The 141,599-nt window shown below is 42.0% G+C and overlaps 10 protein-coding genes and 1 long non-coding RNA gene across 21 annotated transcripts; 9 read left to right on the plus strand and 2 right to left on the minus strand.

Moving 5' to 3' along the window:
* The first annotated feature begins 8,534 nt into the window (after positions 1 to 8,534).
* On the plus strand, positions 8,535 to 23,032 carry tbc1d22b (TBC1 domain family, member 22B). 3 transcript variants are annotated; one of them, XM_068733361.1, is made up of 14 exons: positions 8,535 to 8,805; positions 12,181 to 12,237; positions 12,609 to 12,798; positions 12,903 to 13,068; positions 15,432 to 15,599; positions 15,736 to 15,806; positions 16,048 to 16,176; positions 17,960 to 18,025; positions 19,083 to 19,197; positions 19,443 to 19,549; positions 19,632 to 19,707; positions 19,946 to 20,073; positions 20,229 to 20,324; positions 20,706 to 23,032. In XM_068733361.1, exons 1-14 carry the CDS (start codon positions 8,750 to 8,752, stop codon positions 20,832 to 20,834), a joined length of 1,554 nt encoding a protein of 517 aa, XP_068589462.1. In that variant the 5' UTR covers positions 8,535 to 8,749; the 3' UTR covers positions 20,835 to 23,032. The 3 variants fall into 3 exon arrangements, with proteins under 3 accessions (XP_068589462.1, XP_068589463.1, XP_068589464.1); XM_068733362.1 differs by having other exon boundaries at positions 19,446 to 19,549; XM_068733363.1 differs by lacking the exon at positions 12,181 to 12,237.
* A 351-nt stretch (positions 23,033 to 23,383) lies between these two features.
* si:ch211-148l7.4 (uncharacterized protein LOC563603 homolog) lies at positions 23,384 to 26,910 on the plus strand. 2 transcript variants are annotated; one of them, XM_068733308.1, is made up of 2 exons: positions 23,384 to 23,522; positions 23,974 to 26,910. In XM_068733308.1, exon 2 carries the CDS (start codon positions 23,999 to 24,001, stop codon positions 25,571 to 25,573), a length of 1,575 nt encoding a protein of 524 aa, XP_068589409.1. In that variant the 5' UTR covers positions 23,384 to 23,522; positions 23,974 to 23,998; the 3' UTR covers positions 25,574 to 26,910. The 2 variants fall into 2 exon arrangements, with proteins under 2 accessions (XP_068589409.1, XP_068589408.1); XM_068733307.1 differs by having other exon boundaries at positions 23,977 to 26,910.
* A 2,377-nt stretch (positions 26,911 to 29,287) lies between these two features.
* On the plus strand, positions 29,288 to 31,970 carry snrpg (small nuclear ribonucleoprotein polypeptide G). The gene is made up of 4 exons (XM_068733309.1): positions 29,288 to 29,401; positions 29,590 to 29,612; positions 30,364 to 30,488; positions 31,741 to 31,970. The coding sequence occupies exons 1-4, from the start codon at positions 29,370 to 29,372 to the stop codon at positions 31,789 to 31,791; spliced, it is 231 nt and encodes a 76-aa protein (XP_068589410.1). The 5' UTR covers positions 29,288 to 29,369; the 3' UTR covers positions 31,792 to 31,970.
* Positions 31,971 to 35,044: 3,074 nt separating this feature from the next.
* Positions 35,045 to 39,465, plus strand: plpbp (pyridoxal phosphate binding protein). Its single transcript, XM_068733558.1, has 8 exons — positions 35,045 to 35,176; positions 35,841 to 35,948; positions 36,078 to 36,113; positions 36,207 to 36,282; positions 36,362 to 36,502; positions 36,587 to 36,729; positions 37,391 to 37,489; positions 38,355 to 39,465. Exons 1-8 carry the CDS (start codon positions 35,087 to 35,089, stop codon positions 38,532 to 38,534), a joined length of 873 nt encoding a protein of 290 aa, XP_068589659.1. The 5' UTR covers positions 35,045 to 35,086; the 3' UTR covers positions 38,535 to 39,465.
* Positions 39,466 to 39,580: 115 nt separating this feature from the next.
* tmed4 (transmembrane p24 trafficking protein 4) lies at positions 39,581 to 46,428 on the minus strand. Its single transcript, XM_068733559.1, has 5 exons — positions 46,236 to 46,428; positions 45,298 to 45,398; positions 45,087 to 45,212; positions 42,166 to 42,312; positions 39,581 to 41,872 (listed from the first exon to the last, which is right to left on the minus strand). Exons 1-5 carry the CDS (start codon positions 46,366 to 46,368, stop codon positions 41,723 to 41,725), a joined length of 657 nt encoding a protein of 218 aa, XP_068589660.1. The 5' UTR covers positions 46,369 to 46,428; the 3' UTR covers positions 39,581 to 41,722.
* Positions 46,429 to 46,869: 441 nt separating this feature from the next.
* On the plus strand, positions 46,870 to 57,761 carry ikbkg (inhibitor of nuclear factor kappa B kinase regulatory subunit gamma). Of its 6 annotated transcripts, none has more exons than XM_068733551.1 (16): positions 46,870 to 47,196; positions 47,991 to 48,131; positions 49,070 to 49,341; positions 49,788 to 49,862; positions 49,941 to 50,042; positions 50,669 to 50,848; positions 52,089 to 52,150; positions 52,422 to 52,469; positions 53,573 to 53,675; positions 53,818 to 53,933; positions 54,035 to 54,187; positions 54,422 to 54,494; positions 54,589 to 54,723; positions 55,722 to 55,858; positions 56,268 to 56,344; positions 56,694 to 57,761. In XM_068733551.1, exons 2-16 carry the CDS (start codon positions 47,993 to 47,995, stop codon positions 56,864 to 56,866), a joined length of 1,845 nt encoding a protein of 614 aa, XP_068589652.1. In that variant the 5' UTR covers positions 46,870 to 47,196; positions 47,991 to 47,992; the 3' UTR covers positions 56,867 to 57,761. The 6 variants fall into 6 exon arrangements, with proteins under 6 accessions (XP_068589652.1, XP_068589655.1, XP_068589656.1 ...); XM_068733554.1 differs by having other exon boundaries at positions 49,941 to 50,024; XM_068733553.1 differs by lacking the exon at positions 46,870 to 47,196 and adding an exon at positions 47,542 to 47,702.
* Positions 57,762 to 58,508: 747 nt separating this feature from the next.
* Positions 58,509 to 63,954, plus strand: sephs3 (selenophosphate synthetase 3). The gene is made up of 8 exons (XM_068733279.1): positions 58,509 to 58,901; positions 59,595 to 59,698; positions 60,121 to 60,228; positions 60,430 to 60,584; positions 61,481 to 61,571; positions 61,699 to 61,798; positions 62,577 to 62,789; positions 62,897 to 63,954. Exons 1-8 carry the CDS (start codon positions 58,625 to 58,627, stop codon positions 63,145 to 63,147), a joined length of 1,299 nt encoding a protein of 432 aa, XP_068589380.1. The 5' UTR covers positions 58,509 to 58,624; the 3' UTR covers positions 63,148 to 63,954.
* Positions 63,955 to 65,820: 1,866 nt separating this feature from the next.
* Positions 65,821 to 84,841, plus strand: ap4b1 (adaptor related protein complex 4 subunit beta 1). Of its 2 annotated transcripts, XM_068733336.1 has the most exons (13): positions 65,821 to 66,093; positions 66,596 to 66,820; positions 66,907 to 67,037; positions 67,216 to 67,363; positions 68,381 to 68,666; positions 74,845 to 74,943; positions 78,613 to 78,724; positions 78,963 to 79,046; positions 79,185 to 79,288; positions 80,312 to 80,519; positions 81,342 to 81,656; positions 83,231 to 83,383; positions 83,646 to 84,841. In XM_068733336.1, the coding sequence occupies exons 1-13, from the start codon at positions 65,981 to 65,983 to the stop codon at positions 84,119 to 84,121; spliced, it is 2,454 nt and encodes an 817-aa protein (XP_068589437.1). In that variant the 5' UTR covers positions 65,821 to 65,980; the 3' UTR covers positions 84,122 to 84,841. The 2 variants fall into 2 exon arrangements, with proteins under 2 accessions (XP_068589437.1, XP_068589438.1); XM_068733337.1 differs by lacking the exons at positions 78,613 to 78,724; positions 78,963 to 79,046; positions 79,185 to 79,288.
* Positions 84,842 to 85,013: 172 nt separating this feature from the next.
* On the plus strand, positions 85,014 to 94,443 carry LOC137889255 (alpha-1,3-mannosyl-glycoprotein 4-beta-N-acetylglucosaminyltransferase C-like). The gene is made up of 5 exons (XM_068733028.1): positions 85,014 to 85,222; positions 87,554 to 87,638; positions 88,228 to 88,378; positions 90,291 to 90,545; positions 92,572 to 94,443. The coding sequence occupies exons 2-5, from the start codon at positions 87,558 to 87,560 to the stop codon at positions 93,474 to 93,476; spliced, it is 1,392 nt and encodes a 463-aa protein (XP_068589129.1). The 5' UTR covers positions 85,014 to 85,222; positions 87,554 to 87,557; the 3' UTR covers positions 93,477 to 94,443.
* Positions 94,444 to 106,597: 12,154 nt separating this feature from the next.
* cfap126 (cilia and flagella associated protein 126) lies at positions 106,598 to 108,278 on the minus strand. Of its 2 annotated transcripts, XM_068732882.1 has the most exons (5): positions 108,221 to 108,278; positions 108,059 to 108,121; positions 107,860 to 107,934; positions 107,512 to 107,700; positions 106,603 to 106,756 (listed from the first exon to the last, which is right to left on the minus strand). In XM_068732882.1, exons 1-5 carry the CDS (start codon positions 108,242 to 108,244, stop codon positions 106,688 to 106,690), a joined length of 420 nt encoding a protein of 139 aa, XP_068588983.1. In that variant the 5' UTR covers positions 108,245 to 108,278; the 3' UTR covers positions 106,603 to 106,687. The 2 variants fall into 2 exon arrangements, with proteins under 2 accessions (XP_068588984.1, XP_068588983.1); XM_068732883.1 differs by lacking the exon at positions 107,860 to 107,934 and having other exon boundaries at positions 106,598 to 106,756.
* An 8,083-nt stretch (positions 108,279 to 116,361) lies between these two features.
* Positions 116,362 to 118,628, plus strand: LOC137889693 (uncharacterized). Its single transcript, XR_011105234.1, has 3 exons — positions 116,362 to 116,514; positions 117,927 to 118,016; positions 118,241 to 118,628. It is a non-coding gene; the product is annotated as an uncharacterized lncRNA (long non-coding RNA).
* The last annotated feature ends 22,971 nt before the right edge of the window (positions 118,629 to 141,599 follow it).

A 141,599-nucleotide genomic window follows, 5' to 3' on the forward strand; every position in this document is an offset into this window, starting at 1 on the left:
CTCTCCTTAAGATTTCTTCCTTTTTTCTCCCTGTTAAAGGTTTTTTTGGGGGATTTTTTCCTGTACCAATGTCAGGGTCCCGGGACAGAGCAAAGCAATGTACTGCTGTGGACTTATTTTAGACACCAAAAAACAGTCCCACCTAAAAAAAATTATCAATCAAGAATACTTTCATATTTTCAATATTTTACCTTGCTGTTTGTAAAGGTGTGAAAATATTCTAAATATAGCGTACACTTGATACTGCGCAAAGAATGAAGTCACTCTCCCTCTTTGTGGGTTGTCATTGGAGCTGCTCCTGGCTTTGTTGACATAGCCAGGCCTCCCACGCCTGCTTTTGGTGCATGTTAGTGCCTGTGAGCGTGCCCCTCTGTAGCTCACAGCCGCCGCTCTGCACTGCTCTCATATAGCGGTTACAGCTGATAACACCTTTCTGACCAATTGTTAGCTACAAGCACCGTTAGCTGCAAGCCACCGGCTCAGGAGTCGCCCTGTTCAGATCCATTGAGAGGCAATAGAAATGCTGCTAATCTTGAAACATGTATCTTTAAAGCCATCAGAAATCTGGCTAGCTTGATCCCATCAAACGGAGAACAAGCTCCATCACCAAAGATAGAACACATACAACACAACCAGAAAACTCATGCGTTATGAATGCATGTAAACTTCAGAATCAGAACCAGAACTTTATTGGCCAGGAGTGCTTGCATATACTTTACTTTATTTTTTTTGCATCTCAATATTGTATTGATCCCTGTAGTCCCAGTAGCTCAGCAGGGTGTATGCATGGAAAAATTGGTTCTTTGGTTCAGGAGGAATCGCCTTGCTGCCCCAACCAGAGCCTCCCTCCTACATCTGCACAATGTGTAAATGAAAAGCATAACTCCACCTATACTGGATCCACAAAAATGGGATCAAAGCCACACTACCAATTCCACATTATAGATCAGTGGTACCTCTGAGGAATGGAGTGCATTGATTGGTTATGTGATCTAATGTCTGACTGCTGCCTGCATCTGAACAGCTGTAATTTCTCTCTGACCAAACCTCAGATTGCAATTACCTTCTGTATCGACAACACATGTTAATGAGAGTGTTTGTGCCAGAATCCCAATCTACCAAACTGCACTGTGAGCATATATGCTTTCATAAGGATGTTTAGGTGAGGGGTATGGAATATTTGCTGTGTGTTTGTGTGTGTGTGTGTGTGTGTGTGTGTGTGTGTGTGTGTGTGTGCGTGTGTGTGTGTGTGTGTGTGTCGGTGTGTGTGTGTCTCCAGAAGGCCTGAGTTGATCAGAGTGAGGAGCGACAGCTGTGCCACAAATCAGAGCCCATTTACTGGTGACAGAGTCATTAAAGCCTGCTCATCTCATAAAACACAATGCACATGGTCAAATACCATTCACTCCATTCACGCTCATAACTCAGTCTACTGGGCACGTACACACACACACACACACACACACACACCAACTCACACACACTCACATACAAACACGCAATCTCTCCCAAAAGCTAAACCGAGTGTGTCAATTGGAATGACTATAGGGGGGCGGTTTCCTTCGTGTGTGTGTGTGTGTGTGTGTGTGTGTGTGTGTGTGTCGTTTGTGAATCCATAATAAGTAGGGTGATAACGACACTGAGGTAAAGATGGGTACTTGCTAAAAGCACAGCAGCAGTAACACTGCCTCACTTTGTCCAAGGGTTGTTTTACGATAAGTGCACACCACAAACCACGCACTATATCGCCTCCTCCTCTTCTTCTTCTTCTGCTCTCAGTAAAGCACAAATGGACAAAATATATGTAGAGTTATGCAGATCTTCTGCATGGATAAAATAATTACACATCTACTCTTGGTTTTCCCGTCACACACACCCCTCTGCTGCATTTCCTCACAGCCATACTATGATGTCTCCTGTCATCTCTAACCTCTCTCTTCTAGACTTCATCTATGAAAACATCATTGTTATGAAAGACCTTATATATGTATAATATAATTTGATGAAGTAAAATCCATATTGACTCATTTCCACCCAGAGCAAAGCAATGCAAAACATATCTATACCATTGTTGGATATATGAGTGAATTACTTGATATGAGATAGCTTCTACAAATGTCTTCACTTCATCATTTTATTTTACATTTGAGGGAAATTGTCATAATTACCATATCAATTCTTAAGTAATGGCCAAAAAGGTGTTTTGTGAGGTGACAGTGACCTTTGACCTCCACAATCTAATCAGTTCATCTTTGAGTTCATGTGGACGTTTGTGGCACATTTGAAGAGGAGTTCCTTCACCAGAGTGAGACCAACTGGCGGACATCGGAACAGACAGTATGTAATATACTTTAGTTTATTCACAAACATGTCTTCCTATCCAGCTTTAAAATACAAATAAAGATCCGCACACTGTGGCTCCCTTAATTTATCTGTTGTTCTCCCTAAGGTCTCTTCCTCTTTTCTCCCCGTTAAAGGGTTTTTGGGGGTAGTTCTTCCTGTGAGGGTCCTGGGACACAGGATATCGTATGTGTACTGATTGTAAAGCCCTCTGAGGCAAATTTGTGATTTGTGATTTTAGGCTATACAAAATAAATTGAATTGAATTGAATTGAATCAGCACATCTACAAGTGACGTTCCCAGCTAATGCTCTTCTTCAGAGTTAGTAATAGCAACAGAGATGCCATCTTTAAATACATACACTATGGTCACATGATAATCGACTGACTATGATCACATGGTGATACTGGTGTACCATACAACACACACACACACGACACCCGGCTATGTTACATATACATGTATATTGAGAAAAGCACACAGATATAATATACAAAAATATACAAACATTAGGAAGGTTAGAACCTCACAGCTCATCAGAATAACATGACGTCAGTAGCTGTCACTCCTTCTTTATGGCTAGAATTAAATAGAGCCGCCTCTATATATGAAATAGGATGCCCCTCAAACTTAAAGGAACAGGATCCGAGAACAATTTCGAGCCCATAGATAATAACAGAGGAAGGGAACAACATCTACATCTGGAGTCAACCGAGTACACAAATAATTACATGTTTAGAGAAACCACAACATCACTTACAGTGAGTAGCCCGGCGAACCACAGGCAAAGTATTCATATCAACCCACATCACAATACTGATCACATGATGATAAATAAGGTACAGAATCATCCTAATGAGCTCACCAAGTCCATGGAATGTCTCATATTAACCCTTTACATATTACCATTAGAGAAAGAGTCTGATACTGAAATCTTCTTTCAGACCTCTTGGTGTGTGTGTGTGTGTGTGTGTGTGTGTGTGTGTGTGTGTGTGAGTACCCAGTGAATATCACCAAAATAGTTCTCTCCTCAGGAGCAGAGAGTCATCGTCTCTATGAGGAATGCATAGACTGTATATAAGAAGTGGACATACATTTTGTACATTTTGCTGTAAAATCAACTCTGGAATTGCCTTAATTATTAGATTCGCTTACAGGAACAACACGATGCTTTTACATCAAGTTCAACTGAAATTTGACATGAGAATGCGTGTTGAGCAATAGTAAGAGCTGGAGAGTCCAAACTGGAGGAAGCTATTGGAACTTATCAGATGCAGTTGCACCATCTATTTTTATTTAGCCCTCCTCTGTGAGTTATAACTGCAGCATAAAAGCAGCACAGTTCTAAGACAGTTTTGAGTTGATGCTATATGTGTGAACTCACTGTTCAGTCAGCGATAGAGAGACTCTATTTTTCCCCTTTCAGTAACTCTTCATTGAATTAAATGATGTAGAATCCTGAGAACAATCCTGTGAGGTGGGAGCACACAGCCCGGTGCAGAGGAAACAGAGAGAAGCTCGGGGAGCTTATGTAACTGACTAGTGTGTTAGCAGTTAGCTCGCCAGCTACAGCAGCTCACCCTCAGATCCTCTGGTGCATCTCTTTTAGCTGTTCCACAGGGCAGAACTAAAGCATTTGGTGACGCTGCTTTTAGCCATTAATGGTCCAAGACGTTGGAACAGCCTTCCAGAGGATCTGAGAGTAGCTGAAAATATTGATATTTTTAAACAGAAACTAAAAACCTATTCAGTCTGGCTTTTATGTAGTGTTTAATAATTTTGTTTTTATTATTATTGCTTATTACTGTGTCTGATTTTATACAGTGTCTTACGTGTTTTCATGCTGTGCTTTTTTCATATTTAATTTCGCTTTAATTTTAATATTTTTACTGTTTTACCGTGATCAATTTATTCAGAGTTGTATTTTATTTATTTCCTTTACCTAATAGTTAACACATTAGTCTCTTTGTAAAGCACTTTGAAATGCATTTGATTTGTTTGAAATGTGATGTATAAATAAAACTTGATTGATTGTTTGAAAAAGACCCGCAAGTAGTCACCAATACAGAGGACCAGAACTTTAGTGAAGACTTTCAGATGAACGTCACTCTGCCACCGTAAAGGTGTGACCAGGCCTTGAATCTGTTTGGGGTTTTTTTTGGATCATGAAACATAGTATTTGACTACACAAACCTCTCTCCATAAAGTCGCCACTTATCATTTTACAGGATGAGGCTGTACCACCATGAGTTTACTAGTCCAGTATACATAGAGACTACTGTATGTGAGCTCACATACAGACAACAGTGTCATTGAGGTATAACAGTGAATAAACGCTGCACTCTCCAGTCATTTTCTGGTGGGTAAGTAGATGTACAGGCAGTTTTCTGTTCCAGAAAGCTCATTACACTTTGTAACTAGTTGGGAAATCTACAAGTGCTTGATCTAAATCCCCGATGTAGACTAAACTGTACATTGTGGTTCTACTACAGTAATATGGTGTTGTATGAAGGTCAAAGGGAGGAGTAAACACACACACAGTGAGATGTGTGTCTTACCTTTCTCAGAGAATTCACCATCCTTCATGGCCTGTTCAGAGTGAGGCAGCACAGCTGTTGATGACCCATTGACCTCGAGATGAAGAATTTGACTGTACATCACCATGTGCCTGAAAAATCAGGTTTTGTTTTATAGTCCACAGTGGAGCCATCTTATTGACATCGTAAATGACATTTAATAGTTGTGTCACTATAAAAAGTCTTCAGGTTGGTAAAAAATATGTTGTCATTTAGTGATACCATTAAAACAATGTTCTCATATGACTAATGTAGCTGACCATAGATTTAAGCAAAAAGTGTCAAACTGTACATTGCTGAGAAAGAAGAATTATCGGCAACAAAAACTTACTTTAAGTCCACCTACTTAGCATTTATAAGCAGCATACACAAACGTTAACTAAAGGTTTATAACACACTATAATGTATTGACAGATTTAAGTGTTCATTAATGCATCTGTCAACAAATCTCACTCCCCATGAGTGTAGGTTGCTGTATAAACAGATACTGAAGGACAATAAAGTCAAACACAGTTGTAATGTGAAACATGTCTTCATAGGAGAGGTTATAATTCTTGACAAATGTTTTACATTAATGCACACTTAAAAATGCCCTTGTATCTGCTTATAATTTCATTATAATGTTATAAACCTTTATATTAAATATCGATATAGCGCTTCAAAATCTCAAAGGGAAAAAACGTACCTCTTTTGAAGAAAGCTTTGAATAAACTCCTGCTTATAAGTTAGAATCTGACAATTGAAACAATGGTCTGTGCAACTTTTCTTCACATACTTTTAGCTATAACTCCCCAAAAGTTCTCTAAATTTGAAAATAACTGCAGAGCTGAGCAGGACAACAGAGATAAAAAAAAGTTCCTCTTGTCTTAAAAAATGCTGTCACAGTGGATTTGTTGACACTTAAGCATTTAGGAAAAGAAAAAAAATCACAACGCTATCCTTTCAGGGATGAGAGGGAGAGCAAGACAAGGAGGCCACACAAACCAAACTATAGCTGGGGGCTTTTAAACTCCACTGAGCATGTGGTATGAGAAAGCACATTGTACATTTATTTTGAAAAATAAAAGAGTTATCCTCTGTGTATTCTGACATAGACATAGCATTAAAGGGGTCTTGTTAGGGTTTAAAGTTTTTTTTTTAAATCACATTTGCATTTACAGCAGATACTTAGTTTATAGCTAAAGAAGAAATTTCACCCATCCAAAAGAAATTTTAATAAGTAGCAATAGAGGTCTGGCAGGAAAAAGTTCAACGTAAACTAAGCAAACTGTTGTGCCTCGGGCAGCTCCAGTAGTCCCACACACAGTTCCCCATTGTCTTGTCTTGTGACTCTGTTGGTGTCTCCTCTCAGCTTACTACTTTCACACCACTGACTTCCTCAGGGCGCTGGTCAAACCAAAAATATAACCCACTGGCAAAAAGTCACAAGACCTGCTTGAGGCAAAGGTTAAAAATCTCTCTCTCAAAAAAAAGTCATTACAAATTGATAATCCCAGAAAATGTGTGAATGAGCTGTTCTCCACTCATAATGGCATGATATCCACAACATACATTTGTTCCCAGCCTGTAAAAATACTACAGTTGTACAGCAAGTAACCCAAATACAAACTCTCACCTGGATGTTGTCGGTTGAAGTTTGTTGGACGCTGGAGGAGGTGAGGGCAGGTGAGGAACTACAGTGATTTCCCTAAACAAACAGACACAGGAGAGCACCTGCAATTCAAATACACGCTGGTATGTAAAGGAAACTCGGTCAGGTCTCCAAATCCTCCATTTGCCTGCATTTGAATAACACAAAGGGACTTCAAAATGTTCTGTGTAGGTTTGTTGGATCCCTGAATCTCATGAACAATGATGGACATAAAAAGACTTTGTTCATCAACAAATGATGATTCAGTTAATTTCGTTTCACTGGCTACACATCATTCAGGAAAAACATGGTTGTGATGCTGTCGGTTGTCTGTTGCTGAGCTCACTTCTCAAACATTTACAGTAAACAGGAGGTGGTTCAACTGGTTTAATTTTCACCAAAGCTCTGTCATTGTAGAAGAAAATGTCTGCCCTCGTGTGGACAGAGGATCTACATGCAGCATCTAATCAGATTCAGGAGTTAGAAAGGAGAGGAAGTATTTTGGTTTGTATACCTTGTTATATCTGTAGAACTACTTAGAGCTTAAAGAACACGGTCAGCTAGTACTGTGCTGGTTCTCACACTTCTTGATTCATCTATTTTTCTATAATTTATTTTTCTCTCTATGGGAAACATTTTTTCCACTTGCACCCTCCAGTAAGGTCAGAGGTCAGCAGAAGAAGAGGACAGGTTAGGTGTTACAATGAAAATCTCTGACCTGTTAGATTCTATGAGGATGATCAAGTCATCAAATAGATCAGGGGTGTCAAACTAATTTTCACTCTGGGCCACATCAGCATCATGGTTGCCCTCAGTGGGCCGGTTGTAACTGTAAGACTGTATAAATGTAACTACTCCTAACATATTGTTGACTAACTGTCTCTGCATTTGATTATTGTTTATTCAAGTGTAACAATATTATACATGCAGTTATATAAATGTAAAAATATATTTAACCACATTTCTGTTATTATAACATAAATCCTTTTAATTTAGGGTTAAGAAACCCACATTACTCTATCAAAGATCAAACTTTTAAAGAAAGTGACAAAGACAAATATCATCAAACACAAGTTATTACATTAACTTTGTTCAAAGCTATTTTTGTCACCTCTCTGCATCACTGATGTCCGTCCCCGCCGTCTTCCATAATTTCAACTTTCTATCTCATAATTATGACTTTTATCTCAGAATTATGACTTTCTATCTCATAATTATGACTTTTATCTCATAATTATGACTTTCTATCTCATAATTATGACTTTCTATCTCATATTTTTGACTTTCTATCTCATAATTTGACTTTCTATCTCATAATTTTGACTTTCTATCTCATAATTATGACTTTCTATCTCATAATTTTGACTTTCCATCTCAGAATTTTGACTTTCTATCTCATAATTATGACTTTCTATCTCATATTTTCGACTTTCTATTTCATAATTATGACTTTCTATCTCATAATTATGACTTTCTATCTCATATTTTCGACTTTCTATCTCAGAATTTTGACCATGGGGATATTTTTATTATCAAATGTAACTTTACATTTTTTTTTTTTTTTTTGCTGGCGGATTCGTAAAATGACGGCATTTTTTTTCGATTAATCATTTGTAGGAAAACTAAAAAGGTCCAAAACTTTCCAGAGTCCATGCATTAATAAACCGTGTCTCCCGGAGATTGCTAGCACAGGAGTTTGAACCCATGTTGGCTTGTTGTGGGAATTTCACCACCTGACAGGGCGAGAGACATTTCAACATGCAGGTGTCAACATGTCCATACAACGGCTCTACCTCTGAACAGAAGGCTTCTTCAGAAAGACAACAAACCTATCCCTACCAGCTAAAGGTTTCTACCGTGTACCTCGTGTCTCCGTCTTTAACACCAAGCATCCCTGACCGTCACTTTACCTCCTCATTCTATTGGCCGCTCTCACTGCACCTGTTCGACTCACCCGCCAATCACGCGCTTCAGTCGGTGTGCTCCAAGATGGCGGCTTCCAGTGCTCCGTATCAGACATCACCGCATATGAAAGCTAAATATCACTATCTGCCGGTCGTTTAAACTTCTGAAAAGACACACCAGAAGAAGCCGAGCGGGGCTGAGTTGTCGCCAGTGATACGCGGGAACGGTTTCCCTATGGTTTGTTCGTGCGAGGAGCCGGTCTCCGTGTCGGTCTGAAGGGGGTTGTGTTATCCGAGTATGGCCACCGAGAACAGGATCAATTTTTGGAGGAGAAACGCAAAGGTTCCCGGAAGGTGGGTTTATTTTACTTCGAACGTTACTCTCCTTTAACTGTATCAAATGAAGCAGGACTAACGTTTCATTCCTTTTAGACGTTTCAGACGGATTCTGTTAAATGTTGAAAATACCATTAACGGTCAGTACAGCATTATATAACATAGCTAATATCCTATTGTAGCTTGAATCAATATAATTAAGTAGGCTATATATTGGAATACAACCGCTAGCTTAAAACGGAGCTGTTTAGCTGACTTATAAACTGTCACTGTAAGTGTCTCAAGAATAGTCATTAGGTGACCGTATTGTAGTAATGGGTTTCACTTCATTAACTTAAGGACTTTCCGGCCTGCCCACTGTCTGGTTTGACTGTATCTTTATGAAAGCCTCCATTGAGAGAAACACATCTCCATCTTCTCTGCTTGTTTCTCACGCTCAGAAGTGGAGGTGTCACGCCCGCCATATGCTTACTCAGTCTGTACTAGGAGGGGGTGACACTTAATACGGGCTAGCTATGAGGAGAGGTAACAGAGAAGGATGTATGTCTGGATGAGGTTCACTGCTGTCACCTCAAATCTCTTATTTTGTTATCTCTTTGTGAGTTTTGTTTGATGAGTCATAGAGGGAAGCAGTTAAATGAAATACATCCTCTTTTTGTGGCAGCTTGATGAAATTACCAAAAGCTCACCAACAAGAACCGATTGACCAGGCCCAAGCTTGTCTTTGTCTTATAGGGGACGCTTATTACAATGTACAGACAATTATGTGTTATGGGAAAAATAACATTACCTTCCTGAAGTGGGCGGAATCATGTGGACCATTGCTTTTAATTTAGGTCAGATCAGGCTAGTCCCAGCTTGTAGAGCTTGCCCAGTAGGCATCATGGTAATGGGTTGTTATGGGCACTGAGGACATGCAGGTATCTTCCTCAGCCTGCACACTCGTGGAAAAGGAAATCTTTTCAGACTTCATAGATAAGATATCAGGAGATATTAATACGTATGTGATTATGTATCTGTAAACTACAGACTCTGACTGGTTGTCATGAGCCAGGGCAGGACAACCACTGGCAGACAGGGGGGAGGCAGAGGGTGTGTGTGTGGGGGATATTGTGCAGTGTGTTTGGGTAATCATAGAGGAGAGGCTCTCTAAGGAGAGGGCGTTACTGTCCGTGTCACACACACACTGATCTCTCTCTAACTGTGGTGGGTGGAAAACACACATGTTTGGACAGGAAAGCAAGCCGCTAGTCTCGCTGCCTGCCCTTGAGCCTCTCCTGATAAAATAAGTCTGACACTGATAAACAAGACACTCTGGCACTACCAGATAATCAGCAGGCCCGGTTCTCAGCCACCAGGCTTACTGTCAGTTTGTTAATGCAAATTACGTTAAATAGGTTGGCATGGGTTAGCCCCAGGCGTGGGCAGCCACCATTAGACAGTCCACAATATTATTATTTGTTGCTTTGTGATATTCACACAAAAGTATCTACTTTGAATGTAGTGCTTATCATTAGTAAAAAGTCCTATTAGACTGGTGAAAGAAAAAAAAGTTTTCAACAACATTCCTTTGTCCCCCAATCTGTGATCAGAATCCTTATTAAAGAGAGCACTCCTCAACGGAAGACCTCCGTTACTTTGACCAAAAGCTTCCCTCTTTTGACAGTCTGAAAAATAATTAGTTGTTTACAACACTGTAACTAATATCTGATTTGTGCTGATAACGCAGACACAGATATGACCACTTGCCTTAATTCCAACGCTATGTAATAACAATTATAGCTGAAGTTTGACTGTTGATCATGCATCCATTCAAAATACTTTTTTTTTTTTTTAAAAGCCTAAACGTTTGAATAGGGAGGAGGAGGCTGCTGCCTTTGACTTTCTATAAAGAAAAAGAGAAGCGTGTAGTGGGTCTGGCCCAGATCCCATCCTGTGACTCTTGACTGTGTCTGCTTTGGGTCCCCAGAGAGTTGGAAAGAAGCTGAGCTGAGAAAGAAGATTCTCACATCCATTGAACATAATGGCCACCACAGGGTAGAGAGGAACACGGGGTGTGCAAGTTGTCCCCTAGTTTTGTTCAATACACACTGCAAACAGTACAATCCGAAGAAGACAGGGTTAGAGTTATTTAATTAAAGGGAAGAACTGAGCGAAGGCAGAATGCAAAGCGGAATTTGCTGGTTCTGTGTCTTCACAAAATACTCCCCACTGGGTTTCAAGCTTCGCTAAATTATCCCAAAACACTGGCACGTTACTGAGACACATCTCAAATGAAAACACATTTTCAGCGATCTTTAAGTCTGATATGTCAACCTCTGGTCCATTCTCAAATATCACCCCACTCCCAGCAGGAAACTACGGTGTGCCTTCACCCATAAGTCTTTTAGCCATCCACACACAGGCTGCAGTAGACCTAAGCATGGTGTGTAGCAACTCACAATGTAATAGCTGTGCATAATGTAATAATTTGTATGTAATAAAAACTAGAGCATAATGTAATAACAGTTTGTGCATAATCTAATAAGTTATTACATTATGAGAAAATTGTTACATTTGAAACTAATCAAACACTTTTTAAATAATATTATATATTCAGAGCATAGTGTAATATCAAAAAGAAAAAGCACTATCTTCTTAAAACATAGGAACCCTTCAATTAATATATAAAAAATGTTTCATGCTACTGAGAAAGTCTAAGGGTCTCCTAGGGGTGGGGATTTGAAAAAACTCACATATACACAAATTTTTTATATATATAATACATGTACTGTGTGTGTGTGTGTGTGTGTGTGTGTGTGTGTGTGTGTGTGTGTGTGTGTGTGTGTGTGTGTGTATATATATACAATATATATTTATTAATGAGAAAATGTACTTAAAACTTCATATAAAACAATAAATATAAAATTCCATTCTTTTAATGTGTGTCCTCATGTCAAACCTAGGGTACTTACTGATTTGTTTCTTCTCACATTACCTCTGTATTGCACAGATTCTCCTTTAAAAAATATGTCATATAAAAAATGCCCCATAAATGTGTATCACATACAATATATGGAGTTGTCACTTATTGTCTGTATTTATAGATTTGTGTTTACATGGATGTTTGCCTGACAAAGACCTTGTAGGTTGAAACATTGCATCAATACACTTTTATTTTTTTCTATATACATATACTGTATATATATACACAATATACAATAACAAACAAGGCAAAATATGTTCACAAAGAGCAACACATACAAGGACAGGATGTGCATGTGTTAACTTTCCTCTGAATAATAATGGATGAGTAGATTAGCTGACTATTAGCATTAGCAGGGCTAAAGACTGGGAGGCTACATGTGTTTTTCTGCACAGAGGTGACAGCGGTTCACATGTCCTCTTCTACAGTGTACAACCAGTTTATGGAGCGCAGCATCCCCCTCTCGACCCACGGTTGCGACGCACGTAAGTGCTAAACCCAACCGGACTGCATGACGTCATGTTACCCACACAGATGCATTTTATTTGTGTGTGTTATTTGTGTCTCCCATTTTCAACCTTGTTTTGCAGCTCATTGTTCCCTGCTTCAAGTACTTGAACATGTGTGTATTGCATGCACCAGTACTGTACCAGTGTGACTCAGTGCTGACATTTACATTGTTCAACCTATTTGATTTTTGTTGGTTTTGCTGTTTAGTTTTTTTGTGTTCCTTTGGGTGATATCATCTAAAAAATGTCTGCTTTTTTGATGCACCAGCACTGCCATGAATGAGAACATTTTCTGTCTGCCTGTCTCTTTTTCTTTCTGTTTGATCTCTCAATCTGTCCCTCTGCAGGTATCCCAAAGACACAAAGCCCAAGTTCAACAATCCCAAGTCTAAAAAGGCCTCTAGCTTCCACGAGTTCGCCCGCAGTACCAATGACGCTTGGGACATCGACGAAGAGGAGGACGAGGATTTCCTCGGGACCCAAGCCCAAACTTCATCCCTCCCATCAGGCCTCCACTCTTCGTCAACACAGAACCAGGTAGCTACAAGACCTCCTGTTTGTCCCTTAGCAGTTCATGGGCATTGAAATGAAGTGTGGAAAGTGTGAAATGAAAGGAGATGTTCTGATGTGTTTCCATTCAGCAGCAGCAGCAGAATCAGGTCGGGGATGCAGGAACCAGGGAGTCACACAGTCCCGGGACAGAGGATCAAGACCTCCTGGATGTGGGGGAGGAGGACGCGGAGTGCGAGCACGTCAACGGCAAGGTTGTGAAGTCTAGCAGTGACGTCCACCTCAACACGTCCTCTGGTATGTAGGCAATACACTGCAGAGCTTCATTTGGCATTAAGAGCTCCTGAGGAGCTTATCAGGGGATTCATTTGTGCATACATTTATGTTACAATTCTAATGCCACTGTGATGTTCATATCAAATAAAATAAACATAACATAGTGAAGCTAATTACAGACGTTGGCAGTGCAGATGGGGCTAGTGGGATTATTTCAGCTCATTAACATGTGCCTGGCTCAACATTTTACAGTCCTGAAAATGTTTCTCCAAATGCTCTGATGTGTACTAATGTGTTTCCAGTGACAGACAGTGAGATAACTAACATGAACACCACAGTGCTGTTCACTAATAGTTAGGGGTGTAATGATACACGTATTCGTATTGAACCGTTCGGTACGGGGCTCACGGTTCGGTACGCATTACGAACCGAAACAATACGTTTGAATTATATTAAATTGCTTTTGAAAAATACAATATAGCTGAAATTGGTGGAGCCACTGCGCTCAAACATGGCAACCCACCCGACGTAACGTGATGTCGTTCCCTGATTCGCCACGGTCCTATCACATGACCAAATGTTCACAAACAACAACAGTCTTGATTACCGATCGACTACCAGGTTAATTCATGTATTTTGTTCTGTACAACTATGTACAACAAGTTAACACACATAAACTATAGAGGAACAAAAGCAGTAATTGCTCTCTAGTAGACAGAGACTTCAGACACCAGCAGAGCTACGAGTGAGAACAGAAACAACACCGAGGGAACGAGTGAGAGACTTGTGTCGACCACATTTATGGACCCATAATCTAGTAAACCTTTGTGTGTAAGTGTTAATATTAATGTAAATATGAGGTGAGAGAGAAAGAGAGAGCAAGACCCGCAGCGCTCTAACTAAGTCTGAAAAATAAAACTTTCCAGGAAATGTGTCTGTTTGAGTTTATAGAGGAAGATTTTAGAGATCTTAAGTATCAAACTCGACCTTTCATTATTAAAGACTACTTTGTTACTCTGTCATATTTTTTCAAACTAAGCAACCAATCTACTTCCTGTTTACACCGGCACCATCACGGCCAGTGTACGTGAATAGTCACGTGGTATTCGTTACAAACTCTTCCGTAGCGTTTCGGTATCTGTTCCCTCCTGATTCAAACAGGGCTAAAGGTATATCCCTACTCTGTAGTGATAAACCAGGCTGTACCAACATGCTTAATGCTATTGAGCCCCGTAACACTACTCCTTCACCAGCCCATTTCTCCAGACCATAATTCATGCTTTGCAAAGAAAACAAAAGCCCAAACAGAGAATCAAATCTGACACGCCCCCTTGAGAGTCTCACCAGTGAGGATTTGGCATTTCTGCTTTTTTGCTGTATTGAAAACGTACCGAATCGTGGCACCACTGTATCGTATTGAACCAAACCGAGAATTTTGTGAACCGTTACACCCCTACTAATAGTGTATCTTATCACAATTATGCTTGATAAGCAGGGTTTCCACACATCCTGGAAAACAGTTGACCAATTTTCCAGTGAGTAAAAACACCTAGTAAATGAGAGAAGAAGTCAAATGTCTTGGAAAATCTTTTATTATCCCTAGAAATTATGTCCCAGACATTCTCCTCTTTTCCAAAAAACTACTAGTTTATCTATCAGAACTCCCCAAAACAGATAGCATTACCATCTGAAAGGTATTTTCAGGATCATATTAACGTTGAAATGGTAGTTTATAGACCAGAGTATTTTGAATATGCTGCTCTCTGTTATGTTGTGGAAACATCACATGCTAGCACATGCAGGTTAGATGGCATTTTAGCTTAAGTTGCTGAAACTCTGAATAATGTAAGTTACATTAATACATTAAATAGAAGTCAGTGCTGGATGCTAACTGTGGTAGTTTTTTTATTCTATAGCCTTTTGTCATCATTTCTTAGCACAAAAGAGATGATCAAACATCAACAATTTTTCTCCAGAATCGCTGACTCCACCTTCAATGCTGACCCCTCAGCTGATTTATACCCGTCACATAACTATGATAATGAAGACGAGATTTGTTGGTTTTGTTGTCTGATGGAACAGTAGATAGTTATAATCCTCGTCTGTGATATAAGTAGCCCCTTGTTCCAAATCTAATCTGGTACCTGTACATTTAAATGCAAAGTCCAAGCATCCCTACAGTAAGTAACAAAACAGGAAATTAAATGTAAGATTGAGTGGATGAATGTAAAAGTTAATATAATACACACATTTTTGCCCTAACTTTGGGTGTTAAGTTGAACATTGTGTCTCATTTGCAGTGGTTGCATTTAGCTGTTGTGGACTGTCTACTGTTTGTAAAGTCTACAAAAAGGTTCTCATTTTTCTTGTGTGGCACTCTACAGTTCGCTCCACACTGCAGAAGCAGCAGTCTCTCCCAGTTCGTCCCATCATCCCACTGGTGGCCCGCATGTCAGACCAGAACGCGTCGGGAGCACCGCCCATGACAGTGAGGGAGAAGAGCCGGCTGGACAAATTCAAGCAGCTGCTGGCTAGTCCCAACACTGACCTAGGTAGGAGAGCAACGCTCTCATAGTGCTAGATAAGAGGAAATACTGGCTCCAGGTCAACACTACACACTCTGTCTGTCTCTGTGTGTGGATCCCTGCTGGCAATGAACTGTTTATATCTTGCTCTATGCTCTTACAGAGGAACTCCGGAAGCACAGCTGGTCGGGCATACCAAGAGAAGTCCGGCCAATCACATGGAGGCTTCTCTCTGTAAGTCTCGTGACCTTCCTGTATCTTGGCTTGTTGCACAGCATTTGGTCTCAAAGCCTGTTAGAGAGTCCAAGTTACATTCTTTTTAGTTTCTGTGTGAGCCTGTTGTATTCTTTTTCAGAAAATGTTCACATAATATCAAAAGCCTTATCCTTATAGGCAACCTTATCTCCTCTCTTATCTCAAATGACGGGCCAGTTCACTTCTTCTGAAAGTGTTCATGTAACTCTCTCTCTGACAGGGCTACCTGCCGGCCAACAAGGAGCGCAGAGAGCTGGTGCTAAAAAGGAAGCGGGAAGAATACTTTGGCTTCATAGAGCAGTATTACCATTCCAGAACAGACGAGCACTATAAAGACACATACAGACAGGTAATACTACAGTTCAAGTTAAAGCCACCTTCTGTGTGGATGGTGAATGTAGTGGATTGAAGCAATAAATTCCTCAGTGTGGTATATTGACCTCGAAAGAGTTCTGCTGAGAAAGCGTTTGTACTTCCTGAATCCAGCGCCGTCATTTGTCGTGCCAGTAACGTAGTTGGAGGTAGGAAGAGTTACAGGCTGTTTCAGCTGTCCACGTCTGGGTAGCTAGGGGGGAAGCTATAGATCAGGGGTCACTAATAGGCAGACCGCGGTCCGGTTCCAGACCCAAACGCTGTTGTATGCGGACCCGTACCTAAAACTGATAATTGATAATTAATAAATTCTAACAGAGTGCTTTTATTTTCAAAATAAGCTGGACTCGTTCAGTGGTCCAGGAATCACACAGCCCAATTACATTCGTTGTAAATCATATACTCTATGTGTATTCCTACAAGCGTCTCAACTCCAGTTGGAGAAGTACGTGAGTTAGAGAAGTTATTTCACATGGTGTTCTCTAAGAAGAGAATTGTGGATAGCGAGACCAGATAGACCAGTCTTTAACCATAAATGGACTTCATTCTTCCTACAGGCAGATCAAAACCAGTATGTCTCATATGTTCAGAGACCATGGAGTGAGTTTAAAAGCGGTAATGTGAAGCGCCACTACGAGACAAAGCACACATCTTTTGAGCAAACGTACCCACTCACGTCTGAAATGAAGGTACAAAAACGATCTAAGAGCCCAAAATGATCAGACTCCTAACATATGAATTCACTGTCCAACAATGATGTTAACAGAGAGGAATAGAGCTGAAACAAGTGCTTTCAATAACCACAGATAAAGTCCATGCACACAAATTTCTCTTTTTAGAAGATGAAAATAATATGGATATCGTGGCTTTTTTGATTGACCACTTCACACCTCCCAATTTAAATTCATTTTTCTAAAATTAAGTACTTTATTTTAAGTCACATTTTTCAAAAGCTTACTGATATATATTTCATGTTTTAATTCAGCCTACATTTTACTTGAATTTACTTTGATTTATTTATTATTAGAGTATATATTATTTATAATTAATCCAGTTCAATTTGAAATCTGACAATAAATATTGTTTAGATATTATTCAATTGAACTTTCTTTATTTGATTTGACAGTCAGATGTTGAATACATACAGACGTTAATACAACTGTTGGCTACTTCAATATACATGGGACTAAATCATAACGCAAGTTAAGACATTATTTGGTGTTCCGGACCTTTGGATGAGGAAATTCTCTCCAACTGGACCTCGCTGAACGTTAATTGAATACCCCTGCTATAGATGCTGCTCTAAAACAGAACTTCCTGAACATGTTGTAAGTTCTATTTTGTAATTAAAGTTAAAAACAGAACTTTGTTGTTCTCTTTGCTTATAATGCAAACTATGAAAATGGTGTGCCACGATATGAGTGACGAGGACGTTCCGGACTAGGGCCCAATTTACAGTGTTTTGGCCTACTCACATATTCAGCCATATTAATTGGAGCCAGAGTATACGGAGAGAGAATATTGTCGACGAGGACCTTACAGAAGTCAGAAGCACATGCGCAATGTATCCTGGTACATGTAGGCACTGCCAGCACATTTGAGCGAGCAAGAGAACTCAGCTTTCTGGCTCAATATAGCACGTGCTGAGGAATTTACTGCATTTACCATCAACAATGATTGGACGTCCACTTAAAAGGTGGCGAATTTTGATCTGCTTTGATTATCTTAAGTAACATCTCAATCATGTTTCTTCCTGTCAGATCCACATCGACATTCCAAGAACCAACCCTCTGATTCCCTTGTTCCAGCAGCCCGTAGTGCAGGAGGTAAGATGTGAACGGCTGATCAGTTTTGTGTTTATTTTTTATAATCATGAGTTTCTTGAACACTCTTATTCTGTCTTTGTCGACTTTGTGAGTGTAAAATCTGCTTAGACTCAATGAGATGATGAGTGGAAATACAAGGTAGAATCACTATCGCCTTTTATTAGAGAATAAAAATCCACACATTTTTATAAGCTCAATAGGTTCATAGGTCAGACTTCCCTTTCTGTCCTTGAGACCATTTTTGTTTGTGTAGTTTTCGAGCCTTGATTTTAGGGTCATGCAATTGGCTTATAGTCTCATAGCTGGATTAGAAATTAAGAACCAGCTTTCTGATAGGGATTATCTAGGATGACAGGTGTTAGCCTCAGTGAAGCCTGGTAACCTCAACAGAGAGCCAGACTAAGTTGAACTAGCACCTTGATACAGGCCTCATTGTAAAAAAAACAACAACAACTTTGCTTTAACTCATGTCAAGCAGAGACATATGAGATTGGACACTCTCTTTAGATACAAATTGATGTTATCTACTGTAGATAAGTCATGACCCTGTGAGTGATACTATACTATGACTGTGACAGTCACTGAGGAAGCGCCAGCATCAGATTACTACACTTGCTATAAAAAGGAACTTGGCTTGTTCCTCAAATGTGGTGATATTATATGGGTTTTCAAAACACCAAAGATTTGTGTCCACATTTACCAGAAACCTGTGACTGTGTTTAATCACAGCCTCATTAGAGCAGGCCATATAATTCTTTATTAATGTTCAATGTTCATTAATGCATCAAAAGAGCAACATACTGTGTGTCTGATATGCAGGACCTGAGAGTTGAGAATCTCTTCAACACTGCATGTCATCATTCACCCATTCATACACTGATGACAGGGGCTACGGGAGCAATTTGGGGTTAAGTGTCTTGCCCAAGGACACATGGACTAGTGGAGCCGGGGATCCAACCGCCGATCCTCTGATTGAAGGAGGACCCTGCTCTACCACTGAGCCAGAGTCGCCCGCACACATTAATCAACCGTTTTGTTGTTGTCTTTCTGTTCTCAGGTGTTTGAGCGTATCCTCTTTATCTGGGCCATCCGTCACCCAGCCAGCGGTTACGTCCAGGGAATCAATGATCTGGTCACGCCCTTCTTTGTCGTCTTCCTCTCTGAGTTTGTCAGTAAGTCACTGGTGGAAAGCCCCGTTATATTGACACTGGACCAAGTGACTCATGTCAGCCCTTGTTTCTGGTTCAACACTTTTTTTGTCTGTTTTGTGTACCTACTGTATATTTTACAATGTTGTTACTAGGGCTGATACCGCATCACATCCAAGGTCATAAACATTTCTTCAATCAATCTGAATAAGAGTCATCTGTATGAGTCCGGCCATTTCGGTGTCATTCAGTGTTATTTGTTGTCCCAGCAGAGGATGTAGAGAACTTTGAGGTGGCAGCGCTGCCTCTGGACACCCAGAGAAACATCGAAGCTGACAGCTTCTGGTGCATGAGCAAGCTGCTGGATGGAATACAGGTCTGGTCACACGCACACACGTCAATAAACACTTGTTTAAAGCTGCAAATGTGTCCGTTTACTGAACATGCTATCCTTTCAGGACAACTACACCTTTGCTCAGCCTGGAATACAGAACAAAGTGAAAGCTTTAGAGGAGCTGGTCAGCAGGATAGATGGTAAGTGGACTCCTGTCAGTGAGTAAGGAGTTTAGTGTGTCACATGTACTCTGCACTGACATGCACTCTGCTCATGCCTCTCTTTGGGCTTGTTTACAATTCAAATCATGCATGCAGAAAGTGATAGAAAGCTAACACAGCTGATTCCAGATACGAGCTATTATCCCACATCTTTAATGTGTGTGTGTGTGTGTGTGTGTGTGTGTGTGTGTGTGTGTGTGTGTGTGTGTGTGTCCAGAGGACATTCACAATCATTTCAAGAGGTATGAGGTGGAGTATCTGCAGTTTGCTTTCCGGTGGATGAACAATCTGCTGATGAGAGAGCTGCCGCTCCGTTGCACTATTCGTCTCTGGGACACCTACCAGGTAGAGCAGAGTGTACACCACCTACAAACCTTCACAGTAGAAAGTAACCCAGTACAACAGCAGCACAAACTGCTGCCTGAAAAAAACTACTGTAGAATTCACTTATACACTCACTCAATTATACAGTATTTGTTACTCTGCTTGGTTTTCTGCAGGCTGAAGCGGAGGGTTTCTCCCACTTCCACCTGTACGTCTGTTCTGCTTTCCTCATTGAGTGGCGCAAAGAAATCCTCTCCATGGTTGACTTTCAGGTACCAATCTGTCCTCTTTGTAGTCATCCACACTTAACTGAGAACGTAACTGCTAAATATTGATTGAAGTACCAACAGATGATAACAAGACTTACTGTAAAGACAGATTTATGGAAGCAAAGAAAAATGATGTGATCATTTTGATATTAAAACAGTATTAAAGAAAACTTGAAACTAGAGATTGAGACCATAAACTCATGTTTACAATGTTTACTGAGGTAATAAATCAAGAGAGAAGTAGAGTCATTTTCTCATAGACTTCTATACAACCAGAGGAGTCGTCTGATGGACATTAGAGAGAATACAGGGTTAAAGAACTGTTATTAACCTCTACCTTCCAAAATAGTGTCACTGTAAATGTAGATTTCTGTTGCTCTTCAGGGCCTTCTTATGCTACTGCAGAACCTTCCCACAATTCACTGGGGCAACGAGGAAGTGGGTCTCCTCCTGGCTGAAGCTTATAGACTGAAGTACATGTTCGCAGACGCACCCAGCCACTACAAGAGGTAGGCCCGAGCCCGAGCCCGCCTCCCAGCAAGCACAGTCCCCCCTGAGATCAGATCAGACCAGACTGAGGAGGGACCCCCAGTATTCAAGATACTCCAGACGTCCATGTGTTGTCTTTGAGGTGACCTGGAAGACACTGAAGCCACAAAACTTCTCCTGTGAAAATGAAGTCCAGTGAATGTCCCAGTGGATTTGGGTTAATGGTGCTCCCACAGAGCTCAGATATGAGGCTACTTGCAGTGGATGGACTGCTATATCAATGGACTGTTACAGTATGAACACAGCTATGCCACCACTTATACTGGTTTGGTCATGCAACATTAATTGTCTCTCATGTGAAACGTACACTCAGAAGAACATGCTGTGGTATAAAGGGAATGATGATTTTAGTGAAAGATTGCATCCACAGATTATATTTTCTTGTTTTGAAGATATGTTTTGGTATTTGTTTTAAAACTCCTATACATAAACCAGACAAATACTTTATTTTCTCTTTTAAAACCTATTTAGTCTCACACTGTCAAGCTGATCGACCGCCCCTTATGTTTTGGTTTAGGGTTACCAAATTTGCACTGTACAATCAACTTCTTGCATTTGAGACTTCAGTGAGTCAGTTTAATTGGTTGCCAGTACAGATATTTTCAATTATATTAGGTATTAGACCTAAGAGTAGCAAATATTAGGTACTGTGTTTTATTTCAAGTTGGGTTTTGTTTTACAAGTGGAGAAACTGATTTGGTATCAGTTGGCCTTGGTTATCATAAATCAGCATCGTCAATCACAATGAGGCTCTCGGGTGTAGTATATATCCCTAGTGGTTAAATTAGAGTTTTACTGCCTCTGAATAGACAAGGAATGATGGAGACCTTTTGGTTAATGTAGCTTTGAAATTCCTTGCTCAATTATTTTATGTTGAAACTAACTGAGATAATTCTAAATTTTATTATATTTTTTGACAGAATACAAATTTAGTTGGAGATTGTTGCATATAGTATCACTTACACAAATAGAGATCAGTAACGGCTGGTCTGTTTTGTCCTGAGCCTTTTCAGACTTCTTTCTTAATGCATAATGATGTAAATGATGGTATGATCCTCTATGAAGTATCTAATTAGATACCTGTGGTTACTGTAAACCTGCATATGCATAGAGGTAGTCAACAATGTTTGAGATCCTCAGTTGAGGATAATTTTAGCAATTGTTTGTGGGGTTGGAGATATTTTTTTATGGAGGAGATGCCTTGTCGATGCTTGTTCAGTACTGAAGGACATTTAGCCCCACCATCCTACTTGAGACAGTCCTGTGGACACAGTGCAGCTCACAATATATGACGATGCCTTTGTTTTGAGCATTTGTAATGTTCTCCTGTCTTTTAGAGTGTACAGTAACACGGATAAATTCTTTGGTATCATTAATGCTCATGTTTTATATTTGTCTAAGGTTGACGTTAGGTTGCACTTGTATCTGTGATCATTCTGGGTGTGTGTGGGGGGAGGGTGAATATGTGTGTTACTATCTAGCTTCATTACCAGTGATAATTATAACACAACGTATGTTTGAGAGATATGACAATCATTAGCCTATGATACTTTGATTTCTCTACCATACCTTTCTTTTCTTTGGTCATTTTGAAGCAAATGCTTTGTTAAGCTGTTAAATTTAAAATCTGGATTTCCTGTGCACTAGATTTCTGGAGATTGTAGAATACAACAAATTGAATGGAGAAACATCTTTCATGATTAGCATGAGTCATGCTCATAATTCATATTCAGGAATTATTAAGTCCTTATGAAATATGGGGATTCAACCATAGTTTGAGGTCTATCTTACTTCATGGCATTATATGAAGTGCTCCTGAAGTCGCCATGGTACTTAATGAGTCTATGAAAGGGATAATTTTATTGCTGGAAAAACACTGCTCTATACTTATTTATGGTTTATTCATTGCCTGTTTTTTGCTTTAAGCCAGCTATAATCTTGTGTTCATCAACCTTGTTTTACCCATCTAAAACATTTTGAATGTTTTGTGAGTGTTGTTGTTGAATGTATGCCTTTAGCCTTAAAGTAGTTTCTTTTTTTTATTCAGGTGCGCCAACTGATTGTTCACTCCATGCTGTTTTTATCTAAAGGTCATTATGTCCACACAATGTGATGTTGATAACTAAAGGCTGACAAAATAAAACCTTTGTTTCAGAGCTGTTTATGCTGTTTCAACAATAATATGCCAAATCTTTATTGGGCTTCAGTAATCAGGGCTGGTTTGAATGAAGAAATATAAAAAAATTACAGTACACCTGCTGTCTTAACTTTTTGTTCATATTAAGTAATTGTTATTCTTCATTTTGGCATTAGTAGGTGCGGTGGGGTATTGTCTTGGTCCGATATGTCTTCTGTTTTGTTTTCATGTATTAAAGATGATATAATGTAAAAACAAAGCTATGGTTTGATAGCAACACATTGGTAGCTGACTCAATGTAACGTTACTGTCGAAGCTCAAACGGTGTTTTGAATTGGGGCAAGTGACGTGCCGGAAGTGATGCTAACAACTCAGAAGTAACGTGAGCGTAACATAAACTTCGGTTTCACTTTTGCAGCCATGTCAGTGTTGTTTTCGGCTACGAAACCTGATGCTAACGCGACATACCGTGTGAATTTAACCAGTTGGCAAGAGACCCATTGAACCGCATCAGTGTGAGTGTCAGGCTCAGATGTTTTAGCTAACGAAATGTTAGTGCAGCTCGCCACAAGCTAACGTTAGCAAACACGAAGCTAACCTGTGGTCACGCAGTACAGTGAGTAACCTTGCTGCCACCATGGCAGCATTGACTTTTCACTTAATGTACCTCTAGTTGCCATGCTATTTGTTAACTGAGTTTCTGTATTGCTTGTTTATTAACTGTAAGCTAGCTAACGATACCAATTATCGATAACGTTAGCAAGATAGAGAAAGAAGCTAACAAGAAGGCACGCGCCCCCTCTCCCTACCAATAGTTGACCAACGTTAGCTGTTTGCGCGTCACTGTCAAACACCTTTTAAAAAAAAGAAAGACACACTGCTGAATCCCTTAGCCTTTTATTTTGGCTCCTGTTTATGTGTGTGTTACAAGCTAATGAATCAAAACTTCTACTGTCTCCTTCAAAGCAGCAAAGAAGCTTGGTGTGGAAGGATGGATGGCGTCAGCTGGAGCGCCACAAGGGCCCAGGAGTCGTTCAGCCGCTCCAAGACGGGAACAGACACACTGTCGAGGCTCGCCAGTTTCATTGCAAGGGCTGACCCAAAACAACACACACCAAACCAGAGACAGCAACCGTCGCACCTGGCCACATATGTTTGTCAAGAATGTGGTACGGGCTTCCCTTGTGTGACAGATCGGTTGCATCACCAGGAACTAAAACACACATTACCCAAGCCTCACCGGTGTCCGTCCTGTGGGCAGGAGTTTTCCCTGAAGTCGTCCTTACAACTACATAAGTGCAATCATGACTCTTCCCCATGTGAGCTTTGTCCTGGAGAGTCCCAGCTGGGTTCTCCGTGCCCCTCGTGCACAACTTCAGATCCCTGCAGGCTGCAGGACGAGTCTCCTCACCTCCTGGACGGTAGCCCTTATGCGTGTGCCCCATGTGGGAGAGGCTTCAGCCAGAAGCAGGCTCTGCTGCACCACCAGCAAGCTGGTTGTAGTGAACCACCATCCCCGTCAGATATAGTTAATGCAAGTAGCCTTTCAGGTGATTCTCCACCAGTTTCTGAGGGAGACTCGACCCGCTCAGATTCGTCAGACACCCCAGGGCCCAGCAGCAGAGCTGTCAGTGTGTGCCATGTCTGTTCGACAACGTTCCGCACAGAGGCCGGGCTGCAACGCCACAAACGGACTAACCATGCAGAACAGGGGCTAAAGACCAAAAGAGAAAGTACTGGTGGAGAAGCGAGGAAAGAGTGGAATATCAAGGTAAACAGAGATCTAATTAAAATACCGAAATCCAAAACGAAGCTTCTGGACTGTCGCTCTTGCGACATGGTTTTCAGAAGCACCTCTAAGCTGTACATGCACAGAAAAGAGAAGCACAGCAGAGAGAAAAACATTATGACAGAACCATGGCCGGTCATAATCAAGCGCAGGAGAGTAGTCACGTATTCATGTCAGATCTGCAGCAAAGTCTTCTTGCATCATTTGTCACTTAGGGCACATTACAGACAGCACACAGCCTCAAGCGTCACCACAACCAAAAAGAAAAGTCAGCCTGTAGGATGTACCACCAAAGACTCAGAGTTATCAGAAAATGGATCAAATCAAGTAAAACCCAGAACAGCAGAAGACAAGCCTGTGAAGGCTGGTCCAGGGAGGCCCAGGAAAGTGGCCAAAGTAGAGAACAAGGTTGCTGATCCAGGGAGATGCAGAGAAGTGCCTGAAGTGGACGAGGATGATGATGATGATGAAGAACTAGAGAGAGAGTTCCCATGCCCCTCCTGTGCAGAGGTTTTCTCTCTACAGTCACGGCTCCGGGAGCACGTGGAGCTCCACCAGTCCGCCGTAAAGAGGCGACAGTGCAGCGTGTGCACAAGTGAGATGGACACCTGTAAATGGCCGGGCTCAAAGAGGCAGAGGCTGTACCACTGCGTGCCTTGCCAGCAGGGTTTCTCAGCACTGGACTCTTTCCTAGAACACTGTCAGGAGCACCTGCGAGTCAGGGTGGAGGAGGACGGCATCACAGAGGGCTACGCACATCAGGCCAGCAAAGCCTGAGATCCAGTCTGAATGTCCACAGCGATTGCCTTTTTGCCTTGAAGGGTTAGAGAGCGGAGAGTGATGAAATCTCTATGATATAATTGTTGACTTACTAGTTCACTGATTGAGCATTCAGGACATTTTGTTTTTATACCTGCGCTGTCGGTTTAATGTTCCCCATACCAACATATCGAGGGTTGAATAGAATGACTTGTTAAAGGACCATACCAGGCTTTTTGCATGATTTTATTTAGGCATTTCACTATAACACTCATACTTCACTGCCAAACATATTTTAAAACCATAGTTCTTTTTAGATATTCAAATGTTTTCTACATTCTAGGCAGCCACCTGGTTCTTGTGCAGTACAGTATGTAAATCAGCTTCTGTGAGATCCATTACAGTGACCATTTAGATACCAGCATATGCCAACACTGTGATGGATGAATTATTATGGTGTGTCTGCAAATGGAATACATTGAAACCTTCAGCAGCCTTACAAGTGAAAAAACAAAAACATGCAAAAATACTAGTATAGTTCTTAAACAGAAATGGAACATCCACTTTACGCCACTGTTTTGTACACATCAGGACCTAGTTTCTCAAACATCTTAAAGCTAGGATGGTCTTAGCCTTAAGGTGCTTTTTGGGAAACGAGGCCGTCTGCACAGTCATGGTACGTTGCAGCCAGAGATATCGTCTGTCAGAGTCTATTTTTACACCAGATATCTGGAGTGCTTTTGCTAAGTAAGGAAACGTGTCTTCTGCTCTATTTGTTATTTTTCTTACACATTTGGCAATAATTAGTCACGGATCGGTGGGAATTGTGGTGTGTCACTTGCTGGATTGTCATTGCAGCGTGTTGTCAGGGTACTGGATGAAAATGTAGTGCTTTGGTCAAGACTGCAAAGTGCTGCCCCAAGATATGAATGAAATCACAAAGTATGACATGTTAACGTGTTCTGAGCATTTCTATGTGCTGTTTCGAGGCTCCAACATGTGGTAGTTATTGTCATAGAAATATCAAACTTTGAATGGATGTCATGGGTAGTTGTATCCAGTACAATGCCTTTCATTGAGGCCTGTCTCTTTAGCTGGCATGTACTGGGGTGAGGTTACCCAGCTATGCAAGCAGATGGCAGCCCTTCAGTATGTCTGATGTTTGAAAAGTGGGCTTTGGTGAATGAACTATGAGTTGGTTGTTGTTTTTCTTAAGGATTTTCAGTTTTCAAAGTTCTAATGTGAAAATGTAAACGATGATTTAATAGGTTTGATGCTTCCACTTTTCTTTTTTCGAGGTCTTTCGTAAATTAGTTTATGGTTCTTTATAGATGAATATAATAAAAACAATTTTCATTAAAAAAAATGGTCTGGATTCTTTAACTGGTTTTGTGAATACATTCATTTTTTCATATACCACACCACATTCAAAATATTTTATATCAAAGGTATTTGAGTCCATACTTCAAAATGTTACACTGTTTTGGGCAGAGAGAAGCACACATGAAATGTAATGAAATATAAAATGTAGGCTCAACTTGATGTTGCAAACATATTTTTTGTATTAAATTGTTGAATTTTTTTGCCTAGAATATCTACAGTAATCCATCTTCAGTTTTCTAGAAAATGTTTTGTCGGTTAATAATGACACTCCGCTGTGAAGATGATACCGTAATTTGTTATTTATTCAAGTTGATCTCCTTGCGGTCCTCTTTAATACTCAGAAAACACTTGGAAGTACAGGTGCTGGTCATAAAATTAGAATATCATCAAAAAGTTGCTCATTTTGTCTTTAATTACTTAAAACCGACACAGTTGCTGAGATGTTTGCCGCTTCGCAAAGCCACGGAAGGAAAACATGCAGTGAAGGACCGGAAGTTCACCGGTAAGCCTCCATTGTGGACATTATGTTGCTGCTGTTTCAGCACATCGCCACCACGAGTCCGGGAGGAGGCAATGTCGGTTAGGTTCTGATCTTGTTCGGCGGACATACAGGTGCTGGTCATAAAATTAGAATATCATCAAAAAGTTGTTTTATTTCACTCATTCCATTCAAAAAGTGAAACTTGTCTATTATATTCATTCATTCATTACACACAGACTGATATATTTCAAATGTTATATCTTTTAATTTTGATGATTATAACTGACAACTAAGGAAAATCCCAAATGCAGTATCTCAGAAAATTTGAATATTACTTAAGACCAATACAAAGAAAGGATTTTTAGAAATCTTGGCCAACTGAAAAGTATGAACATGAAAAGTATGAGCATGTACAGCACTCAATACTTAGTTGGGGCTCCTTTTGCCTGAATTACTGCAGCAATGCGGCGTGGCATGGAGTCGATCAGTCTGTGGCACTGCTCAGGTGTTATGAGAGCCCAGGTTGCTCTGATAGTGGCCTTCAGCTCTTCTGCATTGTTGGGTCTGGCATTTCACATCATCCTCTTCACAATACCCCATAGATTTTCTATGGGGTTAAGGTCAGGCGAGTTTGCTGGCCAATTAAGAACAGGGATACCATGGTCCTTAAACCAGGTACTGGTTGCTTTGGCACTGTGTGCAGGTGCCAAGTCCTGTTGGAAAATGAAATCTGCATCTCCATAAAGTTGGTCAGCAGCAGGAAGCATGAGGTGCTCTAAAACTTCCTGGTATACGGCTGCGTTGACCTTGGACCTCAGAAAACACAGTGGACCAACACCAGCAGATGACATGGCACCCCAAACCATCACTGACTGTGGAAACTTTACACTGGACCTCAAGCAACGTGGATTGTGTGTCTCTCCTCTCTTCCTCCAGACTCTGGGACCCTGATTTCCAAAGGAAATGCAAAATTTACTTTCATCAGAGAACATAACTTTGGACCACTCAGCAGCAGTCCAGTCCTTTTTGTCTTTAGCCCAGGCGAGACGCTTCTGACGCTGTCTGTTGTTCAAGAGTGGCTTGACACAAGGAATGCGACAGCTGAAACCCATGTCTTGCATACGTCTGTGCATAGTGGTTCTTGAAGCACTGACTCCAGCTGCAGTCCACTCTTTCTGAATCTCACCCACATTTCTGAATCGGTTTTGTTTCACAATCCTCTCCAGGGTGCGGTTATCCCTATTGCTTGTACACTTTTTTCTACCACATCTTTTCCTTCCCTTCGCCTCTCTATTAATGTGCTTGGACACAGAGCTCTGTGAACAGCCAGCCTCTTTTGCAATGACCTTTTGTGTCTTGCCCTCCTTGTGCAAGGTGTCAATGGTCGTCTTCTGGACAACTGTCAAGTCAGCAGTCCTCCCCATGATTGTGTAGCCTACAGAACTAGACTGAGAGACCATTTAAAGGCCTTTGCAGGTGTTTTGAGTTAATTAGCTGATTAGAGTGTGGCACCAGATGTCTACAATATTGAACCTTTTCACAATATTCTAATTTTCTGAGATACTGAATTTGGGATTTTCCTTAGTTGTCAGTTATAATCATCAAAATTAAAAGAAATAAACATTTGAAATATATCAGTCTGTGTGTAATGAATGAATATAATAGACAAGTTTCACTTTTTGAATGGAATGAGTGAAATAAAACAACTTTTTGATGATATTCTAATTTTATGACCAGCACCTGTATGTCCGCCGAACAAGATCAGAACCTAACCGACATTGCCTCCTCCCGGACTCGTGGTGGCGATGTGCTGAAACAGCAGCAACATAATGTCCACAATGGAGGCTTACCGGTGAACTTCCGGTCCTTCACTGCACGTTTTCCTTCCGTGGCTTTGCGAAGCGGCAAACATCTCAGCAACTGTGTCGGTTTTAAGTAATTAAAGACAAAATGAGCAAAGCACATCCCCCGGAGTTGAAGAAGTAGGTTGTCGAGCGTGTTTAAATGAACCTGTACTGTATATTTGTATTCTGGAAAACATACCCGCACAGCAACACTGATACATTGTTAGCATCGGAAACTAGCTAGCATTAGTTAGCCTCTAACTGGTAGCTATGTAGCTATCATCTGTAAGCCTCTCTAATGCAAGTCAATGCTGTTTTTTCTTCAGGTTCATGGACAAGAAGCTGTCACGTGAGTATAACTAAAAGCTGAAGTACAATCTTATCTCGACAGTTTGTTTGACAGCCCATAATACTTTAAACACACAGTACAGTTGAAATGGAAAGGGCAGAAAGAGAAAGATACTCTGAGCAACAGTTGAGTCAGAATAGAAGAGACCACCAGTCAAATAAACTGGAAGCTTAGCGTTTAAATGTGCAGATTTAAATACGGGTTTCTGTTTCAGCGTCAGGTTCACAATAAAGCAGCCCATAACGAGCTGGAACATAAACGTGTTGTTTTAGCAAACTCTTCAAACTTCACAATAGAAATAGGTTAGCTCGGGTTAAGGACTGCACCATGCAGTCATTAAATGTTACTGAAATCTCAGTATGGCTTACTGCAATTTTCATATTGCTTGTTAAAGTCGAACTGTGTTAAATTATATATTGTGATGCTACAAAATGTCTTTGTCTACACACCGTATTCTACGGACTTAAGGAGACATATTCCCGCTAAAATCACATCATAAACATGTAATGTATTTTCAATGAAAATGCCATTATCATTCCTTTTTACATGGCAAACTATATTATAATTGTAATATCAGTCTAAAATTATCGCCATGAAGATATTTTTTCACAATGGTTCAGCTCTACTAGTGTTAGCTCTGTTTGAACTGGATCAGGGAATATCAGCCGAACATTCTTTTGAAGGCGAACAGAAAGAACAGCGATGAACCCTAACTCGCAGGATAAATCAGTTTCTTCTTTCGTCCTTTCAGTGAAGCTGAATGGAGGCAGACACGTGCAGGGCATCCTGCGCGGGTTCGACCCCTTCATGAACCTGGTGGTGGATGACTCTCTGGAGATGGGCCCAGGAGGACAACAGAACACCATTGGCATGGTGGTCAGTACCTCGACTGGTGTCTTTTTTTTTTTTTTTTAATAATTGTCTACAACTCCCATGTTGAACACGACTGTGTCTAAAATCCCTCCTCCTACTATATAGTGCACAACCCTCTGCAATTTGATTTGGTGGTCCAAATTCTAAGCTGACCACCACAATGACTGTTATGTGTCACAAACCTCAGCTGACACTCACTATAGAGTAAACCATTTGATGTCTGTTGGTTACGGTCTGTTTGGTTTCTACGACAAGGTTTATTTTCAGCTGCAGATTTGGTGCAAACTAACTGAAAACGCTTGTGATGAGGCATACATCTCTGTATGGATCTTACTGTCCACACAAATGTTCACTTCACCACCTCCGGTAAAGTGCAGGCTAGATCCCCCTGATCATAAACGTTCAAACCAGCAGTGTTATTTGTGCTGACGAGCCATCGCATTCCTCACCCCTGGAGAACAGAACCGAGAAAGGAGAGAGCTGGACTCTGACACAGCTGTGGAGCATCATATCATCATCAGATATTTGAGACATAAAATAGCTTTAAATAATTGCAGAACAGAGTGTTAATAGTTTTCAATGATATCTTTTAATACTGTGCATGTACCATATTACGTTTACAGCCTATAGTTTTGTGTGTAAATGGCTGCAGTGAACACCAGAGAACACACACACACACACACACACACACACTGCCGTCTCTGTCACCTCACCCGGCACATCCTCACCACCACAGATAGCCTTGGTATAGATATCTGTCAGTCTCAAGCAGTTTCAGCTCATGCAGATACAGAGACAGTGGGCTTTTTAAATCAAGAAATAATAATGAGAGCTGTATGTGGGCGACCTCATAGCTGGTTACGGCCACGAGGGGATAAATGATGGTTCCTTGTTCCTGACTCAGTGTAAGATTCACACCCGGTCTTAGTGAGAAGAAGGATTAAGCCTAGATGGTGCAACAGGCCTAACTATTAGGTCGAGCCTAGAGCACCAGTGTATGACCGACTTGGCTCAAGACCACGTGTAAGCTGTTACTGCAATCAGAGGGTATCAGTTCCTTCGGGTGAGACAGGCGACTGAAAAGACAAGGCTGAAACGCCTCCACTTGAACGTTAACGATGAGCCAGCATGCACAGTCGGTGATATCGGGAGCTCTATTCTCTGTGATTTTTGAGGTGATCTAAATGTTACAGTGAAATCTTGCAGGAAGTCTTGAATGCAGTGCGTTAACTCAATGTGGTCTCCGTTCTCATAGGTGATCCGGGGAAACAGCATCATCATGTTGGAGGCCTTGGAGAGAGTATGAGAGCAGAGCAGACGGAGAATGATCCACACCTTTTTACTTTCTGTTATCCTTTCACTTCTTTGTTTTGAAAGAGGCAAAGCCTTTAATGTCTCTAAATTGTGGCGTCAATCTGATCAAATGTTTTGTTTGGACATATTTAGTATTGCCTAATCTTGTGAATAAATCACTTTTTCTTTGTATTTTGTGCATTTGTTTCACTGTGTTACTAACATATCACAGGTTACTGTCTGAAGCTACTGACGCATGTTCTGAACATGTTTCTGTAACAACAGGCAGATTAACTACCACATGAACGGAGCACTTGGTTGGGTGTGTTGCGTATGGCATCAATTCTTAATGGTATGAAATGTCAAAATAGAGTTGAATTTTAACTTTTGGAATCCTAAATAATGGATAAACCTAAAGAGAAAATGATGAGATACATGAAGGCAGGACTGCATACTACTTAGATTGGGTAGTATAAATATTTGTGATGATGCATTTCTCAAGTGTCAGAAAGAATCCCAAACCATTTATACAGTGTTATCTATCATAATACAGTTGCATTAGGTGATATTACAAACCAATAAACAGGACTTCATAGCAGTATTTGATGCAAAAATCATGACGTATCTTAATCTGTTAAGTATTTAATTTGCTGGATTAGCCAATAACAAACTATTAAACAGTTTTTTCAGAAAATGTACATTTTACAATGTTGATGTCACATTGTAAAACCACATACATATTGATTTAGGATTTTATCCATATTCATACTCATGCCTGCTACATTTACCATTTTGTCTCCATGCTCCGTTTGCAGAAATCTCAGTTAATGAGTCTTTGTAGTTTCATCAATGAGAGAAAAGTCCCAAACCCTCCAGCTGTTTGAACATGCTGTGAGGAGAGTTGTTCCCTACTTTAACTAAACAAGATTCAGATTCAGATCCCTTGTCTCCAAGTCAATGGGGTTTTAATATAAATGTGGCATCATTTGATGTTTACATAGTTTATTGCAACTACTTGATAAACAATTATATTCTAAAACTGGCATTTAAGAAAATATTCTATCAACATAATGCAGTCATTGTCCCCTCCTTTATTTTGTTATATTGTGTAAAGCTTTATAGAACAGTTCATGACTTGGAAGTTGAATGTATAAAAACTTGAACTTAATGAAGTTAAAGCTACAGCTGTTGAGTTCAGCTTTAGTGTCTAGAAATGGAAGACTTGTTTCCCACTTGTGTTCAGTTTTCATCAGTGAAGCATGTTCAGGGTTGAATGTTGGATTCCATCACATCAGACAGTCACTAGACTGGACTTCTCCTGTACTGCTAACAGTCACATCCACATCTGGATCAGTCAATGATGATGTAAGTCCAACTGTTTACAGTGTTTTCATTCTAATCATAGAGAGAGCAGGTATAAAAACATACATAACAACCCTCCATTATAACTTCCCCCATGTTAGTAAGAACAAGACTCAAACACAATGCATGCTGGGAAGTGTGCTGACAAGCTAACAACCTTTCTGAACAACTTGGTTTGATGGTTTCAGTGTTCAAAGTTCTGAAATGGTTCCAAAGTATAAAAAAAAATACTTTAAATGCTGGTAATTTATATTTCTGAGTTTGAACAACTTGTTATGTTTATCTATTTAAAATAATAGTAGTTGGTTGTTTTCCATTGCAGTACATTAGTATTCATAAATGTATCCATCACTGTGGCTTCTTAATCACTTTTAACATTTCTCATTTAAACTAATAACAGAAAGCTGCTGGCAAACTGCAATACAAATTAGAAAAGTGTCTGGTGAGAAAAATAGTGTTAAAATCATATTTATATTAAGGAATCTGTTAATTCTAATTCTTATAGTTTCAAATGATCTGATCTCATGACTGCAGAGATTGAAGGACTTTATTGAGAAGAGCAGGAGTTGGTGGTGAACATGGAGGATGAGGAAGCTGCAGCTGTCTACCAGAATTGACAAGTGGAGGCCAGGGCTGTAGAGTGCTGGTGGAGACTGGAGCTGGAGGAGGCTGCAGGTTGCTTGCAAAGGCTGTGGGTGGAGGTTCAAGTAGCAGTTTTTTTTGTCAAAATCTGCAGGTGGAGGTAGAGCTGCAGGTTAATGCCAGAAGCCATAGGTGGAGGTTCACTCCATTGCCTCAGGCCGTTTCATGAGCATAGCGAGGCTACTGTCTGCAAGGTTTGAGCTGCAGTGATGTTAAGCTGTGTCTGGGACTGTGTCAGACGCAGAGGAAACTGGACTAAACTGAGTTATTTGACGCATCAGGAGTGAGAATCCGTTGGCCCTGCAGGGCACAGAACACCTGCCTCTGTGGTCCAGCAGCTGACACTCTGAAACCTGCCTGTCTTTGACAAAGCAGGAACTTCACTTCACGTCATTTGGGTTGTATTTGATATATAAAAAGGGGCCCAGAAACTCATTGTTACCCCGACCCCCGCACAGCTGAGCGCCTCACCAAATGCTGCAGACACACAGGAAGTCCAGAATTTCTCAGTGTGAGCAGTAAAGTTCCTGAAGTCCTGTCCTTCACAGTTTTCCTGGATGAAAAGAAAATGTGGTAAGACAACCACTTAGGCTGTCTGATGTGTTAATGGATAAAAAATGCCTTTGATACATGTGTTTTACGCTGTGTCCCATGCACCACAGCTCCACTGTAAACACATCAATACGTCTGAGCTTAGTTTCTCCTTAACTTTTCATTTATCTCACTTACAGATTCATAAACCAGTGAGGCCAGTGAAAAAGCTGGGATGTTACACTATGTAGCATAAAATCAAAAATACTTTGTTTGGTGATCACAAGAACATCAAGATTCACTCCAATGAAACAGCAAACTGACAGTCACTCATTTCAGAGGCTCAACTTGATAGAAAAAGTGAACATTGGTTGGTTTAAAAACTGGCTGACATTTTAATTACAGTGAGTGTGACTCATCTGAAACGTGTGTATGAGATGCAGAACAACACCCCACTATGCCCAAATGAGCATAAAAAATATGGAATACATTTTGGTTATAAGAAAATTAAAATAGATACAATTAAAAATGTTATTATGGTAATACAATTTTTTTTTAAGTTAACATTTTTAACTAAACTAAACAGCATTACAAAATTTTGGAGGCCAATTTCCGGTAACACTTCAAAGTAAAAGAAGAACTGATGCAGGAACAGTAGAGGGCGCTATATTTGAAGGACGCACTTTCTCCTCAGGCTGACTTTTATTTTGAAAGGCGATTGGCGTCATCGCGGACACGTTTCTTTACGTTTTATGTCGTAGCCGTTTGACCGTATGTGGAAAGTAGCAATGTCGGAGGAGGTTGGGAAGGCGCTACAGTCGGTAGTGGAACGGGTGAACCAGGCGGCGGCACGGCGGCCCAAGGTAACTGCAGCCCGGGAGGCTCCGCTTCGGAGCACCGCTGCCGTCGCGCCACTCTCGGGGTCCGAAAAAGTCGTGCTGCGGCAGCACGACCCGTTATGTAAGGCTGCCAAACACCTCAACCTTTGGATGGGAGTTAGTCAGGGCTCGCGGCAGCACTTCCATAACACCATGCATGGTTATTGGTGGCAGCGGTCCATGCGTGGGAACAGGATGTGACTTACTCTGAATGCATGCGCGTTGTTGCATAGAAATGATTCCCGTGATCACGGCTAGTGAGTGCAGGCTGTTCATTTACACGAGCACGCGTCTGACCAGCCAAGGCTCTGTGGAGGGTAACATTTTCCCCAAATGCTCCCCTATTAGAATAGCATCAAGGCTGGTATCTAGGTCAAAGCATGTAGGAGAATGCTCAGCATCCTTCCAGCACCACCCAGATGCCTCTCCGTGGGTTGTTGCTGAAAATCTAAATGATCTGTAGAGCTGACTGCATGACGTGGATCAGCATCTGAACGTAGCAGCAGCCAGAAGCAATTAGTTCCATCAGTGTTTACGCAGGATCCGGACAGGGCTGAGTCACTGCTCTCCTCATCTAGCATGCTGCATCACACACTGATCCTCTCCCCTGATATAGATGAAAACATGAGCATGTGCTGTCCTTCCTCAGACACTGCCGGCCGTGCCGCCCCGCCTTGTAGCTGTCAGCAAGACCAAACCCCCAGAGATGGTCGTGGAGGCCTACAGACAAGGGCAGCGCAACTTTGGAGAGAATTATGTGAGTGGGAAAATGCTGCTGGTGTGCATCACTCCAAACTTTCCAAGTGTCACAAACACAAAAAACTCTCAGGGGAATAAAAGTGGTAAATTACGTCGAGATTGACCTCGTCCTTTATGTCCACTCCAGGTTAACGAACTGGTGGACAAAGCTTCGGATCCTCTGGTAGGGTTATATGTTTAATCCCGTACAGTTGACCTTTGTCTCCACCGCAGTCTGTGACAGATTTTTACAGTGTTTCTTTTTCCCCTCTTCAAGATTCTAGACTCGTGTCCAGAAATCAAGTGGCACTTTATAGGCCATCTACAGAAGAATAATGTCAACAAACTTTTGGGTGAGTGATTGTCAACTCTCCTGCTCAAGCTGCATGTTAAAGAAAGCTCTGCACTGAGTCTCATCTTTCTGTTGGACAGGCGTGCCGAACCTGTTCCTCGTGGAGACGGTCGACTCGGCGAAACTGGCTGACAAGGTCAACAGCTCGTGGCAGCGTGTCCGAGGAGCCAGCGCTCAGAGGTTAAAGGTCATGGTGCAGCTCAACACCAGCGGAGAACAGAGTGAGTTGATTTCAGGGATTTTTTTATCTTCCCGCTCTTGTTTTGTGAGCTGATCACAAACGCTGCGTCTGCTGTGTGTTGTAGGTAAACATGGCCTGCCACCAGAGGAGACGGTGAACACGGTGAAACACATCGTGTCCCAGTGCTCCGCCCTGCACTTCTTAGGACTCATGACCATCGGACGCTACGGCTACGACCTCAGCCTGGGCCCCAACCCAGACTTCCAGGTACAGACGACTGTGATGACAACAATGTGCTTGTGAGAAGAATTCTGTGTGCACCAATTAAAACTAAACTATACATTAGACCAATACTATAGTGAGCTTAAACAGCAATGTTGATCAAATGTTCTAGTTATGATCAGGACTGAAGTTGGTTAAAAGATGTAACTCAATGAAAGTGGAAAATAATACTAATATGTAAGTTTGTTGCAATTTTTTAAGCTGACATTTAGTCCTCTAAGGACATCAGAGCAACGTTTCAAAGAGAGGCACAAGGGTTAAAATACAAAACCACAGATACCACAGTTTAAACCTGCCAAATGAAGATGTCTGCTGTATATCTACAGTTAACTCAAACCCTTCCCTAATACTTATATTTTCATTTAACATATAACACAATGTGTTCTTTCTTAACTGTCAACTTGAGTCAAAACACAGTAACTAAAAAACTAATCACACTAACACTAATTTGAAAACTCAAACTAAACAGAGATAGATTTTCAACAAGAACAAGAAATCATTATAGAAATATATGCATCTCTACCCGACACAAACTTAAGTATCAGTGTTTCTATTGGCTGATAAAGAAAAAGATAAATTGGGTTTGAGATCATTAAGGAACAGCGTTTTCCTGATGGGGCCAAAATGTCAACAACATGTCTCTTAGATGCTGCTGAGTCGGAGGCAGGAGGTGTGTGACGGCCTGAAGCTGCCTCTGGAGGAGGTAGAACTCAGCATGGGCATGTCGACAGACTTTGAACACGCGGTGAGTATCGCTCCTTGTCAGCAGTTATGAGCTCTATTCAGGCACAAATATGGAAGGCATGATAAAGTTGGTTTATATTTAGCTGATGATGGAGTAGCTAAGGAGTGAGCCTTCTATACGTTGTTGTTGTTGCTTCACCATTGCACAGCACTGTGGTCCAGACTTGCTGTGTTTAAATGCACTCCATAGATTAGATAAACTTGAAACTTGGGCCATCTCACTTCTTTCTGATCTCAGTGGAGAGTTGCACATGCTCAGTGCCGATCACACACTTATGAGTCGGGTAAAGATGAAGTGGTAGCGAACATTTCAATTTACCTGGAAACATTTTTTTATTTGGGAGGCGTTAGAGAGGATGTGGGCGAAACTCCAACTATGTACAGCTCAGTTTGAGAGCAAGGCAGATAAAACATGACCGTTAACAGAAGACATGAGGTGAGGAAAGGAATCAAGGAGGCATAAAATCTGGAAATAAGAAAGACCCTCTGTCATCTGTTATGGTTTTGATTTGGAGACCCCTAGCAGCAGGAAGTTCGGTGCTAACAGCGCTAACTACAGTAAACTTGCAAAATTTAAGTAATTTGTATATAGTGCTTTGAATATTCTTTCTGAATTTGTGAACTCAAAATACATAAAATCAATAGATGGTTTTCAAATGAAAATACCCATGCTGTAAATTTAGTGGGATTTCAACTATTCCGTTAGTTGTTACATTTTACACTGAGGTTGCTTATGAGCTTCTTCTTGTTGGCTGCTATTACTTTCGATAACAATGTGATTGATGCATGTAAATCAGAATATCATACTCAATAACACTGTCTAATGTATCCACTGAAGTTTTTCCCTGTACTCCCATGTATTGAAGATCGAGGTGGGCGCCACCAATGTGCGAGTGGGCAGTGTCATATTCGGCAACAGGGAGTATCCCAACAGTGCTGCCAACACCCCGAACCCCAGCCCAGCCCCCAGCCCCGAGAAAACGAGCAAGAAGGTGTCCGAAGAGGCCGCCAAGAAGATGCAGTGCCTCACTGTGTCTGAACACTAAGAAGAGCGTCCCCTCCTCTGAAGTAACCTTTATGAAAAACAACAGTCTTCACATGCTAACTGAATAGAGCAGTGAAGCAGATCATCTCCACAGAGCCACGTGGAGCTAGGATTGCAAAATTGTTGCATCATTTTAAAGTGTGATTGCCTAATCCTTTTCACTTTTTTTGTGTGCCCTTCTTGCTCTTTTAAGCATTAACAAGTGGCATTCAGTACAGATGTAGTTTGTCCTTTTTTAAAGTAGTGTGTTACTAACCTTTAGTGCTCTGACTTCCTCCCCATGGAACTTTCTCCTACGAGATCACCGGCCACAAGACAAACGTACAACCACTGAAAACAGGGTGACGTGGGAAATGATTTCACGGGAGTTACGAGATAGATTTGTTGTGCTGACGTGACATTTTCTACCTTTCCAACCCCGACGTGTGACAGTGCTGAAATGTGCTCGATTGTGTAGTGTCCCAGAGATCAGGAATTCCACGTTTTTGTTGTACAGATGAAACTGAAGACTTGATTTAATAAATCATTTATCCCTTTATAATGACATAGTATTGTGCGTTTGATATCGTTTCTTATGTCGTGTCAGATCTCTATTCTTGATATTAACAAGAGTAAACCTGAAGAAAAGGGTTTTGTCTCGTGTCCGTGCTGTGCTGTTTAAGATGAGGGGGAGTGAATCTATGCAAAGTGGCCATTTTGTTTTTGTGCTGCAGCTAGCGTGGCAGTGATCTCTTCAAAGATGTCACGAGGTTGGTGTGTTCTGTCTTCATGATAAGTGCTTTTAATGTCCGTGATTTAAAAAAAAAAAAAAAAAAAAAAAAAAAAAGTGTGGTTAGCGGTGTGCTTACTTAGGCGCTTCAGCATTATTTGGTTTGGAATCTGGCTCTCGAGGGGAAGCCAAAGCCAAGCAATAAATGGTTTTGTTGAAAGTTTCTGCCATTGGCTGCGTATTTTTTGTAATGGGAGAAAGTGGCACAAATGACAAGAGTAGTTTGGCTAAAATGTCTTTATTAAGCACATGGAGGTGACAACTGAACCACAACGAAAACAAGTCTTAGAGATGATAATTTAATGCATGAAAAAATGAAAACCTGGAACCCATTGACTCATTATATTCCCTTCCAATGACTCATTATGAATCTGAATTAGCAGAATTTTCAAAGGTATCAAAATGCTGTCCGGCATTGATAAATGGAACCCAAAATAGCTCACGATAAAGACAGTAAACTTGTTTAAGCTCAATAAATACACTCTGAGGAAACAAAAACCTGGTGATACAATTGGAAAAACGTAAAAGACATTCAATCTGTGTAAAAGGCATTAGAAAACGGTCAATACACTGTTATTTACAACATACAGTAGAATGCTGTTAAGAAGCATATCACAAACCCTGTCTACAGACCTAGCTCTGGTAAAATGTACAGCAAACAGAACTCCAGCTAGAAACTATATACAGTCAGTAGAAGGATGGAACACTTCATTTAGAGCCGCCATTACACATTTACAAGCATTATATAAATACTTCATTCTGCTGTAAGGAGATATAAGGACAATGTGTTTATTAATGTCAACAATTATAACTTCTCTTTTGAGCATTTGTGACTGATGTATAAACACAATGAATGGTGTATAAAACATGAGGTATTTATTATTAGAATGATTGTATTAACTATGTATTGTGTTGTATTCATTAAAGAAGTATTTACTTAAATCTTCTTCAGCCTCCGACACAACTGAGTCTATTCCATTAGCTGCTGAGGCTGAAAGCTCTGGAAGAAGGACTAGTAAGTGGACCTTAAGTGAAGAAGTGAAGAATCTCAACAGGTCTTCATGAGATTAGAACACATCTATCAACACATTTCTTCTTGTGTATAAATAGTTAATACATGTTTCATAACACACTGAGGATTCTTGAGTGTTACCCTACAGCTTTGTTATATTGTGTTAATATGTAATTCATCAGCTACAAATGCATCATGGGAGGTTAGAATTGTTCACAAATACATTGACACTTAAAAAAGTCAACGCTGCGCATAACTATATTACTGTGTGTAATAAACCATTTATTAAGGGTTTATATTATGCATGCTAATTACGAGCGTTAAAGTAAAGTGTTATCAAATTGACATGTGAGGAATCAAGGCAGGAGTGAAGATGAGTCATGCTCATCATTTTATGCTTTACGGTTTCAGGATGACGAAGACAGTTGGAGAACAATTCTATCAAAAAATAGGCTCTACAGGATGATGTTTTTCCCAAATGGTGTACAGATTTTTAGGCATTCTTTTATCTGAAAATGCTTAGTGCATATAGCTGCCGTGAATGGGAAAATAATCTCCCTGTGGGCGGGAGCCCCCAGACCCCCTCGGTTTGGGGACTTACAGCATCTGGCTCCGCCCCTGGTGGCCACATTGGCTCTTTGAGTCTGCTTGGAATAAAAGGCCATGATGGCAATTATATCTGTTGGTGTATAGCCCCCCACATAGATTTGTGTTTTTTTTTTTTTTATATCTCCACAAATGAGTAGCCGGTTTGTGTGTGTGTGTGTGTGTGTGTGTGTGTGTGTGTGTGTGTGTGTGTGTGTGTGTGTGTGTGTGTGTGTGTGTGTGTGTGTGTCTGCCCTTTCAGTATTTCTGTATCTAGTTTTTATTGTATTATATATAGGGAAAATAAAATATATAAATAAAAAAGGCCTGGTAATAAAACTACGTGCAACAATATCAATGACAAAAAGTGGCCTACATAAAAGCATGTATCAATAAAGCACTGGGTCACTACTTGTAACAGCTTTAACATTCTCATTCCTACATATCTATTGGAGCAGTCACTCCTGTTTGACCTTAAAAACAATACCAGATCACTAATGTCTCTGCTTCTTCTTGACTAGAGGACAGAACACATGACATGTCCAGTGTTATCAGGAGAACACAACAAACACAATGAAAAAAAGGCAATTGGAATTTTGTGCTACTGTGTTGTATAATAACAATAGCCTAAAACATTTGTGAGGGAAAGCTCATTATTTAGGATTGATATGTGCCTCTGTGGATTTGCTCGTACCATTTAGTGGCTGATATCAGGAGCGTCTCCCCTCCTGGGTGTCTCTGCACTGTAGGGTGGGGCGTCTCTCCATTCCGGTCCATCAAGTCTGTCTACTCGGGTTTATGTTGATCCCTAACGCTGCTGACATTACACCAGTTTCTTGGCCTCAAAGAAGCTTTTGAGGTGCTTCATCTGCCAAATGCCGGTGACGATGAGGATGAGTGTCTGAGCGATGGACCACCAGAGCACACGCTGGTTGGTGCTCTCGCTCGTCATGCGAAACCGCTCCTCGCGATACTGCAGAAGACACCAGTGAAGTCACAAGAGAGGTCATTAACAGCAACTGTACCCAATCAGCCATGGAGTGAACCTGTCATCTCACACATTACTTAGGCTGGTTGCACCAACACAGATTCATTTTTAAACCTGATGATGGTTTCACTTTAAATCATGTTGCACCAAACTTTAAAACTATCTGAAAATGAGGAAATATTCACTTTAAAGTCATCAGTTATCAGTAATCCTAGATTAAATTAACCCTTGTTGGTACAACCAAGCCTTGGTGTACTTGTATTTTTTTTTTTACTGACCCTCTGGTAGTTCTGCTCCTTCTGGATCTGCTCCACTTGGTCCAGCAGCTGTCGGACTCGCAACTGCAGCTCCGTGAGTTTGTCCTTAGCGGCAATTTCAGGGTAGTTGTTGGTGTGTTCTCCGACCTGAATATCCAGATGCACTCTCTGCAACATGGAGAAACACATGACTTGTATTCTGTGGGCATTAACAGAAATGATAAGTAAGTGATCAGGGTGTTTCATAAAAAGAGTTTGGCTTTGCACTGGTGTTCCATGAACACAATTTTTGGTATTGTGCCAAATATTCAGCCTTCTTCAGAGATAGTGGGATGTTTAACGTCAAGACCAATTATCTGGAACCATGTCTATCAGAGTATTTTGCTACTTGGTCAGTAGATGTCACATAACGGCCTCCACAATAGTAATCGCACTGTTACTGTTCTGGGTGTTTCTTTAATTCTATTAAAATAACATTTAACAGGCGTTTATCACTTTGCCCAATTAGACCAATTCCAAACCATAACCCCATAATTTATATCTGTGCTATACTCTGATTTGGTCTGGTTTACTCTGACATCAACGATGCATTTATTTATAATTTACATTTAAACATATATTTTTTTTATCTATTGATACTATTCTTGCACACGTAATGAAAGATTCCATTTTTCAGCGTTATTAATTGCATTGTTGTTATACAGTTGTGGTCAAAAGTTTACATACACTTGTAAAGAACATAATGTCATGGCTCTCTTGAGTTTCCAGTTATTTCTACAACTCTGATTTTTCTCTGATAGAGTGATTGGAACAGATACTTCTTTGTCACAAAAAACATTCATGAAGTTTGGTTCTTTCATGACTTTATTATGGGTTATTAACAGAAAAAGTGACAAAATCTGCTGGGTCAAAAATATACATACAGCAACATGAATTAGCAATTTTGGTGACTTAGAAAGTTGTGTCAATGAAATGAGCTTCATAGCATGGCCTCTTAACGTCTTGTGAGTGATTATGAGTGACTACAGCTGGTGACTTCTCTGAGGCCATTTAAATAGGGCTCATTGGATACAAACGCCCACAAACGCTACAATGGGAAAGTCAAAGGAGCTCAGCATGGATCTGAAAAAGCGGATCATTGACTTGAACAAGTCAGGAAAGTCACTTGGAGCCATTTCAAAGCAGCTGCAGGTCACAAGAGCAACAGTGCAAACAATTGTTTGTAAGTATAAAGTGCATGGCACTGTTTTGTCACTGCCACGATCAGGAAGAAAACGCAAGCTATCACCTGCTGCTGAGAGAAAATTGGTCAGGAGGGTGAAGAGTCAACCGAGAACCACCAAAAAGCAGATCTGCCAAGAATTAGAAGCTGCTGGAACACAGGTGTCAGTGTCCACAGTCAAGCTTGTTTTGCATCTCCATGGACTGAGAGGCTGCCGTGCAAGAAGGAAGCCCTTGCTCCAAAAGCGGCACCTTAAGGCTCGACTGAAGTTTGCTGCTGATCACATGGACAAAGATAAGACCTTCTGGAGGAAAGTTCTGTGGTCAGACGAAACAAAAATCGAGCCGTTTGGCCACAATGCCCAGCAATATGTTTGGAGGAGAAAAGGTGAGGCCTTTAACCCCAAGAACACCATGCCTACCGTCAAGCACGGTGGTGGTAGTATTATGCTGTGGAGCTGTTTTGCTGCCAATGGAACTGGTGCTTTACAGAGAGTAAATGGGATAATGAAGAAGGAGGATTACCTTCAAATTCTTCAAGATAACCTAAAATCATCAGCCCGAAGGTTGGGTCTTGGGCGCAGTTGGGTGTTCCAACAGGACAATGACCCCAAACGCACATCAAAAGTGGTAATGGAATGGCTAAATCAGGCTAGAATTGGGGTTTTAGAATGGCCTTCCCAAAGTCCTGACTTAAAATCCCATTGAGAACATGTGGACAATGCTGAAGAAACAAGTCCATGTCAGAAAGCCATCAAATTTAACTGAACTGCACCAATTCTGTCAAGAGGAGTGGTCAAAGATTCAACGAGAAGCTTGCCAGAAGCTTGTGGATGGCTACCAAAAGCGCCTAATTGAAGTGAAAATGGCCAAGGGACATGTAACCAAATATTAGCACTGCTGTATGTATATTTTTGACCCAGCAGATTTGATCACTTTTTCTGTTAACCCATAATAAAGTCATGAAAGAACCAAACTTCATGAATGTTTTTTGTGACAAAGAAGTATCTGTTCCAATCACTCTATCAGAGAAAAATCAGAGTTGTAGAAATAACGGGGAAACTCAAGAGAGCCATGACATTATGTTCTTTACAAGTGTATGTAAACTTTTGACCACAACTGTATATTGTGGTAAACATAATTAAAAATGTTCTATTCATATTTTTCCATATGTATTGTTGTTATATTGTAATACAATGCATGTTTTTACATCCATATATCTTATTTATAATTTCTTTGTCATTAACATTTCTATTTTAGAAAGGGAGCAACTGTAGGAAAACCCAATTTAATAGTCTCCTTGTTGGAGAGAGGAAAGTTGGTCCTGAAGCTTGTCACTGTATTTATACAGTACACCTTAAAGAAAGCGGCTACAGTCAGCTGTAAGTGTGACTATAAACAGAGTTCACTGCAGCCAGATTAGAATTGGACCCTCTTCTCAAGCCTGCTTGGGCGTGCATAACCTGTGCTTGACTGACATTTCCCTCACTATCTCGTTAGCTTTGTTGCAGCTGGTAGGGAGGAACAACGTACACCTTGATCACTCTTATTGGTGCATTAAGTCCAATGACCTCATAGCATAGCTCTGCCTACTTTCAGCCGCAGCAGATCTGATCTGATCAGCCAAAATAACTGGAAACAACTGTGTGGGTTGCAGGATCATAAAGAAAAATGCTACTGACTATCTTACTACTACATCAAAGCAGTGACTATGTTCATACCAGTTTTCCTCCTGCAAACAGAGCCATCTTGGTGGAGTTGGAGTGCAAACAAATCTGATGCTCTCCAGGAGTGTGGGAGGTGAAGGTGAACCGTCCGTCTGACCCATATTGACGAGAGAGGATAATCTGGGAGGGTTGTAAAAGGTTTTTTTTTAGATTCTATTGATATGTATGTGGGTATGTTTTATAACATCAGCTCCTCTGTCCGTACCTTTGTCTCTGGATCCTTGATCTCCACATGCATCCCAAGGCCAGGCGTGGCTGGGAGGAAGGAATTAGTCTGCTTGTCCCACAGCTGAGTCCTGTACTTTCCTGTCAGACAGGTAAAGCAACATACAGACGCATGCCGTTAGGTCTTTCAGAAATCATTCAAACGAGAATAACTCTGCAAGACTGCTGCACCAGTAACATGGCAATAGAATGAAAATAGAAGTAGAAATATTAATAAAGCAAATGGGGGTATTTAACATAATGTAACCTACAGTGCCAGAAAATATAAAAATGTATATCAGAATTCTCGTCTCATTCTGCTATGCTATTCATGCAATATTTAGATACATTTTAGTAATGATGAAGCTTACTCTTCTGACAGGATGTATGTGTTCAAAAGTGCCTGCAAAAAGTCTTAGATGCCCCTATAGTAGATAAAACCTGAGAAATGATCCTCTACGGTGGCCGAATGTGACAGAAAACGTGCTGCCGTGTCAGTGGAGAAAATATGATGCAGTCTCATATAGACTACATGGTTATGTAGGTAATAATTCTGTGTGTTATATTACAGAAGTGTAGTAACCTATTTGTACATGTACCTCTGCCCCAAAAAACAGTACGCCAGAGATCAACTACATAAAATAGTGCCTTCAGGTAAACACTACAGATATAATTCTGAATGTAAAACATCTACTCTGGTGTAACGCAATTATATGGCTCGATGAGATAATCTCTATTTGAAATGTAAAGAGGCTAACAGCAGCCACAAAAGCTTACAAATGACCGTGAGTGTTTGCGCCTAAATACTACAAACTACCCGTTTCTTCAAACTGCCGTGTCTTTTTGTCGTTACTACTGACATATTCAATGCAGCGTCTTTGCTGGAGCCAGCTGTTCGCTAGTTAGCTCCGTCATGCTAACGACCCCACAGCAGCTTACCGATAACCATAGTCTCGTCCGGAATCTCTTCAATGAAGCATTTCTTCTCCGTCTCTCCGATGTGGAAATAGAGCGCGTGACTTGGATATATCCAAGCTAATACGAAAACAACTCCAACAGCAGGGAGCATCATGTAGCTTCTCTCACTTTGTGCACATCAGCAAAAGAAGCTGTGATGCTGCAGCCAGCTGACGTCATCGACCACTGCGGAAGAAGGAAGGGGATTTCCTGAGATATGGGATTTTTTCGCCCTGAGTTTCGCCTCTCAGGCGCACTCACTTCTTAACCGTATACCCTCAACACCACCCAAAGAGACAAGCAAGTGTATTCTTGCACAGATCAATTTGAATAAATGAGCTAGGGACAATTCATGGGAGCATTGAGTTTTAAGATAAGGTACACATTTTAGGCTACGGCTTGAAAATGTAAGAGATAAAGAGAACATAAAACGAGTAACAAAAAGAATAATTTGTCAATCGCATTGTTGGATATGCATGTTTTGTCTCATGAAGGTTTAGAGTCAATTGCCACAACGTTGATTAACCATAGACTGTATGGTTTAAACCGAAACTTGAACGGAAGTGTTGCCTGAGAGGCCAAACTCAGGGTAACTTATTCAAACTTATTTCCTGTGCTAACAACAGAAGCCTCGGCTTTGACAGATAACCTCAAACCACCTTAAACACGCACATTGTATCAAGATAACGGTACAGAACTGGGCAAAATGACTTTCGGAAGACACACAGTTCGTTGATGTAGGTCGTTGTTTGTGTCAGTCAACAAGTGCCTCGGACAACCCAGCTACTGGTTGCTAAATTATCCTAGCTAGCTCATAAGCTCCTTCGCTAGCTATCGATCTAGCATCGGCCAGCCATCTAACAGTGGCTAAATAAATACGCTTACTAACAAGTTGCAGTTGCGGGGCCGTTTGTCGGACGACAGAACTGAAAAAGAAGAGAGGGTAAGACGACTTTTCCACCTGTAATGTAACTGTCACGTACGTTAGCAGCGCAACGTTAAGACCCTGTGTTGATGCGGGGATGAAAAGCCTATCCTTAAAAAAACATGAGATAATACCCGGAGTAAATTATATGCGTGATAATAACAGTTGATTATAACGACTGGGTTACTGTTTATCTTCGCATGGTAGCTAAAGAAAGACATTAAAGGTGTTCCGGGCGGGCTCTTTGCCTCATGATATTGGGAATGACGTAATGTTTTCGTCCTGTCCCCGATACCAGCATGTAGCTTATACTGCACATAGAAGAGCATTGGCACTCCACGAGTGAGTCTCAAACAAACCCTATCAGCAGGCCGTGGCCTCCTCACACGTAAAATGTTCCAGGATTATGACGCGAGGTTAAATTGAAAGAGAAAGCTAACGGATGAGGCGTGGTATGCCATGTGCTAGCATGTGATGAGGAATGCGGGGTTAGAGTCGAACTCTGTTTCCGTCCCTTTTAAATGGTGAGTTAGGTTCTGGTTATAGGTTTAGCAGAGATAACGGATTAGGGTTAGTTTGGGGCCAGGTTAAGCATCTCAGAAAACGACTGGTATGGCGGTAGGGATGAGGTTGGGTTCAGATTAAGGTAAAGGGAAATGCATATCGACGGTGAAACACAACACCGGCGTTATTTATGCATGATCCTCCGCAAATAACGGTTTAATGAGGTGTGTGTGTGTGTGTGTGTGTGTGTGTGTGTGTGTGTGTGTGTGTGTGTGTGTGTGTGTGATAATCTGCATGTTTGTCTGTAGGGATGGTGCAGCCCCAACCTGATGGCCCAATGCAGTGGGAGATGACAGGAGAAGACAGTGGCGGGACCCTCAGGGTCCCACCAGAGCTGGCATCCAATGAAGTGGTGACCAGGTTGCTGGGTGACAACCAGCAGCTTAGAGGTAGGATACATTTCCATAATTAAATAATAATTGAATGATAATTAAAAGAAATAAAGCAATATATTTGCTCCTCTCAAAGTATGGCACATGATTTAACCAGAGTTTGTTTTTTTACATGTTGGAACATGAATTGGTGATTTCAAAGGAAATTATAAGAAATCATTTTTTAGTAAAATAAATTTGAGGCATTATACTTTTCATACTTCATACTCTCTTTAAGCCCTGGAAATCATGAAAAACTAAATCGGATAAAAAAGCCACACCTAGTTTGTCATCACTATTTGTTCAATCTATGGCCCCATGTATTTGAAAAGTGGATTGGCATCAGGGCAGCTCTAGACTGGTTCAAATTTTAATTATTTATTTATTTTAAATTTATCAAAGAGAAGTTGATCAGTAGTAGTCGGTGATGTGGCCTCTCTGACCTGTGGTCAGCCATTAACAAACACTAAAAGACAAGATCATATCCGACCTATTTTATCTCTCTTCACAGGTGTGATGGCAAATTTCCGCTGTGATTTATCTATCTGTTTTATTGTCTGACCACTCAGTGTTTTGGCCCTTTTTGTCTTAGTAAAGAGACAAGTAAAGACTGATCGCAGAAGATCTGAGACTTGCAGAATCAGTCATTTTCCTTTTAATTACTTCTCAAAACGTATCTTTTCCAACATTTCTTATTTTTTTATTTATTTGTTATTATTGTTTCTTATATTGTTTTATTACTGCATTTTATTTATGTATTTTAGTTGCCTCATTGCAGTCTTGACATGTTTTAATCCTGGTTCAACCATTTAAAGCACTTTGCAACTTTGTTTTGAAAAGTGCTGTATAAATAAAGTTTATTATTACGCATTTAACTGACATGGTTCCTCTGTGTCACTCTGTATGACATATCAATCTCCCACCTCTCCTTTTGCCTTCATCCTTCTGTCCGTCAGAGGCCTTGCGGCGGAGCAACATAGCCTTACGTCAGCGCTGTGAGGAGATGGAGGGATGGCAGCAGAGGACAAGAGAAGAACGGGGGTTTCTCAGCTGTCGTTTCCAGGAGGCCAGGGCCCTGGTGGAGAGGCTGGCCCAGGAGAACCACTCCTTACAGAGCTTGGTGAACGGACCAGCCTCTAACCTCTCCTCTAACCACTGCTGCAGCTCCAGCCAGACTGAAGACCTGCAGGGGCGCCCAGCGAGGAGCAGACCATTGGACGGACCACAGGTTAGCTCGCCAACATTCACACATCTGCTTCCTCATATTCACACATTGTAAGGTGATTTTACATTCATCAAATTAATTCCACAATAACATAGCTTCCACTGTTATATTTTATAATCCTGTGTTGGTATGTGTCTGCAGAGATTAATTCACCTGTTTTTTGCCACTAAGTTTTATTTCTGTATATATTTACATTAGCTGTGTGCTCGTATTTCATAAAGGAATTAACTGATATTTAATAATACATTTCATGTGTTGTGTTTCATGTCTTCACACATACACAGCAAAAGTGTTTTTGTTGTTTGGGATTAATGAGATTTATATTGATGCAATGAGAGAGAGGATGAAAGAGAAAGAGGACGGGGAAAGCAAGGGAGACAGAAATGGTTACTATGTATTTCTTCTTTCTCGTAAACGTTTCCTGTGGATATTGGAACCCCTTGTTTCAGACACTAGATCAGCGGGAGAAGAAAAGAGTTGAAGACACGGATCGACACACACAGACCACACCGCCTCGCAGTCTGGTAAGACGTGTGACGCTGTGATTTCACTTTTGATGTATTTGTTTGTTTTTCATCTAACTGGTTTGTCCGTGTGTCTAGGGTGACGTGAGTGTGCATAACTCCTTGAATAGCGCCCTCCCCTCTCCTTCCGCCTCACTCTCAGAGGTATGGGGGGAGATAGTGGTAAGGGAAAATGGCCAGGTGAGCCTGCTCACTGCATCCTAACTTCCCCCCAATCAGATCCCTGACACTTACTCAGTGGCTGTCCCACCCCTGGTTAAATGCTTCACCCCACCTTATTTTTCATTGCATTCAGGCACAGATTAGAAATCCTGACTTCATATTTGGAAAAATAACATGGGATGGCCTGTGAGATCCTAACTGGAAATACAAAACCTGGCACTAATCACCATGCAGCATTGACAACATGTTTTGATAATAAACATGCATGTTACAAGGAACTGTGTTTTACATATATTTCAACATCTCAATTCCCATCCATGTTTTTTCCCTATATTTTTGAGCAGGAGCACTGGGTTGAATGGTAGTTGGTAACCAAAAATTCCTCTGCGTCTCACTTTGTATAGAGCACAGCAGTAACACACAGCTCCAACGCACCAATGTATCCCTATTTAAAATCCCTCTCTGTCTCCTTTTGTAAGCCCCGTTGGTGTTCTCTCACATCTTGGTGTAGTTCTACTTTTTGCTTGGTGTCAGTCCTCCGGCCCCGGGTGAAGGTGGTGTGTCTCTGTCCAAGTCCCTGCTGTCATAACTTTCTCCCTGCATCCACTCATCCACGGTTCTTTCACTTTTATTTCTCTCGGCAGCCTGTGGAAGGCGGAAACGAGTTCCTCCAGCTGCTGAAGAGCCACAAAGAAAAACTGGAGGAAGGGATGAGAGATATGAGGAGGAAGAACGAAGAGCTGGAGAGGGAGAGGGACGAGGGAGAGAAAGAGAAGGAGCGAATGCGGCGCTGCATTGACCAGCTACGGGCCAAACTGGCACAGGTAACACTGTGATGCAAGCGCGTAGTTCTACCTCAGGAACCAGTGCAGTGATCTAGTTCTACAGATGAGCAGGATAGACATAAGGAGATAAAAGTGTATTTTTAACTGTTAGGTCAAGAAAAAGCCAATGAGGCATTAAAATGATTGTTCAGTGTGGTTGTATGAGGTTCTTCTCCATAGCCAGTGTGTTACCTACAGTTGATGGAGTTTATAGAAAACAGACAGGAGAACCAGCACAGGAGCAAAGCAATGTACTGCTGTGATGTATTTTAGACACCTAAAATAAAAACAAAGGCTCACCTCGAAAGAATGAATCAAGAATATTTTCACTGCTGTACCTTTCTGTCACACAGCCCTTTCCAACAGGAGCCAAAGTCGTGATATCTATTTATGATCTCTTCAAAGCCACCAGAGTGTCGTGACGAAAACTTTCAGGACACAGGAGTTGCTGGTCTACCGCTGCATCAATCAGTTAGTTTGTGTAATTGTGTGACTTTGGTGAATCTGAACTAACTCTTTAAAACACCAAAGTCACACAATGACACAATCAAACTAACCGATCAAGGCAGCGTAGACCAGCAACTCCTGTGTCCTGTAAGGTAAAATGTTTTTGTCAGTGGAATCTGGTGAGTTTGAAGAGAGCATAGATGGATATACCAGCGTCTGTCTGTGTGGGCTGTCAAACTCAAACAAGTTGATTTTGGTTACATATTTAAAGTCTGAATTAATTCGGATTGGGTATTAAACTAAAACAATGGCTATATGCGACTATAGGTCTTTCTCACTCTGGTGGATGGCACACTGTCTGTATACATGTACTCATAGGACAGGCCTGGACCACTTTGTGAGTGCCAAAGAGAAAATTCTGAACTGGTGAATATGACAAAGTCTCTTAAATCACACTTGTTACTTAAAAACAAGTGGTTCTTGCACAAGGCCTTTTGTATGTTCAATTATGATACTAATATATATATATATATATATATATATATATATATATATATATATATATATATATATATATATATTTTTTTTTTTTTATACAGCGCTTTTCAAAACAAAGCAACAAAGTCCTTTATATTGTTGAATCAGGCTTTAAACAGTTCAGGACTGGAATGAGGCACGTACAATCAGACAGTCAGATAAACCACGATGTCTCCATGTACAATAGAGATGAACTGGACACCACAATCTGCTGCCTTATTTGTGATCTCATAGACTTGTATGAATGTTTTTACAGGCAAGCAGCGCTACCGAGGAGGTTGTTCAGCATCGCTCTGAGGCACAGCACTCCTCTGACTGGTATGACGCATTTTTCTCCGGGTATAAAATACCTCAGTGCATTGTTTGAAACTAATGGCACTAAATGGACTTTCTGTGTTTTAACTAGTGGTCATTAGCAGCTTTTGGACTGCGTGCTGTTTAGTTAACCATAACTATACTGCATACCTGCAAACAAGAATGATTGGCAGAAGGATACTAGCATGCTGTTTTTATTTCCGCACTTCTTCCTCCTAATAAATTTGCGACGTCTTCCTCCTCCTCCTCCCTCTCTCTCTGTTCCCTCCTCCAGCTCTAGCCTGGCTAAACTCACAGAGCAGCTTCAGGCCACACAGGGCAGGTGAGCCCACAGCTCTGTGTGGCTTTCTTTTTCTCACCGTGTGCATGCCTTCTCTCTACAGTTCTGTCTCTTCGCCGCTGTGTGGATGTTACTTGTGCCACCTGCCTGTCTCTTATTGTCAAGCTCAGTTTGTTTCCTGTATGTTTATTTTTTTATTAGTTTTTGACTTCCAAATAAGGCATGTTTTATATTTTCTGTTCCTGTCATGTTGTTGTACCATTACAATGTCTTATTCATTCAGTGATCAAAGCGTTTTAATTTCTTTTTCGGTTTTGTTTATGCATATGCATAAATGTTGTAAGTTCAGTTCAACCTCAGCTCCTACAAAAAGTGTATAATAAACTGTGTAGCAGAATACAGTCACTCAGGCCCTTGGGGACAGAAATGTTCCCATGGAAACCCATTAAAACCACAATGTTTGGTCCCACGACCATTACAGAATAAAAGCATGCATTCGATTACATCAGGCTTTCAATCTAGAGCCCTGGCTTCAAAATGGTATTTTTAACTATTTTCCACCGGATTGAATCATGTTCTCATGTTTTTCCTCTGGGACAAATGGATGTTATTTTCCTGGTTTCCACGAGGGGCTTTGCTGCTGTAATATGGAGCACTGCAGTCTTTGATTGAGTCTTTGTTGCTAATCAGTGACATATCCCTGACTGTAAGAAAAGAAGAAAAAAGGTATACAGAAAATAATTCAAGTTTTGTGTTTTTGTTTTCATGAAAAACAACAGTGGCAAGAAACTGGCTTTTAAATGGTTAAAATTCAGAAGATAAATGAATATTTGGTAGTTTGGTGAAATAGGAAAATAATACGAGCTAAGTGAGTTTTTTTGTTTTTTTTAATGTGAAACTGCAGCAAAAATACAAATGCATCCAAATCAACGTTGTTGCTAATAATTGACATATTTTGCGGCTGTTTTTTGAAGCAGACATTTTCCTCACATCAGAGCAATTTATTTAAAGTGAGGCACAAGGGTTAAAATTACAATTCCGATATAAGAATGATCACGTGTTCAGCCCTACCTTATCATAGTGATAAATATTTGTGTGTATATTGGTATTTACCCCAGTTTAGTCATGATCTGTTGTGTCCGTAGGTATCGTGACTTGGAGGAGAAGCTTGATTACCTGCAGAAGAGCTCAGCTCAGCGGGACAGAACTGAAGCTCTGCTCAAACAGAAGGACAAGGACTGTGCCCAGGTATGAACTGTGAACAGCTTTGGTTTTTACTCCTCAATCCAAGATGTTTAAATCTTCAACTACTAGATGATGGCGCTGTGGCAAGCAGCCTTAAAATATCAACTGCAACCCCGATAACTTATAGCTTTCCATATTTTTACAGCTGGCCAAGGACTGTGAGGCTCTGAAAGCTCAAGCAACTTCCCTCTTAGGAGAGCTGAACGAGAGACAGAGCTGCCTGGAGAAAAGCGAGCATGAACGCAAAGTGTTGGAAGAAAAGTAAGCTGTCATGTCAGCATCAGTGAATACATAAGGCTTCTCTGTGTTCACCTGTAGGTGTGCATGTGTGCTGACGTTTCTTCCTCTCTACTCTGTGGTAGGCTGTGCAGTAAGATGAAGGCCCTGCAGGTGGCAGAGCGGGAGCTGGAGCAGCAGAGGAAGCAACATCATGTAGCCATGGACAAGCTGCTGCTGCAGACCCAGAGCCTGGAGCAGGCCCTGAAGACCGAGAGACACGTTGTCACAGAGGAGAAGTGGGTCCAACACACAAATGATTCACCTATTTATCATTTTCAGACCTTCAGGGTGTCTGTAACAATGCAACACAGTTGTCATGCTCAGTTTTCATTCTAGAAATGTGATGCTTCACTGTGGTAATTAATACTTCCTGGTTCAGTTCAAAATTCTTCAATACTGTTAGCAGCACATCGGATATTTGATAACAATACTGTATGGAAAAATGTTGTATCCTTTTTTTTTCCTCTCAGGAAAAAACTGACCCAGTTGCAACATGCCTACACATGTCTCTTTAGAGACTATGATTCTAAACTGAAGAGTGAGGTAAAAACACATCCAAACAACTCTTTACTCAAATTACTTTTGCTTTTTAGCTTCTGGATTCATGTGGTAACATCCGTCTGTGTTTGTCTTCCAGGGAGGAGATCTGTGCAGCCGACTAGAGGAGGCGGAGCGAGCGCTGGCCCTGAAGCAGGACCTGATTGATAAACTGAAGGAGGAGGTGGAGCAACAGAAAGGCTCTCTGGAGACTGTTCCGGTCCTCACTGCACAGGTACAGTCACACAGCTGTGGAGCACAACTGCACACAAATCTCTTTCTTCATGGAGACTTAAGTATGTAGTCACAGACTGTGTAGTTTGTTCATTTTTTATCAAGCAAAGTATCGCCTCATTGTTCACTTTAGCGATCGCATCACTGTTTGTCACTGTGTGCGGTCAGGGCACTGCTACTGACTTCTTCCATTCATAGTCATTTGGGTCTTTTCTTGGTTTATACTACTATATTCCGCTGTAAACCACCACCTCTCTGCTAGAGGGTTGTCACACAGTATTTTTTGGTGGAAACCGTAAATGCAGTATAATACTGTTGTTTTAAGGGGTGATTCCCCAGTGAATAGGACAAACATTAAACTAATAGATTTCACCATCAGGTGGTAACAACCATAGCACTTACACATGTGACTACTGACATTAAGACACTTTTCTTTTTATTATTAGTTTTCTGAATATGTATGTGTAAATATGTAAATGAGGCATTGTCCTATTAAATCTGTGCTCATATGCGTAAATGTCCAGAACATAAATGTGAGCATTGGATAAAGCCAGGTTCAAAATTTGAGTCATAGGTTTTTGCAGAGGGAATTTTTTTAGTATGAATCGTGTATTAATCAGGCTATGGATGATATATGTGTGTAAACACCTTCAGAATATAGAGGAATGAAACTGTAAAGTGTGTGTGAATATAAGAGCTACTAAAGCGGCTCAGAGTCTGAGAAAAAACTAATTTTAAAGATTTATTTAGACACAAAAACATGGTGAAAATAGGGCCCAGTTTAAAAAAATGCCAACGTTAGCCTTTAAGCTAGGTAAACACTTGAATGGAAATCATTCTGAACATCATGGCAGTTAATTTAGCCCGTCCTATGAGTCTCTTGTCAGGTACTAATCAGCCGTGCCCACATTTTAACATGCTTAAAAAACGCAGGTAAATTGAACTGAAACTAAATAGCGGTGTCTCCCTCCCTCCCTCACTGTCTTTGTGTTCGTGCAGGCTGAGATCTACAAAGCAGATTTCCTAGCAGAGCGAGAAGCCAGAGAGAAGCTGAACCAGAAGAAGGAGGAGCTGCAGGATCAGCTGACTCAGGCCATGTCTGAGATTGACAGGCTCAAACAGGAAGCCACATCACGGTAAAAACAACAAAAACAAAGTTATCTGCGAGAGGGGGGAAAAAGCACAATGCAGGCCCGTTTGCATTATGATAATTATTTGTGTCCTGAATGTGGGCGTGTGGACGTTTATGCACCAGACAGTTGATAGCTCAGTCTTTCTTGTGGTCATTTTGGATCCAGGGTTACATAGTCGTTGTGTGCTGCTGAATTCTTCCCCTGCCTTCTAATCAGCATTTCGAGGTGACTTTAGCTTTACTGCATCTGTGTTTGAAGGCAGGGCTGTTGGCACATCATCCAGACTGACCCTTCATATCTGAAGTCAGAGCTAAAGCTACTTTCCTCTGCGTATGAAGAAATATTGATGTTTCTGGACATTCTTTAAAGTGTGATTACACATGACAGTTGTATTGGTCCACCTCTGTTTCAGTGCACGTATGGAGCAAATGAAGCTGAGGCACCTGGAAGACTTCCCAACACGGGCCCCACACATTCCCCCTCCACAAGGTACATTACAACCAATACATTCAAAATAACGTGCACATAGATAATAGTAAAGTCTTTCATGTATGCATTGAAATATGTCAGAAAACTTGGAAACGCCTGTGTGGCCCCAGGTTAGAACCACTGTACTAAAGCACAGTATTTAAGTACATGTACTATTACTTCTCACCACTGAGTATTGTCTACTAGCTGTTGTACAGCTTACCAATGAAACCCTGCCTATTCAAGAAAATGGCTATTTCTGGTCGAATGGAAACAAAAAAGGGAAATGGAACTTTTTAATGGATTTATCAAGGTGTTTATTTCTGTTAAGAAAATATTTCTGTGAACATGCTTTCTTTCCCCGGTGCAGCCTTCAACACGGTGCCCCCTGCCCCCTCGTTCCGAAATCAGGGGTTGGTACCAGTCGGTGATCAAGGGGCAGCCGGAGCTGAGGACCTGCCAGATTTATGTTGTCCTAAGTGCCACTACCAGGCTCCAGATATGGACACGCTGCAGATACATGTCATGGACTGTATACAGTAACATGAGCATAGCTCAGCACGCCATGATGCCAAGACACACATACAGATATATATATATATATATATATATATATATATATAATATATATACACATGCAGTATATTGACGTTCCTTGTGTATACTCCCGGCCCTTGGCACATCCTGGAAAAACATGTTGGTAGTTGCACCTTACTCCGTCTGCCATGTAAACAAACACAAACCTGAATACATACTGTGGCTCTTACCATTTTAAAAATGACCAGCATCAATCAGATGACAATATGAACAAGTGAAAGAAAAGAATGACAGACAGATAATCAGCATGGTATGTTCCCAGAGGTGCTCCGTGGATTCCAAATCTGCTGTAGCTTTTCCATTTCTGCAACCCGTCCTTTTCTCGTCATTCTTATTTCTCTTTATCACCCCCCCCCCCCCCCCCATATGTGTTTATGATCCCTGATATATTAATCACTGGGCATAAGGTACTTTGGGTACTTTTCCCTCCAAAGGAGAAAACACATGACAATGTGAATAATCTAGTGAGCTTTAAATAATATAGAATATTCAAATATGTTTTTGTCATACATGTTGCGGTCTACATTGCCTCAAAACATGTATTATTATGTATTAGAGATGGATTTACTCTTATTGAAAAAAAGTAGCCATTCTCTGTGTTCTGTGCCTGTGTAGACCACTGCTTTATCTCTGATGCTAGACCTGACCTTTAACCCAAAATGGCTCTGTGTGCCCTTATTCTGTCTTCTCTCTATCTGTGGCACCTAGCTATGTATCTATCCCAAGGTAAACACATTGAGGGTATTTTAAACTTTGTGTGAATATTAGTAATTATCATTTGGTGCAAAGAATCTCGTTTCAAAACTGTTGAAGATTTAAGAAATAAAATAATGAGAAATCAGTTGTTCATTCATCCTTGAGTGTGTTTTGTCGTGCACCCAGTGTCCCCCCGTCCATCTGTCCTGGTATCCAAAAGGAGAGACCACGTCTTGCTTTAATTAATCCAGGATCTCGCGAGTGTCATAGGATCCGTTTAGGTTTACCAAAAGACGTGAGGACAGGTTTGCTTCGAGCAACTTGTTGCGTCTCTGGCTGGCTGTCATTTAACGTAACTGCAGAAAATCGTCTCTCATACTCACTGGAACCCTCGGGACCCCTTGTAATTTTCACACTGCGCGTTTACGACGATTCGGCAAAAATCACAATTGTTCTCCTTTTAGTTGCTGTTAACTTTATCTCAACGGCAATAGTTTTAAAGTTAATATCTCATAACGGATAAACGGGTCGACAACATATAAATGTCAGTGATATAACTTAATGTGTGCGATGGCAGGTCAGATGTGACGTTTACAACCGTCCTGTGCTGCGTCAAGTTGAACAGCGAGACACAAAGGGACCGGAAATAGTAACTTCCGCCTTCAAAGTAAGACGTTTACGCCTATATCTCATGACTACTGTGCCGTCGCTATGACTTTAAATTGCCTTTTTCCTAATGTAGTAATTCAACTCCAAAGTCAAAGGCATTTGGTATAATTGTGCAGTCAACCCATGAATAAATGAATCCACGAATCTTGCATAGATATGCTCTATATTAATTTACACAGTGAAGGTTCTGACAGGAAGTTGCATTGGTCCCGATTTAAATTTACACTAGTCTCTTGTTTCGACCAGCGCTCGCCGGACACACGCTCCATTCATCCTTGCGTCTTTATTTGCCGGTGTACGCGACTGGCGTTGTGTGTTTGAAGTGGTCTTTAGCCAGACATGTCAGGCTCAACTTCCCCGCCTCCCTCGACAGAGGCTGTGGGAGCCGAGGGGTGTTTTCCCCCCGGATACAAACCTTTCAAACCCGAGGAACACGGCCTGGAGCGCGGGTTCCGTCTCACAGCGTTTTCGGACCTGAAAGGATGAGGCTGCAAGGTCCCGCAGGAGGCTCTGCTCAAACTCCTGGCGGGACTGGAGGCGGACCGGGCCGACGGGACAGGGAAGGCCGGAGACCAAGCATCAGAGTTCGGCCAACAATTGTCCGGCCCTCGACTCGGTAAGTAGCAAAGTCTGAAATAGCAGAGCTAGCTCCCATGTCAGAAACCCTTGTGGTTAATGTCAGTCATCTAGCGTAACTGTTGCTAACAATGTTAGCTTGTGTTAAGTCATATGGCAGCTCATATGACAGATGGGCAGCTATGTGTGAATAAAGACTATTTGTTTCAAGTCCTCAGCTATTAAATGTATTAACATGTAACTTAAATACAGTGGTAAGTTATTAATGAGCATAAAATATGCATACAATAGATAACGTTAGTAACCAAGCTAACTAGCTAAGAGGACACAAGTTCCGCGAGTTGTCAAGTTACCATAGGAATGATTCAGCAGAAATATTTCGAAGCGTTGAGTGCAAAGTTCACGCTTTTGGTCAAACATTTCCACTTGTAAAATAGTTTCACAATATTGAGTGGAAGTGCTGTTTAGTTTACTGCTTTTAGAGGCGTAGCAACAGTATGACAGCTTTGTATGTAGTTCCACTGAGTGACCACAAACACAAACCTCAGCATTGAAACGCTATTTCATATAACTTAAAAATACTACCTTTCGTAAACAACACCGCCACAAGTACACAAACAAACTAATAACGCTGTATTCTCACTCAACAAAATATAATACACTAACTAAGAATACTAATAAGTTCGTAATTATTGCAAGGCTATTGTAGTTCATTGCATAACCTTGCTTCCAGGTGTAGGGATGGACTGCTGTGTGATTCCTCTGAGGCATGGCGGGCTCTCCCTGGTCCAGACCACAGACTTCTTCTACCCTCTGGTGGAGGATCCCTACATGATGGTGAGTTTCTGGCACGTGTTTTCCTTTGTGATGCACTCTCATACATGGGCACCCTATCCAGGAAGTAGATCTGTCCAAACACTAATATTTCTTGGGACATACTCGTCTGCTTACCCTCGATTTGGGGTGGTGCAGTTGATCACTGAATTGTTGCAGCTTCAAAATTTTGTGTTGTGTTTTTTTATTGCGCTTTTCCCCCCTTGCCCTAAAAGAACTGCACTCTTAAGCAATGTCTGTTCAATATGTACAGTATAGCAACAGTAATCAGCTGCACAATGTGCACCTCAATGATGAACTGATCAGAATTTGGAGGTTAAAGGTCATGTTGACTGTGACCTCAAGTCCCTCCCCCTTCATATCTTATGAACACCTTGCCTGTTTTGACTAGTTTTCTGCTCTCTCTCACGTTCTGTCTGTCTCAGGGCAGGATAGCGTGCGCTAATGTCCTCAGTGATCTCTACGCCATGGGCATCACGGAGTGTGACAACATGCTGATGCTACTGAGTGTCAGCCAGAAGATGAACGACAAGGTAGCATTATGTGTGTTCCTGGGTGGACACTTTGCCTTTATTCATCGATGTTGTGTCTCCTCTACTAATCTAGTTGGGACACGCGTTACAATGAGTGCATTATATGTTTGGAAATTAATTTTGACTTGTGGATTTTACACATGTATATGTTGATTTCTTTGAGGTGATTCACGGCTGTCTGTGTGTGCATGTATGACACAGGACCGTGAGCGGGTGATGCCGCTGATGATTCAAGGGTTCCGTGATGCAGCAGAGGAGGGGGGGACCTCTGTAACAGGTGGCCAGACCGTGATCAACCCCTGGATCATCGTGGGAGGAGTCGCATCCGTCGTCTGCCAGCCTAATGAGTTCATCATGTGAGTCTGTTAAAGTCGCTGTGTCTCTGCATCTTTGGTAACTTATAACAATGAAAGGCTCTCATTCTTTGGTATCTCATGTTATTTAGTGATGAGGCATTTAAAATCCCCTTTTTCGTGTACACACACCTTGCCTCATCTAAGTTGAACTTCAGTTAGAGATGTCTTAGGTTTCCCAGAATGCATTTCATCACCTAACTCTAACAGAATGCAGTGGACCTTGTTGATTTCATCCAGAAGGGGTTGTATAGAAATAATGGAAGCCTGCTAGTGAGCTAGTTTGTTAGTATTATTCTGTGTTGATGACAGCTGCCACAGCCTCAACACTAACTCAACATGTCCCTTTGATCTATAGACCTTAGTCCACAGTGGACATTTAGTCCAGTTTATTTAATTAGATGCATTTACTGTTTGTAAACAATGACATACGTAAGTGTGTGCACGCAGTCTGCAACAGAAGTTCAGCAATGTACAATAGCTTGTCAAACTATGGAAGGACATCAACCACCAAAGATGGAGAGTGCAACCTAAACAAACTGACTTTCCAGATCCTTGTCTATTAGTGAGTGGGTGGAAGACATTAGCAAGTGGCCCAGTATTTAGTGTTTGGATATAAACATGTATGTGGTGGAAAAATCTAGCTTGCAACATTCCACCAGAGAGACGTTACGAGCTACAAGTCACTAGATGATTATGGGCCAACATACTATTTTAGCTTTTTTGTTGTTGTAAATTTACCACTTTACTCTCAGGGCATAGCCAAGTGTATTCAGAAACAACATGCATACTGATCAAAGAAAATATCTTTTTGCATTAACTGGCCCATTGAAGGACTCCACCTCATTATAAACCAGGGCTTTTAGTTGATATGTAATATGCTCCATCTTGTTTCTCAGGCCGGATGGTGCTGTTCCAGGGGACGTCCTGGTTCTAACCAAACCTCTGGGGACACAGGTGGCTGTGAATGCTCACCAGTGGCTCGATCAGGTCAGCCATGACTCCGCTCACATTAACATTATCGTGTGTTATATCGTTTCTACTTTCAGTCGTGTTGTCATTATATTGACCAGTTTCTGTGTTCTCACTCACTGTCTCTGTTTTTACATCTCACCAGACTGAAAGGTGGAACAAGATCAAGCTAGTCGTCACAAAAGAGGAAGTCAAAGAGGCCTATCAGGAAGCCATGTTCTCCATGGCAACGCTAAACCGCACAGGTACACTGTCATTATGCTCTGTTGCTCTGCAGTTATCGCTGGTCACGGATATGTATCGACTCTTTCAATTTCAATTGAGGGATGCTTTAATGGCTGGTTCTATGTGGTTCTGCACCACTTATCTGAGTTTACTCTCAGCCTCATGGTCTTTACTTTAGTTGTGAGTAGGGTTGGGCCTGCGTAAACATTTTCAAAGCGGTTATTAAGCCAAACACCGGACCGGTGTACCGGATTCTACCACTAGGTGTCGCACTTGGCAGCTGCTCCTAAGTAAACCATAATGAGGCTGAAGCCTGATTACAATCCAGCCTGACCCGCCACATGGTTTGTTACAAAGAAACATCTGAGAAACCGTCATTGGAAACTGTACTTTCAAAAAAAACATTGTAGGTGAACCATCTGTCAATCAAACTCTTACAGAGCGAGAAAAAACATTCTCCTGTTCTGATGTAATTGATGCTATTGCAGCATCTAGAAGGAACAGCCTCATCTCTGTGCTGTCTCACACATGTGGTCAGTAAGGGCAGCTGGTTGGCAGCATGATGGAGGGTTTTAGAACCCACCTCCACTCCTCACTAATCAGTAAGATCAGTCCACCTGGTGGCGGTCATGCACCACTAAGCTACTTAGCCAAGAATCAATAAACACAAACGAGAAGAACAAATAAGTTGACTGAACATGCATTGGTGTATTTGGTTTTGGTCCAGTTGAAGTTCAAATCTTTCTGTGACTTTATGTTGTTGTGATCCAAGTTTCTGAAGTGAATTCATGTCTCCAGCGGCAGGCCTAATGCACAAGTTCCAGGCTCACGCTGCAACAGACGTGACAGGTTTTGGGTTGTTGGGACACGCAAACAACCTGGCAGCACAGCAACGGAACGAGGTGGCCTTTGTGATCCACAACCTACCAATCTTAGCCAAGATGGCTGCCATCAGTAAAGCCTGTGGAAACCTGTTCAACCTAATTCAGGGCACCTCAGCTGAGACTTCTGGTATGAAAACTGAAATCAAATGTTGTCTGTATTTCTATATAAAGTAGACCATATATTATTCTAACTAAGTGTCGACCTGAAATCCATCCTCCTCTCCTCCCCTGCAGGCGGGCTGCTGGTGTGTCTACCCAGAGAGCAGGCGGCCAAGTTTTGCTCAGAGATGAAGAGCCAGAGCTCAGCAGCTGGAGGTCAGGGGGCGGCGGGTGGAGCGTGGATAATCGGAATCGTAGAGAAAGGCGACCGCCGCGCTCGCATTATTGACAAGCCCCGCATTATCGAGGTTCCACCACGAGGAAGCCAGGCAGCCAATCAGGACAACAACTCTGCCAGCCCCGCTCCCAGCCCCAATCTGTCATAGACACTGTGTGTGTGTGTGTGTGTGTGTGTGTGTGTGTGTGTGTGTGTGTGTGTGTGTGTGTGTGTGTGTGTGTGTGTGTGTGTGTGTGTGTGTGTGTGTGTGTTTTATTATTTATCCATCTTTGGAAAGAACTGGGCCTACCTCTCACCATTTTGGAATTAATTGTAAATTGAGGGTAGTGTGCTGGGCTTCCCCACCCCTGTTTTATTAAGATCAGCATTTATTAGACCTGCTTTTCCTTTTTCCCCTTCCATAATCCATATAGACAACTAATTTATATAACTCATCTTAAATGACTTCCAATTCTAAAGAGTAAACATTCCGAATTGTTCTTGCCATTCAATAATGAAAATTGTATGTATGTTTGAGTATTTTATCATTTGACTGGGGGTGCTTTGCTGTGGAGAAGTGGAACAGAGGTGTTTCTTCTTTTTTTTCTTTTTTGAAGTGGATGATGTTAATGTTCATTCATATTGGTGAATGTATCATGTGGAAAATAAATGGTTTATCGGTCCTGGCACCTGGCTCTGCCCACATGGCTCAGAGGAAGGCTTGAGCAGCTTCCTTTGAACCAGCTGGGTGGTGTTCAGAATGCCTGTCTGTGTGGCTGACTGGCTGTCCAGCACCAAGTCCCTCCCACCCGTCCTTTTTATGAAGCTCTGCCTGTAAACCCCAGCCAAAGGGGCAGGTGGAGTGGATGTTTGCCTTTGGATTGGGGTGGGGCTCAGGCTGCTGGAGGTCTAAAGCTGTCTGTGTTAGTAGATTTCCTGTTTTTCACAATCAATAAAAAACCGTCATCAACTCTCACTGAAATAACTGTTTGGATGTTATGTGAGTAAAGTGTGTACAAATGTAAAGTTTATGTTGGGGCCTGGCTAAAGAGTTTTATCAAAAAATACATTGACCACTTCCAACATAACCCAGGCAAAACTGTCTCGCAGCAGGAGGAGCACCCGTGTGACGTTCAGCATCGATGCTTCTGTGTGAGTGTCATAAGACCTGCATGTGAGGAAGCGTGCGTTCATGGTATATCGGGAGCGGGAACACCTTAGTTGAATGGTGCAATCAGTGATGTTATTGATTACATTTGTGCTGCTGTCAGCATATTGAGAACCCAGGACATGGACATGAGCTGTATATCGCCATCTCTGTATGTGTGAAAAAATGTCTGAATACATTGAAATGTGTGAATCACTGGACTACTCCTTTAAGATCAACCAGAGCTGAAAAGGCTGAAGCCTCCGGATAAATTGAATGAACCTGGGCACCAGCAGGGAAAGAACTACTCTGACCCAAATAAACGCATGCAGTGATACAACAAGGCAAATATTCAATTAAAAGTCAACTTCAAACAAATCTTACTAAAAGTACAGCAAAATGTACTCGAGGTATCAAAAGGATTATCACTGGTGATGCATACATATGCATACAATAAAGAAACCTTTAAAATTGTAGGTGGTTGTGGTTGGGATGATTTTCACTACTTTACATAGTGTTGGGCAAGGTTTGATTACCAACCAGAAAAAGGGCCCATATACCTCGGGGCCCCAGACCTCCAGGGGCCCAAAAGCACCAGGTACATTGTGAGTCAGGTGGTTTGCGGTTAATGAAGAACAAGTACTTTATTCGACCCTGCTGGTAGGCAGTTTAATCTATAAAATTGAATAATAGTTTGCAAACTGATCTTATGTGCTGCTAGTCAATATGGACGTTGATGCTGTGCTGTCACTATGCGCTGCCTCATTAGTAGGTGTCCCTGTGAAACTGTAGAAGAAGACTGCAGTAATGAGGGACTAAGTCACACAAAATGAAAATACTTTTATATTTCTTGTCTTCTATCACTGCAGAGCCCCTGCTGGAAAATACAATTATAAGGGATCTATAACATCTTTCCAAATGTCCTCACATCTCCCTGACAGTTTAAGTGTCAATATTTCGTTTCCACAGGTCTGTGGCATAAACAGTTATTTTCTGTTATTGTATTGTGGTGTGAAAGTGGCCGGTATGATATACTTACAGGTCCTAAAAGTGCTATAGGCCTGCTGGGAAAGGGAGCGAACACAAAAATGAAGTTTGGGCTCGACAGGACATGCAGCAGTAAGAGATTTGGAAGAACATGAGAAGGCGTTATGGCCTTTAATCTCTGTTTAATCACTTCTAGAAACTCTGGTAGTGGATCAGAAATAAAAAAAAATAAGCCAAGAAATAAAAGTGAGTGAGTCTGGTAAGTGAGGGATTTAAATATTGACCATGTGCAGGTTTTTACTGACGGATCGAAGGATCCATTACCAGGAAACACTGACACTATCTTGAGAGTGGAAAAAACTCTCCAAAACAGCTGTTTTGGGTCTGGGGTACAGCTCGTTCACCACTGCAGCATCTGGAAGAATCGTAGGATGCATACAGAGAGCATGAAAATATATTTATCTTAGTTTTCTAACCCCTGCATGCACATGCATCTCCCGATGACGTTCGGGAGATACCGATCTCAGAGTTGGGTTGGAGATTATGCATCATCCTCATCATCATCAAGGTCCCGCCTCCCAAGCATGAACCCGGTAGGTCCCAAAGGATGAATTGGGCACGTTAAATGATAAAGTGCAATTCCTATATCAACCAGCAGAAAGCAGCATTCTATGAAAATCAAACTAAACGTAGAAGAAGAAATGCGGAAGTGTGCGGTGTGTAAACAATCGAGTCATCGAGCTGTGACAAGAATGAACCCCTCCACTTGAAGTGTTAATCTGGCACGTTTTTAAAAGTGTGAAGCACGTGTGAAGAATGGCGCGACGGTAAATGTAACGGCCCGAGCTGCGGTGTGCGTGCGGCCGCCATGCCTTATCTAGGCAGCGAGGACACGGTGAGGGAGCTGAGGAGAGCTCTGTGCAACCCCAACGTCCAGTCCGACCAGCTACGCTACAGGAGCACCATCCTCAAAGTGATCAGGTACGATACAACCCCCCCCCATCAAACAGTCCAGTGACTGTTACCAGATACGCTTTGAAATGAATCTACTGAAGATTTGGAAAAGTATTCCTATGAATGTATAAACACTATACACTGTAAAACGCAGATAGGTCCCTAAATGTAGCTTCATCTGAAAGACCTTCCTGTTTAGAGAGTCCTTCATTGATTGCATATAAAATATGAAGCCCTGTTACCGCAAATTATTATGGATAGAAATGTTCCACATTTCTCTGATGTCCTGAATGACCAATGACATTACTTCAAACGTTAAATAAAATGAACTGCAGAGGTCGGGTGGCACATGCAGGCACACTAACCAGGAGGGACTTGCAGTAGTCTAGGCTCCAAATGACAAGAGCTTGGACCAGAACCTGCACCGGAACCTTCCAAATTATAACCCGCCTTTAGGGTTAACAGTGCAGTCTGGTTACCTGACCCCCCCCCCCCCCCCCCCCCCCCCCCTTCTCTCTCTCTGTCCCAGGGCGATGTCACAGGGTGTGGATGTATCAGGCCTGTTCAGTGAGATGGTGAAAGCCTGTGCCACAGTGGACATAGTCCAGAAGAAGCTGGTCTACGTCTTCCTGTGTTCCTATGCCACTTTGAACCCAGAGCTGTCTCTGCTGGTCATCAACACGCTGAGGAAAGACTGTCAGGACCCAAACCCCATGGTGCGCAGCCTGGCCCTGAGGAACATGACCAACCTCAGGTGAGTCACAAGCCGTCACATCGGTCTGTGACTGCTGGAATCATTCGGTCTTTGACTGTGTGACTGTGTGTCTCCGTGTTTCCCAGGTTACCCAGTCTGGTGGAGTATGTGGAGCAGCCTCTGACAGCAGGACTGAGGGACAGAGCCGCTTGTGTACGACGAGTGGCTGTTCTCGGCTGGGCCAAACTACATAATCTCCAACCCAACTCTGAGATAGGTAGGGGGGATGGATGGCTGTCCTGTCTCTTTCTTTCTTTCCCATTGTCTCAACACACAACAAGCGCATAAAGATCTTTTAGAGACGTCATCGGGAGATGCATGTGCACGCAGGGGTTAGAAAACTAAGATAAACATTTTTTCATGCTCTCTGTATATGCATCCTACGATTCTTCCAGATGCTGCAGTGGTGAACGAGCTGTACGGCCTGCTGAGAGACCCAGACCCGGTGGTGATGGTGAACTGCCTCCGAGCTCTGGAGGAGATCCTGAAGGAGGAGGGAGGAGTGGCTATTAATAAGCCTATCACCCATCACCTCCTCAACAGGTTAGAATGAAGGAGAACCATGTCACTTAATGGACGTCTTTTTATGTGGTACACGTATGAGTGAAACGTGTGGTCAGCATTGAGGTTTTTAAACAATGCTGTGCCACATGGTGACGTTCACGAGGCTGATGGAGGCAACTGAAACCCTTTTTTTGTTCTTTTTTATTTTAGCACAAAACCAAACTTCAGCAGTAACATTCTTGTACCTTCTAATTTGTTTTGCTTGTTATCTTTTATTTCCCTGACTAATCTGAGGAGGAGGAGGAGACATGTCACAGTGATGCTCTATAAAATTATGGTGGCTTACCATACTCTCTTACCATACAGATATCTACAGTAATCTCTACTGCCACTGCCTCACTGCTTAACAATCACTTCATTTTGGTAGACAGGCAGGTAAGGAAGCATATTACAGTCCTGCAATCTTTTTTTCTTTTTTTCTCAGAACATTTGATTTACTGACTCCTGGAGTGATGTAACGGTAAACAAAGAGATTACCAACCCTGGCTTCAATTAATGGTTTAATAATAATAAAGAATAGTTGAGATTTTTCCGCCTGGACCAAAGACCCGTAGTAATTTAAAACAGCTGGCCACCATCGTTTTATAACAAACGTGACCTATTAACTCCTGACACTGAAGGAAATAGTGCATTAGATTGGCGACTGTATTCAGCTGTAGATGATTCCACACTTGGTGCTCTAGTGAGTATTGCCATCAGCAGGACAGTGTATGTGGGATTGGGTCAAAATAAACAACAGTGTGTTCAGCTCGATGGAACAGAGGAATAAGATGTATCAGGCATTAGATACACTCGCACTCATCATATTTACACAAGTTTACAACATTGAGCACCGACCCTTCCAACAGTTTTGCAGTTAATCATTTATGGTTTTAGCTCATGTTCCCACTGACAGAGTGAGCAGGTACTGGTGGTCAGCATTTTGCTCAAAGACACTTCAGCAGCATGCCTGGCTGCCCTCCTGGTCTACATCTCTCTGTTTATCTGTCCTCCTAGGTTGAAGGATTCGGATGTTTGGGGTCAGTGTGAGGTGCTGAGGATCCTCCAGCGTTATCGTCCCCAGTCAGAGAACGAGCTGTTTGACATCCTGTCCCTGCTGGATGCTTCTCTGGTCAGCCCCCACCCCCCTGTCATGGCAGCTACCCTCAGCCTCTTCCTCTGCCTCTGCTCTGGCCTGCCTGCTGTTAGCCTGGCGGCCCTGGAGCGAGTACGTGGACCCCTGCTGGCCGCCTGCGGCAGCGTGTCCAGAGAGACGAGGTTCACTGCCCTCTGCCACATACAGGTCAGTGCTAATCCAAGTTATGAGGTAGAGGGTGTCAAAGTATTCCAGTTTGTGCACCTGGCGTTAATGCAGAATTTGATACTGTAGACTTCCACTCTGTCAGGAAATGGCACACAAAAAGCTGGAGGTCGAAAAAATTAAACAATCTATTGATTCAACAAAACAATTCAATGAGATGGGGACAGTCAATAGCATCAGAGATGTGTGTGAGGGCCAGGCTGAATGGAGTATAGTGTATGAAGATGCTAAAAGAAAAGACATGGCCAAGCAACAAACCACGGAGGAGCTAAGAGAGAGAGCCATGCAGACAGAACTGGACAGCTCTATAGGCTCATCAGCCCAGGTAAGATAATACTGGAAGGATCAGCAGCAAAGTGCAGTTGCACATACAGGTAAAGGTAAACACTTGAGATACAGAACTAAAACTAAATCTGTATAGACTACGAAGGCACTTTAAAGAGTAATAAGACTGGAAACAAACAGGTGAGAAAGTAAGCGTTAATGTTATGCATGAGACAGCTCATCTGCTATAATGCTGTCAGAGCCGTTTATTCTTTTGTATAGCCTAAAATCACAAATTTGCCTCAGAGGGCTTTACAATCTGTATACATACGACATCTTCTGTCCCAGGACCCTCACATCGGAACAGGAAGAACTCCCCCAAAACCTTTCATGGGGAGAAAAGAGAAAGAAACCTTAGAGAGAGCAACAGAGGAGGGATCCCTTTATCAGGATGGACAGAAGTGTGATAGATGTCATGTGTACAGAATGAACAATATAACAGAGTTACAACACATTCAATGCATATGACAGAACCACGGCAGGAGGCAAGACTATGGTCCAGATTTAACCACGATCCACGGAAACCTGTGAGGAGAAGAAGCACAAAGACTCCGGTGAAGAAGCAAAGTTAGTAATGTGAATAATGGGACAAGAATTCATACAGAAGAGGAGAGAGGAGGTCAGTTTATCCTAGGAAGTCCCCTGGCAGTCTAGGCCTATAGTAGTTTAGGCAAGGCAAACCTGAGCCAGCCCTAACTATAAACCTGAGCCAGCCCTAACTATAAATCTGAACCAGCCCTAACTATAAACCTGAACCAGCCCTAACTATAAACCTGAGCCAGTCCTAACTATAAACCTGAGCCAGTCCTAACTATAAACCTGAACCAGTCCAAACTATAAACCTGAGCCAGCCCTAACTATAAACCTGAACCAACCCTAACTATAAACCTGAGCCAGCCCTAACTATAAACCTGAGCCAGCCCTAACTATAAGTGTTATCAAAAAGGAAAGTTTTAAGCCTACTCTTAAATGTGGTGAGTGTGTCTGACCCCCGGACTGAAACGGAAGCTGGTTCTACAGAAGAGGAGCTTCAGGATAACTGAAGGCTCTGGCTCCCATCCTACTTTTTAAGACTCTTGGAACCACAAGTAACCCTGATATCTCTAGTAGGATAATATGGTACTATAAGCTCCTTAAGATATGATGGTGCCTGACTGTTAGAGAAATTCACTCGAAGCCGATGTAAAAGTAATAATCACAGGACATTTATTCTTGCAAGAAGGAGACAGGGTTTTACATATACAAGGTAACGTGTCAAGACTGATCAGAGTTTCAACTCCAAGCCACATGTTTATATAGTTGTAAACTCACACACACACTAGGCACAGGATGGCCTAGGACACATGAGAGAACAGATGGGCTTTTCATCCTACAGGAGAGGGAGAGACATAATATCTGGATCCTCACTTAACCCTCTGTTCTCGTGCGGAGGTCACCCTGGTTAACAGTGAAAGTCATGGTTGTAACTTAGCTCAGAGTAGTGCTGTCATCTCAACAGGTTGAAAAGCTAGTTACGCTTACCCCTCCTGACCCTTTGGCCCTCACACATGCGACCACTTGGTCTCCCTTAGTCTCAAAGGAAGTTCAGCCATTCAGGTCACATGAGGTAAGGCTCTCTTTGGGCAGATCTTCATTGTAGGATAGGAGAATCATAATTAGTCTTAGATTTTCTACAACACTGACCAATCAGGGCTTTGTAGGTAAGTAGATGGATTTTAAATTCTATTCTTGATTTTACAGGTAGCCAGTGTAGAGAAGCTAATACAGGATAATATGATCTCTATCACTCCCTCCGGGAAATACACAACACCTTTAGTTCTTTTCTACTGATGAATTTATTCCTCCTTCTACACCACCGTCCTCAATCCACAGTCGAACTCACTGGCTGCACACAACCGAGAGGGAAATGAGTCCACTTGAAACACACGATCAAAGATGATCACTTTAACTTGTACAATAACACTTTAACTTTTTAGTTTACTTTAATTTAACATTTTGAGTGACTTATGCCGCTTCACGCGTACTCCTGCTGTCACTGTGCCACAGACAAACGAGTCCCAGTAGAACACAGCACGCAACAATAGTTCCCCCCCTTTATACAAAACCAAAAACCCATACTCACAAAAACAAACCGTACAAACAACAACATATAAACAAGCATACTAAACAACGACATGAATAACCTTTATGGCAGTTAAACTCCTACCAAATCACAATTTTTGGGGATTTCACCTCACAAAAATAACCATAACATTTATTCTGCTTCAAGCAGTGCAACCGTTTTTTGAACAGGACTGTCAAGATAGACTAGCTTAGTGGTGCATTTCCCTGGTTATCTATGGTTGAGTCACTCATTAACAGTTTTACCTTTCTGACTCTTCCATCAGTACTAGGGTACACCTGTGCTACTCTTGCTAATCTCCATTGATTTCATGGAGAGCCGTCCTCGTGTAGGATGACAATGTCGCATATTTCTTTTATCCCTTTGCCATATTTGTCTTTGCTGAAGATTAAAGAGGTACTCCTTCTACCACCTTGTCCAGAATTAATTTGCCAAGAATTGAGCCTGTCGCCATCTCTTGCGTAGGTAGAGATCCTGACTTACAAATTGACCAGGAGGGTGAGATATGATGTTAGACTTCATCATGAGGATATGGTTGGGCGTGAGAGGTTCAAGACTTGTTGGATCATGTAAGTGCTCTGTTGTCAGAGGTCTGCTATTTACAATAGCCATCACTTCATACAGAAAGGTCCTAAGTGATGCACTGTCAAGTCTTTTAGCAGATTGATCAAGGATTGCTTCTAGAACGCTTCTGATGGTTCTAATTTGTCTCTCCCATACACCTCCCATGTGACTTGATGCTGGGAAGTTCATTACAAACTCACATCCATGTTCCTTTAAGTGTTCATGATCCAGGTCCTTCATTGCATGAACTCTCCCTTTGAGCCAACAAAGTTGGTACCTTGAACACTTCTCAACTGTCTTACATTTCCACGTATTGCGATGAATGCACGCAATGCATTGATGAAAGCATCTGTCGTGAGATCATCAAGCATTTCAATATGTATGGCTCTGGAACACATACAAGTGAAAAGAAGACCATACTTTTTCAGCGCCTTTCTAGCCTCTTTCACATAGATTGCTTTGGACCGATCTATGCCACAATGTGTGAATGGAGGGTCATTTCCATTCTTTCTTCTGGCAAATCTGCCATCTTCGGATCCTGTTTGTTCATTCTATACTTTCTGCATGTTGTGCACTTGTAAATGTGTGAGGCAACTGCACTGCTGCATCCTGTAACCCAAATTCCATTGGATTGCAATTCATTTACAGTTATTCCTCTTCCTTGGTGATACACCTTTTCATAGTAGTTCTTGATGAGTAAAGAAGACACATGACTTGCCTTTGGTATGATGGCAGGATGCTTGACATGTGGGTGAAGACTAGATCTTGTCAAATGTCCTCCAATCCTGAGCACACTGTACTCATCTACAAAGGGACTTAGTTTGTGTAGCTTGTTTGTTTTGTCTTTAGGTTTTACTTCCTTGCATTGCTTTATACTTTTGATTTCACTGCTGAATGCTTCCATTTGAACCAATTTGATTATGAAAAGCTCTGCTTCAGTCTTTCCTCCACACCTGTGGCTTCACTTGTTTTAGGTTTGAGACCCTTGATTTGCTTAGCATGGTGCTTGAGACGAGCAATAGCTTTGACAGCTCTTTTCCAGTCAGAAAACCTTGTCAGGCGGTCTAGCAATGTCCTGTCCTCTTTTGCTTTGGTGTTGAGCACCTGGGCCTTTCGAAGTTCTGGATTGTTGTCAATGGCCAAATCCCAATGTCCCCCTTACGGACTCACGGACTTTGAGGCGTGCTCCCGCGAAGTCCGTGAGGGTTTAGGGCTGTCCCACTGTCAAATCTTCAAGTGTTTGAGGGCTCTCTGGCAGACATTTTGAGCCCTTTATGAACCCTTTCCGTAACTCAGCATGGTATGCTGACTTAGCCTAAGGGAATTACCCACAAGTCATAGCAACGTGACGTTAAACACGGGGTAACCAGTGGACGTATGGGGACGTTAAAAAAAGGTAAACAAAGAGGATGGCTCACCTGTGTTCAGCCTGTCTTATTATATTTACACAGAAACATTAAGGGTTAAAGATGGAAAAAAAACCAACTAAAAATCAGAGGATATTTATTTATTTATCCATCAAATATTTGATTTTGTCATCGAAGATGTTTTGACAAAAACGAGTAAATAGATTATATGAAATGACCTCATCTTGTGAGGAAGGAGCCTGAAGACGTTCAAATCAGGGAGTACAAAGTATAAAATAAATACCCACAATTATACATCTTATTTTTTGTCGTTTTCATGGTAACGTAATATGTTGCAGCAAAGTGCTGTCCCATTCATATTTATACCATTTTGAGCCCTTGCAGCCTTTCACACTCAACCACTTACCAGGTGACGTCAATTAAGTCCTTGAGGGTTCAGGGCTTAGGGTTTAGGGAGGACATTGGGATTTGGCCAATGACCTCACTCGACTTCACGTGTCCTCCTGCTGTCACTGTGCCACGGACAAACGAGTCCCAGTACAACACAACACGCAACAATAGTTCCCCCCCCTTTTTTACAAAACAAAAAACCCATACTCACAAAAACAAACCGTTCAAACAACAACATATAAACAAGCATACTTAACGACATGAATAACCTTTGTGGCAGTTCAAATCTCTTTTCTTGGCTTTTGTTAGTACATGAGCTGCAGCATTCTGAATCAACTGGAGAGATTTAAGAGACTTATTAGAGCAGCCTGATAATAAGGAATTGCGGTAATCTAGTCTAGAGTTTATGTGACCAATGTTTAGCTGATAGGGCTGAAAGAATACAGGCCACCTCACCAACAACACGGTAGAAACGCTGCTTAGTCGAGTCAGCATCACCTTCAGCTCTTTTACACTTCCAGTTGTCCAAAAGTGAAGGCAAAGCTTTCGGTGCCAAGTTTTGGTCTACAATCCGGTCGTACACGTCGTCTCTCAACTCCAACTCAAGTCTTGCATCTCAAGTTGCTAATCAGACTGTGAGCAGCGCCCGGAGAAGGAAGTGTTATCCGCTGGCTACTCTTTAACTCCAGAAATATAACCTCTGTGCCCCAGAGGCTTATCTGTCATCAGACCGATAGCCGATGGCTTCTGAGGTTGCTACCACATTAACACAGAGAGCAGACACACGGTGCACACACACCTGAATTAAGGACTTCATCAGTTTGAATTGCAGAAAACCGAGCTAGAAGCGGCAAACGTGCTACTGGTAACAAAACAAGAACCTGATAGCCTGAACTGAACTACCGCTCAGCACTGCCATCAAACTATGTAGTTTTTCTTTAGCTTGTTGACAAGCTACAAACAGGCTAAATACTTCCTATTTGCATGGGTGAGAGAGCGGAGAGCAGGGTCGCCTTTCAATCAGAGGGTCGGCGGTTCGATCTCCTGCTCTGCTAGTCTCACGTCAATGTGTCCTTGAGCAAGACACTTAACCCCAAAATTGTTCCCGTAGCTGTGCCTACGGTGTGTAGATAGATACTGAATTGTAAGTCGCTTTGGATAAAAGCGTCTGCTAAATAGAACAGAGGGACAGAACTAATGGCATTGCTCTTAATTCTTACCATTAGTAAGAATCATCATTTGCTTGTGTGTGCACTGAGGGGATATACAAAGTAATATTTCCTGCATAACAATTTTGATGGGTTGATGGGTTTCTTTGTCAGTGGAAATCTCTTGTCAGATGGAAGTGTGGACACATTTTGAGGAATGAAATGGTGTCTGTGTGTTTCTCCAGCTGCTGTTGCGTTCTCTCCCTGGCCTGATGGGGGCGCACTACAAGCGTTTCTTCTGCGGCTACGCTGAGCCAGCCTACATCAAGCAAAGGAAGATGCAGGTAATTCAGGTTTTTTTTTTTTTTTTTAAAAGGCCAGCACCACTTGGGCTCTTCAGCCTACACACGGCAAATTCTTATGCTATGGCTAGCCCTGGGCTAAGAGTTGACCCTGAGATAACCCCCTTTTTCACACACATATTGTTAACCCAGGGTTAACCTAAGACTAGGGCTATATTCACACTGCACTTCTACTAGCCCTGGTTTGAATGTCCGTTGGAACACACTGCAAATTTTTACATTCTAGAATGACTATCCTCTCTATCTACTGCTAAAGCTGCGTTCTTCCACTCTAAAATCCTAACCTCTGCTTCCAATCCTAAAAAACTCTTTGAAACTTTCACTTCACTCCTCCAACCCCCACCCCCTCCTCCTACTTCCTCCCTTCTCCCTGATGATTTCGCCAACTTCTTTGACAAGAAGGTAAACGATATCAGATCCTCCTTCTCTCAGCCCCTCTCTCCCTGTCCACCCTGTCCAATCCTGCCCCCACAGCTCTCCCTCCCATCTCCACGCCCCATCTTACCCTATCTGGCTCCCCTCTCCCCTAACGAGGTCCTCAACCTTGTTACGTCTAACCGCCCCACCACGTGCTCCCTTGACCCGATCCCTTCCCCTCTTCTTCAGTCTATTGCGACTGAACTCCTTCCTTTCCTCACTCACCTCATCAACACATCTCTTGTTTCAGGATGCTTTCCCACGGCCTCAAGACTTCTGAAGAAACCATCACTTGACCCCTCTGATGTCAAGAACTTCAGACCGGTTTCTCTTCTACCCTTTCTATCCAAAACACTTGAACGTGCTGTCTTTAACCAACTGTCTTCCTATCTCCACCAGAACAGCCTTTTGGACCCCCACCAGTCTGGGTTCAAAGTGGGTCACTCGACAGAGACGGCCCTCCTTGCGGTAACAGAGTCGCTTCACGCCGCAAGAGCTAACTCTCTCTCCTCTGTCCTGATTCTCCTGGACTTGTCTGCGGCGTTTGACACTGTGAACCATCAAATCTTCCTCTCCACCCTCGAGGGGATGGGCGTCTCAGGCTCTGCACTCTCCCTGTTTGCATCCTACCTGACGGGTCGATCCTACCAGGTGACCTGGAGGGGGGCCGTGTCGGAACCACGCATGCTGACTATGGGGGTTCCGCAAGGTTCAGTCCTGGGCCCCCTTCTCTTCTCGCTCTACACAACATCTCTGGGTTCTGTTATTCGCTCGCATGACTTCTCCTACCATTGTTATGCCGATGACACCCAGCTGGTCTTGTCGTTTCCCCCCGGTGACATCCAAGTGGAGATGCGCATTGCTGCGTGTTTGGCTGACATCTCGAAGTGAATGACGACACACCACCTCAAGCTCAACCTAGACAAAACTGAGCTACTGTTCCTCCCGGGGAAGGGTTGCCAGCACCGGGACCTGTCCATCACCATTGATGATACCGTGGTGACGCCAACTCGGACTGCGAGGAACCTGAGTGTGACCCTGGATGACCAACTGTCATTCTCAGCAAACATTTCATCCGTTACACGCTCCTGCAGATTCCTGCTCTACAACATCAGGAGGATTCGTCCCTTCCTCACTGACGAGACAGCGCAGGTTCTCATCCAGGCTCTTGTCATCTCCCTCCTGGACTACTGCAACTCTCTACTCGCCGGATCCCCGGCGTCGGCCATCAGACCTCTGGAGCTTGTCCAGAAAGCCGCAGCTCGCCTACTGTTCAATCGCCCAAGTTCTCTCACACAACTTCCTTTCTCCGTTCTCTACACTGGCTACCTGTAAGAGCTCGCATCCAGTTTAAGACTCTGGTGCTAGCCTACAGGGCAGTGAAAGGAACAGCTCCTTCCTATCTCCAGGCCATGGTCAAGCCCTACACCCCCGCCCGACCACTTTGCTCTGCTGCCTCGGGGCGATTGGTTGCCCCGTCGCTCAGAGGTCCTGGCGGCCGATCGACCCGGTCACGGCTGTTTTCTGTCCTGGCCCCACAGTGGTGGAATGAACTTGAGTCGCTGCCCATCTTTCGGCGCAGGCTGAAAACCCACCTCTTCAGGAAGTGCTACCCTGAGCCTTCCACTTAGTACTTATTGTATTTGTATTACTTATAGAACTAACTGTTTTTCTTTGTTTCTGCACTGTACTTTGGCTCTGAGTTATGCTCTGCTTCATGCTCTTAGATGCTTGTTTGGAAAAGGAAATGTACTTATGACTTCTGGTAACTAGTAGTTCTTTTGATTACCAATGTTGAATGCACTTATTGTAAGTCGCTTTGGATAAAAGCGTCTGCTAAATGACTGTAATGTAATGTAATGTAATGACTACTGTTAAACAGATTGGACAACAAAAAGGTGACCCACATTCCATTGTTCACGTCAGCCCGGTTTGTTAGCTTGATTTGTTTAGGGAGTAACCCTTGACAATTGACTCAACAAACGCCAGGGTTGTCCATCTTTGAAATGTGCCAGTTCTTAGAATCAATCTAACAGCTCACATAGCCTGGGGCTAAGGGTCAGCTGAAAAGCCCTTACAGTGATATGTTCCATGTTATTGCATTCACATGCAATCTGTGTGCCTTTATGTTCATAGTTGTTGTATTCATAAGTCATATTTGTTTGATACAAATACTGTTGGCAAGGATTTTATTGTTAGCTGCTGCTTACTTTGACAAATGAAATGTGGCTTTGCTCTTAGCTGTCAGCTGTTCATCAAGTGAGATAGCTTTAGTGTGGGTATAGTCTGGGTAGCAGGCACCATTGTGGTCTCACAGATCCACCTTGTAGCAGTGCATAGCAGTCAGTCAATCCAGGCAACCTACTTGTCATCTAGCCCCTTATAATGACTGTTTAATTGTTTGTGTTAGGTCTTTCTTACTTTATTTCTCCCCTCTCCAGGGGCCTCATTAGTTTAGGATGACATGACAGGATTGTTTGTAATACAGAAACATGTTTCCTAACTGCATTTAGAAAAAAATCCTATGATATCTTAGGATAGGAATTTACGGATTTCCCAAATTAGGAAACTTAATTTCGGATGGCGTAGACTCTGTCCTAAATTCAAAATAACTGCCAAAATGGCACTGTTGTAAGATCTGTATGATAACAAAGGTGGGGAACAACAGGTACACTGAAATATGCTTTAAATTCCCTGGACCACGCATTAATGTGTATACTATATATTGAATGACAATACTATTCATTTATAATTTGATCAACTTGCTACATCTTTTATTTTTGTCCATGATAGCAAGCTAGCTAGACAGTGACAAGTGAGAGCCGATCACATTATCACTTTTCCATCTCAAGTAACCTACCAGTACATTCTAAACATAGATACAGGCATGACAGGACGAGTGCCGATTGAAGAATCAAATGTACAGTTTTAGTTAAGATTTCAAATAGAGTTTATTGTAGTTTTTACCATCCATGTCAGAGGGCTTCTCTGGAATCAAGGAGCAACATTAATAACACTTTATACAAGAACACAAGCACAACACAGTCCCTGGGGCTGCATACCTGAGATGTGGGGGAGTGCAAGTTGAAATAGCACAGTTAACATAGGATAGGACACAGCCATGAGTTTAGGAATAGTATTTCACCTACCTTTAAAACTTAAGAAAAGGCAAGCAGTTTCTGTAATGAGGCCGCACAAGCAGTAATAGTCAAGCTATCGCTGTTGTGTTTGCAGGTGCTGGTGGAGCTGGTTAATGATGACAATGTAGCAATGTTACTGGATGAGCTGAAAGGATACTGCACTGATGTCAACACTGACACTGCCCAGGCTGCAATCTCAGCTATAGGTAAACACACAGTCATACTCTTTTGTGGCAGCATAATGCATGACTATGCACACTTTTGTCTTCTTAACTATGTCTCTATTACAAGACAAACACTTCCAGGCAGTCACTTTTTTACATCTTCTACACACAAAACATCTGCTGTATTATCACGTTGTTTTCATACTATTAGGAAGACTCCAGTAAAGTTTAGTCAGATGGTGATAGACTTTCTAAAGTCTCCTGTGTGGATTGGTTCCAGGTCGTATTGGACGGAGTTACAGCGACAGATGTCTGGAGATTCTTACTGGACTGCTTGGCCTCAAGCAGGAGCACATCACTTCTGGTAGAACTCATTCCCCCCACACATACCCACTGCATACATTCTGTACTGTCCAGAATAGGCAGTTGATTCTGTCACAATTGCCAGCAACTGTTTTTCCACATTGTCTGTCTCTCTCCCCCCCCCCCATACACTCCTCAGCGGTGGTGCAGACGATGCGTGACCTGGTCTGGGTGTGTCCTCAGTGCAGCGACACTGTGTGTTTGGCTCTAGAGGGCTGCGAGGAGACGCTGCAGGACAGCCAGGTCAGACCAGAGCTGCTGCCACATCCGCACACAGTAGAGATTTTTGTCTTGGTGTTTTATTTGTGCTCTTCTCTCTGGTTTGAAGTGGTTGGGCTCAGTAGAAAAAGGCCGTGTATAGCATTTGCAGTCTCTAGTTCTTTCTTTTTTCCCATTCCTCTGCGTTCTTTCTTTTTTTTGGTCAAGGATGGTCCTGTCCCCTTTCAGTTTTTTTCCTGATATCAGCATTTCTCACTGGTATTGTATTGTGAACATGGCCTTTTATGAAGGCAAATCACTGTCAAAATCCGAGAGTGCCAATGAGATCCACACGCGCGCGCAAATCAAACAGCATCGCGCGTATTTTACTTTGCCGAGCGCTTTTACAACACTCCGCGAGCAAAATTCAGCGATTGTGATTATACAAATGCTTGAAATGATTGGAAATTACATTTATAGCACAGATCAGTAGAGAAATATTAATATTTATTTTATTTTAGCATTATTTGTTTTTTACTTGTCATGATGACAGGTGAGGCTTTGCCTCCCCTGACCGCAGGTACCTGATATATGTGTGTGTGTGTGTGTGTGTGTGTGTGTGTGTGTGTGTGTGTGTGTGTGTGTGTGTGTGTGTGTGTGTGTGTGTGTGTGTGTGTGTGTGTGTGTGTGTGTGTGTGCTCTAACAAAGTCTCCACCGCTTCCTTGCTTCTCTGTTACGGTTGTTTGTCTTCCTTAGCCTGCAGTGGTGGTTGAAGCATCCAGATCCTTGACTTAAGTAATAGTAGCAATACCTCAATATAAAAACACCAGCCTTTACTCATTTAATCTAGAAGCTTACTGATTTTGAAATGATATCCAGCCCTTATGACTGTGTATCACATCACCCGCGTCACCACACTCACTACTAGTGGTCAAGAACTCCACAGGGTACCTTCAAATGTGAGCAGAAATCTGATCACCCAGAGTAACGCAAAACGTATCTGTGGGTGTCAAGGGCATTTTATATTTAGTCTAAATCCTCTGTTCATTCTCCTGATCCTCGTTTAGGGCAGGCAAGCCTTGCTGTGGTTGCTGGCTGTGTATGGGGAGCGAGTCTCCAGCGCCCCATACACGTTGGAGGTGTTCATTGATGGAGTGAGGAGCGAGGCCTCTCTGGGAGTCAAGATGGAGCTGCTTACGACCACCATGAGGCTGTTTTTGTGCCGGCCTGCTGAGACACAAGACATGCTCGGAAGACTGCTGCACTACTGCATAGGTGTGTGCGTACGTGTATGTCTATCTTTGTTAGAATCCAATTTGAGTTTTAGACCTTGAGAGTGAGGACATTTTTGGAAAGTGAGGACATGTTGGCCTGTCCTCACCAAGTGGCAAACACCAGTGCTGAAAAATGAAGCCAACATGGAAGTGCCAAAACTGGCTCCAAAAAGAACAGTCTCTGATTGACCCCCATTTTACAATTTACAATTTTACAGCAGAAATAGGGTTTACAATGTGATACAGAAAACGGGTCTCTATAGATCATATCCTCGTTCGTGACAACTGTACGGGGGATGATTTTTATATAACTCACCCGTTAAAATTATATTATGGCTTGCAGTTATGGGTAGGGCACGGCTGCTTTAATTGACAGGTGCTATTGCCTCTGCTACATCACCTGGGCTGTCTCTGCTCCACCAACAATCCACCTTGTTGCTCATTTTTGGATTAGCCGGGCGATAGGATGGTCGACAGCCGGAGCTACCCACTTTGAGTTTAACAACAGCTCCTCAAAAACCCTTGGGCGTCCATCTTTTATACAGTCTGTGGTCCTCACCTTCAGAGAGACCTTCAAAGGCTTGTTTGAAGGTTCAGACTTGGTTTTAAAATTCACGTTAAATTAGGTTTAGGTTGGGATAAGGCGTGTGGTTAGTCATTTAGTTATGATGGTTAAGATTAGGGTAAGGGGCTCAGGAATGCCTTATGTCAATAAGTGTCCTCACAATTATAGAAGTACAGGGTTGTGTGTGTTTTGCGTGTACGGCGTAAAACAGAAAGGGGGAGCGAAAGAGATGACATTGTCACACTTTGTGTTTTCCAGAGGAGGAGACGGACATGTGCGTGCGTGACCAGGCACTTTTCTACTACCGCCTGTTGCATTATGGGACAGAAGAGACACGTAAGGTCCTCCAGGGTCGGAGGTCAGATCCTTCTCTGGGTGTTCTGATTGGCCGCCCCGCGGAGCCCATCAGCCAGTGGGCATACAGCTTTAACACTCTAGAGCCTCTGAGGCAGGGCTGTGTAGAGACTGAGCCAGCCAGCAGAGGAAGCCCTGAACATGTGACCTTTGACCCCAAGCCTAACACTGACCTCTCGGACACACTGAACTGTAGCCAAATTGAGAAAGTTCATTCAGGTGAGTGAAGACATTAAAATCTTTCTGTAGAGTATCTTTGTACGGTGTCGAGCCATGCTGTCAACAGGGACCGATAAATTTCTCTTCAGCTGTTGCTACGTGCTTATGGAAAGCTAAAGTCCTCTTCCAAGGCCTTGAAAATGTAGATTGAATGCCCAAAGCAGGGGCGATAGGGGGCGCAGTCGGAGGCAGCATCAGCACCCTGTGGGTCAAAGGGGCGATTGTAACTTTTATTAAATCTTCCAATCGGAAGATCGGCGGTTCGATCCCCAGCTCCTCATGTCGATGTGTCCTTGGGCAAGACACTTAACCCCAAGTTGCTCTGGAATGACTGGGAAGTGAATGTGAATTAGTTTACAGTCCTGATGGCACCTTGCATGGTAGCCCCTGCCGTCAGTGTATGAATGGGTAAATGATGGCATGTAGTGTTAGAGCAGTTTGAATGGTCGGAAGACTAGAAAGGCGCAGTCCATTTAGCATTTACCCTAATCATTCTTCCAATAAAGGGCATACATTTTACATGGCCTCCGAGAGCTTCATTCCAAGCACTACAACTTGTGACACACAGGTTGTTCTAGATGTTAGCAAGTTAGTCGCTCTCCTCTGGTGGGGAGTCAAAACAGCTATTCCCCACTTGGAGGCGCGGACCATACTTCCTGGTGCTAAGAAGTTAGAAAGCACGAAGCTGAACTCCCGCTGTCACATCAAGCTGTTGGAGCTTGTTGCACTTGACAAGTTCTTGAACCTGTTTTGTGAGGAATTGTTTTACATTGCTGTTGGTTGTTTGGTTAAATTAGTGTCTTATTGCTCAGGCATTTTGTCCAGCTGTCAGGTGGGTTAAGAGCAAGCGGCAGCCTCTGGTGCTGAGGAATGAAGCCAACGCAAAGGTTCCCCCCATGTGGTAACCAGTTCCGTCCCCTCTCTACCCATGATGATAGTTCTACATTGCACACTACATAGATTCATAGTTTTACAACAATAATGCAAATGCTTTTACAGATATTATTGCAGATTTTAAAATGTATGCATATACATGTAGTGGTTTCGCTTAATCTCTTTTTTTTTCTTCTTTTTTTTACTTTTTAGAATTTTGTATGCCCTATTGGTAGATTACTTCTTATTTGTATGTGCACGTGTTAAAATGTGTTAAACTGAAAATTCAATGAACTTCATAAACTTCATAAACTATAACACAATATTGTGTGCAATAAGTAAAAGGGTCTGAATACTTTCTGAAGCCACTGTAGCTTAGTCATCTCCACTGTGATACTACCGAGAAGGTCACAAATATGGTCATGCTACTTTAAATGGGTTCCCAGGGATCAAGCTTACATATTAAGTTGTGTTATTTTGGTCAAAGACTGAGAATGTCCCACCACCCCCCCACCCCCAAGGTTAAGGTCCATTTCTGGGAATGCAGTGCCATTTTTAATCACAAATCTCTTCCTCTGGCACTCATCCTAACTCAAATCCCTTTGTCCACAATTCGGCTCCCTGTTGCTGCATCCTTATTCTTTCTTTCTTTCCCCCTATACCTTTTCCACCATCTCTTTGTCCTCCCATGTCTTCTCCAGGCTCAGACAGTGCCCGTGGGTTTACCTATTCCTCTGCTAATGTCCTGGCTTCTAGCCTCGCAGCCCCCATCAGTTTGTCCCTCTCCCCTGCTCTCAGCCCAGAGGAGTTTGAGCATCTGTGGATGCAGCGACAGGCTTCACATGCTGAGCAAGGTGATTAAATGGAAGGAGATCCTTACATGCCAAAAGCTTCCTCTTCATGGGACAGGTATTGTGGTTGACAGGAGCAAACAGGCCTGCTGTAAAAACTAAAAACCAGTGTGAAATCTCCAGTTGTGGAATGTATCTAAGTAAAGGTACTCAAGTATTGTTCTTAAGTACAAATTGGATTTACTTGTACTTTTCTGTTCATGCTACTTAATACTTCTACTTCAGTTGGTCTGCTTGACATCAGTTTCTCTGACTGTTTTGCTAGGTGCTGAGAAGCTGGAAGAGGAGGAGGATTATGTGTGCTTGGAAGAACGCATCCAATGCCCTGCCATACCTCACTGCTCACCACAAAGCCTTCAGGCTGCGATGCAGCTGGTCAATATCCAGACACTGGCCTTCACACCACCACACACACTCCCCTGGAGGGTCTACCTGTACACACACACCCAGCATGCACACTCTGGCGACGCACCCCGCAGCACACTCGTAGTCGGCGAGCTGCTGTACACTGGAGAGGCAAGTCGGAGGGTAGTAGAAATAAAGAAAGGCACAGAGGATGGGGATGTGGCGGAAGAGGGACAGGAAGCTGGGCTAAGTGGGAGAGAGTTGGTGAGAAAAGATAGGGAAGAAGAGGAAGTAAAAGTGACTCTTAAACAGCAACCAAGCGATGACAAAGCTCTGAAGGGGTTTCTCTCCATCCTCACCACTGTGCTGCACACACTGTCCTCGGAGAGCAATTAAATATCCACGACGCACACATACAAACACATTGTACTTGCTGAAAACGCTCGCTGACCACACTCATTCCCTAACCATGACTTTAAAAAGCCCCTATGCAATGGCAAAAGTTACAAGGCTCAAATTGGACTTCAGGAAACCACAGACAGAAGCTGCATGAATGAGTGGTGAAAGCATTTTCACTTTGCACATTTTAAGTTGTATTAGCTGAAATAATTGATGTGATAGTGGAGTCTTTACAGGTGTAGCATGAGATTTAACTATACCGCATTTAATGAATCAACTTTAGGCGGTGGCCATTAATCTCTTCAGTTTGCTGCGTTTTCACAGCCATAAAGAGTTCAGGTTATGTGAGGGTTTGGCATGACAGAGGCACTATTGATGACTTGTGCAGAATCAATGCACAAAATCCAATTCTCTGTTTTCTTGTTTCCTCTTAAGGACTGAGAGAAAATATAGTTTGTATGCGCTGATGGAAGTAACCACCTTACTCATTTACAGGATACCGAGCTAGACAAGGGCCCTGATACAGGAGGTTCTTTCTTTTGTTTGTTGTGTGTACACCTGTGAGCTGGTGTCAGAGGCTCCCAGATGTCTAGACTTAGCCTTAAATGTAGTTTATATCTCACTGATCTTTGTGTGGGCTGTCATTATAACGGATGGCTAAAGGTAAAGGCAACGCATGAAGTGACTTAAAATAATAAAACATATGGATTCCTCTTGCATTGTTGTTTTTCTGTTTTAATAAGTCAGTACGTCTGTTGCGAGAGACTAATGAGTTAATCCACTAAATACAGTAACTCTGTGGGTTGTCTATATTCACGCAGGCGGTTACCGTTCAACAGTGACGACGCACCTGGATTAGTTTACGCCCCGGCCACCTGGTTTGTAATCACTCCCATACAGTGTGCGAGAAGAAACGGTAGCATTAAATCCAACACACTGTGGTAACACGGGGTTTTTGTTCTATGTAGCACTATCAGCGCGCGAGTCATTTCTTTCCTCTCCCATGATGCCTGGGATTTTCCGTGCCTTATAAGCACACTGTACGGAGCTTATTCACTGGCTGACGTGCCGCTGCTGAAGCTGAGCTGGCTGAGGGAGGTGAGTGGACACAAGTTTCTACTTTAACCGTTTACCTTTACGATAAGTGACGCAAACCAGTCGCTTTTATATTCAGTGACAGCGTTATGTACGACACATTTGGCCAACTCTTTTAAATATTTTTTTTCGTATGAAGGCGTACGTGCTATGTTTACATATTTAGTATTTTTGAAATGAACGACCTTATTACTGTGTTATTAACGCGGCTGCGGCTGTGTTTTTGGTGAAAACGACAGTTACTGTTGAGCGTAGTTAGGCTACTAAATAACAGCTGGCTAGGTTCGCTATTGAATTAACGTAGGTTGAATAAGGTGAACAGTCGGAAACGTGCTTCATTGGAACAGAATCCATAACTTAACTTTAACTATTCCTATATACTAGTCATATGGTTTTTTTAATGAATAGCCTATCCACGTAGATGCTGGTTCTCGATAATAACCAACAATACAACTTTGTGTATCCTCCTATAATGGAAGGGTTATCTCTAGAGACCATCCATTTAGACCGTTACTGTTGGACTAGCTACAGTTGTCTTGTGTCGTTAGTAGCCACACTTTCTTATGGCTACTAACGATACAAGGCAATTTAAACAAACAAAAAAAACGTCCCTTCCACACACATGGGCACACCTGCCCTGTCACTCCTGTCTGGGAACTGGCAATAGAACACCCGCTCTACGCGGTAACAGGAAGCATTTTGGACTTTTAAGTATAGAGCAGGATTATTAGCCTATGACTCGGACATCTGGCTGGTGTTTGTGACGGAGGCTCGGTATTCTCGTTGGCTGAACTTCTGAAGCCTGTCATGTGCCCCTATACCAGAGGACGGCCCGCAATTCAACTACACGGGGATCCTTTTATCACTAGAATGACGTCCTTGTCCGTCAGTGTGTGTAAACAGCGGGCCTGCCTTCGCTAAATATAGATTGAAGGGTGACTCTCCATTCGGTTCCTCTCTGCCGGGTTTACTCCGCTACCTCCCGTTCAGTCACGCTCCTCCTTGTGTCCGTCCATTGTTGTGGCAACAGTCCACAAGAAGAAAAGAAAGCTCAAAGGGCACAATGACAATGGAAACGAGTAGAAATGGGAATAACAAGAATCAACATTTATGAAAGATATATATATTTTTATATTCGTTTTTGTCTTTTTGCTGGGAGGTTATTCCAGTGTAAATGAAATGCACTTTCTGATAATACTGCATCTATTACTTACTGGTAATATTACAATTGCTGGTAAAAAGAGTTTTTATTTGAATCTGCTATCTAAGACTGAGTTTAAATATAAATGCAACTTTTGCTGAGTTTACATTTTGTAATGGTGTAAACCTGTTTACATTTTCAAATCTATTCTAATGAGAGCCAGGCAGGACTCATTTCCTTCAAGTCTCAGCCAAAAAAATGTTTTTCACAATCCTTATCAGCTATCACATCAGTATTGTCAAAAAACTAGAGCTTTGTGGTAATGTTAGAGGATCCTATTTTAGACCTTACTATCCACAGTATCTGATGTAGGGATGCACATATACGATATCAGATATCGGCCAATACTGACTCAAATAGCTGGGTCGGGTGTCTGTGACAATGGGGCAGATCTATTCAATTCAATTCTATGATTTTATACAATTTACTGTGATTTTATTTCCTGTTAAAGTTTTGACCAATTTGTTGCAGCTAAAGGTTTACACCTGAATTGTGATTCCGCATTTTGAAGATTTTTTTACCAATTGGCTGGATCCCAATTTATTTTTATAAGAATAAATAACTCCTTTCACAGTGCTGGTTGTGTTAATTCAGTCACACAATGCAGCAGATGGAGATCTGCACTTTACTGAGTTACATTTTGTTTTACAAAATTAGGAAAGCAATGTTTAAGTCAAGGCTGATGTTGCCTTACATTAAAAAAATCCACACAGGCATACAGTTTATTAATTAAACATATCAGATTGGTACTCAGTATCGGCCGATACCCAAAGTGCACGTATATGTATTGATCCTGAAAAGTGTAGATTGGTGCATCCCTAATCTGATACATACTATGTAATGTAATGCATGTCTTCACATGTACGTATGCATGCTAAAGCAGCGCAGAGAGCAGAGAGCTGCTTGTTATTGCCAAATTAGGTCCAGGTCCATTGTAACCTGTTGCTGTATCTGGGCCTTCTGAAGCATTCATTAACTGAATTATTTACTGTTTTGCTGACTGACTTACACACCAGCATAATGCAGTATCCACTGTGTGTGTGTGTGTGTGTGTGTGTGTGTGTGTGTGTGTGTGTGTGTGTGTGTATATGTATGTGTGTGTGGGTGGACTTGTGCGCATGGGTATATGACAGGAAAATGCGACGTCATTCGAAGAAGAGTGTTTTGGCAGTGGTGATTCTCGTTGGAGTATTGTACTTTCTTAACTTCCTAATTGCTGTGAGTACCCCCCCCCCCCCCCCCCCACACACACACACACACACACACACATGCACACTAAGGACTGCAAGGCTTACATTTCAGGCCATTAGTTGCAACACTCACATTTCCACTGGGATGCACCAATACTGACTCAAATAGCTGGAACATGTTTCGGTGACCATGGGGCTGATCTATTCACTACAATTCTATATTTATAGAATATATGATTTCTTTACTGTGACGATAATTCCTGTTTAAGTTTTGACCAATTTGCACTGAAAGGGTTTACACTTCCTGCTAATTTAGAATTTTTACCAACTTGCTGGTGTACGATTTATTATTATAATAAGCTTTGATATACAAAATTAGGAAAGCAATTTTTAAGTCATGGTTGATGTTGCCTTACATGTAAAAGAATGATCCCAGTCTCTTCCACTCAGCGAGGCATACGGCCTATTAATGAAACGCTGTCAGATCAGTACTCGGTATCGAGACTGAAAAAGCCTGATCGATGCCTCCCTAACTTTGTTTCATGCTTCAGTGTATGGAAAACAGTGTCACAACTGTAATTAATTCTGATCGATCAATAAATGTATTTGTTTTGCAGGGCCGGATAATTTCACACGAACCAATTCCAAATGAGTTTACTTTTCAAGCAGAGAGGTTGGTTAGTAAAGAGTCGTGGGTGGAACAGGGAGATTACCTGCCTCTCAATGTGTCCTATCAGGTGCTTGCTGGAGCCCCATCTACTCAACAGAGTGAGTTACACACCTTGTCTTTTCCTTTTTGGTGAAAGAAGAATTGATGTGATGGTCATTAACTTTAAAATAACAAAAATGATGTCCAAGACCATTGTACAAACTGAAAATAAAATGTGAACTGTTACAGACTCATGGTAACCTCCTTTTCCATTTGCGCTTATTGTAATTAAATTAAACACACCGTGTCAGTATACGCTTTAGCATTTTAATATTTACCGTATATTACGTGTATTTATATGTCTTTATCATTGAATATTAGGCCACTTATGTATTTTACTCACTCACTAATAACCGATCTGGAAAGTCAATTTGCCATCTTTGGTGGTAAATGCCCTTCATACCTTGACAAGCTATTGCACTCTGTGTACTTCATTTACCAAACTGCGTGCACACACTTATGTACATAATCATTCACATGCACTAACATGCACCCAAAGCATGCGCAGCCGGCCCGGCTATGTCAACAAAGCCAGGAGCAGCTTGGATTACAACACACACAAAGAGAGAGAGTGACTTCATTCTCTGCTCAGGTAGACATTACTCCACTATATTGTTCCATTGACAATAGTTGTTTGCTGCTATATTAATGTTCAGAGTGTTAAATACAACTCCTTTAACTGAACTGGTTGGGCGCCACCATAGTTTAGGGGTTAAGTACAAACCATGGACCATAGCATGTCAATAGCTAGTTGGTTTTAGCTTGAGGGGTTAGCTGGTGATGTTATGGACAGAAAGGTATGCTTTGTTGCCTGCTGAAGATTCTTTTGTAGGACTGTATTGAGTGGGGGGGTTGTAGGTAAATCGGGGCAACTAGCGGAACTAGATTAGTAGGGATGGTGACTGACATCAAACCAGGGAATGTATTATGAAGCGAGTTCAACATACTCAGGAAATCTTCTGGCTATCTGGCTTAACTAACCCTAACAGCCACGACCCCCACTAAGCGGTCCTACAAAGCTGGTTATCGACATGGTAAATCAACCAGGGTTTCTCAATCTGGCTGTCAGCGCGTTCACATGGAGAGGCGGGGTTTGCAGCATTTGAATAATCCCTAACATGGACATGTCTGCTGTCAGCAGAGCTGCATATTTTACAAATGAAGAGCAAACTATTGTATAAGACAAATATGAAGAAGTTAAACACATCATTCTGGCTGAAAGCAGCACAGTTTATACTGATAAATGCAGGAAGGACAACTGTGAATGTGTTTAAATGAATTGATTGATCAATTGATATACATTACATTACGATCATTTAGCAGACGCTTTTATCCAAAGCGACTTACAATTCAGCATCTATCTACACACCGTAGACGCAGCTACCCCAGCCAAACCCAGCAAAATTTTGGGGTTAAGTGAAACTAGCAGAGCAGTAACCGGGTATTGAATCACTGACTCTCTGATTGAAAGGCAGCCCTGCTCTCCACTTAGCCACAGTCACCCCAGATATACATTGATTGATTTATAATATCACTGCTTCATCTAGGGCACAAATAGATCTGACTATTATTTCATGTTTGTATTCTGTTAAGTTAATGTGTTGCTTAGATGTATTAATATGGCATGTATGACAATATTGTAGCCTTCTTCTTTTCAGCTGCAACCCGACAGGGCTAATTTTGGTTTAAATACCGCTGAGCAAATACAATGTAGATGTAAATTCTGATTATGTAGCTGAGTATCTACTCTTTGCTTTGGTGAGAGTAGGATTCAAGGACAGTTTAAAGGTATATTAGATAAGGGTTAGAGAATAGAGAGAGGGACAAGTAGATTCATGATGGCTTGATTACTAACTGCAGAGTGATGGATCATGAACATGATTTACCATTAGTGCTGGGCTTCCACTGGAATTGTCACTTAACAGATGAATCTGGTTACACATTACACTTTTCTGTCCGGACATGTTTCAGGGTATTTATCCATTGGATTATCATCAGTGAAGAGGAAGAAGGGCAGCTATCTAATCCCCACCTTGAAGTCCCTCTTCTTACAGTCATCTCCTGAAGAGTGCTCTTCCATGGTGGTGGTAGTGCTGCTGGCAGATTTTGATGTCAGCTGGAGAGTCACTACAACGAGGGAGATCAAAACTGAATTTGCTTTGGAGCTGGAACAGGGCCAGCTGGTGGTCCTCCATGTTCCTCAGGATCAGTACCCTTCTCTTACAGGTGTAGTACTATGTACAGGTGTAGGAGCACATGTGCTCCTACACCTGTACAATTTGATTCGTATCTATGTCATGAGTGTCTGGTTGACGTGTGATACTGACTGTACATAAGAAGTGGACGTAGTCACCGTGATGATTGGTTTGTGAACTACTGTTTTAAAGCCATGAATTAAGCATTTAGGCCAGGGGTATTCAATTAAAATTCCAAAAGGTCCAGATTGAGAAAATCTCCTCGTGCAAAGGTCCGGAACATTATAATAATATCTAACTTGCGCCATTTAGTGCCATATAGTAGCCTAGTAGTAGTAACAACGTCTCTGTGTAGTCAACAACTGTCAAATTTAAATAAAGACATCACACACATCAATTATATTTTAACAATTATTGTTCTGTTTTCAAATTGAACTGGATGGATTATAAATAATAAATAGAAATACATAAATAAATGTTCTTCTCTCATTTCAAGTAAAATAAAGGCTCCATCTAAAAATAAAATACACAAAAAATAACTTTTGAAAAACTTACATCTTATTAAAAAAAAGTGCTTGATTTTAGAAAAATGAATGAAAATTAAAAAGTGTGGCTGGAGTTAACTTTTTTTCTTCTCTTTTTGGTAACATCATAATGATCTGTCAACTTTATAATAAACAATCTCTTAACAATTGAACAGCTTTAACACCTCCTTTTCTCTTTCTTTCCCTCTTACATCCCACTCCATCTCTTTTTCTTGTTTAGTGAGAGAAGTGAGTTGTAGCTTGTCCTGCCAGGATTTTAAATCTGGGCTGGAATGGTGTCAGGGCTAGTCTCATGCACATATGAAGGTGCTCATTGGATATCCTGGAACGATATTTGTTTTTAATAATGTTCATAGTGGAAAAAGCTGCCTCGGTCGAAAGATTTGTGTTTGGTCTCATAGTGGCGTTTCACATTGGCGCTTAATGGCCACGGTCTCTGAACATATGAGACAGAGTGGTTTTGTAGCACCAGCAGGAAGAATGAACAAATACAAGTCCGTCCATTCTTTATTAAAAGCTCGGTTTTCGAGGTCCACTTTTCTCTTTTTAGAGCACGCCATGTTAACTTGCTTCTCCGACTTACTTCTCCCACTGCTCTCTCTCACTGCTCTCCGTCTCTCTCACTGTTTTCCGTCTCTCTCACTGTTTTCCGTCTCTCTCACTGTTCTCCATCTCTCTCACTGCTCTCCGTCTCTCCGTCTCTCTCACTGCTCTCCGTCTCTCTGTCTCTCCGTCTCTCTCACTGTTCTCCATCTCTCTCACTGCTCTCCGTCTCTCTCACTGTTCTCCGTCTCTCTCACTGCTCTCCGTCTCTCCGTCTCTCTCAATGCTCTCCGTCTCGCTCAATGGTGTCCGTCTCTCGCCTGTCTGCATAATTTCATTCGACTCACGATGCATTTTGGAATAAACATTCGATTGGCTGAGTAGCGTCACGTGAGATTAAATTAATGCATGCAATTGGTCAGTGTGTTTCCTGAACTGCTGAATGAGTGCCATAAAGGCCAAAAAAGATGCGCAGGTTAAAACATTAGCGCCCGCCAAAATGTATGATTCTCAATTATATGTCCGGGTCTGGATAGGACAGCGTCTGGGTCCGGATCCGGGCCGCGGTCCGCCAATTACCGACCCCTGATTTAGGCCGTGGCCATCTTGTTTTTTTGGAACCAGAAGTGACACAAGTGGCGCTAAGTACAACCAAACTCTGAATGAGACATATTTAGGCCTATTTGACTCTAAATGGACCATAATTTACTAAGTGAACATCATGCTGTATTGAAGAAGACTTGAAACTAGAGATTGAGACCTTAAAGTCATGTTTACATTGTTTACTGAGGTAATAAATCAAGAGAGTACTAGAGTCATTTTCTCATAGACTTCTATACAATCAGAGGAGTCGCCCCTGATGGACGTTAGAGAGAATGCAGCTTTAAGGCACTTCAGGTTTGGCTTCACTTTTTAGAACTGGAGGTTGTAGCCTGGATACTGATACAGGTCTCTTTGGTTCTCCTGCAGGTCTAAAGAGGAACTACAACGATGCTCCAGAAAGGGTATCGTTCCGCTCCAAGCAGAACCTGGATTACTCCTTCCTGATCCACTACAGTGCCGGTCTTGGCAGATACTACCTCCAGCTAGAGGACGACGTCTCCTCTGCAAAATATTTCCTCTCCACCATCAGGAGGCGTGTTGAGGAGCAAGAGGCGAAGAAGACCACCTGGGCAATGCTGGAATTCTCAGTCCTCGGCTACATTGGAAAACTATACAAATCCGCCCATCTTCCTCTCCTGGCCCGCTTTCTCTTCCTCTTCTACCAGGAAATGCCTTGCGACTGGTTAATGTCTCGTTTCCGAGATTTGCTGACACAAAAGGAGCCAATCATTTTCAAACCCTCACTGTTCCAACACATGGGGACTTACTCCTCGTTCCAAGGGACTTACAACAAGCTAAAGGACAAGAACTTTGAGGAGGGGTTATACACCAATCCTCCAGCTGAGGTTTATTCTGATATGTCCACCTACAAGAAACACTACCCCAAACTGGCCTGGGATGCCGGTGAGGGATTTTTCTGGGGACGCTCCCCAGAAAACGGAACTTACCTGACAGCAGTGTTCACAGAGCCTACAGTAGTGACGGGGATATTTGTAGAAACAGGATCAGAGGGCAAAGACCTCCTGGAGTTAGCTCAGGTGGAGATAGGCCATGACGTGATTACTACAGAGAAAGGGGAGAAGAGTTGTAAAGAGTTCCAGTCAGTGGGAACATTAGAGAATGGGAGGTTTGAGAAGGTAGAGATGGACAAAAACTATAGTTTTAGCTCTTCTTGTCTGAGGATAAAAGTCACAGCTGGGCAGAAGGAGTGGGTGATCATCAAGAAAATCAGGATCTCAACAAAGCTTAGTACAATTCCACACCAAACATAGGAGTGATTTCTTTCTTCCGGCCAGATGAATATTTTTTTATTTGACCTGATGGATCTTGTATGCAAGCTGAACATGTGACTTTTGTGCCTTGTTAAACATTCTCACTGACGTAGCAACAATCCGGTGTCTAATGAAACGGTGTGAAGCTGCGGTCAATAAGAAGTTTGTTTCTTTGATGAAAATTGAGTTGTGAACATAGCGTCATACAGCGTTTTGCTGCCGATGATGTGTGGTGTTGGTGTTGTTAGGTGGAGCTCAACCCATGCTCGGAGCCCAAAAACCAACAACCTACTCAGGGAAGGGTACCGAGCAACAGGGACAACAGGGTCAACATGAAGCCGTGTCATGTCCACCATGTGTGTTACGTCCTCTCTCTGTAGACAACGATGCACCGTCGTTCCTCACACAGCCTCACTCCCTGGGATCGGTCCAAACCGTGGAGGTTTCCCTTTGCTCTGATGTCATCAGTCCCATCCCCCAATCCCACGGCTGTCTTCTCAAACCGAGACATCTGGGACTCACAACCGGGGAGGTGATGATCTTCATTGAACAGTTCGCCATTGTGCTTCTTATCGATAAGCTGGGATGCCGTGTCCTTGAACTTTGTGTTTTCTTTGATGTATAACAGGGTGTTAACAAAGAGGCACTAGTTTTGGGGACTTGGCAGGGATTCATTTGTTATTGTGTTTGCATTTTCATTTGTGTCCTTTTGTGTTGTTGTTGCTCATTAAGTTAAGATAGGCAGCTATTTATTTTGCTTGTATTTTCTTTGGGTTTTTTGTCAGCGGACACCTGTGAATTTAAGATTCATAGTAGAGATTGATTTGTTTGATTACTGATGTGGCACCATTCCCTTATCTTTACATGCCAACATCAGTTGATTTATCTGTGATTGTGGGTTTCTTTTCTGTTTTGCTGCTTGTTTTTTGTGGCCCTTTGGCAATAAATGACAATCAACGCCCGATAACACCGGCTTATGTTCTTCCCTTATCCCTAGACTTCACAGGGACATAGCGGTGGTGGCATTTTTACTCTAAAGTGACAGAAAGGAGGGAAGGCGGATGGGTCAAACAAATACTATTTTTCTTTTTTTTTTAACTAATTGTACCCAGTGTTAGGGTCCATAATACCCTCTCATGGCTCGGATTAGTCAGTACTGGGGCCCCTCAGGGCTGTGTCAGTTCCCTGGTCCTCCTGGCACTGTACACAAATGATTGAACAAGAATCCACCCTGAACACAAGCTGATTCTACGTTCTAGCCTTGTTCCTTGTGTTTACATTTGCTCAGTGTGAAGTTTTCTTAGCTTTTAGGACCGTCTCCTGTTACCTGCTGTACTCCAGCTGCTGCCTCCTCAACTCTTGATCTGCGTCTGGGTGTAAACCACCAACTTGAGATTGTGACACTGGTAGAATCCAGATCCCCCAGAGCAGACTGAACCCATGTAAACATTCATTCCTGTTTATGTCCATTAGAGTCTCAACACCAGCATCCTATGTAGAATGTTGGCAATGGGGGTTGTGCGATATGTCAACATTAGCAGAATTTGTGTATATGCAAACTGTTACATGGAAGTTCTGTTATTTTAACTACAGTGGAACAGCAGGACAGAGCCCAGAATACATTTCCCTCTAGGGACACTTATCTTATTTTAAAAGGTGTGCGAGATTACCAGGCCTGTGCTGTGTTGTGTAACATGGCATAAAAGAATGTTCCCTTCCCTCCGGAGCCCCCGCTGAACCCCAATCCGTGGAAGATTTTAATTGATAAACTGCTGAATTTACTTTAACATGTTTAATATTACAGTTCCATCTGTCTCTGTATTCCAATAATGTGGGGAGAAAAATATAATCTATACGCCGCTGTAGATAAGTACTTTCTTTGTTTATAGCCTCTGTAAAAAAACAATTAATTTAGTAGTTTTTGTTTCTCATTTGTGATTTCAGAGCCGTTTTTCCTTTCGCAATTCCTTTCTTGACTTCACCGATGAGCTTCTCAATTTCACACTCGGTGCTTTTGCGATTCATAAAGGAGGACCATTACAGTAATTTTTTTTAGGAGACGCTTTTATCCAAAGCGACTTACATTTCAGTATCTATTTATATACTAAACTAACTTGCTTTAAACTGTCTCGATAGCTGTACTTAGGCCTGTCTCAGTGGCCTCAGTTGTGAAGTGCTTTCTGAGTTCCTGCTTGTTTGAGCAAGCCTTGATTGCTGATTGCAAAGGCGGAGCTTCCACCTCTCAAGGATATAAGTAATCCAGTTTGAGTTTTAACTTCAGTGTATCCATCTCCTGGAGGAACAGCTGAACTTCTAAACTCACCTGCATTTGATAAGTATCTTGTTCTTGCTTTAAACTAACTGTCTCGATAGCTGTACTTAGGCCTGCCTCAGTGGCCTGAGTTGTGAAGTGCTTTCTGAGTTTCTGCTTGTTTGAGCAAGCCTTGATTGCTGATTGCAAAGGCGGAGCTTCCACTCCTGGCAGACAATGAGCAATCAGTAGATAGCTGTACTTAACCACTGCTGGAAGCATCTGGCAAACAAAGGCAACAGGCTGACTTTTTCAAGCCCGACTTCATCAAGCTAAGACTTCTCAAGCGTGTACTACCATGTGTTTGCATCCTATTTCTGTCCGTTCCTCTGCCTGGTGGTCACATAGACATTGGGCAGCTTTCAGGAGCCGTGACCCCACTAACCTCATCTATCCTACTCTCTCAGCTCAGGCCGAGCAAGTGGTGGCAGGGGGGCTCTGGAACTGCCAGTCGCCAGTGTCGAAAGCTGAGTTAATCTCAGGTTACGCTTCCTTGCTCTCCCTTAACTTTCTTGCTCTAACTGAGACCTGGATCACACCAGAAAACACCACCACACCCACAGCTCTGTCAGATGTGTACTCTTTCTCTCACACTCCCAGAGCTGCGAGGCGGGGTGGTGGTACTGGCCTGCTAATTTCCCCAAAATGGAAATACTCTCTTGTCTCTGTTCCTCAGTTCTCCCCGTCCTCTTTCGAATGTCATGCTGTTACTATCACTCATCCAGTCAAGCTCACCATTGCTGTTGTGTATCACCCACCAGGGCCTCTTGGTGAGTTCCTGGAGGAGCTCGACACATTAGTCTCGCACTTCCATGACGATGGCTCGGCACTCATCCTGCTCGGTGACTTCAACATCCAGACCGATAAGTTTGAACCTCTTCTTCTTTCCTTCCTCTCCTCCTTTGACCTTTACCACTCCTCTTCTCCTCCTACCCACAAGGCCGGCAACCAGCTGGATCTTATCTTCACTAGGCACTGTTCTACTACTAACCTCTCTGTCACTCCCCTCCAGCTCTCTGACCACTATTTCATGTCCTACTCCCTATCCTCTCCCCCATCACTTCCTCCACCTACCCACATGGTTTCTACCCGGAGTCATCTCCGCTCCCTCTCCCCTGCTGATCTTTCCTCTTCTGTCACCTCTGCTCTCCCTGACCCTGAATCCTTCTCTCTCCTATCCCCTGATACTGCTACTGACCTTCTCCTCTCCACCCTTACTTCTTCTTTGGACAAACTCTGTCCCTTCACCTCCAGGCCTGCACGGCCAACTCCACCTGCCCCGTGGCTGTCGGACTCAGTGCGTACTGATAGACAGAGCCTAAGAGAGGCTGAGCGTAAATGGAGAAAAGGCAAACTCCCGGAGGACCTTCTTAACTTCAAAGCTCTTCTTTCCACTTTCCTCCTATCTACTGCTAAAGCTGCATTCTTCCGCTCTAAAATCCTAACCTCTGCTTCCAATCCTAAAAAACTCTTTGAAACTTTCACTTCACTCCTCCAACCCCCACCCCCTCCTCCTACTTCCTCCCTTCTCCCTGATGATTTCGCCAACTTCTTTGACAAGAAGGTAAACGATATCAGATCCTCCTTCTCTTAGTCCCTCTCTCCCTGTCCAACCCTGCCCCCACAGCTCTCCCTCCCATCTCCACACCCCATCTTACCCTATCTGGCTCCCCTCTCCCCTAACGAGGTCCTCAACCTTGTTACATCTAACCGCCCCACCACGTGCTCCCTTGACCCGATCCCTTCCCCTCTTCTTCAGTCTATTGCGACTGAACTCCTTCCTTTCCTCACCCACCTCATCAACACATCTCTTGTTTCAGGATGCTTTCCCACGGCCTTCAAGGCCGCCAGAGTCACCCCCCTTCTGAAGAAACCATCACTTGACCCCTCTGATGTCAAGAACTTCAGACCGGTTTCTCTTCTACCCTTTCTATCCAAAACACTTGAACGTGCTGTGCTGTCTTTAACCAACTGTCTTCCTATCTCCACCAGAACAGCCTTTTGGACCCCCACCAGTCTGGGTTCAAAGTGGGTCACTCGACAGAGACGGCCCTCCTTGCATTGACAGAGTCGCTTCACGCCGCGAGAGCTAACTCTCTCTCCTCTGTCTTGATTCTCCTGGACCTGTCTGCGGCGTTTGACACTGTGAACCATCAAATCTTCCTCTCCACCCTCGAGGGGATGGGCATCTCAGGCTCTGCACTCTCCCTGTTTGCATCCTACCTGACGGGTCGATCCTACCAGGTGACCTGGAGGGGGGCCGTGTCGGAACCACGCTTGCTGACTACGGGGGTTCCGCAAGGTTCAGTCCTGGGCCCCCTTCTCTTCTCGCTCTACACAACATCTCTGGGTTCTGTTATTCGCTCGCATGACTTCTCCTACCATTGTTATGCCGATGACACCCAGCTGGTCTTGTCTTTTCCCCCCGGTGACACCCAAGTGGAGACGCGCATCGCTGCATGCTTGGCTGACATCGTGAAGTGGATGACGACACACCACCTCAAGCTCAACCTAGACAAAACTGAGCTACTGTTCCTTCCGGGGAAGGGTTGCCAGCACCGGGACCTGTCCATCACCATTGATGATACCGTGGTGACACCAACTCGGACTGCGAGGAACCTGGGTGTGACCCTGGATGACCAACTGTCATTCTCAGCAAACATTTCATCTGTTACACGCTCCTGCAGATTCCTGCTCTACAACATCAGGAGGATTCGTCCCTTCCTCACTGACGAGACAGCGCAGGTTCTCATCCAGGCTCTTGTCATCTCCCGCCTGGACTACTGCAACTCTCTACTCGCCAGAGCCCCGGCGACGGCCATCAGACCTCTGGAGCTTGTCCAGAAAGCCGCAGCTCGCCTACTGTTCAATCGCCCCAAGTTCTCCCTCACAACTTCCTTTCTCCGTTCTCTACACTGGCTACCTGTAAGAGCTCGCATCCAGTTTAAGACTCTGGTGCTAGCCTACAGGGCAGTGAAAGGAACAGCTCCTTCCTATTTCCAGGCCATGGTCAATCCCTACACCCCCGCCCGAGCACTTCGCTCTGCTGCCTCGGGGTGTTTGGTCGCCCTGTCGCTTAGAGGTCCTGGCGGTCGATCGACCCGGTCACGGCTGTTTTCTGTCCTGGCCCCACAGTGGTGGAATGAACTTCCCACTGACGTCAGGACAGCAGAGTCGCTGCCCATCTTTCGGTGCAGGCTGAAAACCCACCTCTTCAGGAAGTGCTACCCTGAGCCTTCCACTTAGCACTTATTGTATTAATACTAGCTTGTTGCATTTATTGTATTCGTATTACTTATTGCACTAACTGTTTTTCTTTGTTTCTGCACTGTACTTTGGCTCTGAGTTATGCTCTGCTTCATGCTTTTAGATGCTTGTTTGGAAAAGGAAATGTACTTATGACTTCTGGTGACTAGTAGTTCTTTTGATTACCAATGTTGAATGCACTTATAGTAAGTCGCTTTGGATAAAAGCGTCTGCTAAATGACTGTAATGTAATATACCATAGTGTTTTGGAAAAACTTCTAATTATAAATCGGGAGAAGAGTTTTGTTTACAAATTCAAAGAAAATAATGAAGTCTTCAAATGATTCAAAGTTGTTCTATTTATTTCGCTTGCAAGGGAAAGATGCACCACAGCCACCTCAGTCAGTGTCTGTGGTGAAAAGTTCAACATCGTATACCAAACCATTTTATGCACTTGTAGGTCTGCCTGTGTTGTGTGTTGCACAAGTTACACAGGATTGACAAAACCTTTGTGCATATGCTGTGAACCCCTTTGTAAACCAAGTCTCACTAAGTGCACTTAACATTCCCCCTTTTGACACATGGTCCAAACCATGGGTTCATTTTGCATAATGAGGAAAAAAATGTTTAGGCAAACAAGGTTTGCTGTCAGGTCCAAACCACAGACCATCAGTGAACTTGCAGCCAGCTGAGGCCCAAAGGCGCCTCTCATCCGGTGTGGAGAGTGACTGCATGGCTGAAAGAGAAGAAGGGACTGTAACAAATGAGTGGGTTTTGTCAGCGGCAGAAATGTGAAAAGGAGGCTGTGATACAGCTTTCGCAGCAGCATCTGCACAACCATTTCCTTTTGAAACGTCATCAGTGTTAGATGTGTGTGCAGCACATTTACATACTGCAATTTCAGTTGGTAAAATGGATTCCAACAGTTCTGCAATGAGTGTGTGATGTAGAACTGGTTTGCCATCTGATTTCAGAAAGTGTCTGTTTCCACAGAGCACCAAAGTCATGAACTACACCAAATGCATAGCGAGAGTCAGTGTGAATGGTGACTGTTTTACCCTTAGCGAGTTTACATGCTGCAGTGAGTGCGATGAGCTCAGCTGCCTGGGCTGAGAGGTGACATGGAAGAGGTCCCGAACAGAGCACAGCTGAGTCAGAAACCACAGCAAAACCAACAAGATTAGTACCAGTCTGTGGATCGCGAGAGGTAGATCCGTCAACATACATTACCAGGTCACAGTTGGTCAGAGGAGTGTCCAGTAGGTCAGGTCGAGGAGTGCATTGAGCTTGGAGCTCAGCCAAACAGTTATGCTCCTCACCATCACCAGGAGTAGGAAGTAATGATGCTGGGTTAAGATTAGTACAGCGTTTAACAGTTACGTTAGGCATGTCCAAGAGACATGTGTGATAACGCAAATATCGCGCTGCGGAAAGATGTGATGACTTCTGTTCGAGAAGGATCAAAGACACAGAATGAAGGACTAAAAGGGTCAACGGCGCATAACCCACAATATCACGAGAAGCGGCTAGTGCTTTTTCAGCCGCGGCCACTGCACGGAGACACTGTGGCAGGCCTGCAGCGACAGGATCGAGTTTTGCGGAGAAATATGCTACCGGACGCAATTTGTCACAGAAAATGTACATTTTGAGATACAAACTGCAGTTTGGACAGGCTGGCTTTATGGCCTTCTGCTGCCAGATGTTTTAATAGTTTTAATGTATCTTTTTGACGTTGTTGTGTTGGTACTGCAATGAGACAGTCGTCTACATACTGCAGAAGAGCGGACCCTGGAGACAGGGTGAGGCCCTCTAAGCTTTCCCTGAGTGCTTCATTGTAGATGGTTGGAGATTCAGTGTAGCCTTGGCAAAGACGAGTGAAAGTGTAAGGCTTACCATTGAAGTTGAAGGCGAACCAGAACTGACTGTCTTTGTCCACTGGGACACTGAAAAAAGCATTGGAGAGGTCAATAACAGAAAACTATTTTGCTTTAGGAGGAACCTGTGCTAGAATGGTATAAGGATTAGGAACATTAGGAGCACGTGCGTGGACTGCTGCATTTACTGCTTTCAAGTCCTGCACGAATCTCCACTCTGTTGGTTTGCCTGCATCACAAATCTTTTTAACAGGAAAAATAGGTGTTCTTACCGGTGAGTCAGGACATGGAACAATCACTCCTGCATTAAGCAGTGACTCAAAAACTGGTTTAATACCGTCAATAGCCTCTTGGCGCAGAGGATATTGGTGCTTGTGAGGGCGGAAATCAGAGCGCGGAGTGATGACGACAGGTTGACAGTTGTTGATGAGTCCCACGTCATATTTATGCGATGCCCAGAGTTTCTGTGGAACAGAGGTAAGGGCAGAAGAAATAGAGGAGACATCAGTTACAAATGTGTCAACATGTTCATCACTTGGCTGAGTTTCTTCCTCAAGGACATAAACAGAACGAAGTGCAGGTGCTAGCATAACACAGAAACTTCTGTGAAACCCTGTAGATTGTGAACGTAGGACGTTGGGATCACAAGTTGGTTCCCAGTCCGTCAGTTGTTCACATTGTGCCATGAACGGACCCAAGTCTCTCCATTGATCGGTCCGTGCTTTGGACAGCGAGATGTGTGGGTAAGAATCTTTAACTCGAAACATTTTCTGCTGTATCGGAGAGAGAGAGAGAGACAGACACGGCAGATTTGTGAGTTGACCAAAACAAGGTGGAACAATGCAAATTGTCATTTACATCTTCAAATAATTAATCTGCATATTGGTCATCTGGACCTGGTGTGATGTAAGAAGTGCAGTGAAGATGATCAGGATTCATGCGAACTGCATGTGGAGACACACGAGTGTCTACAGCACGTGTCATTGTCAGTGCTTGGATAGTGGATATTTTCCACTGGTAGACATAAAGTGAGCTGACGTGAGTGTATTGCATCATTTGTTGTACTACTCTTCGTCTAACTACTTTTAAGGCATCAAGTGTGGACATCAAACAGATGCCAAAGGAGCACATCAAGTCTCTCCCCATTAGATTTATTGGGCAGAAAGATGATAACAAAAATGAATGTTTCACTTTAATGTCAGGGTCAGGATCAGTCACGTCAGTGTGCACACTAGTCATGGGAACAGTAAATTTCTCAGTTACAGTTAAACCCGATGTACCTTGTGAATATACATATCTACCACTCATACTCTGATTTGGAAAATACTTTTGTTGTATTACCGAATGAGTAGCCCCAGAATCAACAAGAAATGATCATTTTTGACCATTTATTACAACCTCTGTGGTAGGCATTACTTTAAATGAGTCATCAGAGAATTTAGCATAAGTGTGCGTGTTGAGTGTTTGTGGCATGTTCTGTTGTTCAAGGTGAGCAATGATGTCAGTAAGAGCAGTCTGTTGCTCTTGTGTGGGAGTGTATGTTTGTGCGGTTAGTGCAGAAAGCTTTTCTTCATTGCAGGCAGCGGTGTGTGTGTGTGTGTGTGTGTGTGTGTGTGTGTGTGTGTGTGTGTGTGTGTGTGTGTGTGTGTGTGTGTTACTTCCCTTTTCATGAGGTTTGACAGGGCGGGTGGCTGTCTCCTCACATGCACCTTCACTGATCACGTCCCCATCCGCTCCTCTGTGGGCTCCTTTGTGGACAGTCTCTGTACCAGTGTCCTTGTTGTCCACAGTGGAAACAAACATTGTTTCCGGTGGGTGGGTTTCTTTGTGGTCCCCCTTGGTTCCAGGAAGATCGTCCTCTGGTCATCCCCCGCCCTCTTCCTCTGAAGCGTCCGCGTTGGTCGGAACGAGGCTGGAAACTGCCTTGGCCTCGCCTCTGCTGGTGTCCCTGTTGTAGGGACAACTGAGTGACTGCTTGGAGCATGGACAGTTGAACGTCCTCAGTCTTTTGTTTCTTCTTTTTCTTGTCTTTATCTTGTTGTTCTTTGCTAGTCTTTTGAACATGTATTGCATGTTTTCTGACTCCGGTGACGCTGGCGAGTCAGGGAGGAGAGAGGAGAGGAGTGATTGGGGGAGGAGGGCAAGAGAGGGAGGGATGGATGGTCACCCTTCCATGGGTGAAGAGGAAGGTGTTGTTTGGCCACCGTGAGCACCCTGGTCCCGTGCTGGTGTATGAGGCGGTGGCTGTACTGTCACCACTGGTTGTTGTTGTTGTTGTTGTTGTTGTTGCTGCTGCTGCTGCTGCTGCTGCTGCTGCTGCTGCTGTGCAGGATCCGCTGCTAGTGGTAGGTATGGTGGTGGTGGTGGTGGTGGTGCATCTGTTGAGGAGAGGGCTCCAGCTCCTGTTAGACTCAGATACAAAGAAGGAGAGAATGGGTTATGTGGACTGAGTGTGGTGTTCGGATCTTTTTCTTTCTCTGTCACATCTTTCTTTACATGTCATCTGTTTCTGCAATTGTTTTCTTTCCCTACATTCACATTCCGTTTCCCATTGAACCAAACATTTTAGTTTTTTCTCTATTTATTTCTAAATCTTTGACTTTTACCATTTTTTTTTCTTCATCTTGCTCTCTTTTTTCTTTAATTTACCCCTTAGTTCAACAATTTTTGTTTTACTAAAAGACCCTTTTTCTGGAAAACCAAAATCCTTAGTCCACATGGATAACAGTTCCACAGAACTTTCTCCATATTTCTGTTTCATAACGTCCACTATGGGTCCCGAGGGACCTTCGTCTTTACATTTATCCTGTTTTCCACCCATCTCACTCGTCTCAGATTTCTTTACTAGGAAAAATCCAAGTGAAAACCAATCAGTACAAAGTACCGATTATTGAGGTCAAGGGCGTAAAAAATATGATCTCAGACAAACACAATATTCATCCAAGTGCAATCGTTATATCATATTTTCATTCCTATCTTCCTTTTTTTAGGTCAAGGGCGTGAAAAACAAAATATTTTCATTCCTATCTTCCTTTTATTCTTTTTGGTCAAGGCTGTGAAAAATATATTTTCATTCCTATCTTCCTTTAGGTCAAGGGCGTGAAAAATATATTCTCAAAAATAAATTTGTTTTATCCAAGTACAATCGTTATACTGTATTAATCATTCCTATCTTCCTATGCAAAGATTCATAATGGCGTCATAAACAGAAATGTTTTATTAATTTGTAATAACCTTAATCAAATAAAACCCATAAAAGTAGAACAAGACAAACTATCATCCAAGAAGACCAGAATATTAAACACCAAGGTTTAAATCTCTGTTTGTTGTATTATATTACGTAATTCTGGAGTGACATCTGATGGACATACTCTTTCTTCTAAAAATTTTATTTTGAAATTTGGAATTTCAACTTCTTACCCGATATGAAGAAATTATTTCTTTGTCTGGATCGTTGTAAAGTCAATCAGTCCTCCTTTTGGCCGCCGGTCCCCTCTCTCTTTGTCTGACGAGGTATGGGGCAGAATCACTTTTGATGGATCCTGAAGTGCACATACCCAGGGCCTGTTGTTCGAAACCTAGATAAGGGATTAAGCCGGGATATGTTGGTTATCCTGGCTGAATTTAGCCTGCAGTCGTTTGTTCGAAAGCTGGATAACTTTAACCTGGTCAAGTTACCATGGTGATTTATTCTCTGCAGCTAGCCTGCTCCAGACCAGGCTAAATGCCAAGCTTAGTTGATTCTGTTGTCTTATCTTTGGAGTCAGCGGCTGCACTGATCAGAAATTAATGTGTTTTATACAGTCATTCCATGTTCTGATGAAGGCTACGCATTGGCCTCTTTTTAAACAAACAACACGTATGCTAAATTATTATTTTAAAAAAGAAATAAAACAAAACATGATCAAATTAAAAAAATAAATAGTTAGCCTATTACGATAGTTCTTTTTCATAATTGGGGCCTATTCGTGTTTTCGTCATTGTAAATAAACACCCTTCATATTGTTTGCCAGCTCAAATCTGATTTTATTGCAGTCATTACAGTAATTAGAAATGGCTGCACTTGCAAAGGTGCTTGCAATTAATTACACTACTCATTTAATCAGTCCGTCTCCAAACTTCAAGACAGCAGCGGTGCTTCATTTTATGAGAGGTGTGTCACCTTACGTCAGCATTCAGATCCGCTGTTCATTGGAGGAAAGTGTCCACACCTGTCGTCTCATCAGTGAATCTGTGATCAATCTCTGTGGTCTGCTGAAGAAAGCCGTGGCCGCGCACTTACTCGAATTAGTTAGACCTGGCTTGACAAAGCCGCCCCTCCTCAACCTGGCTCGGCGTTCGAACAACCAATTAAGCCAGGATGAACTTATGAGACTTTGTCCAACCTGGCTTTCCCACTTATCCTGGATGTCTTTATTCTACTTTCGAACAACAGGCCCCAGGACTGCTGTGTTTTGTCAGTGTTTGTGTTCCTCACTTTCCCTCTGTTGTACATCTTTTAAAACATTTCATGATACTAAAATATATTTTTCCCCATTACAGTAGGCACAGCTGCAGGAGCAATTTTGGGGTTAAGTGTCTTGCTCAAGGACACATTGACACAAGACTAGCAGAGCCCAGATCCAGTCGTATGGATGGCCTTTCTGCCTCTGTGTGTACCCACAGTTGTAGCTGTGAATCTACACAAGGTTTTATGCACTTATGCATTACGTATCAGCCTGACAGTTTAGGACACACTCATACTGGAAGTAATTTGTATTGTCCATTGTTAAATGTTGAGTTGTGGAGGAGGAAGTTACTCTGTGAAAGTCATGTGGTTTTATAACACTGAGTCATTAGTCACTGGGACAGGGACAGTATGTGCTGCCAAGGATTGAGCTGTGTGGAGGTCTGGTATACAACTTTAGAAGGACCAGTCCTAGAGCCTTGCAGTGTTCACGCCTCCATTTTGATTGTAAAGTACAATTTTATTACACTCACAAAATGGGTTCATCTGTGCTCTCTCAAAGTCCAGTCCATGATGGTCGAATGCAGTACACATTTATGTCATTAGACTTGATGTAGTCAAGAGTGTTCTTGGACAAGACACTCATTGTATTTTCTAATGGATCATTTGCGGACGGTAAATGTGCACTAAAGGACTAATGTCCCCAATGAGTGCTACAGTATATGGACAGAGAAAGCTGATCTCTCATGAGGCTTTGACTGTGCCTACATGTACCAGGAAGCAGAGATTCTGTTATACAAGGTATCGTAGTTTTTTTTTTGTCTGATAAATAAATAAATAAATAAAAAATAAAAATCACAAAATGTCAGTGGGGGAAATATTCCTACACGTAAACGGGAAAATAGAACCGTTCAGCTTGTTAACTCTTAAAACATATTTCATTTAAACTGGACAGAAACAAAATAAAACTCACCAAACATGTCTTTTAGTCTTTCCACTGCTCTGACAATCAGCAACTCTGGGTGGTCGAAATAAATACTTCATTCACAGAGAAAGATTTTGCCTGGTTTCGTCAGCGAGGGACAACTAATCAAATTTAAACCATAAAAGAGGTAGAAGACTAAGAGGAGGGAAGAGATGGGGGAACACAGGCAGTGTAAAAAAGGTAAAACACATCTGTAACAAAAAGATATTTCACAACAAGCTTTTCACCTTGACCTTTCATGATTCGTGAGTAACAATCAGACGTGCTAAAATAAGTTGACACTGCAGATTTTTGTAGCCATTGGTTTTCATCCACTAAGAATTTAATGAAGTTCACTGGTCTTGATGCTCATCTTTGTGTCTCTGCTTGGAGGAACACTGACAGGGCAACACCGTCCTGCTGTTCATCCCCATTGGTCTGAAAGGAAAGATAAAGACAAGAAGATAAGCCTTTATTGTTCAAGGAAATTCAGGTTTTGCAGCAGCACAAACATAAATAAATACAGACCAATAGGGAAGTAAACAAATAAGAGGTATATGCAGCTAGTATAAGAAGTAAAATAGAAATACAAGAGCAAGTATGCTTCAAAGAAAATTAAACTACAAAAATCTAGGTTTGCCTTAACCTTACACAGCAACTCTGATGACTGTCACACCCTTGAGACTCGGATATTGCTTTTGAAATAGATCTTGTGAAAAGATAAGGTGGGACCAACATGTATGTCGGCTCTGAAACGTTTCCACCAGCCTCTCAATGTTTGTGTCTGCCACTTTTGAAATCTACATAGAATGCTTTAGAATTGTAGACACTAGAAGTATAGAATATATCACTTAAAAACAATACTTCTAAATAAGGAAAAGCCATCTGCCATGGTGACCTGATACTTTTACATGCCACAGCCAGCATTTACTCTAGGTGCTAATTACATTACAGTCATTTAGCAGATGCTTTTATCCAAAGTAACATACAATAAGTGTATTCAACATAGGTATTCAAGAGAACTACTGGTCACCAGAAGTCATAACTACATTTCCTTTTTCAAACAAGCATCTAAGAGCATAACCCAGAGCCAAAGTACAGTGCAGAAACAAACGAAAACAATAAGTGCAACAAAGTAATACAAATACATTAAGTGCAACAAACTAGTATGATTCCCTAGAGCAGAAACTTACCTGCATAGTCTGCATGCCAACATCCTGCAGCCTGTCTGTGTTTTTGCTGCCAGAGTGCTGTGGGTCAAAGCCCCAGGACTGAAGCCTATTGAGGCCCTCCACAGAGCGGCCTGTAGGGTTGATGTGGCGCGCCGGGATACGAGCAGGTAGATCCCAGGTCCCCTTAAATTCTGGCCATGCCTTGCCCCTCTTCAGCGACACACACACACACACACACACACACACACACACACACACACACACACACACACACACACACACACACACACACACACACACACACACACACATTCACAATGAAAGTAATTTTTCATTAAGAGGGGAAAAATAGGTTTGATATATTCTAACCTTCTTCACTCCTGGGAGCAGATGTCCTCTATTATCAGCAATGAAGGTGGTGTGACCCTCCTGTGCAGCAGGTCTCTATACATGCACAAACACATTTTCAGATGGCAATGCTACTCTTCAAACTACCAGGCTATATGAAATACAAGCAGTATAGCTAATACATCAGCAAAGTACTGATGTATGAGGTTTACTAGGCTACCTCTTTGAAGTGCTTCGGTTCGCACCAGTTCTGCAACCTCTGCGGCTTGAAGGCGCTGTCATACTGAGGGTGGGAAGTGAACACTAGGTCCGTCAGAGTAAAACACAACAGCTGAATGTGTACTGTTCCTAATTTGTATTTCTCAGATCGCACAAAGGTTACCTGGTTTGCTGAGTACATGGACATGTCTGCATCTGTCTAGCATCTACGTCTGTTTTTGTTGACTCGTTGCATAGCAACGCGATCAGACAGGCCTATCCTTTCCAGACGTACTAACGGCCAATGGGGAACTAACACTGTGGTCAAATCAGCCGACACTGAAATTTGAGTGCACCTATATACTGACATTCATGGTAAACACATTCAAACGGCCCAGATCCGGGACTTTGCAAAGTTAGTGAAATGATCGAAGTGAGACAACTTCCTGTTTTCAGAATACGGTGCCAACAAAGCCTAAAAACAAATTGCATATGGAAATAAGATTAATTGAACTATATTCACATCAAGTATAAAACAAGTTACCTGCATCTCGTCAGTTAAAGGGGAAAATACAGCTAAATTGTGTCTTTCTTTGATTTGAGACTTGCTGGAAAGATAATTATATTAATAATTAATAATATCTGACTGACTGACATGTGTTCAGGACATTTCTGACCACATCCATATTCAAAATCAAACATCTTAACTTAAGTTGCCAGTAACTCTGTAACTAAATCCGTTTCTCCTCCTCCTTCAGTCATTTTATGTTAAATAAACAAAGCTAGGTAAAAAAAAAAAAAAAAAAAAAAAAAAAAAAAAAAAAAAAAAAATCTACAACAAGCAAAACCCTAAAAATGGCATAATTTCTTCCATATCTTTCCACTTGAACTCTTACTACGACAACTAACTTGGACTGCCAGCATCCTTAGGGTTCACATTGGTCACGTGCTCGCCCAATCACGGCGCACATTACTGCAGAGCTGCAGTTACTGCAGAGATGCACATTAATACTGAGCAGCACGTTAATGATGACGTGCTTGTAGGCCAGCTAGAAGGCTCTGGCAAAGAATACACCCAACATGTCAAAATAAAGATCTGATTGGTTGAAGACTATGACAATCAACAATATCATCCCCATTTACTTTAACTGCAAAGGGCTTCACTTGTGAGTCTGAAGGCCTCGGGCCTCTCTTATTACCTAGAGACATCGAGGTGAAATCTGATTGGATAAAAGCTCTACTTAAAACAAGCTGTGCTGGAAGCAGAGCTGCAGGCTGGAAGCAGAGCAACAGAGGAAGACAGTAGATGTGCAATGAGAAAACTAGCTAATGGGAAAAAATATATATAATACATGTATTGTATTTATGAAAAATTATTAAATTATAAAATAGTTATAACTTTGTGATACTGTTTAGGCCAGCAGAGAAGGCTTTGCCAGTGGTGGCCCTGATGGCCCACCACTGGTTAAAATTGTTCATGTAGGCAGGGCAGATTAAAATGTTTTGTTTGATTTGTTTTGTTTGTCTCTGCCCTATTTAAAGAGTCTTTGGGTACTTAGAAAAGCGCTACATAAAATTAAAGTATTATTATCATTATCATCAGGGAGTTGTTCTCTCAGTAATTATGAGCACCATTGTTTTCGTACCTTTACTTGCGTACTTGTTGGGTGATGTTGCTAAGCCATTGTTCACTCTTACGCAGGTTGTTTTTTTTTTCCCATGCAGATATAAATAAAAGATTTAAGCGTGTTCGTGTGAGTCTGCCTGTCTCTGTGTCATCGTTATGATCATCTTACTGATCTGAGACAGCTGCAGACCAGGGCAGATGTATCATTCATCAGTACATGTGCACAGGGTTAGCTGTGATCAGCACCAGGGCCCCGTTCCTCATACGTGGTTCAACTAAGTCGATCAAATGTCCTATTAGCCAGCTTAAATTATATCATTATTATTAATATTATCATTAATAATGATTGAAGTCAGGCTATCTTGGTTTCTCAAAGGTTAATCCGCGCTCAAACAATCTCGTTAATTCGAACCAGACTTCAGTTATCAGGATAATTGTGCGTGCCCATCCTACTTCAAAAGGGGGAAGCGTCGATCACCAAAATCATGATTTTCTAACAGTACAATGGCAAATAAACTCAAAGAAAGAGCCTATTTTTTCTCTGCTGACGAGCAGGAGATGATCATGAACACAAATGAGAAATTCAAGACCATAATCGTGGCAAAATCTAACACCGCCACCACTGCGAGGGCTAGACAAGAAGCATGGCAAAATATCGCAGACAAGTTAAATGCGTAAGTGTTGGGAAAATGTGTAGGCTAATTTTAAGTGCTTCATCACCCCAATCAATGAGATTATATTTCTTTAAATGTGCCTGCTGGCAGTAGGCTTAATGGAATGCATCAGCGAATGAGTAATAATGATCTTAACTCTTTCAGAATAAGTAGATAAAAACAAGCCCAAAGAGTATCTAATTGATACGAATTAATAGATACTTGTAGATATATACTAATAAATAAAAGGATATATGTACTTGTTGCGCTTATGTATCATGTACTATATGTATATACATGTATGTGTAGATTACCATATTGTGGTACGGGTATCTCCACCTCCTGAGCGGGGAATAGAGGTGGTTGGTACCCCAGGAAGACCTCGAATGGAGTGTGACCAGTAGCCGATGAGGTATGGGAGTTGTGGGCCGCGATCAGAGACAATGTCCACTGGCATCCCATGTAGACGAAACACCTGGCTGACAATAATGCCGGGGGCCCGCCTCCGGGCTCTGGCTGGGTCCGGAGAGCATCCTGCACCACAGATTTGATCTCCCAGGTGAGAGAGGCTGCCACACAAGTTGCGGGGAGGATGGTTCCCGTACTGGAGGAGTGACCCTCGGGAGAGAACTGGCGAGAGAGAGCGTCTGGTTTGGTATTCTTGTGGCCTGGACGGTAGGAGATGGAAAAGTCAAAACGCCCGAAGAACAGTGACCACTGAGCCTGGCGAGAGTTTAACCTCATGGTGGTCCGAATGTACTCCAGGTTCTTATGGTCCGTCCAGACCACGAATGGATGGGCAGCCCCCTCTAGCCAGTGTCTCCATTCCTCAAGAGCCAGCTTGATTGCCAGTAATTCTCGATTTCCAACGTCGTAGTTTCTCTCTGCCGGGTTCAACCGGCGGGAATAGTAAGCGCAGGGACTGAGCTTAGAGTCTGAGTCCGAGCGTTGTGACAGGATGGCCCCCACGCCTGTGTCAGAGGCATCTACCTCAACAAAGAACTGACGGGTGTCGTCGAGCTGAATCAGGATGGGGACAGAGGAGAACCACTCGAGGAGTTGGAACGCCTGACCGGCCTCCGGCGTCCATGTGAACATGGTCTTCGAGGAGGTGAGTCTTGTGAGGGGGGGCAGCTACCTTGCTGTAGTTCCTGATGAATCGGCGGTAGAAGTTGGCAAACCCCAGAAACTGTTGGAGCTGTTTCCGAGAGGAGGGGGTTGGCCATCCAGTCACAGCCTTAATCTTTTCCAAGTCTGTCCTCACTTGACCCCTCTCTATGATGAATCCCAAGAACTGAACTAAGGTCACATGGAACTCGCATTTCTCCGCCTTCACAAACAATTTATTCTCCAGTAGGCGCTGGAGGACCATCCTGACGTGACGCTGATGCTCCTGAGGGTCCCGGAATAGATGAGGATGTCATCCAAGTAAACAAATACAAAACGGTTCAGGAAATCCCGGAGTACGTCATTTACCAATGCCTGGAATACTGCGGGGGCATTGGTTAGTCCAAAAGGCATGACTAAGTACTCAAAGTGACCGAGGGGGGTGTTGAAACCTATCTTCCACTCATCCCCTGCTCGGATCCGCACCAGGTGGTAAGCTTTGCGAAGATCGTGGCTCCAGAGAGAGGTTCAAATGCAGAATTAATCAGTGGCAGAGGGTACTTGTTTCGGGTGGTGATGTTGTTCAGACCCCAATAGTCGATGTAGGGCCGGAGGCTCTTACCTTTCTTGGTGACAAAGAAGAATCCGGCTCCGAGTGGTGACAAGGATGACCGAATAATTCCAGCTTTTAGAGACTGTGAGATGTACTCCTCCATGGACGCCTTCTCTGGTCTGGACAGGTTATACAACCGACTGGATGGGAACGAAGCACCAGGGTGGAGGTCAATAGCGCAGTCGTAGGGGCGGTGAGGTGGTAGGGAGAGAGCCCGAGCCTTGCTAAACACCTCCCCGATGTCATGGTAGGCGTCGGGAATGGAGGCGAGATCTGGCGAAGGAACGGGTAATCCCTGGGGACGCTCGCCAGTATCCCAACAATTACTGGCGAGCGCCCCCATTTGGCTGAGCTGGACAGGAGGAAACTGAATGTCCCGAGCGGCCACAGTACAGGCACTCGCCCGCTCTGATCCGCCTCTCTCTCTCCTGTGGTGACAGATGAGCATGGCCGAGCTGCATTGGCTCCACCTCTGAGGTGAAGGAAAGGGGCGGACTTGGAGCCCGAAGATTTGTCCGCTCGCCCCGATAGGCTGATGCAGGAGCACGAGGGCGGAAGCTGGAAGAGGATGACGTCACGTGCGATGCCCCCTGGGTCCTGTAGTTCCTCTCACGTCGCCTCTCCCGCATCCGGTTATCCAGCCCGATCGTGAGCTCAATCAGCTCATCCAATGAACTGGCCTTGTCACAGGTGGCCAGTTCATCTTTTATGGCTTCCGATAAAAGATGACCGTGAAGGAACACTCCCCTGAGCGCCGTCTTTCCCCACCCGGACTCGGCTGCGAGAATGCGGAAATCCACCCAGTGTTCCACTACACTCGCCTGGCCCTGTCTTAGGCGGAGAAGGCGCTGCGCTGCATCCTCGGAGTCCACCGGGTGGTCGAAAACCCTCCTCAGATCCTCCACATAACACACAGAATTAGGCCGGTCAATGCTCGATGTATTCGTGGCCCAGTCCAAAGCGCGTCCCCGCAGTAATCCGACCACGTAAGAAACCTTGGACCTGTCCAAGGCAAAAGTCTGAAGCTGACGGTCGAATACCTGCCGGCATTGAAACAGGAAACCCCGGCACCTCCCCAGCGTACCGTCATAAGGCTCCGGAGACAGCACGGGGGACTCCCGAACCGACGGGGCAAGGAGCGGAGAGGATGGTGCCGGAGCCGGTGGAGGCTGGACTGTCCAAGCTAGTTCTTGTATCATGCAGCCAATCTGGGAAACCTCAGATGCAATGGACCTCTGTGTTGTAGCTGCTCCTGTGGTAGCTGGATCCATTGGGGTCAGTCCGTTCTGTCACGGGAGTTCAGGATCTGGACCCAATAGCAACCACAGGACACAGAATACGGTACAAATCTATTTATTTTCTACCGGCGAGACAGGAATGCCTGTGTGGAGCCCGTGGTCCGACACAGGATGGCTGGCGAATCGACGGTGTGATGTCCCATGGCTTGACACTGGAGAGCTGGCGAATCGACGGTGTGATGTCCCGTGGCTCGACACCGGAGGCAGGCAGATTTTCCGCTACTCTATACCCGTAGCAGAGAGGAGAGCGATTAGGGTCTGGACTAGACAATGGGAACTTACGTAACTGCGGTAGCAAAATACCGAGGCAGAAGACGGTACAGACTGACAACCCAGGCCTGCAAGACCAGGGTACATATACTGCCAGGCGGTGATTAGTGGGATCAAGACCCAGTGTGTCCAACTGCAGGTGGTAATGAGCCAGATTGTCCGCAGCTGTGCACCGATCAGGGGGCGTGACCATGGGAGGTGTCTGGAGGCAGGCCCGAGAAAACAAACACAGAGCACATGGCACACAATAACAAACAGGGTAATGACAGACACATGAGGAGAGGATATCGGGGGAAAACAGAGGTTAACACACAAAGGGTCAGACAGGGATCCTGACACATATAGAAGTAGGAGTTTGAATATGTGTGTGTGAATCTGTGTATGGGCGGATCAGTATGTATGTATGCATTATTCATAACCAGAAATTCAATCAATTGGAGCAGTGAAAATAAATTGTGTGTGATTCTCTCTATTCTTATCATGAGTCCACCTTAATCATGTTCTACAATCATGATATGCTATGGTGTACTAATAACACTGTCATATAATTATGAGTGCTTTCAACCCAGCCATCAAGAGGACATGGGAGCAAGTAAAAACTAAGCACATAAACATTATTCAGAATGGTGAGTCAATACAATATGTGCCATGGTAATGTAATGAACACATCCATAAGTTTCTTAAGCGCCAAATAAACTTTACGAACAGCACGGCATGCAGCGGCTTTCCCGATGTTCTCCACATCGCCGACACTGTACAAAAAACTACCAGTCACAAAAAAGCGCAAGGATATGCATGCAGTCTGTGAGACAGTCAATGCTCGGCTGCGGCGTGTGGTGTTCGCAATGTATGGCTCGAGAAGGTCTTGTAAATAAATGATTCCTTTTCAGCAAAATCAATAGCACTAGTATAGGAAGTCATCATGATGTGATGTCTTGGCGATCTCGAAGAACTCTCTCCCTATAAAACGCGTATCTAACTAATATCGCTCCTTCATTAATGGGATCTCTGAGGAATTGAGCTGACATTTTTTTCCAGGGGAGTGGCAAGCTTATCCAGCTAACTTAAGTTAGCCTGCGCTGGAGCAGGTTCAAGTTTATGGATGTGTTGCTATGGTGATTTTGCCAAACTTGCTTCGTGGAACCGAAAAGCCTGAAAAATCTTATCCTGAAAATTATCCGGCTAACTCAGTTAGCCAGGTACGAGGAACGGGGCCCAGGTGGCTTCCAGCTTGGCCTTGTTGTCGAGTCTTTCTTCCTCATTTTACCTCTTATTTATGATAATAGGTTTTCACTGGGATTTGATTAAAATGTCAATATTTCCTTAAAGTCCTTAAAAGTTTCAAGTCCAACGATGAGTTGCAGAAAGCTAGACAACATTATTATCCTTTCATCACAGAGCTCTGCTCCTAGTTCGCTTCATGACAGCTGCAGAGGCTTAGAGAATATTGTCAAACTGCTGTGTATGTTTACATTATATATATTAAATATATACATGAGATGAGCAGCAAATGGCAGGATTTAATCTCTGTTTTTTGTTTTTGATTGTGATTGTACTCTTCTGGTCTGTGCATCACACAAAATGTTAGTAATTCTGTAGTGTAACTCATTTACAATGAAGCTTCTGTTTCACATTACCTTTTAGTTTTTCAGATTTTGGGCCACATATGACTGAAAAATGTTCACGTAGTGAAGGGCTGTTCAGTGATATTCTGTTCCTCTTTCCATTTTATACATATTCATGTTAGAGGCCGTTGCGATACATTTTTATCTGAAATAGCTTACCTTATATGGTAACAATACACAGCTGTTACCTTTGACACTCAACTGACAGCTGAGTAGGCGTGTTTAATAAATGATAATGAACACTTCAGTCTATTTTAAGCTGTTGTTAAGACCCCACCTCGACAACTCCACCCTGCAGCACGTAATACTCGCGCATTGTTTATGTTCTGGCTACCACATGGGCGGAGGTCAACGCCAGCACATATTCTCATGAATAGCTACTGCTTATTTAATCACATGCAGGTTTACTGATGTCAGGCCAAGTAATGCAGCTTTATTTACAACAAATAATAAAAAGGTAGACGGATATTTAACACTCTTAGCCTGGCATATGCTGTACCTTGAAACTTTGGAATCTTGACAATGTATTAAAATAAAGGGACATAGTATTAGTGTTTAAAGTGACCCAGTGCTGTATCATGTATAGTGTAAACAGTTACAGGCAATCAATACAATTTGCCAGTCAAACACAGGCAAGAAGTTCCTGATGAAAAAATGAGTGTAGTTTGCAACATTAAACAGTCACAGTGTAATATTCACATTTGAACCCATATCAACTGCCAGCAAAATAAAAAAGTCTAATGTGTCTCTATGTATTTTACTCTCTATGTCTTTTACTTGTTGCTTTTTTATCACACTATTGAATGAGCAGGTGTCGCAGGATTCGTTGTAACCGTGAGCTTTCCTGTCCCACAGGCCTGGATTGTGACGAGTCCTATGAAGGGGTGTCGGAGGCCAGCTTCAAAGATGCGCTGGTGTTTGACGGCAGCAGCCGGAAGAACAACGGGTCGGTGCCACAGGAGAACGGCATCAAGAAGCACCGATACTGCTGCATTGCTGCACCGCCTTCCATCTGCACTGTGTTATTTGGATGTTTGTCGCTGCATTGCATTTTGTCCAGAAAGTCTCCCACTAAATCCAGTACAATGTGTTGGCCAGGGTCATAACTCTTACTGGTTTGGGTTGGATAGTTGTTTGATGAACCCTGCTGCCATTTTTACATGAATAGTAATTGGAAGCTGTGAGGTAAAAAAACCTCCCTTCCTCTTTTCTCTCCTCTTCCCCAGGCACAACGAGGTGTACACATGGAGTAACCCTTACTGCTGTATGCACAACATCATCCTGGGTAAACTATGGATCGCGCAGTACGGCACTGTGGAGATCCTCAACCACAGATAAACTACGCATGGGAGATGTAGTTCTATTTTATGTTCATAACCTTATCATTTGTAGATATAAGTTTATTGTCAACAAAAGATAGAATACCAGTAAAAAAAAGGGCAATTATTTTCATTGATTAACTTCATGATTGTTTTTCTATTTATACTTTAGTTTATAAAATGTCAGAAAATAGTGAGAAATGCTCATCACAATTTTCTTAGTGTTCCAACAAACAGTCCAAACACAAACAATATTCAATTTACAAAGAGATGAAATTAAGAAAGGCAGAACATTGTCATTTGAGAAGCTGTAACCAGCAAATATATGATAACTTTATAAATTACTTAAACAATTAATTATATCATATGTTGGGATTAATTTTCTTTTGTGTGACTCTAATATGCAATAAAGGTAATTTAAAGGGGATTCAAGTCATCAATGGAGCTGATTGACCTTTATTGGTGCTCAAGAGCGACTACTACATCATTGAGCCTCACACACTCTCCCCCCAGTCTTCACCCATGGTTGTCCAGAGTTCGGCTCCTCAGTTCTTTAGAGGAAACTGAACCACAGTCAAGTTCAAATAAAACCCATTCAAAGTGACACTGTGATAGCTGTTGCTCACAGAGCTATTCAGTGTTCCTGCCCGGCTCCTTCGTTGACTCTGATACTTCAGACTGCAGCTTGTTTACTCTCTGCATGTCTTCTCAGGCAAACAATCCTCTGGTCTCTTTTTTAAACCTTTGTTTATCCAGGGAGGCTTGTTTTAGTCTTACTTCTGTCACACGTTGTGTCATAGTCACACTGTAGCACACATTCAAGGAGCTGTGAAGCAGTCCAATCAAAGTCTTGTACAGTTTGCTGGTGCTGAGCTTTACTGTTGCTCTGACTGGATAAGTGCCTCACATGGACAGCAGGGAAAGCTTCATTGACATTTTATTTTCAATTCAATTTATTTTGTATAGCACAAAATCACATTTTCAGTGCCAGATCAAACTGGCAACCTTTTTGTCACAACATCACACCACTGAGGAGGGTTTGAATTAAATTATACCAATGATGCTCTTAATTCTAATTGGTAAAAGTACTCTTTTTTATATTAAAGTTAATTGTTTACATACATGCATATATTATGTACATTCAATTTGACAAACACATTTGTTTGAATTTTACATTCAAACAAATGTATGTTTAATGTTTTATTGCATATTCTTTATTAAAACAAATAAGCTAAAATAACAAAAACCTCCAATATGCCAGTGTCTAGGAATTATTATTTAATTTCACTTTTTACGTAAAGTTATACGTTTACTGGGAAAAACAAAGCTATGGAAGAAATGCTGATTATTTGTTCTTCTCTCCTATTTTCTCCTGCAGCACTGGAGACAAGTGTGTGTTGAATTTCAAGCCCTGTGGGATGTTTGGCAAAGAGCTGCACAAAGTGGAGGGATACATCCAGGATAAGAGGTTAGTAACAAACTGTGAGAGTGAACTCTATGTCACCTACAGCATGTATATTCTCTTATTTCATAGCATGTGAAGTTTACAAAGTTGTTATACTAATCTGGTTCTTCCTCATCTCCTCTGCAAACCTCTTCCTCTTAATTCTTCCCAAACTGTTTCTTCTTTTTTCTCCACTTCTTGTCTCTCCTGCCTTTATCTTCTCTCTTGTTTCGCCATCTTGCCCCCAGCCCCCAGCCCCCAATTATTCCTCTATACTCTTCTGTTTTTGGTGCTCTGTCTGTTTCTCTCTCCAGTAAAAAGAAGCACTGTCATCTATGGGAAGTGGGCCGAGTGAATGTAGAGTGTCGACCCTCAGGCCTACGAGGCCCACAAGAAGTCGGAGAGACATCAAAAAGCAAAAAAATGTAAGAACAAGTTAGAAAATCTGTGAACTGGCACCTGTATTGCTTTTATTTCTCCCATATTCTGAATATTATTGAACTGCTTGTGAGTGAAAAGTGATTGAATTCATAGTATTTAAGCAATTGTTGGTGAGAACATTGTACCAGCTGTTTTATTTTCGGGTGGGTGGCTGTAAGGGGTCATATCCAATCTGTGAACAATTTGAGATTAATGTACGGGGGGAAATGTCGACTAATAAAATCCTAATTTCAGTTTATAACCGCGTCTCCTTTGTTTAAAATGAAATTAATACTAAAGAAAATATTGGCACAACTCTGATTACTGAGTCAAAACACACAATATCAACCAGTTGTCACTATTGACTGCAGTCTTCAGTGTGACAGCTGTAAAAAAAACAAAGAGAGAAAACAAATCACTTGTGCAGATTATTAAAGATAAAATGTCTTTCTTTTGTATTTAATTTACAAGATAAATCAAGAGGATGTGGTTTGATAAAGATTGAGGGACTAATGTTAGAATCACATGCTCATGTCAGGCCTTTTGAGGCAAATCTAACTCTGGGCAATATAAATACAACTGATTTAATTTGACTGATAAGTATAAATAATTAGACTTGAGATGTGTAGTTACAGAAGTAGGGAATCCTTTAGTATTCTGTGTAACATATGACACATCTGCAAAAGTTACAAAATTAAAAATATAGCTTAAAAAGTCATGTTAGCATTGTGGCTGTAAGAGCAGGGTTAGCACAGATGAGAGCTGCGGTTCATGTGCTGCTGGTCATTCCAAACTGGGACGAAGACTTGGTGCAAAATTCAAGAGGAGACCAGTAAGAACCTACAGCCAGAGATGGGCAGTATTTCTATTTCTTGTATTTGAAATATGTATTTCAATTACTTTTGAATATTTTGTAATTTGTATTTGATAGGGCCGATAAAAAATCTAACGTAATTTGTAACAAAATACTTTAGAGTGGAGTAATTTTATATTTAAAATATTCAAAATACTTTCTCCATGAATCAAAAAACAGTTCACGAGTTCAGTCTTCAGATCTTCAAGTTCAACGGATTGTCTGTCAAGGTAAATATTTTGAGTGTGACAAATGTCAACTAGCTTGATGTATAATTTATGTCTGGGTCTGGCTACATAGCCTATTGTACATACATGGTGGTGGTTATAATATCAAGCTAGCAATTGATGCTAACATGCTAATGACGCTAGCATGCTGTCTAGGCTAGTGCATAGCCAGTGTTTAGCAAGTTAACTTATCAGTGGAGTAGCTAGCTATAGGAAGAGGGAGATTGGGAGCTTGTATGTTCATGATCACCGTATCAAGAGACGTCTGACCATCTAATCTTGCACTATATTACAAGTGATGCTGTAGCTTCTCAATGTGAATGTCATAATGCCACATCAATTACTGGCAGATAATATAGTTCACAGTTAGCCAGGCTATGACAGCAGATGTCCATTTGTTCAAAAAAACATTAAATATCCAATTTATTTTATTTAAAAGGCATATTATGAAAGTATTCTTAGTTTTATTATTTCATACATTCTACAGTTGGCCAGGTGGACAACATGTCTCAGTACAGTCATTTATTTAGGCTCTTTACCTGTACAACTGGTTTTAATTCTATATTTTGCTTTTATAGTATACATAGGCCTAATGTGTGATGCTATTCATATGTGATGAATATTTTCTTGTTGATACAAAGCCAAAGTTTATGGGCTGTTAAGTCCCATTAAATTTTTTTATATATATACATAATCAATCAAGTTGTTGTCTTTTAATAGCTTTGCTTTAGTTACACTGACATTCTGTGACTGTTCTTCCTTTTTGTGGGGTTCACCAGAGCTTTGTGTACATTAAATAGCCCAAACCTGAATGCTCTGCTATACCAAATTGTGAGAAAACGGAAAATCTATAAAATATATTTTAAATACAAAATACATGTATTGTATTTTGTTATATTTTCTGGTACCAGTATTTTGTATTTTATTTTAATACATTTATTTGAGGGGTATTTTGTATCAAAATACATTTTGATGTATTTTTGCCCATCTCTGCCTACAGCCTTGTTAGTGGCTGTGACGTATTACTAATGCAGAGCGGTGTTTTGAGCTAAATGCTAACACCAGCATGCTAACATGTCACAGTAGGAAAAGCGCAGGTGTTGCTAATAATGTTAACGACGTTAACCTGTTCAAAATTAGATATTTCTGGACCAAAGTGGTTGACTGAGAATAAAATAAAATAAAAAAGATAGAGGAAGGAAACTCTCTTCCCAAAGAAAAATATTTCCCACGGCCCCCTGCTGAATGTGTGCGAGTGACATTGTGAATGAAAAACAAGCAAGTTTAATGAGGAGCATTGCATCTTAAACAGGTCATGATGGTATTGATCCCTGGGGCAAAAATTAGATATTGGGCAGTTTCATTTGTACTTTCTACCAAGAAATAGTCTCTAAATGGTCATGTCTGCAGTTCATTCACATTAACTAGGATACTGAAAGATCCTGAAGATATTTTACTGTTTCTTTTGTTGCAAACCAACCCCCGAGTGAACTCAAAGATTGTATGATATTATTCTAGAATGTATGAAACTTTGAATCAGGATGCAGGGGAAAAAAAGTCAAAAACTAAAATAAGAGCTTACACAAAAGTTTTTTTTGTTTTTCTTTATTTGTCTTTTCTTTATTTTCCTGATTGAAATGTATTGTAGGGTCATAATTTGTCATTCATCACATTACATGGCATAATGAACCAGGTCTACTACACCCATTTACAGGAGGAATACACGGAAACATACACAAGGTTTTACAATGGGGGAACAGGAAGTTTAGCTCATTGCATTTACAACAGTGAATGGAACACTTTGTAATCATTTGTAGGCTTTCAACCTTTTTCTGTATTTTATTTTCACCCTCTTTTTTTCATTCAGTTGAGTTATTTTATATCTTTTTTCTTTTTTACACGTCTCCATTGTCCATTCGCCATCTCACCCTCGTCATCTCCATCTCCCCAAAAAATTACATGGAGAGTCTTAAACAGTCCACACGAGCCAGCCACATACATACACAATTTTGTCATTTATGATTCAAATCAACAACTGCTCTTGTTTGTTATGTAGGTTTTGTTGTTTTTGAATGCACACAAAGCACAAGTTTGGGCCGGGAGATTCAAGCTTGCATACGCTCCAGCTTGTGTCGCTGTGTCGTGTGCAAAGGCCTCTCTCATGCCCGTGTGCATGTTTGAGATTTACATGTTGTAAAGAACGTCCTTCATTCAGTGTGGCTTTGTGGCACAAGGCAGTAATACTGCCTGTGCCAATGCACACTGACTGTAATCCTGCAGGCTTATTCAGTGTGGCTTTGTGGCACAAGGCAGTAATACTGCCTGTGCCAAAGCACACTGACTGTAATCCTGCGGGCTTATTGTTGGAATGCTGATTCAGCATTCCAAGTATTGTTATCCTAATCTTTATTCTTCAACTATTTCTTCCGTACGTATTTTGGCACTTAATAACTTCAGCATCTTTTCAGCTACAGAAACCGTTCAAATATGAAAATGTTCAGCTTTTTCAGGAGAGGGGTGCTATGTCTTTTTATGTTTCTAATCTTTCAACTTTTTTAATTATTAAGCATTTTGCAATTTTTTTTTGAATGGGATGTCTATGGAGAAACTTTTCAAATCCTCTTAAACTTGTTCAACTTTCAGATCATTCTACTTCCTCATACTTTCAGCTACAGACACCATTTAAACTTTCAAATGTTGAGAAAACCCTGATCAATGATTGTATGTTATAATCATTTTGATATCTTTTATACTTTTTGAGCTGTAGCAATTTTGCTTTTATGTGTTTTTCAGTCCTTTTCTGCTTTTATAATGGGTGTGTATTGCGCAGCTTAGAGTGCGTGATGTCATCGCTAGAGTGAAGAGAAGCTTGAGATTCCTGTGAAAAAAATATTTGTCTTTTGCGACTGACTCCTCAATTTTCACTCTACATGCATAATTTTTGGATGGAAACGTAACTAATCTTGTCCTTGTCGTAGACATATGACTGTGGAATCTCACAGATTTACACATTTGGCACAAAAGCCTTTACTTGAGAGGAAAACCAACTTTCTCCTCCATAGACCCCAATGTTAAAACGTACTTCAAAAAAGTCTTGCACAGACAACCGTACCCCATTTCTAAATCGCCATTGAAGCCACTTTTTTTTACACTACAGACACAATTTTCGCATCATCTGTTCTTCAAGTCATCCTCCCTCTCCAGTCTTAATATTGGAGCAATAGGGGCTATGGTTATGGGGTTTTGGGGGTTTTGTTTGACAGGTGTTTCCCAGTCTTTTCTCATGAAAAGGCAGCCAGGCTCACAGGTGTTGGTACTTGAGCTAATTACTGATGTTTATAAACACACAGACTCACAGACACAAGCCTCACTCTATCTCTCTGTGTGTCTCTCTCTCTGCGTGTGTATCTCTTTCTCTGTGTGTCTCTCTATCTCTCTGTGTGTGTCTCTCTCTCTGCGTGTGTATCTCTCTCTCTGTGTGTCTCTCTCTCTCTCTGCGTGTGTATCTCTTATACAGTCATTCAGGTATTAGAGACTTTTAGAGGACCCCCCCCACACACACACACACACACGCACACACCATTTTAAAGTACAAGCCCCACCGAATGAATTCCAACTGAAATGTTTTTGATGAAGCCTGTCATTTAATAACCTGTTTGTGTTTATCGAACATTATGATTCAGTCTCCTCTCGTCCTGTCTAACCCACCCAGCCCCACCCTTTCAAAATAAAAGCCCCATGGATTAACTGTATTTAAACATTAAGCTCAAAATGAGGCTTTTTTTGTTGAAATAATTAATGCTCTTACTAATACTACGACAACTACTACTACTGCTGCTAATATTTCTAGTATTACTACTACTGCTACTAATACTACTACAACTTTTGTTGTTGCAACTATTACCACTACTACTGCAATTATTACTACCACTACTGCTAATACTACCAGTACTACTATTACTTATACTACAACTGCTACTACTACTACTACTGCTACTATTCATGCTACTACCAATACTAATACTACTACAGCTAAAAGTATGAATGCTACTAGTATTTCTACTACTGCTATTACTGCTACTTCAAATACTGTCATCACTGTTACTCATACTACTACTACTTCTTCTACTACTACTACTGTTATATTAAATACAACAACCAATACTACAGCTATTACTACGACTACTTCTATTACTTCTTCGAATTACTAATACTTCTACTACTAATAATACTTCTACTACAACTACAACTTCTACAACTACTTTAAATATCTCTATTGCTACTAATACTTCTACTTCAAACAATACTTCAACTACAACTACAACTTCTACTACTACTACAAATATCACTACTACTACACATTGTTTAAGCCACAGAAACCATTCAAATATCAACATTTTCAGCTCTTTCAGGAGAGGGTGATATGACTTTTCATATTTATAATCTTTACATTTTTGAATTATTAAGCTTTTTGCAATTTGTTTTGAATAAGATATATATGGAGACAATCTTCAAATCCTGTTAAACTTCAACTTTCAAAGCCTTCTTCTTTCTCATATTTTCAGCTACTGACACCATACACTGTAAAAAAAAGTCAGTGAATTTTACAGTGAAAAACTGTTAAATCACAACAGTAAGAGACCGTAAATTGTAAATAGGTTATATTCAGTTTATCTGACCGTAAATATATATATCAGCCGAAACAATAATTTGTGCATGTATTTCTTGTAAAAAATACATTTTGTCACTGTTAAATGCATTAAAAATTGTACTGATAACGGAAATACACCGTTATATATAAAAAAAAAAATCGATACCGTGATTTTTGCATTCATTACTTCTAAAAAATACATTTGGTTACTGTTAAATGTACGGACCACTGTACTACCAATGGAAATATAACGCATTATATATTTAACAGCCAGCCTTGCATGTTTTGCATTTATTAGTCGTAGAAAATTCAGTCTGTCACTGTTAAATGTACTGAACATTGTACTGATAACGGAAATACACCGTTATATGAAAAAAAATCTATATCATAATTTTTGCATTTATTACTTTTAAAAAATACAATTGGTTACTGTTAAATGTACGGACCACTGCGCTGCCAATGTAGGTAAAACGCATTATACATTCAACAGCCAGCCCCCTATTTTTTGCATGTATTATTTGTAAGAAGATCAGTTTGTCACTGTTAAATGTACTGAACATTGTACTGATAACGGAAATACACTGTAATATGGAGAAAAAAACAATACCGTAATTTTTGCATTCATTACTTTTAAAGAATACATTTGTTTACTGTTAGATGTACGGACCATTGCGCTGCCAATGGAGGTAAAACGCATTGTACATTTAACAGCCAGCCCCGTATTTCTTGCATTTATTATTCGTAAAAAAATCAGTTTGGCACTGTTAAATGTACTAAACATTGTACTGATAACGGAAATACAACGTAGTATGAACAAAAAAAAATACCGTCATTTTTGCATTCATTACTTTTAAAGAATACATTTGTTTACTGTTAGATGTACGGACCATTGCGCTGCCAATGGAGGTAAAACGCATTATACATTCAACAGCCAGCCCCATATTTCTTGCATGTATTATTCGTAAAAAATTCAGTTTGGCCCTGTTAAATGTACTGAACATTGTACTGATAACAGAAATACACTGTAATATGGAGAAAAAAACAATACCGTAATTTTAGCATTCATTACTTTTAAAGAACACATTTGGTTACTGTTAAATGTACGGACCACTGCGCTGCCAATGGAGGTAAAACGCATTATAAATTCAACAGCCAGCCCTGTATTTTTTGCATTTACTATTCGTAAAAAATTCAGTTTGTCACTGTTAAATTTACTCAACATTGTACTGATAACGGAAATACAGCGTAGTACGAACAAAAATCAATACCGTGAATTTTGCATTCATTACTTTTAAAAAATACATTTGGTTACTGTTAAACATACGGACCATTGCGCTGCCAATGGTGGTAAAACGCATTATAAATTCAACAGCCAGCCGCGTATTTTCTGCATGTATTATTCGTAAAAAATTCAGTTTGTCACTGTTAAATGTACTGAACATTGTCCTGATAACGGAAATACACTGTTATATGAAAAAAAACAATACCGTCATTTTTGTATTTATCACTGTTAAAAAATACATTTGATTACTGTTAAATGTACGGACCACTGCGCTGCCAATGGAGGTAAAAGGCATTATAAATTCAACAGCCAGCCCTGTATTTTTTGCATTTACTATTCGTAAAAAATTCAGTTTGTCACTGTTAAATTTACTCAACATTGTACTGATAACGGAAATACAACGTAGTACGAACAAAAATCAATACCGTGAATTTTGCATTCATTACTTTTAAAATATACATTTGGTTACTGTTAAACATACGGCCCCTTGCGCTGCCAATGGTGGTAAAACGCATTATAAATTCAACAGCCAGCCGCGTATTTTCTGCATGTATTATTCGTAAAAAATTCAGTTTGTCACTGTTAAATTGACTCAACATTGTACTGATAACGGAAATACAACGTAGTATGAACAAAAATCAATACCGTGAATTTTGCATTCATTACTTTTAAAAAATACATTTGGTTACTGTTAAACATACGGACCATTGCGCTGCCAATGGTGGTAAAACGCATTATAAATTCAACAGCCAGCCCCCTATTTTTTGCATGTATTATTTGTAAAAAAATCATGGATCAGTGGCCATTGACTGGCGGACCGGGGTGGTGGTTCCCATTTTCCCCTCGCAAGACTACTGGAGGGGTCCTGGGAGTTTGCCCAACCAGTCTACATGTGCTTTGTGGACTTAGAGAAGGCTTTTGACTGGGTCCCTCTGGGGTTTTTGTGGGGGGTGCTGCGGGAGTATGGGGTGCCGGACCCATTGCAACGGGCCATCCGGTCTCTTTACGACTGCAGTAGGAGCTGTGTTCGTATTCTCGGCAATAAGTCAGACACGTTCCCGGTGAGTATTTGCCTCTGCCAGGGCTGCCCTTTGTCACCGGTCCTGTTCTTGACTTTCAGGGACAGGATATCTAGGCGCAGCTGGGGGGTAGAGAACGTCAGGTTTGAGGGTCTCGGGATCGCCTCTCTGCTGTTTGCAGATGATGTGGTCCTGTTGGCCTCCTCGAATCGTGACCTCCAGCACCACTGGGGGAGGTTCGCAGCCGAGTGTGAAGTGGCGGGGATGAGAGTTAGCACCTCCAAATCAGCCATGGTGCTCTGCTGGAAACCGGTGGATTGCTCCCTCTAGGTGAGGACGGAGTGCCTACCGCAAGCGAAGGAGTTCAAGTATCTCAGGGTCTTGTAGGAGACCCCGGGAAAGACCCAGAACACGCCTCGGGATTACATCTCCCAGCTGGCCTGTATTCGTGGTGACAAAAAACATCCAACCGCCATGAAACAGGAAGTTGTTGTACTTGTTGTTTGTACTATGTCAAAAGTGTCCCAAACTTGACTTGCTTGATGAGTCATGTCTTGAGAACTTCTGCATGCCAGTATTAACTTATAGTCATAGCGCCACCTACTGGCAACCATGGCCGTAAGCAGGATGTTTGGAGAGCAAAAATTGGATAACAATAGCTTTCAAATCAATGTGAAGTTTGTTCAATAAAATCAACCTGCACACAACCTAATTCATGTTATAGATTAGACCAGATTAGGCTTAATTTCTTTCTTTTTTTCTCCATATGGAACTATAAATTCTGCCATTTCTCCTCGACTCTTCCAGCTTTGAGTCACTCAGCAGTGACTGTCAGAGCTACCTGCACCACAAACAAACAGTCGGTTTGGACAACTGCATTTACTTTGACAGTCTTTTATGTTACTAACACTGAAGCGCATTCAAAAAACATTTGTTTTTCTGTCGATCGTTACGGGCTTACATTTATGATTGTATTCGGAGCTAAACTCAAAACATTCAAGGCTTAAGACCTGGCAAAATTATCTTGCTACGCCACTGGTACACGCAGGAAATACTGTCTAACTCGTGCACGCAATGTCTGATGATCACAGAAATGCACGGCCGCGTCAACTAGAGTCCTGCTAGTACCATCGACGTGCGTGAAGATGTGAGGGCCCGATCAATACTGCTTGCATTCATTATTTGTAAAAAAAAAAAATACATTTTGTTAAGGTTAAATGCACTAACCATTGTGCTGTTAATGGAAATACACTATAATATATAAAAGTTAACACTGCAGTTTTTGTAGGTACTATTAGTAAAAAGAAATACATTTTGTCACGGCTAAATGTACGAACCATTGTGCTAATAATGGAAAGCCAACACTGTCATCTTTTTAAAGACATTTTGTCACTGTTTCAACAGTCAACATGAACTAATATTTAACCAACAAACAAAACAAAACAATGAGTGCTAGTTGCAAACTATTTTGCTTATTCAAAGCAGTGGAGAGTAACCTTCTGTCACAGTTCAGTCATCCAGCCATCAGTAATTTTCCATTGATCCTGCCTCTGCCCCACTCAACCTGTCAGCCACGCCCACCTCGTCAGTTCACTCCACTCACCTGTGCACACAGCTGCCTCTCATCACATGCAATCAGCCCAGCATATAGTCACCAGCTCCACACTCACTCCTTTGCCAGATTGTTCTTTGCCATGCGAGTCTTTCCAGCGTTCTCCTGCCTGTCTTCCCGGTACCGACCTCGCCTGTCCCTGATTCCCTGCTTCATCTGCCTCCTGGTTATTCGACCTAGCCTTCCGTCCCTGACCAAGAACTTTGCCTCTCCTCTCCTGATTCCTGTTTGCCAGTTTCTAAACCGTTTGCCTGTCTGCCGGAGTCTAAGTAAAACGTTGAACTTTTTACCTCTGTCTTCTGAGTCCTTTGTACTGCAATTGGGTCCATACACCACCCGTTACACCTTCCATAAATTCTCCTTGTTTTGTAGTCCTTTTTTTGCAGAGCATAAGTTGCATCTCACCCCTCACCCCATCCCCCCACCCCTCTTTTGATCTCTGTTGGTTAGTATTTTGTAACATTGCAGGTGCAGATCTCGACAGTTTCAAGGTAGACAGACAGACAGACAGACACACAGACACATAGAGAGACAGACAGACACACAGAGAGACAGACAGACACATAGAGAGACAGACAGAGAGACAGACACACAGAGAGACAGACAGACACACGGACAGACAGACAGACAGACAGACGGACAGACAGACACATAGAGAGACAGACAGACAGACAGACACATAGACAGACAGACACATAGACAGACAGACAGACAGACACATAGACAGACAGACACATAGAGAGACAGACAGACAGACAGACAGACACATAGAGAGACAGACAGACAGACACATAGAGAGACAGACAGACAGACAGACACATAGACAGACAGACACATAGAGAGACAGACACATAGAGAGACAGACAGACAGACAGACACATAGACAGACAGACAGACAGACACATAGAGAGACAGACACATAGAGAGACAGACAGACAGACAGACAGACACATAGACAGACAGACACATAGAGAGACAGACAGACAGACAGACAGACACATAGAGAGAGACAGACAGACAGAGAGAGACAGACAGACACATAGAGAGAGACAGACAGACAGACAGACACATAGAGAGAGACAGACAGACGTTGGCGGCAGTGATCAGACCTACACAGTAATTAAAAAAAAGCAACGGTCGGAGGCTGAACTTTTGAACCCATTTCAGCGCCTTTTCTCCGCGCTCAGCACTGCGCTGCTCTTCTATGGAGATTAACCTGGACTTTATTGATAAACAACGGCCTGACTCCTGGTAACACAACACTTCTTCTGAAGGTAAGCATGCTACATTGGTTTATTACAGTCGCAGAGGGGAGTAAAAGAGTTCTTGAACGGTCAACGTTAAGGTTACGTTAAGTTGTTTAAATGAGGTTATGGCAATCTCTACGGTAAGCAGTTGAGTTAGCTTCACGTCAGCTAGCTAACGTTAAATTTGAATTTGAGGCTTTGTTTTCTGCAGTTTTGTGTCGCCCTTGCAAAAACGAGTCATTCAACGTTAAGAGTAAGTTAATTTGGTTATCTAATTACTTGAGAGAGTTTACTTTTCGTCGATGTAACGTGGGTTATGTGTTTCTCTGTTGAACATTAGCTAGCTTACTTACCAAAGGTATGCTAAGAACATGTTTAGTTGTAATTTCTGTGGCAAGTCGGTTAAAACATCGAGGGGTTATGTGCTTCATTGCAAACTTCATCGAAATGAATCACGTTGTTTATTTAAGTGCTTTGAAGCCGGTTGCTAGCAGACCTTTGTTATATATGGAGCGTTTAAGGCTCATTTCTACCAGAGGCATAACGGTAACGTATCAGCTACAGCTAAGGTTACTGATGGGACGGCTGTTAACGCTACCCCTTATAAATGTGCTATGTCTATTAACGTTACCGCTCATAAATGTGCTATGTCTATTAACGTTACCGCTCATAAATGTGCTATGTCTGTTAACGTTACCGCTCATAAATGTGCTATGTCTGTTAACGTTACCGCTCATAAATGTGCTATGTCTGTTAACGTTACCGCTCATAAATGTGCTATGTCTGTTAACGTTACCGCTCATAAATGTGCTATGGCGTTAGGTGTCCAGACACAAAGCTAAAGCTAATTATTAAAGTGAGTGGATGGTAAAATGTTTTCAGATCTTCATTTACTGCCCACATGTCACGGAGACACAAAGATTTAGCAGACAGCAGTATTAGTGACATGTAGAGAGAATCTGCCGTTCCAAATGAATCACATGACTGTGGCCCTTACATGCATGACTCAGAAAATGTTACAGAGACCAGCACAGATGAAGGTGATATTTCTGAAAACTTCAGTGATTTTTTTTTTTCTTCTGTTTATTATACTTGAAATTGCAGGGACAGTTTCTACTACCTGCTTGGACCAAACTCTCATTGCATTGGTGGCTTCACTGAAAATTTCAGTCACTCCCAATATTTCTGTAGGTACTCCCTAATAACCCGATCTGAATTTCAGGGTGACGATCCAAATCTGTGCGGACCAGAGCACACCATTGACAGCTACAACTCTGCTGTTGATCGCCTCCAGACCCAAGATAAACCAGATGTGGAAGGGGTAAAGTTCAAGTCAGTATTCAATTCTTTGAAATACTTTAATGTCTGTCTGGGGATGATCTGCAGCAAAGCGCTCAACGGGAATCAAACCTTTGTTGCTGTGATAACATGTGGTACGGGCTAAACCAGATGAGGCACTGTTTGTATTTTTGAGTATGAATTTAGCCATTTAATTTTAATTTGCAACCTTTGCATTGAAAAGAGTAAAAGTTGATGCTTGAGATGATTTCATCTTTCACGTAAGAGGATGTATGTCCACCCCTTGTCTTTTTTCTCTTTATTCTTTCTTTCAGGTGTGATTACGGCTACCAGCGGTTGTACTTCAGATGGATCTCATCACCCTCTTTGCGGTCTAACCTTATGATCGGATACATACAAGTTTTGTCAAGGATGAACAGTGGTAAGTTGTTGTAAAGTTCAGTGTATGTTCATTACAACAAGAGAAGGCTTTAGGGTCTTCTATTTTTGTAAGCACTGTGTAGCCATTTCCTGTTCAAACAGTGTATGCATGTATTGTTGATGTTAAGCACTGTATAAACCTAGGCATTGTAATGGAGTGAGACCTCTGCTCGCAGGAGGCCGCGGACCTCTCGCTCTTTCGTTGTTGTTTGAGCAACGAAGTCACGCTAAGAAAAATCAGCTGGATCCGGCTTACAATGAAAAAGTATTTATAATTCACAAATGCTAAAAAGACAATTACAAACTGAATTACACTGTCGACAGTAAGGAATCGCGAAACCGAGTTCAAAGACTCTCCCCCCCTACCGGCCTACAAACGCCAGTTTACAGTAAAGAGGATCGCCAAGAACTGAACAACATCTCTCCGAACAATGTTTTTATACCCAAAAGTCAGTAGTTTACTTTCAAAAGTCCATTATCAGCTTTGTGATTGGCTGGAATCCGATTGTCTCCTCCTGTCCTCGGACAATACTCTCCATTGGTCTAAGTGATCCGCATAATGTCTGAATAGTGTCCTCTGGTCCGACCTGTCCTCCTCCTCATAAAACTGCGTTTACCCGACCCCCATGTTTTCTTAGGGCTGTCTTCATCTACATCTGTTTGATCAATACATCTCCTTCCCCCACTGTTAACACCCCACATTCCTGAAGTCGGCTCACCAAACTCATCACATTATCATACAGTTGTTTTCGGATCTGAAAAGCCTGTCTCAAAGGTCTCTCTCTTTCCCTCAAAACATTCAGTAACTGTATTTAATAGTTTGATACATAGAATGATTATACTTTTATGATTTAACACTTTTCCAAACAAACATGTTATAACATTATATCCACCACTAGGAGTGATTATTAAACACATTAACATTGCTTTTTAACTTTAAATTCTTCACAGCATTGCATAATCCAATGTGATTTTAACTTATTGCTAGAATAACCTTTTTTGACATTTATTGACATACCATACGTATTATGGCTATTTCTAATTCATGAATCATATTTGTAGTTTGACCTTTCATGAAATCTTTAACCCATCTCTTTTTTTACCCTTTTGTAAGTTTGTTCTGTTTTACCCTCTTTAATGTTTTGTGTTTTTATAGTTTGATTGTTTTTTGTGTGAAGTATGTAAGAACCATTCTGCAACTGTGTAAGTGCTATATAAAGTTATATTATTAGTGTTGTTACTGTTGTTATTATTATTGTTAGTATTGTTAATGTTTTCTATGTTGTCTTTTTTCTGGCTGTAGAGAGGATCATGCTAGCTCACAGCGAACACCAGATTGACTTGTGAGTCAAGCAGAAATTATGACAACACCTGCCTAAAGTTACAGTTTCCTGAACATCAAACCCTGTCCTGTATGAGACACTGTCCCACCTGTCTTCAGTCAAGTCTGGACCTAATGACTCAGACACCAGTCTTGTCAAGGCTAATTAGAGGTAAGCGGTCAATCAATCATCCTCAGGTGCACGGTCCGAGCCAACCGCTTTAAGCAAACATAGATGAAAACACTGGAATATAGTTTTGTATTAGTACTATTTGTTTTTTAGTGCTCTGAACTGATATCCCCCTTACATTACATTTCACATAGCAGTAAAATGGCATTAATTCTAGGGCATATCCTCATGTGTACTATCTTTCCAAAATCCACCCAAAAGGGGTTTGCACCTGTGTCTTTGCACCCAAGTGGGCCCTACAATGCACTCTTATGTATATTTGATGGTAAATGCTGGGGGTCATTGTTTCCTATTGAACTGGGTGTCCGCCATACAGTTTGATTTTTGTTAATGAGAAGGCAGTTATATTAGCTATTGTACACTGAGTTATTCAAATGCAATACAACTCAACAACAGGATACAGCTTACTGTGTTCTAGTTTCTCAATTTATTTTGTAACAGTAATGTAATTGCTTTTAGAGATATTTAAAAGCTCTTAAAAGTCATTGAATTTAAAAAATAAATACAAAAAATTTAGAATTTATGGAATTAATAAGATGTGCAGATACCCTGGTTGTATCGAACATGATGATTGTCTTTACACTGTGCACAATTAGTAGGCAAGTTGTATTTTTGAGGATTAATTTATTATTGAACAATTACAGTGCTCTCGGTCAATCCAAAATGTTAATAAACCTGAATATTTAAGAAAGTAAAATTGAGGTTTTGGCTTTCTTAGGAAAATATCTATGTGTGCACAATTATTGGACAACTATTATTGTGCACAATTATTAGGCAGCTTCTTTTTCTCAGGCAAAATGGGCCAAAAAAGAGATTTAACTGACTCTGACAAGTCAAAAATTGGAAGAAAAAAAGGGGATGCAGCACTCTTGAAATTGCTAAGATATTGAGGCTTGATCATAGAACCATCAAAAGTTTTGTTGCAAATAGTCAACAGGGTCGCAAGGAACGTGTTGAGAAAAAATATGCAAGTTAACTGCCAAAGATTTGAGAAGAATCAAACGTGAAGCTACCAGGAACCCATTATCTTCCAGTAGTCTTATTCCAGAACTGCACCCTACCTGGAGTGCCCAGAAGTACAAGGTGTTCAGTGCTCAGAGACATGGCCAAGGTAAGGAAGGCTGAAACCCGACCACCACTGAACAAGACACATCAAGACTGCGCCAAGAAATATCGGAAGACAGATTTTTCAAAGGTTTTATGGACTGATGAGATGAGAGTGACTCTTGATGGTCCAGATGGATGAACCCGTGGCTGGATCAGTAACGGGCACAGAGCTCCACTTCGACTCAGACGCCAGCAAGGTGGAGGTGGGGTACTGGTATGGGCTAGTATTATTAAAAATGAGCTAGTTGGACCTTTTCAGGTTGAAGATGGACTCAAAATCAACTCCCAAACCTACTGCCAGTTTTTAGAAGACACTTTCTTCAAGCAGTGGTACAAGAAAAGGTCTGCATCTTTCAAGAAGACCATGACTGTTATGCAGGACAATGCTCCTCTGCATGCATCCAAGTACTCCACTGCGTGGCTAGCCAGTAAAGGCCTTAAAGATGAAAGAATAATGACATGGCCCCCTTCCTCACCTGACCTAAACCCTATTGAGAACTTGTGGGCCCTTCTTAAACTGGAGATTTACGGTGAAGGAAAACAGTCCACAGTGTCTGGGAGGCTGTGGTTGATCGTCAACAGATCAAGAAAGTGACAGAATCCACGAATGGAAGGCTTATTACTGTTATTGAAAAGAAGGGGGGGCTATATTGGTCACAGATTTATTTTTATTTTTTTTAAATATCAATAACGTTTATTTGTAAATTTGTAGTTGTTTGTTTATTATTCTCACTTTAACAGATGGAAATAAACAAGTGAGATGGGAACATTTTTCATTTAGTTGCATAATAATTGTGCACACTAATAGTTGCCCAGTAATTGTGCACACATAGATATTCTCCTAAGAAAGCCAAAACCTCACTTTTACTTTCTTAAATATTCAGGTTTGAGGTTTATTAACATTTTGGATTGACCAAGAGCACTGTAGTTCAATAATAAAATGAATCCTCAAAAATACAACTTGCCTAATAATTGTGCACACAGTGTATTGCTTGGAGGCATCTGTGTATTTAGGCTGCCTGTCGACAGAAATTAAACACATGCTGATGATGCCTTAGTGCTGAAATGTGTAATTGTTTACCATTCCACCTGATAGTTATTATTTTTTATTAACTATAAAGGTGACTTACAAAATTATTTTCCAAAGTGCTGGTTTCTTCTAGGTCATTGGAGCTCAGTTTAACAGCAGAAGGCAGTGAATGTTTCTCTGTAGGCATCATGCTGAAGCACTGCATCAATCTAACTTTGCCTTTGTTTCTGTTTTTGGGTGCAGAGAGGATCATTCCAGTCCACAGTGAATACCTGATGGTCAACATACGAGTCCTCAAGCAGAACTGGTGAAAATACACACTTCAAGTTCCAGCTTCCTGAACTTCATGTCCATGTGAGACTATACCATGTTGAAAGCCCTCTTCAGTCAAGTCTGGACTCAGTGACTCATTACTCTTGATCAACTCAGGGCAAGTGGCTAATCTTTTCATGTGTATTCATGGATATCCTTCATATATGGACACATGCTGTTTCTTCAAGATCTCAACACTGCTTTGTGAGTATATTTTACAAGATATTGTATCAGTTCAACCTGTTTTTCACAGAGAATGTTAGTTTCTTAAGGTTAATCAATGATGGTTTGTACCTTGATTTACAATATGCTTTATTTGATATTTCCTTTGTAATTTACAATAATCAAAAGTTGACTGAAATCTATGCCAATCAATTGTAATACGCTTTACGTCGTACCTTATTTTTGTACCGTGATGTCTTACACAGTGTCACTATTTTTTACGGTAAAGTTCTGGCAACCACAGCTGCCGGTAATTTACCGTTAAGTTGCACTTTTCAATAAGGTGCCGTAATAGATCGTACAGTTGTACTGTGTTTTTTACTGAGAAAAATGGTAATTAGCTTCAAGGTATAGTTGCTGTTTAAAAGTTATTTACCGTAAACATGTTTATAACATGGCTGTTATTTCTAAAGCAAATTACCGTAAACAGGTTTATGATATCTCTGTTTTTTATAGTAATTTACCGTAAACAAAAAACAGTTCTCAACTGTGAAATCTACGGTTGCAAAAAAACATACCGTGATGTATTATACATACTCACTTTATTTTTTACGGTGAAGTTCTGGCAACCACAGCTGCCAGTAATTTACCATTAAGTTGCATATTACCGTAAACAGGTTTATGAAATCTTTGTTTTTTTATAGTAATTTACTGTAAACAAAAAACAGTTCTCAACTGTGAAATTTATGGTTGCAAAAAAAATATACCGTGATGTATTATACATACTCACTTTATTTTTTACGGTGAAGTTCTGGCAACCACAGCTGCCAGTAATTTACCGTTAAGTTGCATATTACCGTAAACAGGTTTATGAAATCTCTGTTTTTTTATAGTAATTTACCGTAAACAAAATACAGTTCTCAACTGTGAAATCTACGGTTGCAAAAAAACATACCGTGATGTATTATACATTCTCACTTTATTTTTTACGGTGAAGTTCTGGCAACCACAGCTGCTAGTATTTTACCGTATATTACACAGAATTTTTTTTACAGTGTAGTAGCCTCCAGCAGTATTTTTAGTCAGATGATTTTAGTCTATGACAAGGACTTTTGGTTGTCAAACTAAATCAATAAAACAAAATAAAGAGGAGCTTTTCTTCTTCTTCACCCCTGAGCAGACACAAACCATGTAAGGGAATATATTCTTCATTTTTTATTGTCAAACATTTCTAAATCTTTATATATATATGATATTTATATGAATATAGACTAAATATAATATTATATTTAGTCTATATTCATATAAATATTTATTTTTGTCTATATTAATCTCTGGACAACTTTTCTGTTTCTTTTCTGGACAACCGCCCATTTAAAATGCATTTTTATTTCCTTGTTATTTCTGGGAAATGTGTTGAGAACAACAAATGGATTATTGTTTACCATGAAGCATCTTTAGCGAGACTTTTACTTTTGCTCATTCACATTTCATGTTTACTTGTATGCAGTTTTCCTTTAAAACAAACTATTTAGAATGGGACAATTGAATGTTCTTGTACAGGTAAAGAATTGTATTTTATGACAAATAAAGAAATTCTACTGCATAAAACGTTTTGATTGAAAACAGTGGCGCATCTGTAGCAGCGACACTCGTCCTCTCAGCTTGTCATTTCCCAGCTGTATGAACGCATCTTCAGAGAGAGAGAGAGACCCTTCGGCAGAGACTCCCACATGGGGGGAGGAGGGGACCATGAAGCAGGAGCCAGGTTAACACAAGCACTACAAAGACTCTTCTTGTTATTTCCTAACTTACCGGTGACCTATATTATACTCAAACACACTCAAACAATCTCCTAAATTCAAACGCAGTGAACTGCAGATCATGATTAACTTTAAATTCAATCTGTGAAAATAGAATTGATCCATTACTTCTCTGCTTATATTCTTTACCTTGAAAAAAAATATTTTCCATAGCAATAAATGACTTACAGTGCAAGTTCAAATCAAATTAAATTGTTTGGTTTCACTCTTAACATAAGCTGCTGAAAAATCAAGTTGAGTTCAATCTGAGCTCAGGAGGTGAACACACTCAAAGAGTTGTAATTTATGTTGCATGAATGCAACATTGGGCTGAAGCAAAGAGAAAGGTAGTAGAGGGGGATGTAAAGGACCTCTGAGAGTATTTTAATTGATTGTTCCTTTTTTATATATTTTATTTTGGACGTTTTATCGCTGGAATCGGTGCATTTCCTGTTGCGCTTTTATTTTGAAGGTACAAAACCGGAGGTAGGTAGTAAGAAGCGGTACGAAACGAGAAGTCGCTAAATGGACTGGAACAAGTGATAAAAACAAGGAAAAGGTTACGGTTTTGTTAGTTTATCACCTGGCCGATATGGGCACAAGGTTAGTACCTGTTCAAGCTCATTCTTAGGAAAATGTTGTTTTAGGTTGCTATGGTTTTTCTGTTTTTGTGTCAGCTCAAGCTAACCAACTGCTGTTTCCGCGCTCGAAGGCACCGCCTTGTGGTCAAATGTAGTATGTTAGTGGAAGGATAGGGAAGATGCTAAACAGTGTTCAATAACGTTTGTCTTTACTTATTTTTCTTCATAGTTCTTACGGTGTGTTCAATACAGATTTATGGATCATCAGTTCAAGACTCCAGACCATTATTCAGCCGGGGATGCTACAGGGCAATCTAACTATATGACGCCTATTGGCCTGTTGGACCTTCCGATTTCTAAATTTAGGTATAAGTTACTGTAAATATATTCATTTACATTGGATTATTAGCTATCATTAGTTTCTGTTGTTCTAACTCCAGCTGTGAGCCTATGACTGTAGAGTGGGTGGTCTTATTGGACAGCTGTGGTGCACAAAACATTCAAAGGCCACGGTTGATTGCTGAAATTGTTTTCACCATTCTAGAACATCTGGAAAAGGTGACAACCCGCAGCGGTCCAGGCATCATTTTTACGCCCAGCATTCAGACATGAACCTCTAAAGCATCAGCTTCTATCCCAGGTGTACTGTTTCAAGGTTTGAATAACGCATATAAATGAGTTGCAAATACATGGCGCGTGGGTGTTTCAATATCCGTCATCCATATTCATGAGAGCTGCAACACTCAGGGTTCATCCTTTTAAGGTGCTACACAGACAAGCAGCACACAAGAATACATCAAATGAAAACAGGTTCATCTGGTTCATTCCAAGATGCTACTTATCCATAGAACGAAAAATGATACCTGTAATTTTACAGACAAAACACAGATGATTCTAGACTCCAAAAATATAAGTATCTTTTTAAATAAAACAACTCAATACTTTAAATTTAGTTTCATAAACTTGGTTCAGGAACGGGGACCACGCCCCGGAAATAGCCCATTTCCCCGGCACAAGTACTTAAGCACAACGAACCCCTTCACTTCCTCTTTGACTCGGCTTCTACACAACGTACGACAGACGCTCTCTGACTCAGCTTCAACACGAAGTACGACATACGAGCAAACGCTCTCTAATTTCAGCTTCAACATGAAGTAAGACATACGAGCAAACACTCTCTGATTTCAGCTTCAACACGATGCACGACAGACAACAACCAAACTTCGACTCGGCTTCAATACGACATACAGACAATCAAAATCTCAAAACTGCTTACCTTTGCTCAAAGGCTCTTTCTCAACCCTTCCGGATGACCAGCCTTGTCCCGAAGTCCCGTAGTTGCCTCCTTCTCTCACCACGCTTTGTAGACAGCAACCTCGGCTCCACGCGGCTCTCGATAACCATTCTCCATCAACTCCGAAGTTGTCCGCCCCCACCTTCCAACAGCCTGGGGGGAGATCCCGGTTTCGGCATCCGACCCCTCGAAATTAATTCCCCCATCCCTTCTCCCTACACCCCCACACCGCTCTCCTGACCGCCAGAGATCCAGGCGCTCGAATGACGGGCGAAACCACCGCGATTCACCATTCCGACGCTCCGACAGTCTCTTCATATTCCACTTCTCCGAGTGGTCTGTTCTCTCAAACGAAGAACGCAATCATCCAACGCAACACGCCTTTGCATCAGTCTGCTTGAAAAGCACAACTTTCCAAACTATTCAAGCACTTGCAGCACAACTCTCCGAGCCTCTAGAGCACTTCCGGGTTTCCCCGTGCCACGATAAGCGTGCCGATGACGTCTTTTCGCATCACACGGCCGAAGACGCCCAGCGATCCACATCAGTCCCTCCAGAGGGCCAGGTTGTATACCACCCACTTCAAGCTCCCTCTGTGCCAGAGACATCTCACCTTGCAATGTTTTTCCCCAAACTTCACTATTAACCCAGGCATGTGGGTATGACAGAGTCAAACGCAACAGACCCTGCTTCACTTGCGGTAATTCCATACTACGTCCAACACTACCTGCCACAGCCAGAATCTACAAATCCAGCATCAAACCGGCATCAGGAAATCTTCTTTCACAGCCAGAGTCAGTATGGCACGGGACAACTTCCACACAGTCAACAGCCCTTCTCTAAAACACTTTTAAGTCAAGGCTAACAGCAGATCGGAAGCAGCATCCAAACTCGCACAACTTCACTTTCCCCTACTGAACGCCGTATCTCTGACTCCCGCACGTAGTTTAACAGATATTTAATCGCGACTTGTCCTGAAAAGGATCCATTAAAGCCTCGGTACCGGCCTCATTACCCTAACCGGACGTCTATCGACTGTGCTAAAGATCACGCTAAAGATCTTACATTCATCCCTCCATCCCAGCATCCTTTCCTTTTCCCTTACTTCTACCTTTCATGTCCCACCCACTTTGGCTTACTCCTTCCACCTCTACCAGCTACCCCAGCTGCACAGACCGCTCCAACAGGGAACAGGTAGGTATATAGCAGGCCAAGAAGCCGGTCACCGAAGGCAGACACCACCAGCACCCCCTAAGTCCTTACCACCGAACCAGACTACCGGCACCTTTCTTGTCTTCCTTCGGATGGATGCGTATTACTCTGCCATGCGACCACAAAGAGCAGGCCGAAAATTTTCGATTGCTTACCTGAAGCACTCTGACAAACGCATCACCAAACGCATCACCAATACCTCTCCCGCGCATCACTTATTTCTAAAATTTCTTAAATTACCACGGTCATTATTACGCTACCTACCGCCACCCACCGGCACGGAAGAGTATTTATTACTTAGCCAGCCACTATATCGTTTATAGCGTTTGACACTGTGAACCATCGGATCCTCCTCTCCACCCTCGAAGGGATGGGCGTCTCAGGCTCTGCACTCTCCCTGTTTGCATCCTACCTGACAGGTTGTTCCTACCAAGTGACGTGGAGGGGGGCCGTGTCGGAACCACGCATGCTGACAACGGGGGTTCCACAAGGTTCAGTCCTGGGCCCCCTTCTCTTCTCGCTCTACACAACATCTCTGGGTTCTGTCATTCGCTCGCATGACTTTTCTTACCATTGTTATGCCGATGACACCCAGCTGGTCTTGTCATTTCCCCCCGGTGACACCCAAGTGGAGACACGCATCGCTGCGTGCTTGGCTGACATCTCAAAGTGGATGACGACACACCACCTCAAGCTCAACCTGGACAAAATCGAGCTACTGTTCCTCCCGGGGAAGGGTTGGACCTGTCCATCACCATTGATGATACCGTGGTGACGCCAACTCGGACTGCGAGGAACTTGGGCGTGACCCTGGATGACCAACTGTCATTCTCAGCAAACATTTCATCCGTTACACGCTCCTGCAGATTCCTGCTCTACAACATCAGGAGGATTCGTCCCTTCCTCACTGACGAGACGGCGCAGGTGCTCATCCAGGCTCTTGTCATCTCCCGCTTCAGCTCCGTGAATTTTATCGAGCTGTATTCACTGTCTAGCAAGCCACAGTCGGCTGGTTTACTACACAAATACATACAAATCCACAAACAAATAGAAAAAATCCACACACAAATACATACAAATGCAGAAATATATTTGTGAATCGTTCTGCGTGCATTTGTGAGTCAAATTTATTTGTAAATCCTTCTGTGTGCATTTGTAAATCAAATATATTTGTGAATTGTTCTGTGCGCATTTGTGAATCTTTCTGGTTGCATTTGTGAGTCTTTCTGTGTGCATTTGCAATTATTGAGACTGATCTGACTCCATACTGCTACGCTACTCCTAGGTCTCCGTAAGCCGAACCACGCCCTATGCCTAAATGTCTGCCCCTCACTTCGGACCTCCTCACCCGGGATATCCATGCACTCTGCTCAGGCTGTCTCCCTCCATGGACAAAGTATTAAAGTCCACATTCTAGCCGGCTTCCTTCGCTGCTCTGAGTTCACCGCCTCAAACTCCAACCACCATCCGTTGCGTCACGCTACTGCATCAAACATCACATCTATCCTCCCGACAGTTGTCTATCGCCTCAAATGCCGCAAGACCAACCAACACGGTCCACTCCAG

Source organism: Cebidichthys violaceus, unplaced genomic scaffold (genome assembly GCF_023349555.1).
Source record: "Cebidichthys violaceus isolate CVI_PGR_0920_01 unplaced genomic scaffold, fCebVio1.0.p SCAF_6, whole genome shotgun sequence".
Classification (NCBI taxonomy): domain Eukaryota; kingdom Metazoa; phylum Chordata; class Actinopteri; order Perciformes; family Stichaeidae; genus Cebidichthys; species Cebidichthys violaceus.

Excerpts from the sequence above, each read along its gene's own strand:
- ikbkg (XM_068733551.1), top strand. The coding sequence starts at position 47,993 with ATGGTGCAGCCCCAACCTGATGGCCCAATGCAGTGGGAGATGACAGGA. Across the intron at positions 49,342-49,787 it reads GACCATTGGACGGACCACAG|ACACTAGATCAGCGGGAGAA; the intron begins GTTAGCTCGCCA and ends CCCTTGTTTCAG. Across the intron at positions 53,676-53,817 it reads AGGACAAGGACTGTGCCCAG|CTGGCCAAGGACTGTGAGGC; the intron begins GTATGAACTGTG and ends ATATTTTTACAG.
- snrpg (XM_068733309.1), top strand. The coding sequence starts at position 29,370 with ATGAGCAAAGCACATCCCCCGGAGTTGAAGAA. Across the intron at positions 29,613-30,363 it reads CATGGACAAGAAGCTGTCAC|TGAAGCTGAATGGAGGCAGA; the intron begins GTGAGTATAACT and ends TCGTCCTTTCAG. Across the intron at positions 30,489-31,740 it reads AGAACACCATTGGCATGGTG|GTGATCCGGGGAAACAGCAT; the intron begins GTCAGTACCTCG and ends CCGTTCTCATAG.
- ap4b1 (XM_068733336.1), top strand. The coding sequence starts at position 65,981 with ATGCCTTATCTAGGCAGCGAGGACACGGTGAGGGAGCTGAGGAGAGCT. Across the intron at positions 66,821-66,906 it reads AGGAACATGACCAACCTCAG|GTTACCCAGTCTGGTGGAGT; the intron begins GTGAGTCACAAG and ends CGTGTTTCCCAG. Across the intron at positions 81,657-83,230 it reads AATTGAGAAAGTTCATTCAG|GCTCAGACAGTGCCCGTGGG; the intron begins GTGAGTGAAGAC and ends TGTCTTCTCCAG.
- si:ch211-148l7.4 (XM_068733308.1), top strand. The coding sequence starts at position 23,999 with ATGGATGGCGTCAGCTGGAGCGCCACAAGGGCCCAGGAGTCGTTCAGC.
- plpbp (XM_068733558.1), top strand. The coding sequence starts at position 35,087 with ATGTGGAAAGTAGCAATGTCGGAGGAGGTTGGGAAGGCGCTACAGTCG. Across the intron at positions 36,283-36,361 it reads TAATGTCAACAAACTTTTGG|GCGTGCCGAACCTGTTCCTC; the intron begins GTGAGTGATTGT and ends TCTGTTGGACAG. Across the intron at positions 36,503-36,586 it reads CAACACCAGCGGAGAACAGA|GTAAACATGGCCTGCCACCA; the intron begins GTGAGTTGATTT and ends TGTGTGTTGTAG.
- cfap126 (XM_068732882.1), bottom strand. The coding sequence starts at position 108,244 with ATGTCCATGTACTCAGCAAACCAG. Across the intron at positions 107,935-108,058 it reads AACCGAAGCACTTCAAAGAG|AGACCTGCTGCACAGGAGGG; the intron begins GTAGCCTAGTAA and ends GTGCATGTATAG. Across the intron at positions 106,757-107,511 it reads TTGGCATGCAGACTATGCAG|ACCAATGGGGATGAACAGCA; the intron begins GTAAGTTTCTGC and ends CTTTCCTTTCAG.
- LOC137889255 (XM_068733028.1), top strand. The coding sequence starts at position 87,558 with ATGCGACGTCATTCGAAGAAGAGTGTTTTGGCAGTGGTGATTCTCGTT. Across the intron at positions 87,639-88,227 it reads TTCTTAACTTCCTAATTGCT|GGCCGGATAATTTCACACGA; the intron begins GTGAGTACCCCC and ends TTTGTTTTGCAG. Across the intron at positions 88,379-90,290 it reads AGCCCCATCTACTCAACAGA|GGTATTTATCCATTGGATTA; the intron begins GTGAGTTACACA and ends GACATGTTTCAG.
- tbc1d22b (XM_068733361.1), top strand. The coding sequence starts at position 8,750 with ATGGCCACCGAGAACAGGATCAATTTTTGGAGGAGAAACGCAAAGGTT. Across the intron at positions 12,238-12,608 it reads GACCCACGGTTGCGACGCAC|GTATCCCAAAGACACAAAGC; the intron begins GTAAGTGCTAAA and ends GTCCCTCTGCAG. Across the intron at positions 20,074-20,228 it reads GTCTCTGGGACACCTACCAG|GCTGAAGCGGAGGGTTTCTC; the intron begins GTAGAGCAGAGT and ends GGTTTTCTGCAG.
- tmed4 (XM_068733559.1), bottom strand. The coding sequence starts at position 46,368 with ATGATGCTCCCTGCTGTTGGAGTTGTTTTCGTATTAGCTTGGATATAT. Across the intron at positions 45,399-46,235 it reads GGACGAGACTATGGTTATCG|GAAAGTACAGGACTCAGCTG; the intron begins GTAAGCTGCTGT and ends CCTGTCTGACAG. Across the intron at positions 42,313-45,086 it reads TGTTTGCAGGAGGAAAACTG|AGAGTGCATCTGGATATTCA; the intron begins GTATGAACATAG and ends TCCATGTTGCAG.